General features: G+C 50.8%; 2 protein-coding genes across 2 annotated transcripts in view; one reads left to right on the plus strand and one right to left on the minus strand.

Annotated features, from left to right (window-relative positions):
* SLC29A4 (solute carrier family 29 member 4) overlaps positions 1-1,702 on the plus strand; it is a 12,430-nt gene extending 10,728 nt beyond the window's left edge. Inside the window, exons 9-10 of the mRNA XM_056866159.1 lie at positions 95-335; positions 1,560-1,702. Of these exons, the coding sequence (XP_056722137.1) occupies positions 95-335; positions 1,560-1,702 (384 nt within the window). The remainder of the gene's footprint in view (positions 1-94; positions 336-1,559) is intronic.
* Positions 1,703-11,017: 9,315 nt separating this feature from the next.
* Positions 11,018-71,518, minus strand: TNRC18 (trinucleotide repeat containing 18). Its single transcript, XM_056866579.1, has 31 exons — positions 71,485-71,518; positions 69,197-69,390; positions 67,177-67,193; positions 66,512-66,633; positions 64,324-64,449; positions 60,821-62,662; positions 50,800-50,902; positions 48,594-48,799; positions 46,989-47,135; positions 46,697-46,881; positions 45,523-45,949; positions 43,616-44,569; positions 42,751-42,923; positions 41,750-41,886; positions 41,201-41,329; positions 39,544-39,718; positions 37,959-38,307; positions 36,096-36,374; positions 28,875-29,111; positions 23,783-24,228; positions 23,003-23,176; positions 21,715-21,856; positions 20,686-20,803; positions 19,952-20,027; positions 19,004-19,112; positions 17,811-17,927; positions 16,702-16,866; positions 14,049-15,349; positions 13,064-13,300; positions 11,758-11,832; positions 11,018-11,241 (listed from the first exon to the last, which is right to left on the minus strand). Exons 1-31 carry the CDS (start codon positions 71,516-71,518, stop codon positions 11,035-11,037), a joined length of 9,003 nt encoding a protein of 3,000 aa, XP_056722557.1. The 3' UTR covers positions 11,018-11,034.
* Positions 71,519-142,513: the final 70,995 nt, after the last annotated feature.

Raw genomic sequence — 142,513 nt, forward strand, 5'->3', positions numbered from 1 at the left:
CTCTGGGGAAAAGGATGTTGCAGTATCCGATCTCATGGGAGAAAGGACGTATTCTTTAAAACAGGGATCAGCCCCTGTCTCTCTCTCCTTTCAGATTCTGGCCGCCTTGCCTTATGACTGGAGGGGGACCCACCTCCTCATCTATTCCTGCCTGCGAGTCGTTTTCATCCCTCTGTTCATCATGTGTGTGTACCCCAACGGGAAGCCCACCTTTGGCCACCCAGCCTGGCCCTGCGTCTTCTCCCTCCTCATGGGGATCACCAATGGCTACTTTGGCAGCGTTCCCATGATCCTCGCAGCTGGCAAAGTGAGCCCGGAGCAGCGGGAACTGGCAGGTCAGTGGGATGGCCCAGAAAACCCTGATGGGCTGACCTCAGGCCCTGATAGGCTGACCTCAAACCCTGATTGTTTGGTGCAGGCATTTCCAAGGAGATTGGGCCACAGAGGCTCTTCTAGCTGTGCTGCTTTTATGCAGAGACAGGAGATAGAGGGAGGGATTATGTCTTGCAGGTTGGACTGCAGCTCTGGGCTGTGCCCCCCTGCCATCAAGTCCCCGTGGTCACGTTTTGCAGTGCAGTCCTTTTCTCTGAAGGAAGGAATGAGCCGCCCTGCACTGAGTCATGTGGTGGGCGAAAGATGTGTATTGAGCAGATGTTTCTTTGGTATTCTAAGCGCCACCATGAACTTCCCAGAGCCCAGCACGCTTATATCGTAAACAGCAAGAATGTCCCCCCCCCCCCAAAAAGTGTGGATTTGGCTTAGAGATTCCTAGGAATTCAAGACCCTTGCCAAGTACCAGCTTCAGAGGGCAGCCGTTTTAGTCTGCAGCAGAAGAGGTAGATTTGAGCCCAGTAGCACCGAGGAGGGTAGAAGCTTTTGAGAGTCAGAGGTCTCTGACGAAGGGGGCTTTGACTCTTGAAAGCTCATAACCCCGAAATCTTTGTCTCTAAGGCGCGACTGGTGTTGACATCATGCTCAGCCAGATACCAGATTCCACGTGAGGTCCCGTGTTGAATCCCAGGTCTGTTTTTTGGACCAGGCACTCAAAAAGGCTTGGGCAGGCACGGATGAGGAGGGCACTGCTGCGCCACAGGTGATTCGCTGGTTCCCAGCTGTCAGTAGCCTAAGAGGGGGCTGGTATCACCTCCTGGATCCATGCTTCCTGTAGCCAAGTGCAAGCTGAGGAACTCCAAAGAGGCTTGGCCTGTACGTAGCCGCCCAGCAGTGCAGGGAACGGGCGTCCCTTGGTGGATGGTGGCAAAAGAACTTGAACACATGAAGCTGCCTTACACAGAATCTGACCCTTGGTCCATCAAAGTCAGTATTGTCTACTCAGACTGGCGGCGGCTCTCCAGGGTCTCAGGCTGAGGTCTTTCACATCACCTACTTCCCTAGTCCCTTTAACTGGAGATGCCGGGGATTGAACCTGGGATCTCCTGCATACCAAGCAGATGCTCTACCGCTGAGCCACGGCCCCTCCCCAAATGAACCAGCCCATATGACATGAGGTGATCGTGGTAGACCTCCTGCCCCATTGCGTTTTTCATCGTCTCTCCCAGGTAACACCATGACGGTCTCCTACATGACGGGGCTGACTCTGGGCTCTGCCGTGGCCTACTTTGCTTACAGCCTCACCAGCACTTCCCACAGCACCTGCTTCCACTCCGAAACCTACAACGGATCAGTCCCGGCAAGGTACTGAACGGGGGCTTCCCACAGGCAGCCGCAAGAGAGCGAGGGGGGAATGTCGGTCTTCCACCCCGCGGGGCCGACCCGAGACGTATTGGATGCCTCGGGCGGAGGAACCGAGATGACATCCCGTTCCCGTCCGTCGCGGCTTAATGTTGGAAGTCTAGCCTCCAGGAAGTTCTCCAGCACGTGCCGTGTTGGACCAACGGGAGTGACCGAAGTGTTTCCCCCAGCAGAACTTCCAGGCAGATTTGGCCCCCCAGGGTCCCGATCCGTCTCCCATTCCACCATCCTAGGTTGCACCCAGAATCCACAGCCCAAGGCAGCCGACGCTTGCCCGCCTTCTGTGTTTGGGGTGCCTGGCTCATCACCAGACGAACCCGTAATGTTTTCTTCCAGCCTCCCCATGAATTTGGTGCATCGTGCGAGGTCCCAGCCACCAGGCAGAATTGCCACAAAACTGGGAGGCCTGGCGTGGGGCCGCGTTGTTAAACGGCTTGATTGTCGGAGTCACCGTTGTATGTCTGTCTGCCTGGGGACAAAAGGGGTGAGCTCGGGAAATGGTTCTGTCCAAAATGGGGGCCAGACATTTCCTTGGGCTTTTTGGGGCGTGGGGCGTGAAGCACGTGAAACGTTCGGCATTTTCCGCGTAGCCATTCCGCTTAGGCTGGTCGCCTTGACTTCTCAATCTTTCCGTGCAATGGATGGAAGAAGAATTAGATGCAGGATGGAGCCAATTTCTGTATGCAGCGTTCCAAGTTTTTCCTGGTCTCAGCTGCAGGAGGTGGCTGTTTGAATTAGATCTGCCAACTCTGGGTTGGGAAATTTATAGTGGTTTTGGGGGTGGAGTCTGGGGAGGGGCTTGGGAAGTGATCTCTGTGGTCTGGACATCAGTTGTAATTCCAGGAGATCACCAGGTCCCACCAGGATGTTGGCAACCCTAATTTGAATGCTGCTCCATTTAAAAAAAAACCAACCCCCCACAAATCCCTGTATCTAAAAAACTAGCATGTCAGGCAATATTCTGGCTGGAACCCATCCTAGTGCTAGATGTCTAGGTGCAGGACAATTTCTGGCACAGAGGTGTAGTGCAACAGGAGAGTTCCTCCTCGCCTGCAGTCCTCTGCAGTTGGCAGCAGGCTGAGCTAAGAAAACATGCTCCTTAAGCCGCTGTTGCTCTCCAGCCTCATCTCTGGGTGGAAGAGAGCAAGAGGCATGAATCACCTGCTTCCGTGGTGGTCAGCTCCAAGGATTGAAAGGGACAGGGGACCCTGTCGGGAAGAGAGAGGGCGGAGCTCGCCACCTCTCCTTGTCTGCCGCAGGTTTCTCCTGGGGTCTATTCCCAGGGCCGTGGGGTCAGGATGCTTCTTGAGAAGCACCAGCTTGGAGGCCCTTGAATGAGGCCACTGAGGGCTTCCCCCCGGTGCAGAGAGCCATGGTGGACTCCCCAGCTGCCTCTAGCGATGTGCTTCACCCCCCCTTCCCGATCTCTGGCAAGTAAACCCGCCCAGACTCTTGAAGCTCCAACTCGACCGGTACAGCAACCGCCTGCCGGCACCCATAGCCAGTTTGAGCCTTCGAGGAGGAGGGTTGCCTGTTCATTCTCTCTGTGGGCCAAACTGGACAATCCAGGTTTGGGGCCACTTCCAAACTGGTGGGAAAGGGCAGGGTGTACGGCTGCGGTGTAGATGGGCCACATGGTAGAACCGGCCTGCCGCTTCTTCCTCTCACATGCCTCCTACTGCCAGCACCCCCCGAGTTGTGCCAAGCACGCTTCTGAGCCCAGCTGGAGGAGAGAGAAGTATCTCCCCCCTCTGAGAGGCATTCCCTTTGTCTTGTGGCTGTTCAGCAGGCCAGGTCCCTAGCACTGTTTCCCCTCGGGCTACACCCCCCTGGGTTCTGCAGCCCGTACCAAAGGCTTAGTCTCCTCTGCACCTCCACAGAATAGCCACGGCCGTGGTCCAAGCTAGCGCCAGTTGCTCCTCGAGGTGCGCCGGCCTTCGAAAGCACTCCCGCCCCAAAAGGTGCTGCCGATCAGCTGTCTGACCCCCTCACTGTGTGCATGCCCAGCTATGCCTCTTGTTCCACACAGCTCAGCCGCGGGGCCCCGGAGCCTCTGTCTGGGCTGAGAGGGAAAAGTCTTGCCAGACCGGGCAAGGACATCGCTTCCATCCCCCCAGTGTCGCCTCTTTTGTCTGTGTGCCTGTGTGGTTGGTGATGGAATAAAACTGTCGATTTCTTTTTTTCTAAATGCACGGGCTTGCTGGCTCTACTTTCTTTTCCTGTCATGCGGGGCGGCATGGTGTGCGTGGGTGTCAGGGTTGCCAGACTCCAGGTGGTGGCTGGAGATCTCCAGGGATTACCACTGAGCTCCAGGTGACATTGGTCAGTTCACCTGGAGAGAGTGGCCGCTTTGGAAGGTGGACACTAAGGAATTATACCCCACTGAAGTTCCTCCCCTCCCCAAACCCTGCTGTCCCCCAGGTTGCACCCCCTAAAATCTCCAGGTATTTCCCAACTTGGAGCTGGAAACCCTAGCGTATGTGTGCATGTGTTTAAGGGGGCATCTCTCTGCAAGAACATGGCACCGACATCTCCCACTGGTGATGTGGTGCCAACAGGACCACCAGAGGAAGGCGGGTCGCATGCAACCAGTAAAGGGCCAAGGAGCCGGACGTCAAAAGACCCTGGATGTAAGAGTCCTGAGGAGGGGGGGCTCTGCTGCAGACCACCGGCGGCGTCATCACTTCGACAGCCCCCCAGGGACAGGCTGCCGGGGAATGAGGAGGGGAAATGCCCCGAAAGGCAGCAGCTGGGTCAGAAGGGGTGGGGAGGGGAAAGAGAGAGGAAAAAACTGCAATTGTTAACACCTTGGCCTTTCGGAGTGAAGGTTTTGAAAGCTGTTTTTCATCTAAGAGAGTGAAGGACAGACCAGCCACACTTACAATCTCAAGGTGCCAAATCAAAGGGGAGAAGCTTCAGCAATCTGTACCTGGGGCATCTGTTGTGTCTTTCACTGCGGAGATCTTTTCCCACCCCTCTTTTAGATTAAAAGAAACACAGGCAATTTTGATTGTATGACTGCTGGGATGGTGTTGGGTTTTTTCATTTCTTTTCTCCCCTCCTCTCTCCCTTTTCCACAGACACGCTGATCAGAAACACATGCTTTGTGTGGGGATGTGGGAAATGGTTTCCTATCTGAAAAGACTTTTCTCTGGTGCATGTTTCTGCTAACTCACAGAGTGTTGAAACCCAAAGGTCTTGTGGGGGGGAATTAGGCTGGAAAGAAGTTAAGTGTGGGAAGGTTGGGTTGAGTAGACACATCTGCCAGTTGTTAGTATTAGTGAGAACATCTGTGTCCCACCCTCAGAGAGGTGTTGTGTCTCCTGGTTACCCACTTGATCATACTGGTGGGAAGCATCGAGTGGAATTGCACATCACAGTATAGGTAAGTTGTATATCACTTGGAAAGGGAGTGGGGGAGCTGAGTGTGTCATTGTTTTGGTATGGACCATAATGTCTAGTTCTAGCCACAGAGGGCAGCTACTGAGTGCTAAATTGGCACTCAGCGCAATACAAGCAGGAAAGCAGTTTCCGAGCCTTCACTGACCCTGTCTTGTATAAGTGTGTATTAACGTGGGGCCAAGTAGCAGCGATCTTCAAAGTAGTTCCTGTTGATCTGAGTGTGGTAGACAGAGAAAATGGGACAAATTGGAAAACGGGGTGGGGGGTGGTACAGATGTCCTGTGGAGATGGTCTTCATCAGTGGAACATTCATGTGATTAAGCTTGTCTTGGCAGCCTCTGGGTTGAACAGAAATATGGATTACAGTCCGTTCCGGGGTGTGTGTGTGAGCGTGTTGATATTAATAATAAGTCGAATGGGGGGGGGAATTGTGTGGAAATGTGCCTGTAACAAAAGGATTTGAAGAAGGGAGCCTGTGTGTTCCTTCTTGGATTGGGGTCAGTTGACAGGGAAGCCAGGCTGTTGGAGTCATTATTAACTGCAGGTTGTAAGTCGACCGGCCATCAGAGAGTTGGAAGGGACCACCAGGGGTCATCTAGTCCAACCCCCTGCACAATGCAGGAAATTCACAACTACCCCCCCACATGCCCCCAGTGCCCAGAAGATGGCCAAGACTGTGTCCTGGGGAAAGACGGAGTGGTGGTGGGTTCCTCTGTCCCACTTCAGAGTTGTGTTTGTTTCTGCACAGACCCCCCCCCGGGGGGGGGGCTTTTTGACCCAGCTTTGTGTACTTGCATAGTTGGGAGCCTGAGCTGTAGCTGAGTGGGTTTGTAACATTTCCGGTCAAACTTGTCTAGGGGGACCTAATTTGTAGTTACACTTCCGGCTACCGAGCCGGGGGAAGACTACAGAACGAGGAGAGAAATCTGCGCAATGCTTTCGGTCTCGTTCCTTAGGGACAGTATCGGCTGTGGCACTTCCGGCCACAGAGCGGTTGGGAACTACAGAACGGGGCAATGGTTCTGTGTTACGCTTCCGGTCCAGGTGACAAAAGGGACTGCGTTGGCTGTCACGCCTTCCGGTCTCTGCCGACGGCGCCGCCTCCCCCGAAAGGTCCCAAGGGCGGTTTTTGGCCAAAGAGGCACGGAAAATGATTGCAACCCTGACTTCCGGTCTCAGTCGACGGCCCCGCCGCTTCCGAAGGCTTCCAAGGGCGATTTTGGGCCAAAGAGAAGCAAGAGGTGATTGCAACCCTGACTTCCGGTCTCAGTCGACGCCCCCCCGAAAGCTCCCAAGGGCGATTTTGGGCCAAAGAGGCACGGAAAATGATTGCAACCTTAACTTCCGGTCTCCGTCGACGCTCCCCCCCCAAGCTCCCAAGGGCGATTTTAGGCCAAAGAGGCCAGAGAAATTATCGCAACCTTCACTTCCGGCCGCCTCCGACGGCTCCCAAGGGGACTCGTAGGCCAAAGAGGCAGGGGGAGTCGAGGGCCCCGCCGCTCCACTTGCGGTCTCCTGCTGAAGGCGGCACCGCCTCCGAGGGGCGTCCTGGGCTAAGGCAGGGAAAGGAGATGCTGCCATTTGGGGGGTGGGGGGTGAAAGGAAGCGGCGGCCTGGCTGAGACCGGAGAGGGGGGCGGGGAGCTTTTGCGGGGGGAGCCGACTCCCAAACAGGCAGCGAAGTCTAGTCGCCCCTGCCCCACCAAGGCCGTGCATGGTATAGCGGCAGTTTGCCAACTCGCTAAACACGGCCTAGTGGTCATAGCGGTGGTCTGCCAGCGTCGCCAGAGGGCCACAGCCCCCATCTGCAAAACAAGAGTCCTGCGGCATTTTCTAGAAACAGGCATAGGTGTTTGTCATCCCGAGTGGTAGAAAAGGGCCGGAGTCCAGGAGCACCTTAAAGACGAGCAAAAAATATTTTCTGGCAGGGTGTGAGCTTTTGTGAGTCACAGCTCACTTCTTCAATCTGAAGAAGTGAGCTGTGACTCACAAAAGCTCACACCCTGCCAGAAAATATTTTTTGCTCGTCTTTAAGGTGCTCCTGGACTCCGGCCCTTTTCTACCACTGCAGACAGACTAACACGGCGACCCACTGGGAATTGTCATCCCAAGGGCATTCTTGGGGGGGGGGGGTTTGCTCCCGGGCATGGGAGGGAGAGGGGTCCCGCCCCACATTCTTCATGCTCCCCACCACCGCCAAAGGCTCTCCCCCCCCCCACTGGTCTCCCCAGAGTTTCAAAGAGGGAGGGAATCACTCCAGGAAATGGGGTCCCCCCTTCCCCAGTGATTCCCCCTTTGGGGTCCCCAGTGCAGCCAACGGTTGCAAAGTCTTGCTAAGGGTGGCCCAGGCCTGGCAGTGGGCGCTGGGGCAGGCAGCTCCCGTCGTTGGGGCACAGAAGGTGTCCAAAGAAGACCCAAACAACATCCCAACCCATCCCAGGGGTCCTTTAGGAAGAGCAGACGCCAAAAGGAAGTCTGCAGCAGAGGTTCTTTGCGGGAAGCAGCTTTTTTCGGGGGGAAACCTGGCTTCAAGTTAAAGGACAAACCCAGTCTGAAGGGCAAGAGAGGTTTATTGAGAGCAGAGGTCTTGTTCAACCGGCTCCCAGCACTGATTTCAGGTTGCCACCCGCCACGCCCTTGCACAGGGTGGGGGGCAATAGCCCATTCCTCTCCACATTTCTCAGATGTGGTCTTTCCTCCCGCTCTGGCCAGGTTCACAGGGCTACCCCCCTATGGCAAGACTCTGGCTTGTATCCTGTCAAGTGACAAGTGGTTTTTTTTTTACTGTAAATCTTTCCCCCACTTTGGGGGATTCTGAACCTCTTTCCCGGCAGTGCTGTTTCCCACAGGTCAGACATGACCATCTCCTGCTTGCACATCCAGGCTTATGTCGGTAGGGGCCCAACCGCCCCTCCCCAACCTCTTCCTATAAGAGGACCTCAAAGGGGTGGAGCACCCACTCCACCCCTTTGGCCGTGGAAGGGCACACCAATAGGGTTGCCAACCTCCAGGTGGTAGCTGGAGATCTCCTGCTATTACAACTGATCTCCAGCCGATAAGAGACCAGTTTGCCTGGAGAAAATAGCCACTTTGGCAATTGGACTCTATGGCACTGAAGCCCCCAAACCCCGCCCTCCTCAGGCTCTGCCCCAAAAACCTCCCGCCGGTGGCGAAGAGGGATCTGGCAACCCTACATACCAAGCCAGCACCCGCTCTCAACCCAAGACAAAATGGCGACGGCATTGGTATTTGCACACAACTACTCACATGCGTGGGGCTGGGGTGGGGGTCCAGGCTCCAACCCTTTCCTGTAGCTCCCCTGGTCCCTTGTTGCAAGCACCACAGAGTCCAGCTTTTTTGGGGGGCAGAGGTCTGGAACCGCCTGCATCTCGCGTCTCACAAACAGAAGGACACAGACTCCCAAGAAAAACCATGACCACAGAAGGCCGGAGTTTTGTTTTCAATTGCTTTTTTTTTTTTTATGAAAAAGGATCACACATAATCGGCCATCAAACAATGCAAAAACAAAAAACAAAAAAAGGGCAAAACCTTGAAAACACAGAACGTTACAACGGGGGGGGGGGGAATAACAGGACGAGAAAAAAATAATAATAACCTGGCTCCGTTCCTCTCGATTGTCTGGAAAAAATCCTTGTGTTCCATAGAAGGCAGTGGGCAGCTAAGTGCTTTCTATTCAACATTCGCATAAATTCTCTCTTTCTGCATCTCTGAAGATCTGCGCACGCCAAGTCACTTCGACCAGCATGGGACACAGTTTGTTATGCTAGCAGATGAGAATTTCCTGTTCCCCTGTTTCTCTCTCTCTCTCTCTTTTTTACAGTCACAATCCAACAGGAAATAAAAAATAAAGAGTCTAAATGTCAGACTGTGGTGTGTGTGTTTTTTTTTTATAATTTCATACTTTTTTCACAGTTTTAAAAAAGTTTATATATTTATATATATATATTTATATATTTATACTTTATATTTATAATTAAAAAGTTGAATCCATTTTTGATTTTTTCGTTTTTCCTTTCCTTTAAAGAGGTTTTATAATACAGGGGGGGAGGGCATTCATGAGTCTTATGGTACATTAAAACTGTACAGAGTTTTGTTTGCTTTGCTTTTCTTTCTTTTTTTTAAAGAAAATTTATCTACCGAAGTCTTCGGCAGCCGTGGTCCAGAAGGCGGGCGGTACGGATCAGCACCACTGTGGTTCTTTCACAAGTAGGTTATGAAGGATTCTAAAAACAAAAAGGTGCTTCCCTCCCTTTTAACACCCGGCTACACGTCTTTAGTACTCAGTAAGTACTGTGGCAGATAGTTAGAAATCTGTCCGTGGAAGTAAGGATCGCCCCCACCCCTGTAGTGCTGGAATGGTACACTCCGTTCCAGGCTGAAACAATCGTGGGGTCTCGGGTTGTGTAGTGTATGCTTCTTTTTCTAAGTGCAAGGTTGTGAGGTGGCTCCCATCTGTTTCTCGCCCTCCCTCGTCCCCGAATCCGCCACGGCCGTCCCATCTTCTCTGTCGGCTGTGTCCGCGTTTGGGCTTCTGCCCTGCCTTGAGGTGGCAAGAGGCAAAGTCCAGAGCTCGAGGCCCGTGACAAAAAACAAAAACGGCGGAGATGGATGAAGGACTGAATGGCTGGACAAGGAGATGGGAAATGTCTGATTGGAATTGGTTGGAGGGGGGGGTGTTGTTCACGCTTAGACCTGCCGAGGGAAAAAGCATGCACTGTTGAGTCGAACGCAGGTTCCTGGATCCCGCCGGCCAACGTTTCCCGAATGGACAGCTCAAGGTCCACCCAAGTGCTGTTTTATCCTTAAACTTTTTTTGTGTGCAGTGAGGGGAAGGGGGAGGCGAGGCGGAGAATTTTGTCCGGTACGAACGTGCAGGAGTCCTTGAGAAGGAAGTCCGCTGGAACACGATACCCGGCAGCGTCCCTTGGCTTCCTGCGGCGAGAACAGCGGGCGGATAACGGTGTGCTTTGCGAAACACGCCTCTCCCCCCCTCCCCCAAAAGTCATATATTTAGGGAGCGGCTGATTAAACAGAGAACCGTGTTTCTCGTCAGTCCCTAGACTGACTTACATTCAGCTTATGTGAGAAAGGAAACGGGGTGTTTAGTTTGTTTTGTTCAACAGACTACATCCACATAGAGTAAAAGAGCTCTCCCTGGCAAGGGTTTAGAAAGGGCAACTAGCGATCCAGTCTATTTGGCAAAAAAAATTCTTTAAAAAGAAACTTCCCCGGCTGTCCTGTTGAACCTCAGTTCTGTGCTGGGAGCAAGCTTTTGAGACAGAGAAGTCAAACAAAAGTTCAGACTGATGCTTGGATTTTCCTCTAGCCTCATACTTTACCACAAGCTTGGTGTGCGGCATAGGAAGGTGGGCAGATGGGTACCTCAAAAGACCACAGAGTGCCGACTCTAGACGAAAAGTTGCCCTCTTCAACAATCCTATGAAACCGTTCTTCATTTATGATCTTCCCATGATGTCATCTGGCGCTCCGGTTCTCGAGGGGCAGAAAAGAAGTCCATTGCACATGTCTACAATCTGGGGTGGGGAAACACCCCAAAAAGGCAAAAAAACCCATCTCTCCTATGCTCTTCCTTCCCAAAAAGCCAAGCAGTTGGATCCTTGCTGTCACCCTGAGCTGTTTCTAGGAAGTCCCTCGAAATAGAGTCTCTTTTTAAAATTCGGTCTTTGTCATGATGTGTGCGAGCATTAAACAATCATGCTGTCGTTAAAAAACAGGCACATACTTTTCATTTTGTCCCATTCTTCTCCCATACGGGTGTGGGTATGAGGAAATGCTTTGGAAGCATGGGGCGGGGGGGGGGGGGGAGAATGCCTCCCAGAATTCTCTTGTCCTGGGGCAGTTAGCAGATGACAGGGACCCCGTCAGTGTTGAATATCATGCCCGTGGTAGGCTCGTATGTCCCCGCTAGGTAGTAGAGGTCTTCGCTATCTTGATACTTCTTCGTCTTCAGCATCTGTTCGTACTGTTCCAGGTCGACCACCAGACACTTGTGCGAGACGGTCTGGACGTCGTTCTCGTCCACGTGGGAGGACTGATACAGCGCTCGCTGGATTAGAAAAGGGTGGGGTAAGGGGAAATGAAATGTTGTTAGACCTTCCGGAGCATCTCTCCTGGCTTATAGATGCCCAGACCCCATACACAAAGCTAAAAGAGCAAGCGTTTCTCACCTACTGCTTACAATCCCATCCTCAGTTTCTATACTAGACTCAAGTTCCTAGTCCTCACACGTTTAATGCTCTCCATTTCCCCGCCCTTGTCTTATTCTTCTTGTAAGCTTCTCTCAGCCCCTTTGCTTCGTCCTCCCATGCTCGGGGCCTGCTGATATGTACTTAAAGCCATACAGGGCCTTGGTGGGGCGTACCTAAGGAAGGAAGCATCCCTCAACCTGACAGGGGTTCCCTTCCATTCATGATGTCACTTCTGCTCACACAGCCTTCTTGGGGGTGGCCCCCGTTTCCCCAGCAAAGCTGGCCAAAGCTTTCTCATTTGCGGTGCACTGTTTACTCAGAAGATTCTTTTTTTCTGCAAGCAGAAGGAACTAAACCTAGCCCGGCCTACGCACCTCCATGAAGTCCTTCCTCTGGCTGGAAGCCTGCAGAGCGGTCGAGAGGCTTCTGCCGGATTTCTGATCCCAGCGCTGAAATCGGGAGAACGACGCAGAGGAGCGGGTGGGGGAAGGGAGAGAACACAAACACAGAAGCAAGGGCTAGATTAGAACACAAGACCCAGCACCGTTCAAAGGGCACCTTCAGATGTGCTTCTCCAAAAACTGTCATTCTCTTCTTCCTTGTCCACTGTTTTCTTCATCCTGAATGGTTGGGCATGCCAGTTTGCTGGTGAGAAAAAGGCATTCTGCATATGGCCAGAGGTACCCTGTTTTCTGATTTTTGTTACTCTAATGTACCTGAATGCTTCTCCAAGATCCTTTTAAAAAGTTTACATTGAAGGAAAAAAGGAGAATCTCCCCCCCCCCTCATAAAACCCATTAAATTCCTTGCTGGGGGTGAGGAATAGGGTACAATCTCAAGCACTCTTTCTTCTTCTGTCCGGTGTCTGGGGCCACAATGTTCTCCCTCTCACTTGCTCTACCCAGGGCAACCAGTCAGTCCTTCTCGTGCTCTGGGAGCTAAGGCCCCAGCCAACCCAGGCGCAAATCTCAGAGCCCCTGCTCACATAGTTCAGATATTGCCATCGCAACATGTGCAGGGGCAGTAGTTTTGCGAGTAGGCTAACTGAGTGTGTTTGGGTTTTTTTGCTTCAACTTTCTTGCCTGGAAGCCCCTTCAAGTCTGGTGAATTTCCAGTAACACATGCAGAGCTTTCCAGGGCAGTGAAAGAAACAAGGGAGCCTCCGCTGGCATGGAGTTCCATGCGTGCGCTGGAGCCCACTTGGAATATCGGATTCAGAGCAAAGAAAGCGCAATCAAACTAACCAACCAAGAAGAAGAAGAAGAAGAGTTGATTTTTATATGCCCACTTTCTCTCCCACTTAAGGGAGAATCAAACAGGCTTACAGTCACCTTCCCTTCCCCTCCTCACAACAGAGGTTGTGAGGTAGGTGAGGCTGAGAGAGCTGTGACTAGCCCAAGGTCACCCAGCTGGCTCCTTGTGTAGAAGCAGGGAAAGAAATCCAGCTCACCAGATGAGCCTCCGCCGCTCATGTGGAGGAGTGGGGAATCAAACCCGATTCTCCAGATCAGACTCCACCGCTCCAAACCACCGCTCTTAACCACTACACCATACTGGCAATCCCCAGTGACACTGGCCCTGCTTTTCAAGCAATAAGGAACAGTGTTTCCTCTGCCTTTCCAAGCTGGGACGCTGGCCCGCTGGTGACCCTATTAGAAAGGGAAGCTCGGCCAAACCTACCTTGCCTTCGTTGAGCTTCTTCCCAGGGTTGGTTTCCTCTGGGTGGTAAAACCATTTGACCCTGACGACCATGTTGTTCCCCCACGATTCCCACATGCTCTGGATCCGGCCGATGTAGGGCAGGTTGGGTCGCCCAGCGGATAAGAAGACGGCGCAGTCTCCAATGCGGATGATCTCCTTCCCGCGGACGATGGCTTTGTAGAAGAGTTTGCGGGCCTTCCCCTTCATCCCCCGCCTCTGTGGAGTTGAAGCGTCCCGCAGCCCGTGAGTGCCACAAGCACATTGCTCCCATCCTCGCAACGCCTCTTTTATCCCGCCCTCCTTCTCCAAGGAACCCAGGAGTCTCCTGCCCTCGTTACTTACCACAGCCCTGTGAGGTAGGTGAGACAGAACATGCGACTGATCCAGAATCACGTTGTGAACCGCAAAGCTGATGGAGGGCTAGAACTCCTGCCTCTTTGTACCTGCTCCAACCCTCCAATCACTACCCCAGCTCTCATTATGCCTGACACGCTTTGTTTTTAAATTTTTACTTTGCTCGTGGTGGAAAGCATAATCAAGTCACAACTGACTTACGGCGACCCCGTAGGCTTCTTTCCTTTCAAGCAGTCATCCAAACCCAACAAAAACAGAGCCCTAAGCAAAACCTTTTGAAAATTGATCTTGACCCTGCATTTTGTGGTGATCTTTGACCTTGGTAAATCATTCATTCATTCATTTGATCTCACCCTGGCTCACTAGTTGGCCTAGGGAATTTGACTCTAGCACTGGACTCCCAACTGGTGACCCCTTAAAATCCTAGTAAAATGGGGTCTGAGGCCCTGAGGTCTGATCAGCGGCTTCCATCTCTCTCTCTCTTCCTCCCTCCCTCCCCCTCCCTCTCCCTCCCCTTCTAGGCAAGAATAATATGCCACTGAGAGGGAGGGCCTACAGACGCTGCTTGTTCACCTTGCAAAAGAGGAGCCCGAAAGGGTGCCCATCTCACCTGGGTCGGCTTCCCAAACCACTTCCAAAGCTGCCGGGCAGGCAGGAAGGCGGCGATCTTGGGCCTGTTCTCCACTGAAGGGAGCCTCTGCCGCTTGGCCAGCTCCTTGGTGGTGGGCAGGTGGATCCCCTCCCGCTTCTTGGGCCGGTTCTTGTTACTGTTCTGCTGCTGCTGCTTCTGCGTCGCCCCTTGCTGCTGTTTGGGGCCTGGCGGGTGGGAAGCGGCCCGAGACTTCCCTCCTTGCTTGGCTGGCTTCGGCGGGAGAGTCTGCTGGATGGAAGACGTGCCAGGCTGGGATTCAGCCGCCTCGTCATCGGAGCTGCAAGAAGAGTCCTCATCGGTGGTGGACGAGGAGGAGGACGAGCTGGAGGAAGAGGAGGTGGAAGAGGACGAGGAGGACGAGCTGGAGCTGGAGGAGGAGGAAGAGGAGGAAGAGGAAGAAGAGCTGCTGCTAGAGGAAGAGGAGGAGGAGTTGGACGAGGACATGGGGGTTGACACCCTCGAGCTGGCCGAGCTGCTGTCCTGAGCGGCACCCCCGTTCTTCTCCGCCTCCTCCTCTCCTTCGGACTCCGAACTGCTGCTGTTGCTCTCAGACTCGTCGCCGGCTGGTGCCGCTTGAGTTTGGTCCTGGCGATCCTTCGAAGAAGCCCGCTTCTCGCCACTAAACTTGCCACCGAAATTCGGAGCGGACGGCTCTCGGCCAGCCCCTTTGCTTTTGGGAGGTTTCTGCTTTGCGTCCGAGCTGGCGACAGAGGCATAGCTCAGCCCTAAGACGTTCTTGGCCTCTCTTCTGCCGGCCAGGTTTGAGTCGCCCAGCATCCTCATGGCTTCCTTGGTCTTCTTCGTTTTTGGAGACATCACCCCCTCGTGGTCCAGCTTGATGAGGATCTCGCTGTCCGGAATCTTCCGCTGAGCCTTGGCTGTGGACCCAAACTCCTGTGATTCCTCGGTAGACTTCCCTTTCTTCGACTTGACTTTCCCGGAAGAGTTGTCTGAAGAGCCAAAAGCTCCCAGAACACCCGGTAACTCGGCATAGGGCTCGCTCCCGCGAATGCTACTGAACACCGGAGACTGGAACGGGGGGTTAGTGGAACCGGGCGGCTTGGCAGAGAGCTTCGCCTTGTGGCCTTTACCATGCTGTTTTTCGTCTGCGGAAATGGAAGACGACCGGGCTGGGCTGGGTTGTGCTTTCTTGGAGCTTTTCGCAGACTGCTTGCTAAGGCAAACGGGCTTTTCAGGCACCAGGGAAGGGGCTGGCGGCGTTTCCCCTGTGTCTGTCTCCTCCGTCAGGGTGGTTTCTTCTGTAAAGCAGCAGAAGGCAAATGCTTAAGATGGCGTTGACCGCACAACCAAGAAGTCTGTCCTTCCACTCCCACAGGAGGTCCCAACCAAGAGGTCTGTCCTTCCACTCCCATAGTCTAGGAATACTATATTAATGTGCATATAGCCATTTCAGGATCATCCATCCCATAAGCCCAAGGTGCTCTTAATGAAGGTCCCCTGTGCAAGCACCGGGTCATTCCTGACCCATGGGGTGACGTCACATCCCGACGTTTACTAGGCAGACTTTGTTTACGGGGTAGTTTGCCAGTGCCTTCCCCAGTCATCTCCCTTTTACCCCCAGCAAGCTGGGTACTCATTTTGCCGACCTCGGAAGGATGGAAGGCTGAGTCAACCTTGAGCCGGCGACCTGAAACCAACTTCCATCAGGATCGAACTCAGGTCAGGAGCAGAGCTTGGACCGCAGTACTGCAGCTTACCACTCTGCGCCATGGGGCTCTTTTAATGCTTTTACCACAATATGGAACCTGGGAAGGCCCTCCACTAATAGCAGGGGGCTTGATTTGCTGATTCTATGACCTGTCAAGATCATCCTGTATCCTGGCTCGGTCTTCTACCGTATTTGCTACCCCTCCCAATTTAGTATAGTCGGCAAATCTAATAAGCATCCCCTCTGTTCCTTCATCCAAATTATTTATAAAGATGTTGAACAACACAGGGCCCAGGACAGATCCCTGAGGCACTCCACTAGTCGCTCCTCTCCAAGTAGGAGGGAGGAAGTTGTGAATTCCCTGCGTTGTGCAGGGGGTTGGACTAGATGACCCTGGTGGTCCCTTCCAACTCTATGATTCCATGATTCTCAAAGCAAAAGCTGCCAGGGGCGGAGAGCAGCGGGTGGCCTCCACCCTCAAAGCATGCCTGAGAGAACCCTTCCGCCACCCCACCCCCCAGTAGACATGAACAACAACCCCTCCAGTCTATAGGAAAAACTTCTGTGCTGTGCTTTGGGATGCTGGTTGCAGAAAGAACTAAACCTACCTCCTGAGATGCCAGCTTGTCTGGCCTGTGCTTAGGGTTGGCTTGCAGTATCCTGCTGCCCAAAAGAAGATACGCCCATCTGCTGTCCGAGCCGAGCCCCTGGCGGCTGGGAACGAGCTGAATCTGGGCAGCAAATCAGCCCCCTCCTCACCATGCGACCCTAGGCCAGTCGCTTGGCCCTGCCTGTGCCCACAGAAGTTCTGGAGGTGTAGGGACTTAAAAACGCTCAAACATGCTTCCCTCTCTATTGCCAAAAGCTCTAAAGGTTGGTAGAGTTTGGCCCAGCCCAGTGCGCCAGCAGGCAATACTTCAAAAGAGGTTCGGCATCCCGTACCAGCTTTCTGTTTGACGCTCGGCTTCCTCCCGCGGACTTTGCCCTTGGCCACCGGCTCCTCGGATCCCATCCCGCTCCCCTCTTTTCCTTCTCCTGCATCCTTGCTGGACTTGCGGCTGCGGCGCTTCATGCTGGGCACCAGGAGGGCGGGGGACGGCTCCGCACCTGCAACAGTCAACGGCCATTCTTGGCTGTGGGTGACCCCGGGGCGTGTCTCTCCCGCCACCCCACCCACCCGCCAGCACATCAGGCAGAGATGTCTGAGAAGCGTCAACGAGCTCCGGCGTGTCTCCCACTCATAATGTCCTGGTGATGGCTTGTACGAACCCCCTCCTCCCAAATATGGGAGGGGCCGAAAGCGAATGCAGTGACACTCGAAGCTCAGTCCTTTCACTGGGCCTTTGCTACACCCCCCTACCACCTCCTGTGTGGCCAGCCTATTCCACAGAAGGAGGGGAATCGGGAGGCGAAGCACGGCTGAGACTGTCGGGGGCTTAAAAAACAGGCCCTTGAATTAAAAAAGGTAAAGGTTCCCTGTGCAAGCACCAGGGGTCACTAGGAGTGTGTGGGGGAGAGGTAGTTGTAAATTTCCTGCATTGTGCAGGGGGTTGGACTAGATGACCCTGGAGGTCCCTTCAAACTCTATGATTCCTGACCCATGGGGTGACATCACATCCTGACGTTTACTAGGCAGACTTTGTTTACGGGGTGGTTTGCCAGTGCCTTCCCCAGTCATCCTCCCTTTACCCCCAGCAAGCTGGGTCCTCATTTGACCGAAATCGGAAGGATGGAAGGCTGAGTCGACCTTGAGCCGGCTACCTGAAACCGACTTCCGTCGGGATTGAACTCAGGGTCGTGAGCAGAGCTTGGACTGCAGTACTGCAGCTTGACACTCTGCGCCACGGGGTACCCTTGAATTTAGGACACATTAATGTGACTTTGTCGGACAAAGCAGGCTGTGGCTCAGAGAGGCTTTGATGACAATAATTTCGTTAGTCTATTACGGTTCCCCAAGACATTTTGTTATTCTAGCTGCAGGGGAGTAATATGGCCATCCCTCTGGGACTACTCTTACAGGAGGTCAAATTCACACCGGAGGTCAAACTCACACTGGATCTTGTAGTCGGGCGGTAGCAGGCGGATGTGAGACAAGGGGATCCGCCCGGTGTCTCCATCGTCAAACTCCACAGTTATCAGATCCCCGTCCTCCTCTTGATCGTGGGCCCCTGTCGGTACAAGGGGAGGAGGTTAGCACCAGGTGAAGAAGGGAGCAGGTAAGACAGACACCTACTTGTCACTGTCTGTCTGGTCCTGCTTATCCCCCTCAGAAAAAGGGTAGGCAGGGTTGGCTGAGATCGCCAGGGCTATAGATGTGACTCATCACTCCTCCTTCCCAGAATCATCAATTTTTATCATTTTATTTTATTATTTTAACCTAACTTTGATTTTTATTCAGAGCTGATATTGTATTGAAATAAAAATTGATTGACTTATCACAATAAGCAGAAATAAGTCTAGGCATAAAAAGCAGCCCAAGATGGTAAACCTGCATACTATGGCAGACATCTTGTGGCAGGGAGTTCCAGACCTGTGGAACTCCCTGCCACAAGATGTGGTGGGGACTGCCGCAAGCTTGGAAAGGTTTAAAAGGGGGTCGAACAGATTTATGGACGATATCGCCCACGATAGCTGAAGGGAACGGCTGGTTTCAAATCAGAATTCTTTTGATTGTCAGATGCTAGGGACCAGGGGGCAGCTAGGGATGGCTGTTGCCAACAGTGGGGGGGGGGGCTGCTTGTGGACTTCCCTGTGGCACGTGACTGGCCACAATCAAACATAAGAACACAAGCACAGCCTGCAGGATCAAGTCCAGCATCCTCTTTCGCATAGCAGCCAAGAAGAAGAAAAGTTGGTTTTTATACACCTGCTTTCTCTACTTCTTAAGGAAGAATCAAACCAGCTTACAATGTCCTTCCCTTCCTCTCCCCACCACAGACACCTTGTGAGGTAAATGGGGCTGAGAGAGTTCTAAGAGAACTGTGACTAGCCCAAGGTCACCCAGCTGGCTTCCTGTGGAGGAGTGGGGAAACAAATCCAGTTCACCAGATTAGCCTCCGCCGCTCATGTGGAGGAGTGGGGAATCAAACCCGGTTCTCCAGATCAGAGACCACCCCTCCAAACCACCGCTCTTAACCCCTACACCATGCTGGTTTTGGGGCCAGCTTGTATTCAAAGATGCAGGCAATCTGCATGGCTCATCCCTTTTCACCTTGCGTTCTGGAAAAGCGTGGCGCCGTCTCACCTCGGACAACTGTCCCAGGGTAAAGGCAGCGGTACTGTTGACTCCAATAGGCGGCAATTCTTGTGCCCTCGGGCAGGAACCGCACTGAAGGGGGCTTCACGTCGATGATCTGCGTGGAAGGAAAAGGAAGGGTCAGAAGCAGCTCCAGCCCCACACATGTCCTTCATGGTACAAATGACCTGGAAAGACAACAAAGGCTTTCCCTTTCCAACTCGAGGCAGTCAACCCACGACAGAAAATGGCTCTCCGCCTCGCCCCAATTTCATTGCAATGTAGCGTGTTGTGGGGTGCTATGGAGAGATGAACTCCGTTTCTGCGGCCGCAAAAGCCACAGTCCGAGATGTATTTGTACATCCGATTTGGACAGGGGCCATAGCATAGTGAGTGGGACACCCGCTTCCTACAGAGACGGTCCCCGTTTCGATCCTTCGCAACCCCAGCTCAATTGTCTCAGGAAGCCACTGAGAGCAGTTCCCAGGGGAACCAAGATGGACCAATGGCAGAACTCAATATATTTAAAACACTGACATGCCCATCTTTCTCTCGACAGCTCATTTGGTATGCAATCCGCACAGTAGGGATGGCGGAAATTAACAATGGAAAACCATTACTGACAACAAAGAGCATTCTCAAGAGGAGGCTGAAGCGAGGGGCTGTGGCTCAGTGGCAGAGCATCTGCTTGGCATGCAGAAGGTCCCGGGTTCAATCCCCAGCATCTCCAGTTAAAGGGACCAGGCAAGTAGGTGATGGGAAAGATCTCTCTCTGGTTAAGACCCTGGAGAGCCACTGTCAATCAGAGTAGACAAGACCGACTTTCATGGACCAAGGGTCTGATTCAGTGTAAGGCAACTCCGTGTGTTCATGCGTTCAATGAGATTTTGAATGCATGGAATATTCAGGGCTGGGGAGGGAGACTGACCCGCAGAGGGGGCCCCACGCCTGACTCACCGCCTCTTGCAGCAGCTGCTCCAAACAGTAGATGTGGGGACGGTTCCCGCGCTCTCCTTCCACCACCACCCGGTATCTGAAATAGCAGAGACCCAAAACACGAGTGAAGGAGGAGGAGGGGGCAGCCGAGACAAACACAGAAAGAGGGTGCAAAGGGCCGAGACCCTGGGAATGAGTTGCCCTCCGCTCTCCCGTAGCACCGTTTTAAACATTGTAGTCATTTGGGGCCTTTTTATCCCGGCCGTTCCTCCAAAGGGTACAAGTAAGCGCACAAACATGATGTTGTCCACAGAACCCAGGTCACCACAAGGGAAATGCAAAAGAAGGTCCCAGGTTCAATCCCCGGCATCTCCAGTTGACAGGACCAGGCAGTAGGTGACATGAAGGACCTCTGCCTGAGACCTTGGAGAGCTGCTGCCAGTCTCAGCAGACAATGCCGATCCTGATACTCCAAGGTTGAGATTCAGTCAAAGGCAGTTTCATGTGTTCAACACTCAAGCCCTTCCCCATCGCCACCAGCTTCCGTGATCTCAGCACGCACAGCTCGGACGTTGTCCAGCCTGTCATTGAAATGATCAGGGCTAAGAACTTGGTTTTGAATATATGGACGTACAACAGCTGGGCACCGTCACCATGTACCGAATTCTAATCTGTATGAGCTTCTCTGGAAGATGATGCTGGGTCTGAAAAAGGGTACGTGAAAAATATAACCCCCCTGTCTGTCCTTTGCTTACATGTCAGGCGAGTGAACCGTCTTCACATGTCCTGCGTAGAGCAGCTTGTCGTCCATGGGGATGAGAACCCGCAAACCGTCTTTCAGTTCCTCCTTGTCGATTATACAAGAACGGGGCGCTGTTGGGTGCGGGAAGGAGGGGAGGGGAGTCAGAAACACTTTCGAACGGCAGCGGAAATTCGCTCAGGCGTCAGATTGTTTATTCAGATTCAAATAAGCCAGTAAAAACACACGTGTCATTTATACAAAAGGTAAAAAAAAATGTCAGCAGTTCAACCAAAAAAACATTCCTGGTTAAAATTTCCAAATAATTTATAATAGACAAAAGTTGACCAAATTATGATTTAATCTAGTTGCAATTGCCCAACATTAGGGGTCGAACTTTATATGCTATTGCACACAGTTTGGCTACCTGTTTTGCCATCTGGGTCTCCCAGAGGAGACTCTTAATTCTCCCTTCAACTGTGATTTGGCTGAGCAGGGGAATGATTAGATTACAATGAGCTTCCTCTCATAGAAGGAGCACGTGAGCAAAACGTGCTCTATAGACTCCAATTCCCCCGACTTATAAGGGCACACCCATTCTGTTATTGGAAGCTTCTTAAATCTGCCTTGTAAAATCGCCAAAGGTAAGGCAGAGCATCTCGCTAGTGTGAAAGCAAGATCTGCCGCTCGTTTATTAAGAACATTTCGTCTCTGCACTCTGTCCGAATGCAGACGCCCTGGTCACATCCTGGCTTGTTCTCCAGAAAAGCCCATGCAGGTGACAGAGCGGAGGAAACAAGACCGGTATTTGCCAAGGCCAAACCAGGAGTTGAGTGAGCCAAATCTGTTCCACAAATGAGCCATCGTTCAGCTCAACCGGGGTTCCACTTTAGGGCTGAACCAAGCCTGAGCATCACGGGGTTTTTTTTTGACAAAAACAAAAGGACATACTTATAACCCACTGCAAAACTTTCCCTAAAGGCAGGGAAGAAATCTCATCAAAAGAGGAGGCGTGACAAGGTGACTGGCCCCTCACCCCTCTCACCTGGCGTAGGCGGCCTTTCCAGGAGCATGCTCAGCGGCATGTTTTCATCCTCCGAGAAGCTGCTGTCCTGATTGGGCTCAAAATCCTCCTCCGCGGCCATGCATTCCATGAGCTTGCTAACAGCCCCGCCCTTCCCTCGGTTCTGAGCGGGGGGCGGGAAGAAAGGGAGCAGAAGGAAGAGGTTAGCGGGCCGGACCCCTCGACGATCGTACGACGCTGTCTTCATACTGAATCCACCCCCCAATTCGGCACTGTACGACTCTGACTACCACAGCTCGTCGCGGTTTCAGGTTCTTCCCTGTCACCAGAGGTCCTCTAAGCGGAGCTCTGGGAACCCAAATCTGCGTGCGAGCAATTCTCCGCCACTAGGGCCAGAGCCCCTCTGTGACCTCAGGCTACAGGGGAGGGGATCCCATTTTTTAACTTTTTTTTTAAAGTCCCTGCCAGAGGGAAAGGGAGACAAGTTATCTGAGCTTGGCCCCGTTCGCGATTCCAGCCCTGCGGTCGGAAGAGGGACAGTCCTCTCTAATGGCAGCAAGTCCTGTTCCCTTATTCTGCTGCATGAGTCGACCAAGTCGCCTATAGTTTGCACAATTTGGAGTATCCGGGCACAGGACTTTCACGGTTTGGGACCATCGTACCTGCGGGACCGATTCTCCTGGCATGCCTCCCCCCCGAGAGCTCTAAGATCTGTGAATAGTAATTTACTGGTGGTCCCTGGCCCGAAGAATGTGCGGCTATCCTCAACAAGGGCCAGGGCTTTTTCGGCCCTGGCCCCGGCCTGGTGGAATAGCCTTTCTGGTAACATCAGGGCCCTGCGGGACCTTAAGGAGTTCCGCAGGGCCTGTAAAATGGAGCTATTCCTCCAGGCCTATAACTGAGGACAGCCGCCCAGAAGATCTTTGAAATGTGGGGGGCTGATCTGCTGACATGTATTGCTGTGGCACCTAGGTATAGTTATGGCCATCTGTTTAGGGTTTTAAATAGTTCTAAATAGTTTTAATGATTATGGTTTTAAGGATGTACTTGACCTATATTGGATTTATGGTTTAATTTATTTATGTTCTAATTATTGTTAGCCGCCCTGAGCCTGGTTCGCTGGGGATGAGGGTGGGTTATAAATTCAAATAAATAAATAAATAAAATGTCTCGAGTCTGAACTTCAGGGGCTAGGAGACGCATTTGTTGTCTCCCACCACCACCAGCGGCCCCATTGACACCCCCAACCCCCCCCTAAATCACAATGCCCACACTGCAATCAATGCTCTTCTGTAGCATCAACCCTCACCTCCTTCTTCACCTCTTTGGCCTTCATCTTGGCCTTGCTCTTCTTGCTGGAGCCTAGGGAGTTCGCCAGGCTGGCACGGATGTCAGGCGGGGAGCTAGCAATGCCCGGAGGAGAGTGGGAGGAGGAGGAGGAGGAGGAGGAAGAGCAGAAAGGGCTCTCTTTGTTTTTCTTCTTCTGCACAACAAAAAAAGAGAAGAGGGCAGGAACATAAGAACATGAGCTGCTCTGAGCCCGACCTGCAGGTTGGGGAGAGCGGGGTAGAAATGTAATAAAATAAATAAATAAACAAACAAACAAAAGAAAAGCCCTGCTGGATCAGACCAAGGTCCATCAAGTCCAGCACTCTGTTCCCACAGTGGCCAACCAGGTGCCTCTAGGAAGCCCACAAACAAGACAACTGCAGCAGCATCGTCCTGCCACGGCACCTAATATCACAAGCCTGCTCCTCTGATCCTGGAGAGAATAGGTGTGCATCATGACTACTATCCATTTTGACTAGTAGCCATGAATAGCTCTCTCCTCCATGAAGGGAGGAGAGGGAAGGGAAGGGAGGGAAGGAGTGGGGCTGAAGCAGGCCCAGAAATCCTATCATCTCCCCTGCCCCCTACTCACAGAAGGCGGCTAACTGCTGGGGGAAAAGACGGCGTTCTGCACGTGTTAAGAACTCACACTCTGCTTATGGCCAAGGGTACAGTAAAGAACCAGGACATAGTGTTGTCCCTCTCCCTGCCCTCCCCAAAATTTCACACACACACCCAGCCCAGCAGGGGTAGCTCATACCTTGACAAGATCTTTCCTCTCCTTGCCTTTGCCGCCATCTTTCTTGGGACTCAAGGGAGTACCCTTCACACAGCGGCTGGCTTTCGAGCCGGGGGCTGAGCTGCTCGGCGTGGTGGGGGACAGAGCGGCTGACGATGTGGAGGCGTCGTGAAGGAAGATCCGCTCGCTCCGCCGCCGGTTCCAGAGGTCGTCGTCGCTCATCTCCAGCCCAAACTCGAAGCTCAGGTCCTTGGGCGACTTGAGCTTCTTCAGCTTCCGGCTCTTCTCGGATGCCATTTTGGCCTTGTCCAAACTTGCCCCGGAGGCAGTGTCCATGGGGCTTGCCGACGGTACCGGTGTGGCGCTGCCTGACTCCAGCATCCCCTTCTTCCCACGAAGCAGCTGAGAGGGAGACTTCTTCCTGATCTTCACCTCGCTCTCCGAATCCGTGTACTCAAACTCGGTCCCTTAATGCGAAGAAAGAGCAGACTGAGTCAAGCCAACGCCATCTTGATCGGATCCGACGGAAAGGACCTCTATACTGGCGTGTACGCCCAGCCCCGTACCAGGGGGTACCAGAAAAATAACAAGCCCACCCTTGCAATTCCTTCAGGCGTTTTGTTTTTTAAAAACACTTTATACAGTCCTGTCAAATCAACTCGTTTTACCTGTGGGCTCTTAGAAACCCTGATGGCAAATGCTAACCAAATGCCTCGAAGTCTGAGAAAAGGTTACAGAGCATGTGTGTGTGTGTGTGTGTGAAGTGCCGTCAAGTCGCTTCAGATTCATGGCAACCCTATGAATCAGCGTCCTCCAAAATGTCCTGTCTTTGACAGCCTTGCTCAGATCATGCAAACTGAGGGCCGTGGCTTCCTTTATGGAGTCCATCCCTCTCTTGTTGGGTCTTCCTCTTTTCCTGCTGCCCTCCACTTTTCCTAGCATGACTGTCTTTTCCTTTTCCTTTTATCCCTTAGAAGCTCCTTGATCAATCGATCTTGAGCAGCATATATCTAGTGTTGGAGGGATATAAGGATGACTGTCTTTTCCAGTGACTCTTGCCTTCTCATAATGTGACCAAACTACGATAGCTTCAGTTTAGTCATTTTAGCTTCTAGGGTCAGTACAGGCTTGATTTGATCTATAACCCACTGATTTGTCCTTTTGGGAGTCCAGGATATCCGTAACCCTCTCCTCCAACACCTCATTTTAAAAGAATCTACTTTCTTCCTATCAGCTTTCTTCAATGTCCAGCTTTCACACCCTTACATAGTAATAGGGAACACGATGGCATAGAAGAAGAGAGCATAGAAGAAGCAGCCTTAAGTGGGCATCTGGAGATAAATCTGTGGCCCTCAGGAAAAGGCCCGCCCCCTTCCTCCTCAGATCTACTCTCTTGTGGGATGCCCCGAAAACCAGAAAGAGGGCCCCATCTTTTTAGAATTTTGCTCGGGAGGGGGGCGCAGAGAGAGCAATCATCCTACCTGCCAAATTGTAGCTTCCCAGTGCCTGAGATAAGGAATCCCCTCAGGTTTTGGTCATCCTTTGCCAAGCCTCTGGAGGAGGGATGGTGACCTCCAGGTGTATGTGAACGGGCTGGACCTTAGGAGACTGTCACACCTCCCGGGCCAAAATGTCCTCCCACTCCCCTTCTCAGCCTCAACTGATGCTCAACGCCTCCATTCCCCCTCGCCGTTGAGTTATGCTACGAGGCTCCAAAAGCGGTGGAAATTCCCTCGGTGCCGTTTTCCCGTTCACAAAATGGGCCACGGGATCTTTCTGCCTTGCAGGCGGACACCTGAGATCTCGTTTCTGTCCGCAGGGACTTGCCACGGAAACCCCCCCCCCCGCCTCTCTCCTGAAGGGCTTAGACACAGCCCCGTCCAACAAAACGCAGTTGGGCGAGCTGTCAAAATGGCTTTTACCACCCCTGCCACTGAATCTTGGACTTATGGTCTTACTTGACTTAATTTTCAGCGACAGCTTTTGGGATTCTTAATGTTTTCCACACAAAACGTTTATGATGTATGGGTTATGGATCACGCTGGGTCTGTTAAAGATATACAAACTGAGCAAACTAAACAGGAAGTAATCCACTGAGAGACAGCATGACCTCGCAAGGTCCCCTGGTTTCATAGCCTCACAGAAGTTCAGACACCTGATGATGGCAGCCCCATATCTGATGACACAGGAGGCGAACAAATGTAGAAGAGCTTTCATGTTAGCCAGATGTGGAGCATTGCCATCAGTCGTCCTAGAAGGCAGATATAAAAAAACTCCTCTTTCCGAGAGAGTATGCCCGTGCAAGGGTGAAGAAATTGAGATCCGCGAACACGTCTTTCTATACTGCCCTCTCTATCATGAGTTAAGATCTAAGACTATCCAAGAAATTTTAAGAAATAATATAGGGCTACCTGATAAAACTTGTAACCAACTTGGAAGATAGTAACCCACAAACTTCGAGATGTGTGGCCAAATTTTGTGTTGCTATATATAAGGCCCGAAAGGAAGCAATTTACAAATAGGTAAAATTTGATAAATATTTTAGAAGCTAGCTTATTTGCCTCTTTAGATATGGGATTTTATAGATATATTTTATTTTGTGGACTCTTTGTCTGACTGATACTGGTTTTATTACAAATTTATGTTGCTTCTGATTAGATGTGTTCTATTTTTTTTGGTCAAATGACCGTAAAAACTGACTGACTGATATCATTTTAAGTTTTCTGTATTTATGTAAGGAGGTTTTGTAATGGCCTATGGCTAAACAAATAAACAAACACTTACTTACTTACTCTACGAGTAAACCTTTTCTGGGTGGAAATAACAAAGGATGCCTATGATTTTAAATGGGGAGGGAATGTCACACAGCTATCAAATATGTGGGTAATACTGATATGAAGGGCACAAATAGGCCAAATGGCTTTTACCTAGGGTTGCCAGGTCCCTCTTCGCCATTGGAGGAAGGTTTTTGGGGCGGAGCCTAAGTAGGGTGGGGTTTGGGAGGGGAGGGACTTCAATACCATACAGTCCAATTGCGGCCACTTTCTCCAGGGGAACTGATCTCTATCAGCTGGAGATCAGTTGTAATAGCAGGAGACCTTCCGCTATTACCTGGAGGTTGGCAACCCTACTTTTACCCCTTTGCAATGGGGCGGAGGAAGGGGTCAGGAAGGTGCCAGAACAGACTGGCAGTGGCCTGGGTTACAGCACAGAGATTCGATTGGCTAAAAATAAGCCAGTCTCCCATGGAAGACATCATTTCCCATTCTGCAGCCCACTATAAATCCCATTATCATTTAATACATATTAATAAAGGGGTTTATAAATGGAGCTTTTTTTTACAGAGCCGCCTGACTGAGAAAGATGTTGCCCCGGGGCTCCTTTTGCAGCCAGCGGCTCACAAGGGAATTAAAAAGCGAAATTTCAATTATTCATGGGGGAAAGGGGCGGGGCGGGGAGTCGAAGACAGCCGGAGAAGCAGGGCTTGACGGGCCCACGCTCCAGCGTCTCCGGCCCGATCCCTCTTCCAGAATTCCTCCTGTGACTTTGACCGGGGCTGTGTTCAGACACTGTAAAACCACCACCACCACGGTTTGTGCGCTGAACGCCGGTTGGTCTGAAGTCACAACAGGGCTGGCCTGTGGGTTAGGCATGCCTAGGCAATCGTCTAGGGCAGAGGTGTCAAACATAAGGCCCGAGGGCCGGATCCGGCCCCTAGAGAGCTCTTATCTGGCCTGCAAGCCAGCTGAGGCAGCCACCCCTCCCCACACTCAATCTGGGTTGGCAAGACATGACCTGGCCCAACCAAGCGACCTTTATGTCATATCTGGCCCTTGTAACAATTAAGTTTGACACCCCTGGTCTAGGGAGCCGGGGAGGAGAGGCACCCAAGCCATCCCTGATAGAAGAAGAAGAGTTGGTTTTTATATGCCGACTTTCTCTACCACTTAAGGGAGAATCAAGCCGGCTTACAATTACCTTCCCTTCCCCTCCCCACAACAGACACCCTGTGGAGTGGGTGGGGCTGAGAGAGCTCTAAGAGAGCTGTGACCAGCCCAAGGTCACCCAGCTGGCTTCATGTGGAGGAGTGGGGAAACAAATCCAGTTCACCAGATTAGCCTCCGCCACTCATGTGGAGGAGTGGGGGAATCGAACCCGGTTCTCCATATCAGAGTTGGCCGCTCCAAACCACCGCTCTGCCCTCAGAGGGTGTTGGCAGCTTTCTCCCAGTGCAGGGGGAAGGGTGCGCGGCAGTTTCCCTGTGGTGTGTGTGCAGGGGCGTGGCAAAGTATTTGCCTGGATGCCAAAAATCCTCGGTCCAGCCCTGCGTCACAAAGCCCACTTCTGTGCCCAAAACTTTCAATCTCGTCTACTTTTTGCCTGCATCTCGGCGGTAATGGGACTCTCGCCGCACAGTAACCTCCGTGGCCAGGCGGCTGCAAGGCGTTTGCTACTCTGCAAACTGGGTTTGTGCATTCGGATGCCACACCGAGCCATGGTTACCTGGGATTTACAAACCAGGGATTTAACATTTGAAATTCCACTCTGGGGGCAACAAACCAACCTCAGTTCATTGGACGATCTGTATTGAGACCCTACATGAGACAACCATGGGTTTATCACGATGCCTGATTATTCCCAGAGTTCCCTGTGGGAAGCCATTGCAAACAGTAGAATCATAGAATCATAGAGCTGGAAGGGACCACCAGGGACATCTAGTCCAACCCCCTGCACAATGCAGGAATTTCACAACTACCTCCCCCGCACACACACACAGTGACCCCTACTCCAGGCCCAGAAGATGGCCAAGATGCCCTCCCTCTCATGAACTGCCCAAGGTCATAGAATCAGCATTGCTGACAGATGGCCATCTAGCCTCTGCTTAAAAACCTCCAGGGAAGGAGAGCTCACCACCTCCTACATGGGCCCTAAATCAGGACAGACAAGCGCATGATGCTACTTCATACTGACTACCTCACGAGTCGGCAGCCTTCCAACATCTCAAAGCTCTTCCCCATCTCTGCTACCAGAGATCCTTCATAATGGGGAGAAGCCGAGGGTTGAGCCTGGAACCTTCTGGACGGGAAAAACCGGCGAGCTGTGGCAAACTTACCCATCAGACTTTGCCGTTCTTCCTTCTTCTTCGCCTTCTGCTTCGCTTCCAGCTGAACGATGGAGAGAGAAGGCGGGATGATGGGACTTGGCATAGCGCTGGCGGCAAACCTCGCGAGTAGCCCCAGACCACTCTCATCCAAAGCCAGGGGCGAAAGCCTTTCACTCCCACCCAGTCTATAATCTTCCGCTTCTTCTTCTTCTTCTTCTTCCTCCTCCTCCTCTTCTGAGGTAGAATCTGTTACCCAGGAGATAGGAGAGAGACCCCGTTATCAGTCCGAATGGTGTTGCACCGGTCCAGTCTTTGAGCTCACCAGACCCCGGCTCGACATCAGGCAACCTCTCAGCAATACACATTGTGATGCAGGGGCCCCCCGGCCTTCTGGAATATTCCGTTCTCATGGAAAGAGTACAGACTTGCAAGGAACGGTTGGGGAAAGAGCACAGAAGGAGTCAAGGAAACCCCCACCGTGGACAAAACAACGGGGCTACAAGCCCACATGCCTCAAAAAGCACCTAAGCAATACAGAGATTGGACAATCCAACCTGCATACAATCGCTGGACAATCCAGCCTGTGTACAATTGCTGCTTGCGTCCACACTTCTACAGAGCACCCCTTACCCTCTTCAAATGGATTAAATAAACCGGAAGTCACTCAAATGCTGATATTTTAGATATATACTCCCAGTTAAGTTACAAACATGCAGGAGTATCGAGCATGATAAGGCAACTCGGTTTTCCCTCATCTTCCGGATAATCAGTTTTCATTTGAAAAAACGAGTTTCTAGCTCTTATGCTTTCCACAATCTGTTTGCAAGCAGTCAGGCGGCGCGTCCTGAAATTTCAGCGACCCCTTTGGCTTCTGAATAATTTTTTCCACGGCTTACAGCAGGGGTCCCCCATTCCCATGGGCACTGCGGAACAACCCCCAACACCTTTCCTGGTACCCACCAAGTGTTTATAGAGTGGGCAGGGCCAGGTGGGGCTTTTTTTGCCCAGGATGGCTTCTGACTGGTCACTGGAGATCCGAATGGCTGTGCAGATTTTTTTTTTAATGTTGCTTTGGCAGCAGCTGCCACCACAGCACAAGGATCTTTCACTGAGGGACTGAAGTAAGCTGTGGGAGCCGTTTTGTGTCTGTGCCTACCACGCTGGGCCAGAATCTTAAAGGTGCACACAGGCTCAAAAAGGTTAGGGGTCCCTGGCTTAGAATTGCTCAATTTGCATAATCTACACAAAATGGAGAATTCTACTTTTCTTGGAGCAGAATTTACACATATTTTAAAAATCAAAGTACAGATAGTCTCGAATTGACCGTCTTCGCCCCCATTCATGCCATATTTATCTGTCCTATTCAGTACTATCAAAATTCATTTGCCCTGGGCAGAATATTCTGCATTCGATGCGGGGTTTTTCGCACCATCCCCATCTGCTCTGCCGCTGCTTACAAGCTCACTGCCCGAGCAAAGAGGCTGGCCTTCAAAAAGCAGAAACAAACAGGGAGCCAAACCCACATCCACCAAAATGTTGGCAAGGTCTCCTGTTGAAACCCAACGGGAAATGCCTCTTTGGGGCCGCACAAATCGTTTCCCTTAGGCTGCTGTCCCCGGGTTAAACAAGAAGCAGGTTGCCGTTAATCTGCAGCTGCCTTAAACCGAGGAAATTATTTCAAATAGATAACCACTCCTTCACCTTTACGTTACACCATACTTTTGTGCTTATCAAAAAATATCACACCAAATAATATTCGTATGCAATCGTTTCCATAAATATTACGACTGTCTATTGTCACAGCTGATAAATACGCTAGCATCTTCACACAACACCAAATGGTGTAATGCACTATTCCTGACCCATGGGGTGACGTCACATCCCGACGTTTACTAGGCAGACTTTGTTTACGGGGTGGTTTGCCAGTGCCTTCCCCAGCCATCTTCCCTTTACCCCCAGCAAGCTGGGTCCTCATTTGACCGACCTCGGAAGGATGGAAGGCTGAGTCAACCTTGAGCCGGCTACCTGAAACTAACTCCCGTCGGGATCGAACTCAGGTCGTGAGCAGAGTTGGACTAAGTACTGCAGCTTACCACTCTGCGTCACGGGGCTCCTAACCTTCATTAGGTGCCATATAAATCCTAAACACACAGAAACTTGTCAGAGTGGACACGTGATCAGCACCAAACACCACATCAGATATTTCCACCTATCGTCCTTTACCCTGACCTGTACCTATTCAATAACTGATCATCAGTAAGTGATTGATTGGTGTCAGTGGCACCCAAAGGGTTGTCAGAAGATCTTCCCCAAGGGAACCAGGGAGATCGCAGGGAGATAGTACTGACAACTACAGTCCCTTATACATGCTAGAAAACCCCTCCTGCATTCAGGGCAATTCAGAATGGCGTTCTGAAGGCAGGTCCAGAGCGATCGCCGACGTCACTTAAGGCACTACTGACAGAAGCAAGAACTGCCCAAACTACCTCCTGTCTTGGGAAATGCTTGGTCTCTGGAGCCCAGACTGTGCTTAACAGGTGGAGGGTGTATATGGAAAGGACAAAGCCAAAAAGCAACGAAGTCCATGGGGAGGGGGGCTTGATTAAAACATCGCAGTTCTTTGCTAGGACACTCGTGGATCCTGAGATATTCGAATGAGACATCTCAGATCAAAGACAAAACTTCAGACGCTGGCAGAAATGCACTGTTCTAATTGCCACTCGATTGGTAGGAAAACATGCTTCTTAACATTTTGAATACTGAATAGCTATGCGGTCAAGATCTCAAGGACAGAGGAAGCGCCGTGAGTTACTTCTGACCAGAACGGTGGAGTTCTTGTACTCTTTGGGTCAACTAAAAGCCTATAATTCTCTCTCATCGAATGAGTTGGGTGACCACGACTAACCCTGAGGACTAGCAGCCTCGATCCCAGCAAGGACCCTTGGCACGCAAGCCGCCCCTATGGCCGGCACGTACCAAGCTGCCCACCCCAACCGTCAAGCACACGTTTGGCTTGTGGTATTTGCCAATTTAGTACCAAAACCTCCGGTAGTCTCTCCCCTCTTCGAAACAATAGCTTGCCCGAACCTCCCCCAGAAAACACTCCAAGTGGAAGAAAAAACAACTTGGTTAAGAAACAGACAAGACATTTGTTAAGTTACCACAAATAAATATAACAAGAAAAGTTAACCACAAATAAATGTCACAAGATGACTGGGGAAAGCAAGGGGATGGGATGACAGGAGGGCAGAGGGAGAGACAGAAATGTATATTTAAGATTAATTATGTGTTGAAATATATACATATGTATAATATATATGTATATTCTATATATAACATATATATAATATATATATGTATATATTATAGCAAACAAAAGCACAATACCATCATTTTGCCAAGCAGACCTACAGCACACAAAGCTGGCTAAGCGCAGGCAGACTTTAGATAGCTATTGGGTCCTCTCTGCATGTGGCTTCGATTGGCCGGCCGGGTTTGGCCAATATCGATTTTGCTTTTCAAGCCCTAAAAGGCTTAAACCTCCATTCAAAACAAAAAAAAACTGTGTTTCATGCTGCTGACTCCAGAAACAGATGTTATTTATTTTTGATAATTAATTTTATTAAATGTCTTTCGGAACCCTGTATGTGGTTTTTGCACGAGATACTTATAATAAAATGTGGCTTCTCTGTTGGTTCTCTCTGTCACCTACCCCATTCCTTAAAACCGTAAAGTCTGGTAAAACCCTGAGTTTCTGGCGATTCCTAGAGCTACCCTTTGTTACTTCTGGTAAGTACATAAGGGTGCGTTTTTTAAGAGAAATTCTCCCGTGATGCTCTGGCCAGTTGCTAGGCACTACCTGGCAACCCAATTTTTATATAACCAGTTATTGCTGGCAGGGAAACAGCATAACTATATCGCAACAGGAAGTGATTTGTTCCCTATGCTACGGAGGAGCTGGGAAATCAAGGTGGGATGTATAGTTTCTTTTCAGAGAAAGGGTGCTGCTGAAACATAAGAGCCCTACGACAGCTATGGGAGCTGTCCAATACCCAAGGGGTCAATACCCAAGGGGCGGCTGCAAAGAGAAGTTCCTCAAAGCACTCAGTTACTGTGCAGGATTTCTCCAATCTAAGCCCAACAGTTCTGCATTGTGGGTTTCTGCCTGGCGGCCACATTATCATTATAGGAGACCTTCAGGTTGCAAGCCAGATGTAAATAGTTTAATTCCTTCATTTCTGGAAAGTCACCTAAAAAAAAAAGACATCCGCCATCCAATCATCACAACATCCAACTGTTGCCCGATTTCCTGCCTGAACGCTCGTCGCTTGAAATTTGTGGGGACTAAAGAGCCACAAAAACTCTTCTACTAAGACAAACAAATCTTTTGGGGGAAGTCCTAGGTCGTCTTCCCATCCATGGGTATTTCTTTGCTCCTTGAAACTATGTCTTCTGCCAGTTTGCCTGAATCAGAAACGTGAGTTGCAAGGACCTTTTCATGAAGTATTTTCTGGAATCCTCAGCAATATTTTTTTTTTAAAAAAGCAAAATAAATCAGAATAGACAGACCAACATTCCTTTTATTCATTCAAGGAAGAAAAACCCAGAAAATCAGAGGCGCCACAAAATTTCAGCGTCAATTTACTGAACGGGGTGGAGTAAATTGGAGACCGCAAAACTGCCGAGGGTTTTTTTGTTTGTTTGTTTTTTAACAGAGCTTAAAAAAAGAAAAAAGAGGAGATAACTTTTGCCTACCTACATAATAGGGGACCCTTCGCTGAGCTGTGTCTGCCCTACTCCAAAAGCCAATCGCTTTGCTTCTTTAGTGGAGCGCGAGAACAAATGGAAGGGGCCGATATAGACACTCAAAGCATCATGGATAGGGGTCAGGGGTGAAGGGATTGGCCAAGCAGCTGCAAGGAGAAAGCAAGCACGCTAGAAAAGCTGAAGTTATTAATGGTTTTAGTAAATCAGGGAAAGCCCATCAGATATGCTATTACCCAAATATCCCTTAAAAGAAACTCATCAGGGGAAAACAAATAGAATAGGCATTCATTAAAAAAATTTTTTTAAAAAGACAAAAACCTCTTCCCTTCCACCCACCAAGATTCCTCCCTTCCCACCCACCCCATCCTGTACATTTCTTTTCCACTGTTCTCACTCTAGAATGATGCAGAACATCTGAAAATTTGTTTCTTTCCCTACGACCGTTCCCCAAGAACCCTATCTTGGGAAAAGGCGGATGGGTGGAAATTCTCTCTTTGATTTTCAAGAGCAAAAAAAAAAAAAACTGGTTCACCACAAGAAAATCTAAATAGGGGTAACTGATAGCCCCAAAATTTGCATTAAAAAACTTGTAAAAATACAACTAGGGTTTCAGGGACAGGTTGTGTGGCTTAAGAAGGGCTGTCACATATATCGGGAGTCACAGCTGCTTCTTCATGGAAAAATCCCGCTTGGATTCTGACTCATCTCTCAATATTTTAAAGCTTTTCAAAATATATCATTCTAATTTCTTTGGAATATCCTTTCATGATGTCATTTCAGAACTTTAAAAAAAAATACCTCTCTTTGTAGCCATCGCTCTGTAGTTTTTGATTACCAAAAGTGAGTGATTACCAAAAGGGAGGAAGGAACGTTAGCAGAATGAGGTCAAAAAAAGATCCAGAGCCTCAAAGCGGCCTTCTGGGACCACAAGGAGGGCTCTATGGAAATCCTTTCCTGAGCAACCCTTGACTGATAAATAACAGTTCAACTCCACACTCCTTCCTCAGCTTACAGTCCAGACACACCATACTCTTACGGGGAGAGACGTTTCTAAGGCGGAGGGTTCATTCAAACGATCTCTCTCTCACTGTTATTCTTTAATGAGTGAGCTCTAAAACAGAAAAAAAATATCTCATCTACATGGGCATTGTTAAGTATTCATCACCTGCACTTCTCTCTTTCTCTCACTTCTCCAAGAGAGAGGTAAGCTCACAAAAGCCGGATTTTTTTTTAAAAAGGCTCACTGCGCCCATATCTGTCCCCCTACACCGCTTCCAAATTTAGTTAGTAATTTCATTACCGTCACACAGTCGGGCACCCGATTTGAAATATTCATAATCCACTGGACTTCAAAAAATTAAATGCAGAATAAAGTCTTGCATTTTTAAACTGATTAGACCCCAATTAGACCTGACAATGAAAAATCGGTTTCATTTTAGACTTCAGCCATTATGCAAAAGCGGGGCGGGGGGGGGGGGGAGAGTTCCGTCTCTTTTCCAAAATACAACTTGGGAGCGGGGAAGCCGCAAACATTTTAAAAGGAAAAAAATGAAAAATAAGCCCGTTTGAGTAACACTGACGAGCGGTGTTAACAGACCGTGCTTCCTTAAAAAAAAACAAGGAGAGGTCAATGTGTGGGTTTGCTTTTTCCTCCTGGAAAATAAAGCCACCTTAAGCGAGTTGCAAGCCAGGGATATTTGAATAATAGAGAAACACATCGCAATTTGGGTTAATTCCTTTGCTAATATTCTTTGGGAGTGATGAGGGAACAGCGGAATGGAGTGAAGCGTCAAGCTATACCACCTAGTGAGAGACACAGGAAGAGAGACAAGGCAGACGGGTTTAGTTAAAAACAGACCAGATATTTTTTAATACAAAGCTTGGTACCAAATTGCAATACAAACATCAAGGAAGGGGGGGGGGAATCTCCCACACAACACATATTCTAGTTTTACAAACGTCCTCCCGAGTCTCTACACATGCCAAAATTAAATTTAAATGATGATAATAATAATAATAATAATAATAATAAAGCCACGTAACAGCAAACAGTGATAGCCAACAGGAGATGAAGGGCTGGGGAAAAAAAGTCAAGGAGAGGCGGATAGAAAAGGAGAGGTTAAGGTGGAGACTAAACCCCCAGCCGACTTGACAGCTCTCAGAAGAGCTGTCGAGTAATAAAATGATAAGCATTAGCGAGACACACAGATTATTTGTTTATATAAAAGGTATACTGATAAACTGGGCCATACAAGACCCCCCCAAAAAAATGATCGTCCTCCAAAATGGCCGATCACAATACTGTCCAAGATGACAGACCACAGAACCCTCTCCCCCTCCACCCCTTCCCACACTCTCTCGCTCACTCAAAGCATGGACACTTATTTGATTTTTGTGTGTGTCTTGGGTTAGAATCCAGTTACAACCTTGCAATCTAGTCATAACCTTATAATCTGTTATAACCTTGATCGAACGAGTCCTCCGAAGAATCGCTGAAGGAAGATCCAGCTTCGGCCTCTCGGGGCACCATACAAAACCGCTGCTTCCGGCTTGGGGCCAGTTTAGATTTGAGAGTCCTAGAAGCAGGTAGGCCCTTCTTGGAGGCCTTGAAGCCTCCGGAAATCCTGCTGGTCTTTTGGCCCACTGCCCCATACAGGCTGGGGGGTCTCGTTCTGGAGCTGGACAAGGACCGGAAAGACCACTCGTCCTTCAGGGATTCGTCATCTTCCTCTGAGTCCGTATCTGCAGTCAAAGTAAGGTTTTGGGGTGGGGGGGGAAGAGGACTTGTTAAAGTCAACAAATTATGCCTCTGACATATGTCTCAACAGTGTCGAACAGCACAATGGCAGGACCGAGGAAACACTTTTTAGATACAGGTAGAGTATCCCTTATCTGAACTGATCCAAAAACTGGACCCTTTGAGCAGGCATGTTGGCAGATCCGTGCTGCCTGCCAAAAAGTAAAATACAGTGTCCTGCCAGGGATGGTGACCATGCTATGCCCACTGGCTATGTGCATAAAGTGTATATAAAACATAAATGAATTTGGGTTCCCATCCCCAAGATATCATATTATGTATATGCAGAAATCCCAAAATATTCCAATATACAGAAAGATCCGAAATACAGACCATTTCTGGTCCCAAGCAGTCCTGATAAGGGATACTCAACCTGTACTATAGCAAACTCCACTCTCAAGACAACAAGAAGGACCCTCTCGGGCACAGGTGGCCCCACCCTAGATGAAACGAAACTCCCCCACTCCCCTCTCACTGAAGCAGGCTGTCCTCCCCAGAGGTTCAGATTTTCTGGAGAGCACCTCCTTTCAGAGCTGGAAGCAGAAAAGGAAGGAACAGTCTAAACCTCTTAATCCCACTCTGTTGTGGGCTGTTACGAATGCGGATGTCGATTCCAAGACAATGCAGAAAAATGGTAAATAGCAACTGCCGGCGTGTGGAGACATGTCCCCACCCAATATAATGCCCGAGTCACAGATTACTGGGGTGGTGCGACAGCTGATCCCCTATGGGTGGATCCCACACCACTCTGGTTGCTTCTGTGGCTTGGTTGAATTATAGGATCCTTCCCTGTATTGCTGTTACATTCCCACAGGGAGCGGGGTAAGGCTGGGGCAGGAGGCTTTTTTCCCCTCCCAGTCATATGATTCCTTTTAGTAGATCCGACCAGGAAAAGTGTGGGATCGAGCCACACGGAAGCAGCCCCTCACACTACTCCAGAACAATGAATAGACCAACAGAAGACCAACCAAATAGAACAACCAAAGACCAACAGAAAGCTATTTCTTCTCCTCCGTTTACAATGTGGTTGACAGATTTTGTTTGGGAGGCGGCTAATCACAGAGATTGAGGGAAAGAAATCCTTCCCGTTTTGAGCAAAGTCGCCTCTGAGATCTTGCAGACGTGACCACTCCTTAGGGTTGCCAACTGCCAGGTAGTAGCAGGAGATCTCCTGCTAATTCAACTGATCTCCAGCCGATAAGAGATCAGATCACCTGGAGAAAAATGGGCGCTTTGGAAATTGAACTCTATGGCATTGAAGTCCCTCCCCCTCCCCCTCCCCTGCCCTCCTCAGGCTCCGCCCCCAAAATCTCCTGCCGGTTGTGAAGAGGGACCTGGCAAACCCCTACCACTCCTAGACCTGTGAATCGAGGTCACAACCTCCCCCACCTCCACTCCACCGTGAAACAAAACTGAACCACAGACCCTGTAAGACATACGAGATTAAACCTTCCCTTCTGACAAAGCCCAAAGCACATATAGAGAGGAACAATTGGGGGGGGGAACCCCAAACCCCTCAAGTTACTTACTGTAGGAATAGCTGCTAAATTCAGATATTGCTGGTGAAGTGGTAACCTTCAGGTGACCCTTGAGTTTTAGCCCCACCTCCATCTTCTTCATTTTGGCAGCCATTTTGTTTTTACCTTCCTTGGAGGCTTTCAGGGAGAAGCTCAGGGTGTTGGACGAGCTCTTCTTGTCCACGCGGGGCAGCAGGTACCGGCTGCCCCCGCACCCACCGTTCTTCTGCTTCCCTCCGGAGCTGCCGGCGCACTTAAAAGGGGATTTCAACTTGCCGTGCCTGGAGAGCGAGAGGGCTTTGTCCAGCTTGCTCACCAGGTGCTCTGGGTCGCAGGCCAGCTTCTTCTTCTTAATCTTTAGCTGCGGGAAAGGAGGGAACGCAACGAGCACAGGTGAGTTCACTGCCGACGCCTTTTGTTGTTCTCCCTTTATGTCTGGCTTCACCTAGTTCAACAGCCTTTTGGCCTCCGGGGAGCCCTTTCCAGACTGACGTTGTCTGCCATGGAGCCCCCCCCAGAGGATTCTGGGCCATGTTCAAGGGCGCGCCCTCTGCTCCTATGTGACGCCGGCTAGTCCCGTCGGACCTTACCGATATCTTGGTGAACCAGGAAAATCTGCATGTTTCATGGGAGGATCAGTTGTGGTGGGAAAGCTGCTCCCCCCGCCCCCCGGGGACCTTTTCTGCTGTTACTGAAAAGCTTCCAAGAAACCTTACAATTTCCCTCAGAACAGAGTTTGAAAACCACAGACCTAGATGTGTAACCCGAAGCCCATGATGGAGGTGAAAGAGCAAATTCCATTATTTTTCCCTCACAAGCTGCCAATTAGCAAGAGAAGAGAGTATTCCTTGAGGACCCCCCCTTCCTTGGCAGAAGGTACCTCACAATGAGCATCTTGGTTGTAACGTTGTATTACTCTCAGTTACTATCGACTGAGAGGAGAAAGGTGGGATCTCCACCACCATTTTAGGGCCTCTTTTGTGCCCGCGTTTTACTGAGGGCTCATTTCACATTTGTTGTGCTATCCAGACCCCTTCTCATTTGACACAGTGGGGTCAATGGTGATGTAATAAACATCAGATATTAGGAGAAAATAAACCACCGGGCACTTCAACTTCCATCTAGAGTTGACAACAAAATCTCGAGCAAACAAATGGGGGAAGAGGAACATCTTCTGCAGTGGCATGTAAGGAACTTCTGAGGAAAACCAAAAGCATTTCAAAAGCATTTTGATTCGGACGGGCAAAGGTTTTTTTCAAGGGGGAGTTGCCCGTCCATACCGCAGACAATTCTGTGAGCTAAATAACTAAGCCCTGCACAAACAGGCATCAATAAGTGATGATACACCACCCAGTAAGTTTCTGAAAAGCCCCAGATGCTTCCACCTTGCTTCGTAGGGAAGATGCTTCAGTCCATACCCTTCTCTAGATCGTGGCTAAACATAAATTTGATGTACGTAAGGAGGCCATTGACATGAGGAAGCTTGAAGGTGGGAAAACTCACCACCTGGTGACGACACTTCCCTTTTGAAAACGTTCATATAGACTTGATGCTAAGTCTGGAGGAAAAGGAATTTGCGTGTCAGAGAGGTACCAACCTCACTGGAAAAGCTCGCCAGGACGTCGTGCTCGTCCCAACTGCGGTTCCTCCCTTTCACCTTCCCGTTCCTGATCGCCACGTCCTCTTCTTCATCCAGGAGGAAGCCCCTGTGCCTTTTCCGAGTCCCCTCTCCCACCTCCGAGTCTTCAGAGAGCAGCAAGGACTTGCTGAGCCTGAAAACCAGATATGACAGAATCAGTGCAACCGGGATCCAGCGTCACCGCCCTGCAGGATCAGAGAAATAAGTGGAAGAGGAGCCGAAGATCCGCAAAGCACCTCTTGACCAGGATCCAATGCTTTGAGAGATGACTGAAAAGAGAAAGACCCAATTCCACCGTCGGCTTGAGTTTCCAAATGTAAAAAGTCAAGGGGATAAACCTCCATTTCAAATAAAAGTCACAGGGACATCTCTTTGACTTCTGCAATACTACAGGACTAGGAGATGTGCTGATCGGGGGACATGACAGCAATTTATTCAACAGAAACCTCCGCCCACAAACTTATCCAGCATAAATATTTCACCCATCGCCCGAATTCTGTATGATGCGATTACATATAAATGTTCACTGATCCAAGTATGTCTATTTTGGAACACCACTAGTTAATGTTTTTATTAGTTCTTCCTTCATCGATAATTTAACTGCTTTATTTGTGTTCCTTAAAATATGTTACTACTGTTATTATTATCCATAAATATTGCTACTAAATAAGTAGTGCTTGAAGAAACAAGAATCAATAACAAAATCACTATTTGTTTGGGTTGAGAAAGCCTGTTTCTCAAACTCCTCTGAGGTAGGCGATTGCCCCGCTTAAACAGTTTCAGCATATTTGTGCAAGTACGCACACAATTGCACAAAGTTCCAGGTACCACTGAGCTTCCCTTGCCAGGCAACTACAGCAGAAAAACAAAACGCAACATTACAAACGAAGGGTGAAGATTTGTAAAAGACACACGGGACAGAAACAGACAGACAGACAAACTGCCCTTGACATCCTTGGCGATAACCCCCAAAGGGTACGGCCAATGCTAAGAACTGGCTTCACCCGGGGAAATAACGCAAATCGGCAAGGACGATCGGCTTCACACAATCCAGTGGAAATTCTTTAAACCCCCACAACTGCAAAGAAAAATAAACTTGAAAGCAAGCCAAAGTAATCCATGCCTCTGGAAGCAACATTCTAATGTCATCAACGAGAAAGAGAGAAGGAAGAAGGAGAAAAGCCAAATCAGGAACCACAGCAAGACCACAACATCGATACGGATCCATGGTGGACCTCTGGCACTCTTGCAAAAAACCCAGGGCGCCCAGAATCCACTGCCAGACTCAGGGTCCCACACACTAGCAAGGGGGCCTTGGTTCATGCCCAGCTCATGTGCCATGCTGTTGTTCCGCCACTGCATCATCTTCCCATCCTGCTTGGTTCATCCATGCTACATGCAGGATGGCTGGACTCTGCTGTCCCGCTACATCGGACACACCTTGTCCTTGCGTACCATCCACCTGCGTGGGCTACCCACAGCTCTGCACCCAACACACCTATGAATACCACACGTGGGCCGCTGCCAACTCGACATCACACTGAATGAGAGCTACCACGTCCCACCCCCTCCAGCCCGGGACGGTGACCCTGCTATGCCCACAACCCAGCCTTACTTTCCACTCCTGTCGTCACTCTTCCCTCTCTCCATAGGGGGCGACAGAGCAATGGATCCGTGCTTCCTCTTCCTGGGCCTTCCCGGGCCCCGTCTTCCCAAGCTTCTACTTTTCTCGTCATGCTTTTCCCTTTAAAAAAACCACACGCTTGACTGTTAAACCAAAAGCAAATTAAAATCTATAAAATAAAGCAACGAGTGGGGGGTGGGGGGGAAAGTAACCTAAAAAGCTCCCGGAACTTCGAACGAAACCACAAGACCGAGTCGTGAGCCTCGCTCAACCGCCAAACCTCTACGCTGACCAGTGCAAAAGAAATCCAAATCCTCCAGGAAGGCTAACAACGGCAGAGCGCCTGCACGGTCCTAAACACAGCTAGCATGGCTCAAGTCCATAAGCCATGGGGGAAGCCTATCCCTCCTCAATGCTCCGTTTCAGCTCATTCATGTACCATGAGGGGAGCCACGAAGGCCAAGACGGCGCAAGTCTATCAAGGGTGGCTCGCGGGTGCCCAGCCCGCCGGTCAAGAAAAGGGGGTTTGCGGAGACTTACTCCGAGTCTCTCCGACGCTGCAGCTTCACCAGTTCCCGCTGCTTTTCCTTGTACCGCCTCTGCAGTTCGGCCAGCTTCATCCTGTAGTCCAGCTCCATGGTGTCCATGTTCTCGATAGCCGACTTAATGGAGTACATCTGAGATGGGGAAGGGAGCCCACCAGCAAGGATGTGGTGGGGAAAGGAAGGAAAGAAGGTCAGGGACAGACAGGGACGCACCTGGGCTCCTGAGCTTTTTGACACAGGAGTGGCAACGTTTTCGGTTAATTGGTTTCCGTTCTAAATGAGATCTGATTTGAGAGTTTTTGTTTGCATGTATGTTATTGGGGGGAGGACCTGCTTAAAAATAAATCTACATTATTTATTTTTATCCTTCTGGGCTGATGCCTCTTTTGATTATTGCCATTCGTGGAATTTTTTACTGACTTTTTATGCTTCCTTTAATAGTTCAACTGACTTGGATGCTTTTACTGGAATGTTGTTTCAATGACATTTGTTTTTGCTAACTGCCTTGAGAAGCCTCCGGTCGAAAAGAAAGACAAAGCAATTTTGGAAAGAAAGGCAAACCCTTTTTTACTGGCAACCAAGTCCAACCGTTCCTTTCAAAATGATCTTTTGCTTGTACTGAATCTCCAATGAGTTCTGACTTGTGTGTGGGGGGGTGTCCCGTAATTCCATGTCAAGAATGCTCGCTTTGCATCTATGAGATCCCAAGTTCAAAAAACCCGATTTCTCCCATAAAAGGAATAGAAGTCCATTTGCTTTAAGCCTCCGAAAGCCGCTAACGGTGAGGACAGACAGCCCTGAGCAAGACAAACCAGTGACATTAAGCAGCACGGCCAAGTTTGAAAGAAGTCAGAAAATTCTTCATCTCATCTCTCGGCATCCCCCTGGTCCCTTGCACAGATTCCCCATACACCCACACCCCTGGCATGTTTCCCCCCTTTCCCATATCCTCCCCCTCTCCTTTAAGCATAAAGCGGGCGCCGAAGGGCTACTCACGGGCTCGTCTTTCTTCTGCATCCAGCTGTACTTTTTGTTGGGGTTCAGCTCTCGAGGCAGACGGATGTTTTTCAGGCTATCCATGAAGGGGGTCGAGAGGACCTCCATCAGCATCTGAGTGCTGGCAGCCAAGAGGCTCTCCAAGGTCGGCTGGACTGGGAAGCTCTCTAAGCCTGCTTGAGAGACAAAATCGGTCACTTGGGCAAGGACGGGTAAGCCTCAGGTAGGCAGAAAGGGGCCCAGGGCACGGGTCTTTGGCCCTTCTACACCTGGGACCTACTTTTAGCACTTCCACACACACCCCCGGTGGCAGAACAGGACCCTGCAAGTTGTCAGCATGTGACAGGAAGTGACATCACACTCAACCATAAGAAAGGCCACGCTGGATCGGACCAAGGTCCATCAAGTCCAGCAGTCTGTTCACACAGTGGCCAACCAGGTGCCTCTAGGAAGCCCACAAACAAGACAACTGCAGCTGCATTATCCTCCCCACAACAGACACCCTGTGAGGTAGGTGAGGCTGAGAGAACTTGCCCAAGGTCACCCAGCTGGCTTCGTGTGGAGGAGTGGGGAAACAAATCCGGTTCACCAGATTAGCCTCCACCACTCATGTGGAGGAGTGGGGAAATCAAACCAGGTTCTCCAGATCTGACTCCGCGGCTCCAAACCACCACTCTTTAACCACTACACCACGCAGAAGGGTAAGCCAAGTGAGTCTCTCCACAGACTGACCCAGCCCTTGCCTCTAATTCATCCATCAGATCTTCACAGGCCCAATGCGATGTGGGTGTCCTCAAAAATAGGCTTTGTGGCGCTCTACCAGGTCTCCACGGCACAGTGACGCAGCTCCCGTCTCGCAACTCACCTTCGCCCTCTTGCCTTCTCTTCTCCAGCTCCATTTCGGCAATTTCGCTCAGCAGCGTGATCCCTTGCAGAAAAGTATGCTCTGGGGACAGGCTCGAGGACACCTCCAGGTTCACCACCGCCTCCTGGGCCACGCCGTCACCCACCTGCAACAAACACGCCTCGGGCAGTTCAGCAGCAGCCGCTAAGGCGTTCATGCCGGCCAGCGGGTCGTCCAGTTGGATGTCCACGGGAGGCACTGGGCAGGACATGGCCTCGTCCCCGTAGCTGGGTGTTTCTGAGGATGGTTCCCCCTCTTCCTGAGGCATGCTGGGAAATTCCCTTCCCTGGGGGGAGTGGATGTGAGGCAGTTCCATAGCTAGAGACGCTTCTTCTGCTGGAGGTGTGAGGCCCATCCCAGGTGGTTCACTGTCCCTGGGTAACAACCCCCCGCCGTAGCTCAGGTGGACCGGACAAGGTTCTGCGCCACTAACAGCATCTTCTTGGGTTCCCAGTTCTGCAGAGCATGCCATCACTTGATACGTGGGCTGGCAGCCCTGAAGAGGTTCTTCTTCATCTTCTGCACCGCTCAAGGCTTTGCCGTGGTGCAAGATAAGGCCGCAAGCGTTCACATCCTGAACAGGAAGCGTGATGGACGTCGCCACGTTTAGGGAGTCCACGTCCCGGTCGCAGAGGCCGCCCTCCTGGATCTCATCCATCTCGACCTCCGTCTTCACCCGTTCTTCCAAAGTCTCCTCTTCCACCACAGCCTGGATGGGTTGGACGATTTTGGATGGGGAGAGGTGGAGGGGCTTGACCTCGGGGGAAAGGGCCCTGTGCTCGGAATGCCCGGTGGGCAGCGGGACGTCGGGGGCCAAGCCGTCCGCATCCGATGCTGCAGTTGGCTGGAGGAGGTATGGGTAGTGTCTTCTGAAGGACGCGGGCAAGGATTGGAATGGATATCCTGAGGGAATCTCTGCAAGAGAAGGAACGGCTGGTGTGATGAACAGAGATCCATGAAAAGGCGTCTCTCCTCCTCCCCTAGGCAGATTCCCTAATTATATCACACAAAAGAAGTTTCTAGTCCTCAAGTTTGTGAACATAACCTTAAAAGCAATTATTATTAGAATAGCATTATTATTAATAGACATTCTTGTAGTCCACCTTTCTTCCTGGATGTGTAAGGTAGGGTGCAATGTTTTTGGCTCGCTAGTTTTAAACCCACAATTAACCTGTAAAGTAGAGTTTTGGCTAAAAGACACTGACTGGCCCAAAGTACGACCTTGGGTCTCCCCAACCCCAGTCCAGCATGCCAATGGCAACACCAAACTGCCTAGCCCAGGAAGTGCTAAAAAACCAATTAAAAAGAAAGAAGCAGGGAGAGGCACAGCACCCAACATGCTAAAAAAGGGAGTTTATTCTAATGGGTGATATATCCAATTCATTGCGGCATCACCCCCAGGATTTCAAACTGGGACTTGTGGCTGGATCGTTAACCGTAGTTGGTACTAACTGCAGTTTGTTGCTAGGTCTGGATTCACAAACCACAATTTGTCAAGTAGCTCTTGACCCTGGAAGCTACCAAGCCGGAGACGGCGGCCCAGGGTGAACCTCTTCCCTGGTGGAGGTGGCAAGAAGGCAAGAAGCAGGCAGCCCAGGGTTCATGCACAGTCCAGGGTTTGCCACTAAACTAACCAGGGTTCTTAGCATGAGCCATGGTTTAAACAAACTGCAGTCGACCGCCGTGTCTGAATACAGCCTACCGCCATGGGTTTCACAGTTCTGGTTAGAACTGATGGAGGGTGGGGCTATATCGCTTTGAGGAGGAGGGGGAGGAATAGAGGCAGGAGGGAGAAAAGGGGGGAAGCAGGAAAAGAGAAAAAGGAAAACTGGGTGGAAACGCAAGGGAACTTGGCCTGGCTCTCTTACCTGGGAACAAAGCCTGGTAAGGGCTGGAGGCCTCTTTCTCCCGCTCCATTTCTTTCTTCTCCAAGCTCTCGGGCTCTTCCTCCTCTTTGGCGGGGATGGCAGGGGCAGGGGGCGGAGAAGCAGGGGGCGGACTGGAAGGATGGGAGATGGGAGTGGCAGGATAGGAGAAGGCGGGCTGCGTAGGCGGCTCTTCCATCTTTTGGATGACCTCGGCTTTGAGACCAGACACAGGCGAAGCCCTGGGAGACAGGGGAGGGGGACTCACAGCCTTGCTGTATGACGCAGAGGTGCTGTGGGGCAGGACGGGAGGCTTCCGGGGCAGGAGGCCCGAGCCGGAGGAGGAGAAGCCCCCTTTGCCACTGTCCAGGCTCCGCTTGGAGACCTTCTCTTCCAACTCCACTCGCTGCTCGGTAGCCTTGAGCCTCTCCTGTTAAGAAAAGCGGGGAAAGGGGGGGTGGACACTGCTGTCAAATCGCAGTCGACTTATGGCGACCCTGCAGGGTTTTTCGGGTGAGTGACCAACATAGAATCATAGAGTTGGAAGGGGCCAGACAGGACATCTAGTCCAACCCCCTGCTCGATGCAGAATCAGCCTAGGGCGACCCTGACAAGTGCTTGTCCAGCCTCTGCTTAAAGACTGACAGTGAGGGGGAGTTCACCGCCTCCCTAGGTAGCCGATTCCACTGTCGAACAACGGCGGTTTGCCGTTGCCTGCCTCTGCACAGCGACCCTGGACTTTCTTGGTGGTCTCCCATCCAAGTACTAACCCGGGCCGACCCTACTTAGCTTCTGAGGTCTGACAAGATCAGGCTACCTGGGCGATCCAGGTCAGGGCGCGTTCGCCATAAGTAGGAACCCGAAAAGCCACAGTGACTTCCACCCCCTGCACGAGACCTACGCAGGGAGGCTCACAGCTTACGCAGGGAGGCTCTGGGGCTGGCCGTTTCGAGATGGCAACTGCCTGCCAATGACAAGCCTTACCAGGCAAGAACCTCCTCACCCCTAAGCCAGTATCACCGCATCTAGATAAATCCTTCATCAATTTGGTTTTGAGCATGTTATGGCAGATGCTGGGGAAACGTGCGGCTCGGCAATGCAACAGCCGCCCCACCGATCAGCTGACCTCAAGAGGCTCTGCGACAGTTTCAACTTGAAAGGTTCCTAGGGCACGTACCACCAACTGGGCGCTCCTGTGCAGTTCCATGGCATGAGCAGCCTGCTGCTGAAGGATATACAGTTCGTGCTGGCGGAGCAGCTGCTGGTGAGACAAGAGCTGAAGCTGGTGGGCGTGCTGGAGGGAGTTCCGTGCCGAGGGGTACATGGCGGGCCAGAGTGGTGGTGCCCGATCCATCAGCTCCGCTGGAGAAGAAGAACGAGTTGGTTTTTACATGCTTACTTTCTCTACCGGAGAATCAAACCGACTTACAATCTCCTTCCTCTCCCCACAACAGAGTTGAGGTACTCACCAAAGTGTGGCAGGTGCTCACTAGGGATCACAACCAGCTGCCCGGACTGAGGATCCCGGGCAAACTGATAGGCGGAAGGCAGCGCTGCCCCCATGCTCGGGGGGAAGCCTGGAGCCATGGCTTGGTGCAAGGAGGGGTGTCCTAGGCCTGGTCAGGAGAAGATGGGGAACAGCCGTTAGAACAGGAACGGTACAGGTGAAGAAGAAAAAGAGTTGGTTTTTATATGCCGGCCTTCTCTACCACATAAGGAAGAACCAAACTGGCTTACAATCACCTTTCCCTTCCTCTCCCCACAACAGTCACCCTGTGAGGTGGGTGAGGCTGAGAGCGTGTGACTTGCCCAAGGTCACCCAGCTGGATTCATGTGGAGGAGTGGGGAAACAAATCCAGTTCACCAGATTAGCCTCCACCACTTATGTGGAGGAGTTGGGGAATCAAACCCGATTCTCCAGATCAGACTCTACCGCTCCAAAACAACGCTCAAAACTGCTACACCACGCTGGAGGAAGAACACCTGCCTGCATGTCTCAAGGGCCAATTAAACGCAGCTCTTTCAGGTGACCAGTCCGCCCACTCGGCATAGCGAGCTGGATGAGTGACGATTCTGACATCCGAACCGGGGCCCCCTTACATGCCCGTTGTAGTAGTGAGTGGAGAAAAGGCATCCGCTAGGCTCTGGAGGTGGCCACGTAAATGGGACACCCTAAAAAAGGCTGTGATTCTTCCTACAAGCTGGGCAAGGAAAAGAGATGGTTTCAATGAAACTGTAAATCTTTCATCCGTTTCTCGGGCTTATTCGGTCCTATCACCACAAGAACGAATCTCGTCAGATCTCGGGAGCTAAGCGAAGTCGGCCCTGGTAAGTACTCGGATGGGAGACCACCAAGGAAGTCCAGGGTCGATACACCGAGGCGGATAACAGCAAACCACCTCTGAATATCCGTTGCCTAACTTGACAGCATTTTATACACATTCTAATTTTAAGAGAGAGGAACGATGCCTGAGATGGTAAAGCTTCTGCACGTGCTGGGGAGGGGTGTTGTGCAAACAGAATTTGCAATTGGTGGCTGACAAATTGTCAGGATTTCACCACCTTTTGGAGAGAGCAGTGTGGAGGAAATGGTGCCGCTAAAGGACAAACTAAACTAATCTGCCTTTGGCCTTTATTAGAACGGCGAACTGGAGCCAGCATGGTGTATTGGTTAGCATGTCGGTCTCAGATCTAGGAGATCTAGGTTTAAATCCCCACTCTGCCGTAGAAAACCCGCTGGGTGAACCCCCGGGCCAATCACATGCTTGCAGCCTAACTGGCCTCGCAGGGGTGTTGTGAGGATAAAATGGAGAGGAGGAGAATGTCGTAAGTCAGTTCAGGACCCCGCTGGGGACAAAAACGGGGCACAAATGAAGTAAAAACTAAATGAAATGCAACTGAAGTAATAAACGAAAATCCATTCATGTCAGCAACGCCAGCTGGAGACTTTATAGCAACCAGTCAAGCGCTCAAATTCTGCAAGTGATCCCGAAGCATCTGTCCTGTCCTTCGGCTCTTTGGATCACGTGCGCGAGCCGAGATCCTTGCCCCTCATCGTTGCCTCACTGACTCACCGTAGGGATGGCCTGCGAGCCACATTGAGGGGCTGCCAGTCCTCGGTAACCACGGGTGGGCTGCCAAGTGGGAGGCCGGATCAGCGGACCACCGCCCTGAGCCGGCTAGGGGAGGGCCTCCGGTCACCATGAGGTTGGCGTTCAAGCCGTTCGCAGCGCAGCCGGTGGGATGTATCCGAGCATAGTCGGCCAGCTCTTTGCTTTCTCTGAAAGGAAAGGGAAACAGAAGAATTCCTTTATTTGTTTAGCCATAGGCCGTTACAAAATATCCTTTCATATGTATAAAAAGCCAAAAAAGGGATAAAATTGCATCAATGTATATTGCCTGGATAAAAACTATTTCATACAAAATCTCTATTAAAACAAAGATTGCACTCATTTGCTTCCCTATACAAAATTTTTCTTAATGGCTTCAAGAGCTCTAATCTTCCTGGCCGCAACAGCAAATTGAGACATTCTGAAGGTGACGTGCAAATCAGAGTCAGAGAGTAAAAAAACTTTTTTTTTATCAGTTTCAGAACAAAAGTTTACTCCCTTCAAAATTCCATCCAAGAATTTGGCTCTAGGCTCACTATATAAGAAAGGGAAACAGTGAGGGGCTGCAGACACCGGGCATATATTTGGGCTGGACTACGCCCCACCCCCAGGGGTACAGCGAGGTGTGAATAAATGCCCTACACAATAACCAGGGGTGTAAAAGGCCTGATCGGAGGCGGGAGGAAGCAAGCCCACAGAACCATGCTTCAGAATTGGAAGAAACAATAGAAGCAGATTGCATCCTGGTCTGACCTAGTTACAAAGATTCCTGCCCAAGTCACCACCAGATTGGAGCTCTGCAAAGTGCTCGGTGCAAAGCTACCTTGCAAGAAGGCACAGAAACTTCCGATTGTTCCAAAATGCAGTTGCCGATTAACCAGAGCCTGCCGAAGGAGGGATCTAAGTCCAGCACTGTGCCCATTTCACCGGTAACCTAACTCTTTCTGGGCCCAGCTCCATGTGCCAGTTTCAACTTTTAAAGCCTTAGATAGACCTTAAGATCTATCTCCTTCTGTGCTGATCTCTCTGGACTCACAGATCATCATCGGAGATCCGTTCTGGGGCCCCCGATCCGTATAAGGTGTGGAAGTTTGGAACGCTAGACAGGGAGATTTGGTCATGGTGGAGTACCCTCCTGTGGGAAGTCCACCTTTCAGGGAATTATCTTCAAGGGACTCGCGGCTGATTAAGGAGCCCTGTGGCGCAGAGTGGTAAGCTGCAGTGCTGCAGTCCAAGCTCTGCTCACGACCTGAGTTCAATCCCGAAGGAAGTCGGTTTCAGGAGTCAAGGTTGACTCCGCCTTCCATCCTTCCGAGGTCGGTCAAATGAGTACCCAGCTTGCTGGGGGTAAAGGGAAGACGACTGGGGAAGGAGATGGCAAGCCACCCCATAAAAAACAAAGTCTGCCTAGTAAACGTGGGGATGTGACGTCACCCCATGGGTCAGGAATGACCCGGTGCTTGCACAGGGGACCTTTGCCTTTACCTTTTACACGGCAGATTACACATGGCAAGTCAGCACAGTCAACAAAGTGGGACATTCGATAAACGACGCATGAGGATTGTAGAAATCTAGAACCAACCAGAAAGAACTGAAGCACAGCATAAATATTCACATGGCACTTTAAGCAGTACTGTGAAAACATGTGGATTTCAGAGGCCTCCTGGGACTACTGGAGTATTGATTCTCATTCTCTGCCCTCTCGCTTTGCTGCTGCGGCTCCATATCGTTTGTTGGACAACTTGTTCCTTTTAGACTGTAACTTTGTATAATCCGCCTTGAGTCCCAGCGGGAAAGGTGGACTACAAATAGCGTCAATCAACAAATAGTCTTTTATGCCGCTTTATGATCTTTGGGCTGAATCCAAAGAGGGGCAAGGCGGGCAAGGGAGAAGTGGTACCCCTTGATGAGTTCCCACTGAAAATACAAAAACTATGTGTGGTGGATATTTCTAGGGAAGCAGGAAGCCGGAACACTCCAGGGCGCTGGAGGAGAGGCTCTAAAGGTCTATGCGCCTCCCCTGGTGTTAAGTGGAGGGGGCCACTCTCCAAGGGGAAATGATGCTCTACCCACACTCAGACATCGATGTTCATTTTTCTCCTCCACCCGGCGCGCAAAGCACATCTCAGGATGCCCCCCCCCCGAGTGAAGCCCGCAAAAGAAGAGTCACCTGAGCAGCTTCTCCTGGTCCCGTTCCAGACGACTGGCCAAGAGGTGGCTGTCCCGATGGCGCGGCCGGTCGTCTCCGCAGTCTTCGTCCGAGCGCCCGTGCCCTAGGGTACAAAGGAACATAAGAAAAGCCCTGCTGGATCCGACCAAAGCCCATCATGTCTAGCAGTCTGTTCACACAGTGGCCAACCAGGTGCCTCTAGGAAGCCCCCAAACAAGACGACTGCAGCAGCACCATCCTGCCACAGCAACTAATATAATAGGCATGCTCCTCTGATCCTGGAGAGAATAGGTATGCATCATGGCTAGTATCCATTTTAACTAGCAGCCATGAATACCCCCTTTCTTCCATGAACGTGTCCACTCCCCTCTTAAAGCCTTCCAAGTTGGAAGCCATCACCACATTTTGGGGCAGGGAGTTCCACCATTTAACTATGCGTTGTGTGGAAAAATACTTCCTTTTATCTGTTTTGAATCTCTCACCCTCCAGCTTCAGCAGATGACCCCACGTTCTAGTATTGAAGTGCTTTGCGAACTGGTATTCTATTTATCTTACCTTTCCTCTGAGGGGCTCAGAACAATGCCGTTCAGTTCTCCCCTCTACCCACACAACCCAGAGAGGCAGGTTAGGTTGGAAGCGTGCGACCAGCCCAAGCTCACCCAGCAAACTTCAGGATTTGAACCCAGGCCTCCTAGCTCCTAGGCCAAGAGCACTCTAAAAACTATGCTGCGGCCACCCTGACCTTCAAAGTATTTTTAGGGGGACCTGACTCGTGTGAACAGCAAACTCCGTGTTGTCTCTGGGGAGCTTTTAATGCGAACAGCTGCTCGACCAGGAAGCTTCACGTAAGCCGGCCACAAAGCTACCAACGGCGGTGCAGGCAGGCTGGCGGCTTTTATGGACTCCTTTTCTGAGCGACGCGAACCAAAATCCAAACAGTCAGCACATTTATGCTTAACCATATGTCTTAATCTCGCTGCGCAAGTCGGGATCCTCTCCCGTTCGTGCCTTCACACAGCCCCTTCCCCAAGAAGGAGGAGCAATAAGAAAGGAGTCTGATGATTTCTGAATACCAATTTCTTGGGGGGGTGCATACTGGATGCTGTTGTAAAGGACCCCACGCTCTAAAGGCCGCAACTCCCTGGATTATTGGCATCCGCCCTTGTCTGGTTCCTATTTTGCATTTTGGAGATGCATTTTTTTAATGCCCCTGTCCCCATTCTCCAAATATCAGTTTTTGCCCTGGATACACATCCCACCATTTCACACCCTGCTGCCAGCACAGTTCATTCAGATTGCCAGGTAACCCAGACGGGGCAACTGTACCCTCACGCCAGGATCTCATTGGTCCCTAAGGCGCTAACGGACTCGAATCTAGTAGTTCTACTGCAGACCAACGTGGCTACCCTCTGAATCTGTGTTTTCGTAGTACACCTTTCATCAAAAGAATAAATACAGTCTTTTGGTCTAATTAAAAAAAAAAAACAATGCTGGGGAGATTAGCTGGTGTGCAAACCACTGCACCGTACAGCCAGCGGAAAAGCTGACCGGCAACGGGTGGTGTGTGGCGCCAGGGGAGAGCGGCTCAGGAGTACTTGACGCAAGTACGCAAACTCGCCCCTCGTTTTAATCTGGGGAAGCGTTGGGAGGCTGTCTGAGCCCTGACTCAAGGCAAACCTTCCTGCGGAGACCCACACCCCACAAGGAGGTCAGATTAAAATATCTCCAACCAGTGGTAATTGGGTTTCTTGATGAAATCTGACGCGGCTAAACTGGAATATCTGTTGTCTGAAAGAAACCACTCGGTATCCAGACAAGTAGCCAAATTCTGTATAGGCATATGCAAGACACGGGGAAATGATATTAAAGCTGACGCAGAGTTTTAAACCCGTTCGACGAGCTCAAATGTTCATGCGGCTATTTTGTTGTTGTATTGAACTATTGCTGCTTTAATGATGTTTTAACTTTGTAATACTGGTCAAGGACCACAATAAATTATAATGAATGAAATTTATAATGAATGACCCAAGCCCCGATGGTTCACACCCCCGGTAGGCAACGCCTGCCAATTTTGCAGCTAAAACGCACACCTGCAGAACAGTGTCATTAACGCCACCTAAGGTGGGCTGTTTTGTGTGTGTGTGTTAAGTGCCGTCAAGTCGCCTCCAACTCATGGCGACCCTATGAATCAATGTCTTACAAAATGTGCTATCTTTGACAGCCTTGCTCAGGTCTTGCACATTGAGGGCTGCGGCTTCCTTTCTTGAGTCCATCCATCTCTTGTTGGGTCTTCCTCTTTTCCTGCTGCCCTCAACTTTCCCTAGTATGACTGTCTTTTCCAGTGACTCTTGTCGTCTCATAATGTGACCAAAATACGATAGCCTCAGTTTAGTCATTTCAGCTTCTAGGGTCAGTTCAGGCTTGATTTGGTCTATAACCCACTGATTTGTGTTTTTTTTTTTTTTTTTTTGGCGGTCCAGGGTATTCGTAACACTCTCCTCCAACCCCACATTTCAACGGAGTCTATTTTCTTCCTACCAGCTTTCTCCAATGTCCAGCTTTCACACCCATACATAGTAATAGGGAACATGATGGCATGAAATAATCTAATATTGGTGGCCAGTGACACATCCTGACACTTCAGGATATTTTCTAGCTCCTTCATGGCTGCCCTTCCCAGTCTCAGCCTCCTTCTGATTTCTTGGCTGCAGCCTCCCTTCTGGTCGATGATGGAGCCAAATCCTGCCAACAGGCACCCTGTATCGGCCCCGGGTTCTTCTCCATCTCTTTTCAGGGCTCTTTCTTCATTTCATAAAATGCCCGGGTGCCGCTTGGTCAGCCGGAGAAGGGACTGAACCTTTGACTGAATCGGTCTGGGCCTGGGATCCCGCCACCTCCCTTTCTTCCTCTTGCGCCAGCCAAGTCGGCTTTGGAAGCCAAGTCTCTCTCTCTCTCTCTTTTTGGTTTAAAAGACTTGCCTCAATATTTATTTTGCCAGCAATATTATTATTTCAAGCTGTTCTTTGCAAAGGGGAAGGGCCCCCCCCCTTTTAAAAGCCCGCCGCAAACAATTTAACCGCCGCCGGCGCCGCCCCAGCCCCGCCTGGCGCAAAAATCTCAGCCGGTCCTTGCAGGCGGGACGGTTCGTCCCCCCCCCTCCGCCCCACCCCGCCCCCCATTTACAAGCCAGCAATTGTCTCTCCCGACTCAATGGCCGGCCTTGTCTGTATAAATACACCAACATGACGCATGAAGCGCATACAAAATTCAATCAGTTATGCATGGAGTGCAGGGGGGGGGAGAGTCGCAGGCCCCATCTCCATGGCGACCGATGCCCTGCGTTGAATAATGGTGCGGTTTACTCGCCAAATCTTACAAGATTAGTCGAGTAAAGCCTTTGCTTTTCTTATTCTTAAAAGGTTTTGAATGTTCAAGCACCCTTCACTAGGGCGCAAGCAAACTAATGTTATTAGTAAAACGTCTCTTGGCACACAAGGACGGGGGGGGGGGGGAGAAAGAGGCGGGTGGGGGGGGCAGAGAAAAGGAAGGCCTTGTTTTCCTTATGAAAGCCAAATCCATCGCTTAGCAACGGCCCCGGCAGCCCGGCAGAATGCAACCCCTGTTTGCAAGCTTTTAGTTCTGCTCAGTAAATTACATTTAACGCAGCTGGGGGGGCCGGGGGGGGTTGCGCACCCCCTCCGAAAGGCTCGAACAAACCCATCTCCTCCGTGGGCTACCAGACTCCGTCTCTCGGCTCTCGACACAAAGCATGGGGTGGGGGGGAGCGGGGCTGTGGGAAACCCGAGAGCTGAGCCTGGGGTTGCCAGCCTCCAGGTGCCGCCTGGAGATCTCCCAGAATTGCAACAGGTCTCCAGGCGGCAGGGATCGGTTCCCCTGGAGAACAGGGCTGCTTTGGAGGGTGGACTTGTGCTAGGGCTGGCAACCTCCAGGTACTGCAATACAATCACACACTGACTGGCACAATGCAGCAGATCAAATAAATATAATAAACACAAATTCAAGTTAACAGCCACTGGTCTGAGTGTGCAAAAATAAAGATGCAGTACATTCAATATCACACCCAAGAGTCCAAATGGGTACTCAGCATCTGGAGATCTCCCGCTATTACAACTGATCTCCAGCGGATGGAGATCAGTTCCCCTGGAGAAAATGGCTGCTTTGGCCATTGGACTCTATGGCATTGAAGCCCCTCCCCAAACTCTCCTCAGGCTCCGCCCCAAAAACCTCCCGCCGGTGGTGAAGAGGGACCTGGCAACCCCCTGAGCCCCTCCCTTCCCCAGGCTCCACCCCCAAACCTCCAGGGACCTCCCAGCCTGGAGCTGGCAACCCTATGGGAGAGTGGGGGGGGAAGGCTGCCAAGGGAGAGAAGAATAGGGCCCTGAAACAAAAGCGTTGGAGCTCCCATGTCTGCGGCAGACGGACTGACAGATATCCAAGTCTCTCCCTCTCTTTCTAAAATAAAGCGGAGGCTGGGGGTGGGAGTGAGGGAGGAGACGTCTCTCCGTCAGAATGAATGTCTCTCCTTCTTGCCAAGGCACTGGCTGACCCGATGCTGCAAGTGCACGTTGGCAGAGCCCGGCAAAGGAGGGAGAGCTGGGCAGTTGTGGCTGGGCGGGGGGCGGGGGGCGGGGGAGAAGACGGCCAGGTTGGAGAGCCCCGGGGATCTGCCTAGGAAGGAACTGGGGAGGGGCCCTGGCTCAGTGGTAGAGCATCTGCTTGGCATGCAGAAGGTCCCAGGTTCAATCCCCGGCATCTCCATTTATAGGGACCAAGCAAGTAGGTGATGTGAAAGACCCCTGCCTGAGACCCTGGAGAGCCGCTGCCGGTCTGAGTAGACAATACTGACTCTGATGGACCACGGGTCTGATTCAGTATAACACAGCTTCCTGTGTTCAACATTTGGGGAGGGGCTGCAGCTCAGTGGCAGAGCATCCGCTTGGCATGCAGAAGGTCCCAGGTTCAATCCCCAGCATCTCCAGTTAAAGGGACTAGGCGAGTAGGTGATGTGAAAGACCCCTGCCTGAGACCCTGGAGAGCCGCTGCCGGTCTGAGTAGACAATACTGACTCTGATGGACCACGGGTCTGATTCAGTATAACACAGCTTCCTGTGTTCAACATTTGGGGAGGGGCTGCAGCTCAGTGGCAGAGCATCCGCTTGGCATGCAGAAGGTCCCAGGTTCAATCCCCAGCATCTCCAGTTAAAGGGACTAGGCGAGTAGGTGATGGGAAAGACCTCCGCCTGAGACCCTGGAGAGTCGCTGCCGGTCTGAGAAGACAGTACTGACTTTGATGGACCGAGGGTCTGATTCAGTACAAGGCAGCTTCATGTGTTCAACTCAGGCTGCAAGCCGGAGGCAAGAAAAACGCACACTCCCCCCCAAAAAATCCAGCCTGGAGTTTCTTCCCCTGCTCGTAAATGGAAGGAGCAGCCTCCGAAAGCTATAATTAAAATACCTCCCTTCTTCCTCTCTCTTCCTGCACCCTCGCACACAAACACGTATACAAAACCCACCTCTCTAAACCTGGGCAGCCATCTCAGGGCCAATTATATCCATTCCATCGAAAGGTCTCACAAAAGCCAAGTCCGGCATGAATTTAAACAGGGACTGGGGAGGGGGGGAGGGGACCATATGGAGGGATCCAGACGGGAGATTTAAAATAGGCCTGTAGTTGACAAATAATTGTGCACTCCCCTGTTTTCGTGGAGGGGAGGGGGTGGAAAATGACACCTGATATTTTAAAATTTTATACATTTAAGTTATACTGCATCCAGTGCAGATTATGTGGCACAGAAGATGTTTTACTGTTTTAGACGAAGCCCTGCTTCTTCCGCTTGGCGAGGGGACACCGCTCCCCGGCCCCTCCTCCCACAACCGAAGCCACTGTGATGCCAGGCTTTCAGTAGTGGTCTAGGCGGGCCTCGGGGCTGGGGGGGGGGGGGGAATCCAGGTTCGAATCCCTCCTCGCCTGGCCAAATGATCTCGGGCCGATCGTAGCCTAACCGACATCCGAGTACAGAGAATGAAACGGAGAAGCACAGAACTTGTGAATTTAGCAGCGGTATTTCTTTTTCATCTAACGGGTTCTCTCGTGCGTTCTCCGGGTGCCTCTACTGTTCTAATCTAACCAGTAATCTCTTATTTCCATTTTTATATGCTAGAAGAGTGATTGATTGACTGCTAGAAGTGCATTATAGATATCCTTCCCCCTGGTTGTCATTTTGCTGTCTGGCCTTAGCTCGGTTTTGGCAAAGACTTTCCGCGTCTGCTCACACTGGTGTTGGCATACTCTCTAGGCTATTCAGCCCTCTCCTAAGCACCCCCCCCCCAAAAAAAAAACTTTGACTTCTTGCAGCCAACAGACGGGTGGGTGGGTATCAAGTTGAAAACATTTGTCTGAACATGCTCACAGGGCCAGAGCACTGGAGGAAGGTGCACAAACACAACTCATCAGGGCCGGCGTGTGCGTATGCGCACCCAACATTCAGCCTGGACAGCGATTCCATTCCATGGCATGTTCGATTTATGTCAGTCCAGGAATAAAAACTTTTTGTTCGTGACTCATACAATTGTATCATGGAGTGACATGACTGCATGTGCATGCACACATGCAGCATGTACATGCTTTTGTGATTAAAAAACTAGGTCAAGAAAAATGATGCTCAAACTCTAGGTTTGCACAAGCCGAGGTGCCTCTGATTTCTCCATAATGTCTCGGCTGTTGAATCTAGTAGGAGTCGCCCCCTTCTGATGGTTTAATTTCACATAATTATTACCGTATCCCTACGGCACTTCGGGAATGCCAGCGTGGCGTAGTGGTTAAGAGCGGCGAACTCTAATCTGGAGAAGGGGGTTTGATTCCCCACTCCTCCCCATCAAGTCTGCTGGGTGACCTTGGGCCAGTCCCTGTTCTCTCAGAACGCTCTCAGCCCCACCTCTGAACATCTCTTCCCTTGACAACCCCACAGGGTCACCATAAGTTGGCTGTGACTTGATGGCGCGCGCACACACACACAGAGCTTCTGAATTTCGGACTGTGTCTTGCAACAGGAAAGCAAAAACGGCTATCTTTGGTTGCATGCCTATGGTTATATTGTGGTGCCGATCCGCACCACTGGAGGGGGCTATACATCGCATTTCATGCAACTGGTGTTTTGCTTTAAATTTAAATTCAGCAATCTAAGCCATGATGTAACCAGTCCAGGAAAAAAACACAACCCTGGAAATAAAGGCCTACATTGTGCTACATCAAAACACACACACAATGTCTCTTTCTCTCTCATACACACACACACAAACACAGTCTTCTCATAAGAACATAAGAAAAGCCCTGCTGGATCAGACCAAGGCCCATCAAGTCCAGCGCTCTGTTCCATCAGTGGCCAACCAGGTGCCTCTAGGAAGCCCCACAAACAAGATTACTGCAGCAGCATTTATCCTGCCTGTGATCCCCAGCACCTAAGATAATACGCATGCTCCTCTGATCCTGGAGAGAATAGGTACGCATCATGACTAGTATCCATTTTAACTAATAGCCATGAATACCCCTTTCCTCCATTAATATGTCCACTCCCCTCTTAAAGCCTTCCAAGTTGGCAGCCATCACATCCTGGGGCAGGGAGTTCCCCAATTTAATCTCACTTGTTTTCAACTGCTGGTTAATTTTCCAGATGAGAAGTGGGGTTACTCCGTTGCGGCAAAACTAAAACAGGATTCGCTCTAAAGATTATTTTGAAAAATTTAGCAAAAGCTTTCATGGAAAATGCCCATTTTGGCAAACGGCACGCAGCAGGGACTCCTACCAGGCAGCCCTGTCAACAATAGGGTTGCCGGCCTCTTGTTTGGGGGCTTCCTAGAGGCACCTGGTTGAACCCTGTGTGAACAGACTGCTGGACTTGATGGATTTTGGTCTGATCCAGCAGGGATTTTCTTATGTTCTTATGTTCCAGGTGTGGCCTGAAGATCTCTTGGAATTTTAACTGATCTCCAGACAACGGAGATCCGTTTCGCTGGAAAATATGGATGCTTTGGAGGGCGGGCTCTATGGCATTATACCTGCTGGTGTTTCTCCCCTCCCCAAACTCCACCGACCCTAGGCTCCACCTCTCAAATCCCCAGGTGTTGTCCAACTTGGGGTTGGCGACCCTAGATTCGCCGCTCCACTTACTAGTTTATTATTGTTAATGACTTTCACTGTGGCACGTCCTGGGGAGAGAGGCGGTGGCTCAGAAGTAGAGCGTCTGCCTGGCATGCAGAAGGTCCCAGGTTCAACCCCCGGCATCCCCAGTTAAAAGACAGGAAGCTTTGGCACAACTGTTCTGCCCTTGGCCCCTGGGTCTGCTTCAAACTGTTAAGACTTCAGCCTCAAGCCCTGAAACCACCCTTTTCTCCTTTTTAATTTCACAAGCAGGCAACTCACTCTAGCACTTCGTCACAGGGCAGGAAGGTGAATGGAGCCATATTCATCCGTCACTTTTAAAGACAAGAAGACCACGTTCATAAGGGTGGTCAGCATCCAAAGAGAGGGGCTCAGGGGTTTTTGACTGCCCTGAGACCCCGGCCCTATTTCCCAGAAGAAAGTCCTTCATTCTAAATGTATCACTTAGAATCATAGAGTTGGAAGGGACCACCAGGGTCATCTAGTCCAACCCCCTACCCGGTCTAGTTCAGTTTTATTTCACAGGCCAGCGACCCTTGAACATTGGTCTACAACCTTCACTTGCGCCCAGGACGGTTTGACAACCCTGCACCCTCCCGCAAACTGGCGTTCGTCATTTGCAACTGAGGGAGCCAAAACGATGATGATACTGGTGAAATCTCCTAGGCTGGTCGGCTGGAGGCAAATCCCTGCTCGCCACAGGCAAATGACTCTTTACAAGCTGGATCTACGTTTCTTCGGATCTACAGGAGGGGCTTGGCTGGGGCTGCCGACTATTGGACCAGCAGCTTAATCTGCAGCAACCGACAGTCGTTTTTATCCAGGCCAGTAAGTCAAAACCAGACTGCATGCATAAAAACAACAATTTTTACAATTCAATAAATCATGGCTTCGTCCGCTGCAAACGCCACTGGCGCAGCTTCAAAGTTTCAAGGTGCTTTGGCCTGGCTGCAAGATAAACAGGCAATTTCCTGCATAAAAACCTGTCCTTTGTTGACGAGCAACAGGTCGACCTCTTGTTGAACCGACTGACTATCCTTTCCTAAAAATACTGTCCTGATCTGTGGTTCTTATGAAGGGGTGAGGCTAAGAATGGAAGGGGTGGTCCTAAAGGGGTCTGGCTAAACGCTGAACTCTTTGGTTTGCGCATATCTCCCTCCAGATTCACTTAATGGTGCCACAGAGGCTGCCCGACTTGCATCGAATAGATTTTGTCCAGCCCGCAAGAATGGCTCGCAGCGAGGGCTATCCGACGAACGGAGCTTCGACTCTCGAAAGCTCACACACACACACAGTAAATCCTGTTGGTCTCTAAGGTGCTAACTGGATTCGAATCTAGCTCTTCTACTGCAGACCACAAGAGCTACCCCAAAATTAGCAAGGGGTTGTGTGCAGTTGGGGCAAAAAAAACCCAGTTCTATGAAGAAGGAGAAGGAGAAGGAGCAGAGTTGGTTTCCATATGCTGCCTTTCTCTATCGCTTAAGGAAGAATCAAACCGGCTTACAATCACCTTCCCTTCCCCTCCCCACAACAGACGCCCTGTGAGGTAGGTGGGGCTGAGAGAGCTCTAAGAGAACTGTGACTGACCCAAGGTCACCCAGCCGGCTTCATGTGTAGGAGTGGGGAAATCAACCCGGATCACCAGATTAGAGTCCGCCGCTCATGTGGAGGCGTGGGGAATCAAACCCGGTTCTCCAGATCAGAGTCCGCCGCTCCAAACCACCGCTCTTAACCACCACGCCACGCTGGTCACCCAAACACGGTGCCACAAAAGAAAAGCATTTTCAGTCACCGCAAGTCATCTCCCTCCCCGACCTCTTCAAAAGCCAGCTGACGTCTTACCTTTGACGCTGCCCAGGGAGAGGGGTCGATCCCGTTCCAGGAGGTTCGGCCCCGGCTTGCTGCCGCTGTTGTCCTTCTGCCGGGCCACGGCCACAGCGATGCCCACGGGGAGGTGCCGCACCTCCACTTCCCCCTGAGACCCGATGCTCTCGCGCCCGAAGGACTTGGCACTCTCCGGCCGCTCCGGCTCCTTCTTCAGCTGCTTCCCGGCTTGGTGGGGCAGCAGCTGCTGGATCTTGGAGAGGCCCTGCAGGGAGGGGTCTGGCTTCATGCTGCCCAGGCCCCCGAAGGGGCTCTTTTTCCCGCCACCCTGCCGCGCTGGCGTCTCCTTGGCGAAGCTGCCGCTGTACTGGATGAGGCTCTGCATGGCGGAGCCTTCGCCGCGAGAGGTAGGGTGGAGGCCTTCCGGGGCACCCCGGGGCCCCGACGCCGCGGGCCTCTGCGGGCCGCTGGGGTCGAGGTACGCCTTTTTGGCCTCTTCCTCCACCCGGCTGGCGTGGTTGTGCTGGGCGGCCAGGACAGCCATCTGGGTGGTGGCAAAGTTGCCCATTTCGAAAGGCTTCCATTTCTGCTCGGGGGGCTTCGGGGGGCCGTGATCAAGATGCTGCCGGGAGGAAGAGGAGGATGACGAGGGGGAGGAGGAGTCCAAAGTGCCGTAGATCTTAGCAGCCTCTTTGCAACCCGATCTCTGGAACCGGTCCCGCTCGCAGGAGCGGTGTTCTGCCTCCGAGCCGGGTTTTAGCAAGTCTTTCGAGGGGAGGAACTCCCTGCTTTCGGGGGAGCTCAGCCTCGGCCTGCCAGAGAGATTTTCCGAAATCCCCTGCTGCTTCCTTAGCACCATGGAGTTGGCCCGGATAACAGAGTTCTTCTCCCTTAGGACTTCCGCCCGTTTGGCATCGCCATGGCCAGGGAAATCTTGGGGCAAAACGTTGCGGGATGGATCGCCCAGGCACCTGTCGGGCAACGGCTGCAAGACGCCCACCCGGCTGCCACTGGCGTCCCTCTCTTTCGCCTTGCCATTGTCCCGGGCCTGCGAGGCGATCTGGATGGGGCCGTTCCGCTCGTCGTAGGCCTCGACCGAAGGCACGAAGGTGGGGGCGATGACTTTGTGTTCCCTCCCCGGCTCCTTGGTCAGAGGAAAGATGGTGTACATGTTGGAATGGACGGGCTGGGGGGGGAAGGCCGAGGAAGGGGTCAGCTTCCCCGGCTGTGGGGGGTGCGGGGAGGGGCAGCTGCAGGCGACGTGCAACGCGGCGACCGAGCCCATCAGGGCCTCCCCCCTTTTCAGCCGCTCCAGGTGCGAGGAGTGGGGAGAAGGCCGCATGTTCTCGTCATGGCGGCTCGGGTCCTTGGCGCAGCGGTCTTGCTCGGAGCCCAGCGCTTTCCCCAGGAGGTCCCCCCCGCCGCCCCCGTTGCAGTTGTTGAGCGAGGAGGTCTGCAGCGGGTTCTTGGACTTTGGTTCTCCACTCAGGGTCCCCCGGTTGGGCCCATGCTCGGCCAGGAAAGGGGACAGCCGCTCCCCGACCCGGACTGCCTTCTCAGGGCCGCTCCCTTTCCTGTCGCAGTCGGGCTTGGTGTCCAGCGTGAGGTCCACCACGCCATGGGGCTGGGCCTCCTCCCTCAGCCTGCCCTCCCTCTTGGTCGCAGGCAAGGAGAGGTCGCTCCGGCACGCCCTCTCCTTGCGGACGGGATCTTTCAAGGCTTCCTTCGAGTTCCTGTGCAGGGGGGCGAGGTCTTTTTCGCGGAGCAGGGCGCTGGGCGTGGGGTTGGAGGCTGTCCGGGAGGGAGGGCCCGGGGGGTGCAAGGTGGACTGCCCCGCGTGGCCGGTGAGGTAAAATCCATCTGCAAAGAAAGGGGGAAGAGTTAGGGAGGCTCCCGTTCCAGACATTGCCTGGGGTCCTGCGTTCCACCAAGGCGATGTTGTATCGGACAAGCACCCTCGTCCGCAACGAAAGACACTACCGATTCAACAGGCACATGTTGCAAACAGGCTGGCCAGGTCTGAGGTTTTTGGGGTGGAGCCTGAGGAGGGTGGGGTTTGGGGAGGGGAGGGACTTCGATGCCATACAGTCCAATTGCCAAAGCGGCCTTTTTCTCCGGGGGAACTGATCTGTTTCGCCTGGAGATAGGGTTGCCAGCTCTGGGTTGGGAAATACCTGGAGATTTTTGGGGTGGAGCCTGATGAGGGCGGGGTTTGGGGAGGGGAGGGACTTCAACGCCATGCAGTCCAATTGCCAAAGCGGCCGTTTTCTCCAGGGGAACTTATCTCTATTGGCTGGAGATTAGTTGTAATAGCAGGAGATCTCCAGCTAGTACCTGGAGGTCGGCAACCCCAGTTGCAAAGTGGGCGAAGAAAGACATACACAACAACCACACACCCAGGTCTCTTTTCCTCGACAGGCAGAAGGGAGTGTGCAGAATCACTGCACCTGCTGACGCCGGAGACACTACTCGTTTTAAAATTGTGCAATCCTACACCAAAATCACGACAAACCCTCCCCTTATGGTCCTTCTCCTCTAGGGGGAAGAAAGAAGAAGTCTCCAAACATACTTGCAGAGTCTATCATGTTGCTATGACTCATTGCCTACTGTATCTTAAGGACTGCAAGCATTCCCAGCAGCAGTGCGCAAAACCAAAGGGATCTAACGTGTAAAATCCAGCGCCACAGCAGAGGGGAGAAACTGTCCCTGGAGGGAAAGACGAGCAGGGATGCTCAGGAGACGGGCACCGGGGTGGGAAGCTCTGGGAGAGGAAGATATGCCCAACACCTATTGGGGTAAGAAGCGGCTTTATCCAGAGTCGGGCCACATCCATTCTGATTGGCACAGGGGTGGCTCAAGGTTTTATGCCCCTCCAAGGAAGGCATGACCACCACCACTGTTTTCTAACAGTCAGAGCCGTTCCCCAGTGGAACAGGCTTCCTTGGGAGGTGGTGAGCTCTCCTTCCCTGGAGGTTTTGAAGCAGAGGCTAGAGGGCCATCCATCAGCAATGCTGATTCTATGACCTTAGGCAGATAATGAGAGGGAGGGCACCTTGGCCATCTTCTGGGCATGGAGTAGGGGTCACTGGGTGCGTGTGGGGGGGAGGTAGTTCAGAATTCCTGCATTGTGCAGGGGGCTGGACTAGATAACCCTGGTGGTCTCTTCCAGCTCTATGATTCTATGATTCCTGGGCCTGCAGAACCACCAGCCAGGCCGCGGGGGGCTTGGCTTGGATCCAACTGATGGCGCTCCAGATCCAGGAGGGGGTGCCAGTCAGTTCCTGTGCCGCTGATGGCTGGGAGCGAGCTGATCGCCAAGGGGCCCTGGCATGCCCCTCTTCGCTATGCCACCCCGGGCGGTCACTTGGACTGACCGGCTCGCTCCAAGACTCGTTTCCCACCTCCCTTTTTTTCACGGAAGGCGCACTGGGGCTCTGAAGCCGGGCTCTTCCGGGCGCCAAGCAAGCTGGGGGCGAGGCCCGAGGGGCAAGGGGGGGCGCGCGAAGGAGAGACTGACTGACCTTTTGGAGACTCGAAGAGGCTGTGCTGACCCAGCTGAGCCAGCAAAGGGCTCCCGCTGTTATGGGGCTCCAGGTGGCTCAAGGGAATGTATGAAGGGTACAGACCATTCGGCAGATGGGAGAAACCTGAAAAGAGCAGGGGGGGAAAATGGGAAGATCAATACACATATATAGATATACACACACTTACATACAAAAAATCCGTGAAAATGTGCTTCTGAAGAGCTCATGGTATTAAACAGGCACCCTTCCAGGGCGGCAGATGGCCAGGCCTGGCAAAGCACAGCCTCTGCTCTGCCATCTTGTGCCAGAGAGCAAAGATCCTCACACATGCTCGCTCTCTATTGATATATCAAGAGCAAACACACACACACACACACAAAAAACCTTCTCTCTCTCTCTCTCCTCTCGATTCTAAGTGGCTGCATTCCGGGTGTGGGTGGGAGACAGAGACCTACATTCCCGGAGTGGGGGAGATCCCTGGGGCAAGAAGCAGGCTTAGCCCCTGCCTCGAGGTGCCCCCCCAAAAAACATGCCCCTTCCCTTTCCCCACACAAGCATTCCCACCTGTCGGGGCAAAGGGCCGCGCCTAGGACATGCTTGTTGTGTTGTGGCATAACGTTTTCACATGAACACATAAAGTTGCCTTCTGCTGAATCAGACCCGTGGTCCATCAAAGTCAGTATCGTCTACTCAGTCCGGCAGCAGCTCTCCGGGGTCTCAGTCAGAGGTCTTTCACATCACCTACTTGCCTAGTTCCTTTGGCTGGAGATGCCAGGGACTGAACCTGGGACCTTCTGCATGCCAAGCAGATGCTCTACCACTGAGCAACGGCCCCTCCCCAAAGCCGCCCTGATAAGGATCGTGCAGGGAAGCTGGGTTTTGTGCATGGCTCTACGTACGCTCGAGCCCTCTCTCCCTGTGCCCCCCATACTTTATCAGCAGGCACCTTGCTAAACCAAGGATATAAAAGAGCTTGCCTTAAAATGGGGTCTGATCTGCAGCGCACCTAGTTGACAGGTTCGCACGTGGAACCCCAGCTCACTGGCACCGAGGTTCAGAAAGGAGTTGGGGGGAAGGAGGGGGGCTTAAGCCTAGATCCCAGGGGACATCCACCAGCTCCTTACTCGTGAGTAACCGGGACGTCTGGGCAAGGCTCGGCCCATGCCCTTCTTTCCTCTGTCACCCACGTGTTTCCCTACACCTTTGAACGTTTCCCGGAAGAGCCTGCGTGAGACTATTTCTCTTCCCCCCTTTCTTACAAAAAAAAATAAAAAATATAAAAGGTGGGAATTCTGACCAGCTAGTGGCCAAGGTACAGTGGGTGGCAAGCCCAGAGGGGAGGGGCTGTGGCTCAGTGGTAGAGCATCTGCTTGGCGTGCAGAAAGTCCCAGGTTCAACCCCCGGCATCTCCAGTTAAAGGGACTAGGCAAGTAGGTGATGTGAAAGACCCCTGCCTGAGACCCTGGAGAGCCGCTGCCAGTCTGAGTAGACAATACTGACTTTGACGGACCTTGATGGTCTGATTCAGTATAAGGCAGCTTCATGCGTTCATAATCTGGCCAGAACCCAAGATGGCCAGCTCGTACGACAGTCCCCCACCCCAAATGAGAAGAAACCATCTTTCAGCCACTGAGATGCCGGCAGAAGGATGCGCTTTGGATAGGGTTGCCAGGTCCGTCTTCGCCACCGGCAGGAGATTTTGGGGGCGGAGCCTGAGGAGGGCGGGGTTTGGGGAGGGACTTCAATGCCATAGAGTTCAATTGCCAGAGCGGCCATTTTCTCCAGGTGAACTGATCTCTATCGGCTGGAGATCAGTTGTAATAGCAGGGGATCTCCAGCTAGTACCTGGCAGTTGGCAACCCTAGCTTTGGAGCGCCAGTGGCTATTGGGTGCCTGGATCCCCCCACCCCACCCCTCTGACAGTAGCAAGAACTGTTTCCTTGCAGCGGGGAGCCCATTTGGACCTCGAAAGGGCCCTTCCGTTCGGCGGAAGGCCACCTTGCTTCCCGGTTTTCCACCTTCTGCATCGACATTGCCAAAACGGCAGCGACCGGCAGTGGCAGTTAGCCATATTTTACAGGGAAACGGGTGTCCCCCCCCTGTAGCCGTCAAGGGGGCGGGATCTCTGCACCTGGAGGGAGACTTGCGTAACCTCCTGCGGAGCCCGTCAGCCACAGCGACTTGCCTGTGGCTATCAAAGGGAAGTGAGGACTGCAGCCTGGGGCAGAAATCTCATGGCGCATGGTTTCCCTTTTGCTTCCTTTGCTAACCGCCCCATCTGTGCTCAGCAGACAGATGTCCGGCCTCCTGCAATCGGAGCGCAGAGGAAATAGGCCCGGAAGTGGCATGACACAGCGCCCGTTTCAGAGGGGGCTTGGGGGGGGAGGCAAGCATTTCCAACCCTGAAAGAATCTAAAACGTGGTTTTCAGGGCTGCTGCTGGGGGAAAGGGTGTCAAAACCGCAGGCGATTTGGCCCGTTTGAGCTGCTGCCGTGACAGGTTGCAGCCCTCGAAATGGAAAACACCGACCCGGCAGGGTGACTCTTAAGCGATTCAGAGGATGGGACAGGGGAGGGGCCGTGGCTCAGTGGTACAGCATCTGCGTGGCATGCAGAAAGTCCCAGGTTCAATCCCCGGCATCTCCAGTTAAAGGGACTAGGCAAAGTAGGTGATGTGAAAGACCTCTGCCTGAAACCCTGGACAGCAGCTGCTGGTCTGAGTAGACATTACTGACTTTGATGGACCGAGGATCTGATTCAGTAGAAGGCAGCTTCATGTGTTCATGTGTTCAAATTTCATGGTGATTCAGTTTAGTTACAAACAAGTTTATTCAGCAGGAGGGAAACCTACTGGACAGTGAGCCGATTCTGCAACACACGTAACAAATAGAAGGAATGCAGCTAAGGGGCACTTCCCCAATCGCCTGGAAATCACAGTGGCGCGAAAGGGCTGCAGCTGAACTGGATGCAACATCCTGGAAAGTTCGACAAGCCCCTAGCCCTTCAGGCCATCACACCCATGGACATAATACACACCTGAGCAAGGATGGGTGTCCCAGCAAGGCATTGGCTGGTAAGAATGCAAGCCGGCTGAGCAGGACAAGCGGATAAAATTAAAAGCGAGTGAGCCGTCTTCATTGGCTCAAAAGGTCCCAGGTAAGGATGCCAGCCTCCAGGTGGGATCTGGGGATCCTCCGGAATCCCAGCTCATCTCCAGACTACAGGGATCAGCTCCCCTGGAGAAAACGGCTACTTTGAAGGGTGGCTTCTAGGCCACCATGCCCCACTGAGGTCCCTGTCCTCCCCAGGCCCCATCCGCAGATCTCCAGGAATTTCCCAACCTGGGCCTGGCAACCCTACCCCCTGCTGTTGGCCAGGGGAGGGGGCTGGCAGCCCTAAGAATATAAGAAAAGCCCTGCTGGATCAGACCAAGGCCCATCAAGTCCAGCAGTCTGTTCACACAGTGGCCAACCAGGTGCCTCTAGGAAGCCCACAAACAAGACAACTGCAGCAGCACCATCCTGCCTGTGTTCCACAGCACCTAAGATAATAGGCATGCTCATCTGAGACTGGAGAGAGATCCTAGTCCAAGGCTGTAAAATTCAGTGAGCGGCAAGTGAACGTTTCAACAAACAGCTTGAGTAGTTCCACAGCGGCCACATGCAGGGGTTATACGATAAGTATGGTGAACAGGAACAGAGAGGCATTTAGACCTGCTGCCTCCCCTCCCCTCCCCGGTAACCACATGTTCAGCTGAGCATCTGCCACAGTCCCTATGCATAAGCATGTGCACCTCCGTGCAATCGGGGAAGGGCAAACAGCAAAGCCTTAAGCACATGAACACATGAAGCTGCCTTATACTGAATTGGACTCTTGGTCCATCAAAGTCAGTACTGTCCACTCAGACCAGCAGCGGCTCTTCAGGGTCTCAGGCTGAGGTCTTTCACATCACCTACTTGCCTAGTCCCTTTAACTGGAAATGCTGGGGATTGAACCTGGGACCTTCTGCATGCCAAGCAGATGCTCTATCACTGAGCCACAGCCCCTCCTTGCAGCCGTTCGGCTGAATGCCCAGATATACTCCTTGTAAGCACATACTATGAGCCCCGTGGCGCAGAGTGGTAAGCTGCAGTACTGCAGTCAAAAGCTCTGCTCACGACCTGAGTTCGATCCCGACAGGAGTCGGTTTCAGGTAGCCGGCTCAAGGTTGACTCAGCCTTCCATCCTTCCGAGGTCGGTGAAATGAGAACCCAGCTTGCTGGGGGTAAAGGGAAGATGACTGGGGAAGGCACTGGCAAACCACCCAGTAAAACAAAGTCTGCCTAGTAAACGTCGAGATGTGACGTCACTCATGGGTCAGGAATGACCCGGTGCTTGCACGGGGGATCTTTACCTTTTTACACACATACTGCACACACGATTGATACCGTCTCCATAGAGCTTGTGTGTGTGTGTGTGTGTGTGTGTGCACGTGTCCCTCAGCCTTTAGCCTTCCTTACAGCAAAATTCCAAAAACCCAGCCAGGAAGTTACACGTTAAGAAGCGATCCGCTCCGTTTTGTTTATTTGCCTCAAGGTGGCAGAGGACCATCTCTTGGAACGCTCCCTGGTTTCCATTTGTGTCTTTTATGAGGAAACCGATCGGGGTTGTCGGCTCTGGAACAGGAACCGGGCTTCCCGGGGGAACAGCTGCATTAGGGCGGGCGCGGATTCCTTGAAGGCACGGCTAGAACGGTGCCGACTGACGCAGGGGACCTGCCGGGCGAAAAGTGGGACTGGCGCCGGGCACCTAAGGGTCCCAAATCGTCCGAGGGGAGGAAACAGGCTGCCGAGGAAACACCCTGGATAGAGGACCGACGCTCAAAAGCTCACGCCCCCCAAAATCTCGCTGGCCTCAAAGGCGCTACTGGTCTCCGGCTGCTCCGATGCGGACTGACGCGGATACTTTTGGAAACTCTGAACCCCCCCAAGGAACATTCCGGCTAGTTGGTCCGATTCTAGAAGGGGGGACGAAATAACCGCGCCGCTGAGACCTTTCCCTCTCAAACCGCACAGAAAGTTCCTATCTAGACAAAAAACACAAAGAGGAGTTTTGAAATTTTCTCAAGGGTTGCGTAACTCAGCACCGTTGAGCAATCCTGTTTTAACGCCAGCCCCGAAGGGGCGAGCTGGTCGCAACTTCCTCATTTCTGGAAGTGGGGGGGGGGAACAGTTTGGGGTCAGCCAGATTGGCGTCCTCCTCAAGCCCCTCTAGGTGTGTACATGGTCTAGGAAAACGTGCCCCCCCCCCAAGCAGGCTGCAAGGTGACCTCCCATCCTCACCACCCCCAACTTCTACAACCATACCACCCGCCCCCCGCAAGCATTTTGCTGTATGTGGTTTTTGCAGTCAGGTTGATGTCTAATCTCATGACCCGGTGCTTCCTCTCTCGATGAGTCACCCCGTTGTGAGTGTGTGTTTGGAAACCCCACCCTGCGCTGTTTTGAAAACAGAACAAAGATTACTTTTTCCTTCTCCCCCCCCCCTTTCGCCGAGACATCTGGGTTGGCCCGGTTCCTGCCACGACGTCTCTGGCGCATCGACCGGCCCCACCAAAGTAGGTCACCCGCCATTAACCCTGCTTGGCGGAGAAGGCCGCTGGAGAGGCACGGGGAACCTTCAATTACTCGTGAGTCAGCCCGGGAGAGGAGGGCTCCGCACGCCCGGATGGCCTGGTTCCCAAGGCACTGTCCCGGTTCCCTTCCTGCATTGTATAACTTGCCCATGCGAAGGCCGCCACGCCCCAATAAATACAAGCAAGACAGCCAAACAAGTCTTGGGTCATAGAATCATAGAGTTGGAAGGGACCACCAGGGTCATCTAGTCCAACCCCCTGCACAATGCAGAAATTTCACAACTACCTCCCCCCACACCCCCAGTGACCAGAAGATGGCCAAGATGCCCTCCCTCTCATGAACTGCCTAAGATCACAGAATCAGCATTGCTGACGGATGGCCATCTAGCCTCTGCTTAAAAACCTCCAGGGAAGGAGAGCCCACCACATCTCGAGGAAGCCTGCTCCACTGAGGAACCACTCTGACTGTCAGAAAGTTCTTCCTAATGTCTAGACGGAAACTCTTTTGATTTAATTTCAACCCGTTGGTTCTGGTCCGACCTTCTGGGGCAACAGAAAACGACTCTGCACCCTCCTCCATATGACAGCCCTTCAAGTACTTCATATCCCCTCTCAGTCTTCTCCTCTTCAGGGTCTGTAGGGCTGCCAAGTTAAGAAATTCCTGGAGATTTGGGGGTGGGCGCTGGGGGAGGGTTGGGGAGAGGAGGGACCTCAGCGGGGTATAAGCCCAGAGACTCCACTTTCCAAAGCAGCCCTGTTCTTCAGGAAAAGTGATCTCTATCGCCTGGGGATGAGTCATAATTCCAGGAGATCTCCAGGCATCACCTGGAGACTGGCAACCGTATGCATCTCAGAGGGCCGAGAGAACGGGCCCGTCGGGGGTGTGCTTGATTTTCAAGAAAGAGTGCAGGCGGGTGTTCGGCGCACACATGCACACGGTGGCATGTTCTCCCTGATGCAATAAATACACAACAGGGAGCTATGTTTGGAGGGTGGGGGAGCTGGAAGGGGAAGCGAGACGAGCGAGAAAAGGGTGAAGCCCCGATCCGCCAACTGCTTCCTCCTCCAAACACCATGCCGGGCATGCCTGGCCATCTACAGAAATCGACTGTTTGGGGGGGGGGCTCAGTTTTGACTTCCAGACGCCCCCACTTGCAGCAGCAGACCCTGCGCCCGAGGGCAACGGAAAGCGGAAGCTGGCCACTCAGAGTCACCAGAAAATAGGGCACTGGAGGGGGGGGGGAACACCTACAGAAAATTCAGGGCTGCCTGTATCACTGGAAGCAAACGCGAGGGAGTAAGCTGTGAGCTAGACAGCCAGGGGGAGACGGTAGCTCCATACCCGCAGATGGGAGCTGGGAGCTGCTACGGATTTACCGTGCCAAGCCCTTTGCTCTATTTTTGGAGAATCTGAGGTTGCGCGAACCAGCCTATGGCCAAGGGCTACACTGCGCACATGCTGCAACTTCACAGATGGATCGGGAACTCTCCAGAGGATGGTACCAGCGCCAGAAGTCGGCCCAAGACTTCTGTCGCACTACAGACCAGAGGGCTCCCGCGTGGTACCCGAGGGCGCCATGACACCCACCAGCACCTTTTCTCGCGCCCACCAAGTGTTTTGGGGAAGTGTGCGTGGGCAGGACAGGCTTTGGCCTAGCAAGGCACCTGATTGGCTGCGCAGATTTTTTAAAAAATGTTGCTTTGGTAGCGGCTGCCACCACAGCAGAAGGATCGACACTGTGTTACTGAAGCTATTTAAGCTAAGCCGTCAAGCAACCACTCTGTGGCTGGCTCCGCCTCCTGCGGCAGCCATTTTGCCGCGGCGCCCACCACGCTGTGCCGGAATTCCAAATGTGCCCACAGGCTCAAAAAGGGTTGCTTTAGACTGACCTAGGACTAGGTCATGATGTGACCAAGGACTTGGTCACGTCATGAGACGACACGAGCCACTGGAAAAGACAGACATGCTAGGAAAAGTTGAGGGCAGCAGGAAAAGAGGAAGACCCAACAAGAGATGGATGGACTCAATAGAGGAAGCCGCAGCCTTCAATTTGCAAGATCTGAGCAAGGCTGTCAAAGATAGGACATTTTGGAGGACTTTCATTCATAGGGTCGCCATGAGTCGGAAGCGACTTGACGGCACTTAACATACACACACACACACAGGACTGGGCTATGCAGATAAAGCAGGCTCGCATAAATGGGGGGGTGGGAATCGCCTGGGCGGGGGGGGGATCAGATCCATACCCTAGGTCTTTACTCTTTCCTGTATCACTGAACCGTTTGCATTCGACACTATGGGAAAAGATAAAGCAATCTGGCCATTTTGGCTCTTTTGCTCCTGAACGGGTGGTTCAACCCTCACTCGAGGAGGCCCATTCGCAAGCGTAGATTACTCCTGTGTTACAGAACAGTGGCCAGGGCTCAGTGACACAGTTCTGGCTTCCGTTCCTTACGTCTGCCGTTCAGGGAGGTCAGGAAGCTGGGGCAGAGAAAGGCCTTTCTTGGCCCGAGACCCCAGAAAGCGGCTGCCCGTCAGAGGCGGCCAAGATTCAGGGAGATGGGCCAACGGTCTCCCTCCATATAAGGCAACTTCATATGTTTATTTAGCTCATTCTATGCATCGTTATGGGGAAGCTGAAGCACGAACACCAAGAGTTCCCCTTATATGGAGGCACAGCATTGGCTTCTCCAGCACAGGGTTGTCTATTCTTAACCGGCAGCGGCTTTCCAGGATCTATCGAGAGCCCTTTTTCCTACCTACAACTGGTGGATGTGGGCAGAGCAGGGAAGGTCCCACGGCACCCACAACGCCTTTCCTGGCGCCCACCGAGTGTTTTTTGAAAGCGGGCGGGGCCTTTGCCCAGCAGAGCTTCTGACCGGCCCTGGAAGATCTGATCCGCTGTCCAAAAGGGCCCCCGCCACAGACCCAGGATCTTTGCTGAGCGACTGAAGAAGAACAAGAAGAAGAGTTGGTTTTTATATGCCGACTTTCTCTACCACCTAAGAAAGACTCAAACCGGCTTACAATCACCTTCCCTTCCCCTCCCCACAACAGACACCCTGTGAGGTAGGTGGGGCTGAGAGAGCTGTGACTAGCCCAACTGGCTTCGTGTGTAGGAGTGGGGGAACCAACCCGGTTCTCCAGATTAGTGTCCGCCACTCATGTGGAGGAGTGGGGAATCCAACCCGGTTCTCCAGATCAGAGTCCACTGCTCCAAACCACTGCTCTTAACCACGCTGGCTGGGTGTTTGGACTAACAAAGTTTCCAGACTAACAAAGACTACAGTCAACAATAGCCATGCAGATTAGCTTTGGATTTCACACATTAACAGATCCCTTCAGGATACAATGGTTCCATATTAACATACCACACCCTCATTAGCACATTATCTTGATACTTACAGGACAATGGTTACCACATTACTTTTGTTACTTTTTGCAGGACAATGATTCAGCTCAAACCCAACCCTTTTCTGACTATATGTTACTCTTCCTACACACTAGACACTGAGAGACACTGCCCTTCAGTATTACTCCTCTGAAGATGCCTGCCACAGCTACTGGCGAAACGTCAGGAAAGAAAATACCAAGACCACGGTTACACAGCCCAGATAACCTACAAGAACCAATGAACTCTGACCGTGAAAACCTTCGACAAGAAACACAGTATTCAACGAATTAAAGAGGAGATAAACCAGATCATTTCCAAGGAGGTGGTTCTATGGACAGAAACCAGATTAAGAATCACACCCGTGCACCAGATTCACACATTCTCCCCAGCACTAAAGATAACCATCAAAACAGCACAAATAATTTTTTACTGAAATGGACAGGGCCCCTCTCCAGCTCCCCACCAGGCATTTCTCTTTTCCGCCCCCCCCCCCACTCCAGCTTCAGCTCCTTCTGACCGTCAGGTGAGCAGCCAGGGAGAGGCGAGGCGGGACGTCTCAGATGGAGGCAGGCCCCACTTGGGACAGGAATGCGGTTACGCAGCCCGCATGGAATCCGGCCTCCCCGGAGGGCCGACCTGCCAACGCACGAATGGGCCGGCCCGTGGGTCTCCTGTACAAATAGCTCAGGGGCGGGCGCCCTAGCAAACAGAGGGGCGGCTGAAACGGCCAACCTATGCCAATCTACCTCGACAAGGGGTTGGGAGAAGAGGGGACGGGCACCCCCCAAAATAGCTCCTCGGATCATCTCGTCCTGTGACCGGGTTTCTGTTCCTGAGCTGCTGTCTCTTTGGTGCCACGACGCTTGCTGTAGCTGGGCAGTGAGTAGGGTTGCCAACCTCCAGGTAGCCATACAACACTGAGGCTCTCAACTAAATAATGCATTATGACTTGCTTCATTCAAAAACACCACAAATTATACTCTTTCAAACATCTGTTGTGTATTATTTTATACTATATACTCTGATAAATTATATTAATTCAAAACGTAAGTTTGCACTATTTGCTCAAATAACTACACTTTTGTAACAACAAAATCCACCAGCATACAAGCAATACGAAAAAGCACCTCCCAAAGTCCACGGAGTCCAAATCAAAATCAAAAACACGTAAAGAGTGCTCCGACGTTCCTGTGAGCGACGAAAAAGACAGCCGGGATAAAACCTTCACCGAAGGGAAGGTGCTGCTAATGGCTCCTGGCGGGAGATAGTAAAGAAAAATAACTTCCGGCCTGGCGGAAATGGCTGAAAGACGCCACTCCTGGCGGGAGACGGCAAGGAAAAGACCTGGAAAACCTCCAGGTAGTAGCTGGAGATCTCCTGCTATTACCACTGATCTCCAGCCAACAGAGGTCAGTTCCCCTGGAGAAAGTGGCCGCTTCGGCAATCGGACTCTATGGCGTCGAAGTCCCTCCCCAAACCCCTCCCTCCTCAGGCTCTGCCCCAAAAACCTCCCGCCGGTGGGGAAGAGGGACCGGTTGACCCTAGCAGTGGGTGTTTTTCCCCCTTTAAAGCCGGGTAAGTTCATCATCTGCTGTAGAACAAAAAGATCCCCCCACTCCCAACACCCAGCCTTCAACCACCACTGTCTTAATTTCCACCCTTGCCTGAGCCCTGAGCCAACTGTCAGTCCGGAGAATTTCATTTGCGCTGCTGATCTCCCAATATCCCCGGGGAGAATCCTGCAGGCACCGGCCGCCTTCCTCCACGGCGGCGACATCCATTTGCCTGGCTGTCTAATCTTCCAGGGGCCGCAGGGGCTACGGAGATATCCCTTGACAGCAATGAACTGCGCGCCGCCGGGGCAGGTGGTTCCGCAGCCTAACGTCGTCGGGCGCTTCAAGCGTGGCGCGCCACTTCCTATTGCCAGCCGGTCCCCATCTTTAAAGGGCAGTGGCGAGTGCCGGTACAAATCGTGAGCTTGCCTTGTCAATCCGCTAACAAACGCCTGGGGTGATCACAGGTAGGGTGGGGACGGACAGAAGGCTTGCCGGCTGCCAGGACCCCCAGATGGCCAGGCCACAACACGTTATGGTCTAAAAGGGCAGAGCCTCCACACAAGGGGGCCTGGCCCAGTGGTAGAGATCTGCTTGGCGTGCAGAAGGGTCCCAGGTTCAAACCCCGGCATCTCCAGTTAAAGGGACCAGGCAAGTAGGTGATGTGAAAGACCTCCGCCTGAGACCCTGGAGAGCGGCAGCCAGACTGAGTGGACAATACTGAATTCAATGGACCATGGGTCTGGTTTAGTACAAGGCAACTTCATGTGTACGTGTGCATTCGCCGACACCTTGGGAGCTCTTACAAAATACAATCGTGCCAAGAAAGGATCCCCCCTTGCTCCGAATTGATGCCACTGCTTTCCAGTTTTATGAAGAACAGTACGCCCCGACGCAACGTCAATTTTTCCAAGGAAATGCAGGGATACCTTCACCCCATCCCCTTCTGAAGGTTTGTTCTGATCGGCCAAACTTTCAAAACAACTAATACCCCACAAAACTCAAATCTGGACGCAGTCATATGCATGCATGGCTCTGTGTTCGTGCCATCCGCAAAAGGCCACCCCCCACTGCCTATTTTTTACAATCAATTGCAGGTCAGACGTGTGCGACAATAGTTAATTTGCTACCAACATTTTTTAAATGATGTTTGGGGGGGCTGCTTTGTTTTGTTTTTTACTGACAACGTGGAACCTGTGAATTTATCTCGTTGTGTTTGCTGTGGCCGGCGGCCAACAGAATACATTTGCTTATCTAAAAATAACCACTGGCCTTCCACAAGCTTCCCCTGAATTCTCCGGCCTGTTCCCGCAAAGACCTCAAGCAACCCGCATCCCATCATACCTCACAACCCACCTTCCAGTCAGAAATGATTTATTTATTTACTTCATTTATGCCCCACCTTTCTCCCCAGGGAGCACCCAAAGGGGTTTAGGCCGTTCCCTTCTCCTCCAATTTGATCCTCACAACAACCCTATGAGCTAGGTTGGCCCAAGAATGTGGGGTTGCCTCGCGTTCACCCACTAAGTTGCCAGCCTCCAAGGGGGCAGTAATCAAAAATTTGGCCACAAGTGCTTAATAAGGAAGTCCAGAGTACAAAAAAATTTACGTTCAAACGTTAAATGGTACAAAAGGCGTCAAAACGCTCACAACTTCTAAAAGTCCATATATAGAACAAGATGCACAGGACAAGAATACAGCGCAATGGGCTTCCGGTAAAATTCCCATTCCAGCCGTCTGTATATATTGGGAAGGTATAGTCCTTTGTCTTCTGAATGAAGCTACACGCACATGGAGGAATCTAAAGCTTGAAAAAATCTCTATGAAATGGGAATTTTACCGGATTTAATTTAATTTATTGCCTTTATTTTGGCTTGGTATATTTGTGCTTTGCTTTGAATTCTAGCCTCCAAGGGGGGGGGGGGCGAAGATCTTCTGGAATTCCAACCCATCTCCAAACTATCAAGATCAATTCCTGTGGACCCCGAGTTCTAATTCCATGTGGCTCTGCCCCCATTTCTCTGCACTGTGCATAATTTTATAAATCTCTTCTCCTGTTACCCCTCCCCAGTTCATCTTTTCTCTAAACTAAACCCCCCCCCTCAAAAAAATAACTTCTTAGTGTTTCCCATCTGGGAAGGTGCTCCATGCCCCGGATCGCTTTGGTTGCCATCTTTTGCTCTCTTCCCAGTGCTATAAAAATTCTGTTTGTGATACAGCGACCGGAACTGCATGAAGTACTCCAAAGGCGGATGCCCCGTGGGTCTACCGATCTTTTTGGTTTCCACGCTCCTTCCTAACCCCCTGGCAGCGACAAAAATGGCTTCCGCAGGAGGCAGAGCCAGATGCAAAACGATCGCTTCACAGCTTCACTTCGGTCACTCCGCGTAGATCCTTGTGTTGCGGTGGCAGCTGACGCCAAAGTGGCCTTTAAAAAAAATCGGCACAGCCAATCCAATCTCCAGTAGTCACTCAGAAACCTTGCTGGACAAAAGCCACCCTCCAGGTACTAGCTGGAGATCTCCTGCTATTGCAACTGAACTCCAGTTGATACAGATCAGTTCACCTGGAGAGAATGACTGCTTTGGCAACTGGACTCTATGGCATTGAAGTCCTTCCCCTCCCCAAACCCCACCCTTTTCAGGCTCCCCCCCAAAAACCTCCCGCCGGTGGTGAAGAAGGACCTGGCAACCCTAGGCCCTACCCACTACACATCCGGCGACTGCCAGAAAAGGCGTCAGCGGGCACCACGTCAGGGACCCCTGGCTCTACAGGGTACCCTAACTGAACTCGAGCCAGTTCGCCGCAAACGGTCTCCCCCAATTGTGAAACCAGGAAAATTAATTCAGAGCGGCAAGGGAAGTCCAGGTGGGGGCAGGGGAGCCCCCCCCAGCCCCCCCTGCAAGCCTCTCTAGTCCACGGCATCTCGCCTGGCACCTTGGAACAGCCCGGGGTTGGGAAGAGTCGGATCCTTCCAGCCGAAGAACCCGGCAGGCCGCCCTCCCGCGGGGAAGGAGGCGCTGGGGAAGAGACGGCGGTGTCTCTCGCTTCTGGAGAGAGAAGGAGAGCCCAATAAAAACGGGGCAGGGGTCGGGCACACCCCCTGGACTCCCGTGGGGCCGCCGCTGGTGTTAAAGGTTCAGCTAATCCCTGCTCAGGAAGTTCAGAAATCTTGACCTACTCTGTAAAGTGATTACTCCAGCCTCAGGGATGTAAAAAAACAACATAAAATGAAGGAAAGGGCATAGGGAGGGGGGAAGGGAGGTAAACCACCTGTAACGGAGCCCCACGGTCCTGATCCGTATCATATACACACACACCCGTGGCTGCTCTTTGGGATCAACCCTCATGGTGATTGATCTGGACAGCCAGTGCGGTGTGGTGAAGAGTGTCAGGCTAGGATCAGAGAGACCCGGGTTCAAGTCTCCGCTTGGACACAGAAGCTTGCTGGGGGACCTGGGCCAGTCTCTGGAGTGGTGGACTCTGATCTGGAGAACCGGGTTTGAGTCCCCATTCCCCCACATGAGCGGCGGAGGCTAATCTGGAGAACTGGATTTGTTTCCCCGCTCCTACACACGAAGCCAGCTGGCTGACCTTGGGCTAGTCACAGCTCAGAGCTCTCTCAGCCCCACCTACCTCACAGGGTGTCTGTTGTGGGGAGGGAAGGCGATTGTAAGCCGGCTTGATTCTCCCTTTAGTGGCAGAGAAAATCGTCATACAAAAACCAACTCCTCTCTCTCTCTCTCTCTCTCTCTCTCAGCCTAGTCTACCTCACAGGGTTGTTGGGGGGATAAAATGGAGGAGAGCAAAGTAAGCCGTTCTGGGTCCCCACTGGGGGAAAAGGGGAGGCCTGAATGAAGTAAACACAACAGTATGTTTTTATCTCGCTGTACATGGCCTTCCTGCCTCTACGTGATGCAGGAGTTCGGAGACTTTGGGCTATTACAACTGATCTCCAGCCGATAAGAGATCTGTTCGCCTGGAGAAAAGGGCTGCTTTGGCTGTTGGCCTCTATGGCGTTGAAGTCCCTCCCCTCCCCCAAACCCCGCCCTCCTCAGGCTCCACCCCAAAAACCTCCTGCCAGTGGCAAAGAGGGTCCTGGCAACCCTATTCCCTCGGCAGCCAATTCCACTGCTGAACTACTCTTACTGTAAAAGGTTTTCCCCCCCTAATATACAGCTGGTACCTTTCCACCTGCAATTCAAACCCATTATTGCGAGTCCTACCCTCTGCTGCCAACAGGAACGGCTCCCTGCCCTCCTCTGTCAGCCCTTCAAATAGGGAGAGCAATCATGTTCCCCCCCTTCATCCTCCTCTTCTCCAGGCTGACCCGTTCCCAGGTCCCTCAGCCTTGCCTCGTGGGGCTTGGTCTCCAGGCCCTTGATTGCAGAACTGCAAGGCCCCCGTGCCATTTTAGGAGGTATGCATCCGCTATAGCTCTTTTGTTAGAACAGCCCCCCAGTTCAGAGAAAAGGAATTAATATGGGCCATTTTTGCATGGTCAATTTTGATGCTCGCTCAAAGCTCTTTTTTAAAATGCCTTTTCACGGTCCCCGACGCAAAAGGAGAAGTTCCACTCCCCCCACACTCGCCTGCTCCTTTGTTCCTGTTTGCATAGCCATTAGCATATGCATAGCTAACGTGCCTCTGCTATTTTGAAATGTTCCTTGAGGGAGATTCTTCGAGGCAAACACCAAAGGTCGCGTTAAATGGGCTCTCTACTAATGCGAAGCAAGGAAGCGCCGGCTTTGCAGTCACTTCCAGAATGACGGTTCAGCGTGCAAAATTTTTAAAAAATTTGCGGGGCACTTTATCCTGGAATGTGCTGCTAATTACCATGCAAAAATGGCCATGGTTATGACGTTCGTGTTCCCGTCCTTTCGCTTTTGGCCACGCCAGCTACCGGCCGCCGCTCATCAATATTGATCGCTGCCCATCAGTTCTGCGTGTTTAATTTCTCAATGGGAGGCCCCGGCCAAGGATGCCAGGTAGGATAGCTTAACCTGCCGGTGACCTGGTCTTAAGTCACCACGACTGAAAATAGATCTGTGTGTTTCCCCCCCTCCAGGGCATGGCTAATGAGCCTGGGAAAGATGGAAATCGCTCTCCTACGGGGTCAGACGTCGTCGCTTGCCCGCTGCCAGAAGCTTGGCACAGGTGAGAGGGGTGCCAGCTTGTCACGAAAAACAACCCGCTGACCTTGGGAGGAGAGGCGGTCCCCTTTTGCGCCGCCGACGCTTAAGTTGCCAAATCTAGGAACCGCCAAAGTTATTAAGAGCGGAGCTGGAGTGGAGCGGGAAAGGCGGTTCTCTCCAGCGCAGACTCGCCCGGCCCTGCCCCGAAGCCATAGCTTACTGGGGAGCGTAGGGCGAGCATCCAGGATGCATTTATTAGCGCGCCTGACGCAAGCCGCCATTTCTCTGCTGCATCTAAGACACAGAAACAGACGCCCTGCGCACTGCGTCAAACCATTGGGCCCTTGAGCCCTGTATCATTAGGGTTGCCATGTCCCTCTTCGCCACCAGCGGGAGGTCTTTGGGGCAGAGCCTGAGGAGGGCGGGATTTGGGGAGGGGAGGGGCTTCGATGCCATAGAGTCCAATCACCAAAGCAGCCATTTTCTCCAGGGGAACTGATCTCTATCGGCTGGAGATCAGTTGTAATAGCAGGAGATCTCCTGCTAAAACCTGGAGGTTGGCAACCCTAAGTATCACCTACATCACCTATGGCTCAGTGTTAGAGCCTCTGCTTGGCATGAAGAAGGTCCCCAGTTCAATCCCCGGCATCTCCAGTTAAAGGGACTAGGGCAAGGGGATGATGTGAAAGACCTTTCTCTGCCTAAGACCATGGAGAGCTGCTGCAGGTCAGCATAGACAATACTGACTTTGATGGACCAAAGGTCTGATTCAGTAGAAGGCAGCTTCATGTCTTCATGTGTAGACTGCAGGACAAAACCCCTGGCTCTCTTATCTGAACCTTGGTCATCTTTGGGGAGGTGAGCTGGGATGGTACAGGCCCAATCTCGAAAGATCTTGGACGCTAAGCAAGGTCAGTATTTGGGAGGGAGCCCGCCAAGGCAGTCTGCAGAGGAAGGTGCTGGCAAACCACCTCCACTTCTCCCTTGCTTTGAAAGCCCCAGGCCAGGGTCACCGTAAGCCCATTGCGGCTCGACGGCGCATTCATATGTTGCGTCTTTGCGGGGATTTGCTCCCCATTTCCAAACGGTCAAATACAAATCCTTCTCCAGGTAGTTCGAAACTGGCACTTGGGTTTCTGGATGTTAAACTTCCAACGTTAGAAGAATTCAACCCAAAAAGGTTTTGTGGAACATCGACATGCTGTTGTTGCAAACGCTTCCAAATGTTTTCCAAGCCTTGGGAACCTGGCAAAAAGTTCCCTGTGAACTTCAGGATCATCTGTGCCTATGGAACATGTGCTTTCCAGTGCTGGCATCCCTCTCAATTGTCTGCACACAAGACTGAAACCAGAGACCTTCCACATGTCAGCTTATTAAACAAAATTTATGTCCTTTTGTTTCATTCACGCAGAAAGAGAGCCATTCCTTGAGGTTCTGCAACACACAAGTATACAGCACACGACTGCAGAAAACAGCAAATGGGCCGCGAGATCGGGGTCTGAATCAGGCAACTAGCAATCGCACGCGCATGCGCCCTCTGACTTGCACTCAAAACTTAACTTACCGCACAGACTTGTAGCAGTAATAAAACCTAATAATCCCCACGCTTGCCTCCGCCCAGAGCGTCTCGCAGGAAGGGCGGGGAACGCCGACGTAATAAGTAAATAAATAAAATTGCTTAATTGCTTAATTGTTTTTCACGTCATCGAGCCGACCGGCCATCTATAAGGCAGGCGGCGAGGGTTCAAAGGCACGACAACGACGGGCCACCGTTGGTCAGTTGCTCGTCTGGTTTAGGCGCAGAAGGAAACGGTGCGTGCGGTTCCTGATGTGGAATGAGAAAGGAAACGGGAGGACTGAGGAATTTCAAAGAAAATAATATCGACGCCCAATCTACAGCTACCTGGTCACCTGGGGCTCGAACTCAGACGTTCAGTTTGTACCCGGGGCCTGGGCCAGTGAACTACAAAGACACATGAACACATGAAGCTGCCTTATACTGAATCAGACCCTTGGTCCATCAGAGTCAGTATTGTCTACTCAGACTGGCAGCGGCTCTCCAGGGTCTCAGGCAGGGGTCTTTCACATCACCTACCTGCCTGGTCCCTTTAACTGGAGATGCTGGGGATTGAACCTGGGACCTTCTGCATGCCAAGCAGATGCTCTACCGCTGAGCCACGGCCCCTCCCCTTGTGCTTGTATTACAGAGCCCCCTTCAAGCATGAAAGGGAATAACGGGGTGTGATTGGCCGGCAGACCAAAGCCTCGTGATTGGCCAGGCCTAGCACAGAAGAGCCAATAGCTTGCCTTGGCACGGTCAACGCCACGGCTTTTTTGGCCTGTGGCATTCAGGTCCCGACTCCGGCCCGAGAAATATCCTGAAAAACTAGCCGCTGCTCCAGTTGCTCCACAACTTTTTTTCCAACGGGGACCCAACTGCTTTGCCCGGGGGCTTATCATGCTGTTAAGGCGGCCCTGCCCACCGTTTGAGATCCAATGCTTTACTCCGCGGTTAGGATCCCAATCCAGCTATGGACTTCCACAATGGAGATGGAGGAAGCATCCTCCAGATGAACAACCACCACCCCAGCCTGGCCCTCGAGACTGAGCTATCTACGGCGCGCATGGATTGTGAGGGTACTCAACATCTGCAGCCAAGGTCCGAGCCTAAGGCAGACATGGATATGGAATATGGGCACACCGCGCGCCCCCTGCATCCCTCGCCTTGGCTGTACAAACAATAAAAAGGCAGGAGTGTGGTGTCTTCAAAGGAAGCTCTACCCAGTTTAATTGCTTGGATTTTTTTTAAAGCAACAATTTGTAGGAATAACACTGTGAGCACAAAAATTATCGCTGTCCACACACGTATCCTTTGCAGTAGTTTCTTGCTGCAAAATCCTGCAGAAGGTGGTCTCATGTGGCGGGTGCCCTGCCTAAAATGGAGGGAAGGGGGGATTTTCTTCCAATTTATATAATCTTCCCTTCTTGTAGGGTTGGACATTCCCGGAGACGTGGGGGAAGGGGGGTGGGGAGGGAGTGGGACCTCAGCAAGGGACAACGCCGTAGAGTCCACCCTCCAAACCAACCATTTTTTCCAAGGGAATTGATCTCTGTAGTTTGGAGATGCATTGTAATTCCAGGAGATCTCCAGACCCCACCTGGAGGTTGGCAACCCTACATTAACAAGAGCTTTGCCTTTTCAGAGTTTACCTGCAGGCCCCACTGAAGATTTAAAATCAGAACCCCACTGCCATTTGTAAATTTCAACCATTTTTTCCCCTCCTTCAAGAGGGAAAGAATTTTTCTGCCCCTTGGTTATAGCCTGGTGGTAGGGTTGCCAGGTCCCTCTTCGCCACCAGTGGGAGGTTTTTGGGGTGGAGCCTGAGGAAGGTGGGGTTTGGGGAGGGGAGGGACTTCAACGCCATAGAGTCCAATGGCCAAAGTGGCCATTTTCTCCAGGTGAACTGATCTCTATCGGCTGGACATCAGTCGTAATAGCAGGAGATCTCCAGCTACCTGGTGGTCTGCCAAAACTGGTCGGTTTTTAAAACAATTTTTTATAAGAATCCAAGCTGAGTGGAACACGAAAGTGATGTTCAGTGATTAAACATATTTTCCCCTGCTTTTCCAAAACACATTCCTCGCTATGGCTTATATAATAGGCAATCAAAATCACAAAATGTAATTAAAACTAAGCAAACCAACAAGAGCAATTTGAAACCATCGCAGATGAGTTAAAGACCCATTAGATCAATCTCTGGAGTCGCAACGTCACAACTGGAATTCAGCACCAGTTTTCCCAAAACTACAGCCGGCCCCAAACAACAGGGAATGAAAAAAGCCTTTGCCTGCTGCTCAAATGTCAATGGTGCCGCTGCCACGCAGGCATGTTGAGGAGGGGCATTCCAGACCCGCGGGGCCAGAACCGATAAGGCCTTGCTTCTCCTGCTGCCAGTCTGCAGCTCGAGGCTGGGGCACACAGAGGGCAGCCCGGGAAGAATGGATCGGCAAGTCCTTCAGGGAATCTGTTTTTGGATCGGGCAAGGCTTCATCAGTCGCAGAATTGGACACAGACGCAAACTGGGAGCCCACAAAGATCTTGTAATGGAAAAGCCATGATTTCCTTGGAACTGCAGGCGTTTTAATCCAGCTGAAGGTGTCGCAAAGGTTTCAAAGGCAGGTTTCATTCGAGCACAGGCTATCCAGGAACAACTCTGACTGGTATGTTCCGACAGGGATCTCATACTAAACCACAGCGATGTCTCCCTAACCATATTTAACTAGAGAGGCCAGGAATGGAGCCTGACTCAGGAGCATGGATTGGGCCACTCTGGAAATTACACCCAGGTTAATTCCAGTTGCCAATCTCCCGCTGCTCTCCCTGCTCACTCTTATCCTCTTTAAGGAGAGGAGGGGATGGAATGGGAAGCGAGAGCTGGAGCGAGTTCGATTTTAGCATCCGGGGACTAGCATCACTTTCTAAAGCTGGAGTAGGTGAAGGAAGGCAACACCCTCTGGAGACCTGGGCTCACCTGCCTCCCCTCCCCGGACGATAGGGTTGCCAACCTCCAGGTACTAGCTGGAGCGCTCCTGCTATCACAACTGCTCTCCAGCCGAGAGAGATCAGTTCCCCTGGAGAAAACGGCCGCTTTGGCCATTGGGCTCTATGGCATTGAAGTCCCTCCCCAAACCCCGCTCTCCTCAGGCTCCGCCCCAAAGACCTCCCGCCAATGGCGGAGAGGGACCTGGCAACTCCACCAGACGATGAAACCAACTTCTCACATCTTCCCACTTTTCCTTCCCCCATTAGGCATCCTGCGAATCTGCTTTTTTCTTGGTTTCAGGGTCTGTAGAAATATTTTTGTAAGCCTTTTTTGAAGTTTCAAACTGTTGGGGAGGGACTTGCTTGATTCAACGGGGCTTTTTCCCCAGGTAACCGTTATTACTCTTTTCACAGTAACAGGAAGCCAAGGGATTTGCTCTGTTATGATGCTTGTTTGGGATCAGGGTCATGGGGTGGGGGGGAGGTGGAATCCTTGTTAGGCCCAAAGGTGGCTCTCGGCATCCCTGCAAGAAGGGTTCCCTGGAAGTAGAAAGTCTGATAACCGCTCCACTTGCTCTTAATTGCATGCCTCTGGATAACTTACAAGGTCCTTGCCTTCCAAGAAGAAAACAAAAACCCCTCTTTAACATTCATAAGCCTAGATGATATTGAAAGATTCGTCCAGGCTGGATAAAGAAAAGTCATTAAGAGACGCTCGCTTTTCTTCCTTCAAGCCCCGTGGTGGTCTCTGAGGACGGGTTCAGACCTGCAGGTCTCTCACCGGAGAACTTCCATACCACCAGATGTCGTCTCCAATGGAATGCCCTGCTTTCCCAATGGGATCGGTCCACACATTACTGAGTTACCAAGCGATTCACACATTTTTTGGCCTAAAAGCCACTATCAAGTCAACGACTAAAGGGAAGCACAGAATCATAGAGCTGGAAGGGGCCATACAGGCCACCTAGTCCAACCCCCTGCTTAATCCAGGAAAAAGGCGGTGAGTTGCTATTTCTTCTTACTTGTTTTGGGAGCATAACAGTCAACTACCGGAGTTTTCAGCCTCTTTTTCTTGGGCGCCTGGGAGAACTGCATTCTGTCACGACAGCGACAGGATGGCTCAGATGTGTGTAAGAGTCACCAGCTGGTGTCAAGAGGTAAATCCATGTAGGAACCAAAGTAGATCACCTTATCCACAGGATATGGCCGGAAGGTACCAAACACAGCAACGGTTCAAAAGAAGAAGAAGAGTTGGTTTTTATATGCCAACTTTCTCTACCACTTAAGGGAGACTCAAACCGGCTTACAATCACCTTCCCTTCCCCTTCCCACAACAGGCACCCTGTGAGGTAGGTGGGGCTGAGCTCTAAGAGAGCTGTGACTAGCCCAAGGTCACCCAGCAGGCTTTGTGTGTAGGAGTGGGGAAACCAACCAGGTTCACCCAATTAGCCTCTGCAGCTCCTGTGAAGGAGCGGGGAATCAAACCCAGTTCCCCAGAGCAGAGTCCACTGCTCCAAACCACCACTGTTAACCACTACACCATGCTGGCTCCGGAGGTTTCACACGTACATGAAGCTGCCTTACACTGAATCAGACCTTTGGTCCATCAAGGGTGGTATCTTCTACCCAGACTGGTAGCAGCTCTCCAGGGGACCAGCAAAAAGGTCTTTCAGTAGCCCAATTCTTTTTAGCTGGAGATGCGGGGGATTGAACTGGGGACCTTCTGTGTGCAAGCTGAGGTCCTTCCACTGAGCCACAGCCTTCTAGGTCTGGCCAGTGCCTGTATGGGGCCATCCGGGAATCTGACGTCAGCCACCCTGAGCTCCACAAAGGAAGAAAGGCGGGATTCTGAAAGCGGTCGGCTGCATTAATTAAAACCAATCATTAAAATGAATTAAGCCTCTGCCCGAGTCAGAAAAAATGCCCCACTCCTTTATGGGTCAGCTGGTGAAAGCAATGCATACTACAAATCTCTCATCACTCAGTGAGTCACAGGTGAATGTGGGAACAGGCTCCCTAGACAGGGTTGCCAGGTCCCTCTTTGCCACCGGCGGGAGGTTTTGGGGGCGGAGACTGAACAGGGCGGGGTTTGGGGAGGGACTTCAATGCCATGCAGTCCAATGGCCAAAGCGGCCATTTTCTCCAGGGGAACTGATCTCTATCGGCTGGAGATCAATCGTAATAGCAGGAGATCTCCAGCTGGTACCTGGAGGTCGGCAACCCTATCCATAGAAGAGTCAAAAAACGGCATTCCCAGCGGTGCCGCCAGGGCAGTTCTCACAAGCACACAAGAAACTGGAAAACAGGAGCTGTCGAAGCACACACACAAATCTCGCAACTTGTCAAACTGTTCCTTTTCCAACTGCTTACAAATGTTCAAGGTTTGCTTTTTAAAAAACATTTAGTTCAGCATGGTGGAGTAGTTAAGAGCAGGTTTGGAGTGGTGGATTTGGATCTGGAGAACCGGATCTGATTCCCCACTCCTCCACAGGAGCGGCGGAGGCTGATCTGGTGAACTGGATGTGTTTCCCCACTCCTACACAAGAAGCCAGCTGGGTGACCTTGGGCTAGTCACAGCTCTCTCAGCCCTACCTCCCTCACAGGGTGTCTGTTGTGGGGAGGGGAAGGGAAGGTGATTGTAAGCCAGTTTGAGTCTCCCGTAAGTGGTAGAGAAAGTTGGCATATAAAAACCAACTCTTCTTCTTCTTCTCCAGGTTCCCAATGTCACAGCGACAACATGACATGTGGAGGATTGGGCCAGCAGCTTCCATTTTGATGCATCCCGAAGGGAGAAGGTAAAGAATCCTGCTTTACCGTCCCGTCCCTCTCCCTCAGCAACGCGTCTGGATTTTCCGCCGCCCCACCTCGCCGATGCTGGCCTTTCCAACCGCACACACAAAGAGCCGTCTGTTCCCCGCCCCACTCTTTTCGCAGGCTGGCATTATTGAAAAGTTAACATGAAAAAATAAATAACAAGGAAGAAGGAGAAACAGCTGCCGCGCGGCGGCACGGCGGTCCCACCCCGACATGGGAAAGGAAACTCTACCAGGAGCAACACACCTCTTTCAATGCCACGTTTGAAAAGAATCAGCCCCAGAAAGGGTGGGGGCGCTCTGGGCTATTTTTAAAAGGGGGTCATTCATTAGGATCTGGGGACCCGTCCAAAACGGTCAGTCTCCCCCCCTCCCACCACCTCTAAATGTAAGTTTCACAGGGATGACGCTGTTAAAAAATATCTCGCCTCTGCAAAACCTACCTGGAGGTTGGGGGGAGGTTCTAAATAGAACATTTAAAACAGAAGCATTGACAAAATTGCGTGTGCGTGCGGGTGTGAAGTGCTTTCAAGCCGTAGCCGACTTGTGGCGATCCCGTGGGGTTTTCAAGGCAATAGACGGGTCAGAAGTGGTTTGCCATCGCCTGCCTGAGGACCCTGGGCTTCCATGGTGCCCCCCATCCAAGTACTAACCAGGGCTAACCCTGCTTGGCAGCCCAGATCTAACACCGTCGGGCTCGCCTGGGCTATCCAGGTCAAGGTGTTAATACCACGAAGGACCCAAAAATTCCCGGACGCAGCTAGAATGCCGCTCTGAGCCTGGCTTTGGCCGGGGAGAGCGGGGTAACGAATGGAAATAATAAATAAATAGTTTAAACTGCTGAGTGTAGTAGTAGTAGTAATAGTAGTAGTAATGTTTAGACTGGCTGAAACTTATTCCTCGGTAGTGCAGCAGATCATGGCTGAAAAGGCCCTCTTAACGCTTTGGTGGAAATAAGGAAGACCCGTTATAGATGAGACCAACTGAGGATGGAAAGCGTGCAAACGTGGAACAATAGCGTAATGTACAGTGCCATCCTCAGCAGTTACACCTAAGTCCCCTGAAGTCAGTGGGCTTAGAAGGGCAAAACTCTGTTTAAAAAGGTAAAGGCAGTCCCCCGCGCAAGCACCGGGTCATTCCTGACCCATGGGGTGACGTCACATCCCGACGTTTACTGGGCAGACTATCTACGGGGTGGTTTGCCATTGCCTTCCCCAGTCATCTGCACTTTACCCCCAGCAAGCAGGGTACAGCGTGGTGTAGTGGTTAAGAGCGGTGGTTTGGAGCGGTGGAGCCTGATCTGGAGAACCGGGTTGGATTCCCCCACGGGAGCGGCGGAGGCTAATCTGGTGAACTGGATTGGTTCCCCCCCACACACACACACACACAAAGCCAGCTGGGTGACCTTGGGCAAGTCACGCTCTCTCAGCCCCACCCACAACACAGGGTGTCTGTTGTGGGGAGGGGAAGGGAAGGTGATTGTAAGCCGGTTTGGGTCTCCCTTAAGTGGTAGAGAAAGTCGGCATATAAAAACCAACTCTTCTTCTTCTACTACTCCTAATAGTGTAGTATCTAGAATAATGAATTATTTCCCCCTCAGTTATCATGGGGTCTAGTAGCTTGGTCTTCAATTTTAAGTAAAAACGGATTGTGTAGATGTTGATCCGCAAATCATCTGCAGATGTTTGAGGTATAACGGAGAAGCAGGCTTTAGGGAAATCTCCAGTTTTAGCTCCCCCATCATATCCCCCAGCCGTACCTATTTAAGAGACTACCTATTTTCTCCCTGTGTGTATCAGATGTTGCCGTCTTGTACCTAAAACAGCGTCTTGTACCTAAAACAGGAACAAACCCTTCAACTGTGCTGATTTGAAGTGGCAGAAAGCCAGGTGTCTTGCTTTTGAATTGAATCCAAAAAACATGTTTTGTGGCACACGGAGCTTGGAGATTCTTGGGGGTGGAGGGAGGGAAGTATGGATTTGGGGCGTTGTGTTTGCAAGACTCGACCGGGGAGGGGCGGGGACTGGTAAACATGGGTCTAAGAGCATGTTGTTGTTTTTAGAAGGTGGGGCAAATTAGATTTTGAATGGGTGGTTTCCAAAATTCTTGGAACCGGATGTTCCAGCACATAAGAAGCTTAGTGTACGCCCTTTCTCCTTCCTCCTGTCAACATTTCATATTGTAAGTTCCTTGGGGCAGGGACATATGCCCCCTACCAGCATGTTCAATAGGGGATCTAATGCATTCCCCCAAATGGGCCTCCAAGCATGGTGAGAGCCAGCGTGCTGTAGTGGTTAAGAGCGGTGGTTTGGAGCGGTGGACTCTGATCTGGAGAACCGGGTTTGATTCCCCACTCCTCCACATGAGCGGCGGATGCTAACCTGGTGAGCTGGATTTGTTTCCCCACTTCTGCACACGAAGCCAGCTGGGTGACCTTGGACTAGTCACAGCTCTCTTAGAGCTCTCTCAGCTCCACCTACCTCACAGGGTGTCTGTTGTGGGGAGGGGAGGGGAAGGTGATTGTAAGCCAGTTTGATTCTTCCTTAAGTGGTAGAGAAAGTCGGCATATAAAAACCAACCCTTCTTCTTCTTGGACACCCCCTTAATTCCTCTAACCTATGAGGAACTGTATTGTGGTTGGGGACACTGTTGGGGGACAGCACACAAACTGCTCTCCATCCCTTGCGTCGGGCGGTCTGCGGATCCTGCAGTGGGGTGGGGAAGCTGCCGTCTGCATGTGCCAAACAGGCATGCCGCAGCCCCCAAACAGTTCCCGCGACAGAGCGCAACCTCTTTCTAGAGCACAACCTCTGCACCCACCCCGCCCCACGATGGGAACAGCCGCTTCTTACCCACCGCCTGGAGTTTCGCCTTTCCCCATAATGGAAAACAAGCCTGGCTGTCACTCGGTTCAAGACGTCTTAATTAATAATATGGATCTGCATATATTTGCATAGAAATTGGCCGATAGGCCTGAAGGGAGGAGGGGGAAAGCACAACCTATTTGTCTTGCAATGATATCCGCGTAGGAGGCACCCTCTCCAAAGAGGCATTCCCTTTCGTTATGAGAGAGGCGAAGAGGAATGCCTCTTCTAAGGCTGCTCTGCCACCCCTGGATTTATAATTCCTTGCATTAAATATAATCGATTTTTTAAAAATCTACTGCCTCATTAACCGGAGCATCTTTTGAATCAATCAAAAAATTTCTTCCCCTCTCCTGGAGGTGCAGAGAGCCAGCCAAGGAGAATTTTAATAAGCTGATCGACCATTTCTAATTGAATAATCGACTGGACACTGCGACTGCAAAAAAACAAAAAAACAAAACCAAGTTAAACCTCATGTCTGCCGAAAGAGGAAAATGTCAGCCAAGCCCTGATTAAAGGACTAGAGGGGAGTGACCCCAATTCTGTCCGTTTTGCACCAAAACCCATCTGCCTAAACAGTTCAGGCACCAGATACATAACACCCTTGGCAAGGAAGACCACAAAACATACTAGCCCACTTGTGCGTGTGTGTACGTGTGTACACAAACATGTACAGAGCAATAGTGAGCAGTTACAATGAACTCAGCGGGTCCCACTGAACTCAATAGGGTCAGAAGGCTGCTTAGTCATTGATAGGTTCAAAACGAAAACAAAAAAGAGGGCAGGGAGAATCGACTTTCGCACAGCTTCCCCGCCTGCTCGCCTGCATGCAATTTTCACTCGCCCTTGGTGACCAGGCAAGTGGCTATTTACAAGCCAGGCTTCCAGCTGTAAGATCCCACAGGATAAAGGGGGGGGGAGTACTGTCAGAGCAGCTGTACTGGAAGCAGGCAAAAAAAAAAAAGCTAAGCAGAATGCAGGCAGTTCTCTTAAAACACGTCGAAATAATAACTAACAGCCACTATCCGTGTTGAAATAACTTTAAGCTGTTCTGCTCAGCTTGAGGTTGTCTGGACAGAAAGAGTTCGGGTTTTTTTTAAAAAGAAGACTAGCAATTGCCCGAGGAAAAGGTACAAGGGGGAGGGAAATGGGGTTGGGGGGTTAAATAAAAGGGTGCCTGATGTGCGCAGTTTTTATGGCTTTCATCCCCCACCTCTGGTTTTAGCACCTGAGAAATTGGCAGTGCCACCTCTTCGAAAAAACCAATAAATCTTCCCTTCTCAACTTGGGCCCCCGCTTCCTTCTCTGCAGATGTTGGCCATCAGGTTTGCAAAATTTCAAAGTCATTCATTCCATGTGGGTGAAGGAGGAGGAGGAGGCGGTTTCACCATTGCAAAGCTCTTCACCCTACCAATCCCTTAAAGCAAACTTGAAGTCACCTCTTCCACGCCCAGGTTGGGGGGAAGGGTGGGGGGAGAGAAAGACACACAGCCCTGAAGAAAACCTGTATTTGCTGCCATCCCGCTTCCAAAAGGGCTGTCCGGATTCAAGAATTGCAAAGCCCAACTGATCTAGGCTGGAGAGAAAAGGAACCATTTCGGGGGGGGGGGGGCGTTTGTAAGGGACCCGCCAACGGCCCTCCTGTTTGTAAGGGACCCTCCTGCCTGCCAGCCACAGGTTGCCAGCTGTCTTGAAACCCAGCCCATGCTCTGGGTGGGTCAACGGAGTAGAGCATTAAAAACAAGCCAAAAAATCTAATTTGGGAAGGAGGAGAAATAAGGACAGGCGACTGCAAAGTACCATTTTATGCCTTAATAGGGAAAAGCGCCCATAGGCCAGTAAAGGATTGATTAAAAAAAAAAAACATGGGGTGGAAGTGCCCAGGATTCCACATGCACGACCATTTTCTGTTCACAGGCTGTGTTTAAAGAGCATACATCCAGATGTTTGGCTTTTGCAAGGCGTCCCACATACATATGTACCTACACAAATCCATCCCCTGCTCAAACGAACACACAACACCACACAGTGCGAGGCTCCAAAGGTTTCTCGAAGCGGCTGTGTGTCCACGTCAATGCCCCTCCGACTCCCTCTCCCTAATACAAGTTCCCCCTCCTCACCTTTGAAGGGACGGAAAATAAGCCTTGGGACAGGGAATGTTGGAGAACACTCTGCGCTTTTCTTGTACGTTGGGAATTGCGTGCACGTTGGGAATTGCGTGCACGCAAACGCCCTGGCACACACACTGACCCACACATGCACAGCTGCTATGTATTGCAAGAGATTCACACAATGAATTGCAGAAGCAGGGTGGGGGTGGGGGAGACCCCCTTAAAGAAAGCTGGATCTCACTATACAGCTCTTTTTCTAATGCAATGCAAACCAGGAGCCTCCACGTCGCCAAAATACTTTTTAAAAAACCCTAAAGCCAGAACAGGCTTCCTTTGACCACACTTGTAAATAATGTTGTTTTAATCCCGAAAGCAACCCTCTTTTTAAGGCTTCTTTCCCCCACGCCTCTTTAAAAAAAATAAAACCTTTTCTCAGAAAATTAAACACCAAACGTAGGGGAACTAACCAGCTCTTTCGCCGTGGCCTATGCAGTTAAAGGCAGACTTCCTACCCAGCCCGACAAACAGCACAGAGCAAGACAAAAAGAGTGTTAATGCTATTTTAAAAGCTTCCCAGTTTAGAAAGAGGGTTTGGAGGGCTCTGCCCTCCCCTGCCTCCAGCAATTCAACCGCCAAGATTCTCCAACAGGGACGAAATTCATTTAAATCTCAAAAAACTGCAGCATACTGATCCCAAGTGGCAATTAAACATAAAAAACTCCCTAACACAGCTCTCATTCAAATGTTGTTTGGGGGAGGGGGAAATGGGCGGGGAGGCACATTCTCAAAATATGTGCTCACCCTTCAGTTTCCCAGCCACGAATCCTTTGCAATCTGAATGGCCCATAAAACTTTGGCCTGGGCTTGAAATCGGTTAATGCTTAAACCTACAGTTATGCACATGGGGGGGAAGTCATCCCCCCAACCCGGGAAGCTACAAATGATTTTGCAAAATGCAGAGCAAGGGGGGGGGGGAACCACTCAAGAACAATGTATACACATTTCAAAGGAATGATTCTGACTGGAGAAAGACCTTTGGAACCATGATTTAGCAAGAAAAAAATAGCAATCAGGGGCAAAACATCTAGAGATGTGAGCCAGCACACTGCAGGCATTGAAGGACAGTGAATATCTACATGTGGGGGGGGGACCCTTTCAGCTTCCAGCTTCTTAAAGGGAACGGGTTGTTCCACATAAATATGGGATTAAAAAAGAAGAAACCAAGATCCAGGCAACAGCTGTGTTTGGATGCCAGATTACTATGGTGAAATAGATCCAGGGATCTCTGGGACCCAAGCTCCTCTGTTCTCTGGGAGTCGAATGCCATGCAGGGCTTAAATGATCAGCCCAAGAAACTACACCCACTGCTGTCTGGCAATCTTGTAAGGGTTCAGCTCTCTGGAGTTCTTTCTACATACGAGGTGTTTTTTTTTAAAAAAAAAACATGGTTCCCAGATACCAGTGAAGCATTTGGGGGGTGGGGGAGAAGGAGCCTATGCATTTGGGGGGCGAGGGAGAGACAGGGCACATCTGTGGGGTTTTTTTTTAATGGAAGTCCCATCTTGGAAAATTATCTGTACATATGGTCTATAGGCACCGGAGGGAGAAGAATCTCATGGGAACCCTAGACCGTAGAATAACACAGGATTATCTATAGGGTTTAAATGCAACGAGGAAAGGGCAGACGTATAGGAACCGGAGAATCTCCTAAGAACCCTAGACCATGGGATAATATAGGATTATCTATACACATGTCAAAGTAAAGATCCCAACTGGAGAAAGACCTCTGTAACCATGATTTAGCAAGGGGAAAAATACTAATCAGAGGGTTTAAATACATTGAGTTTTCCATCGTGCCCCAGAAAGGGCAGATCTATATGCACCGGAGGGACGAAAATCTCATAGGAACCCTAGACCAGACCGTGGAATAATACAGCTTTATCTTTAGGGTTTAAATGCAATGAGTTTTCCATCATGCCCACAAAAGTACAGATCCTGGGAGGGGGTGGGGAGGTGTCTGTTATGAATATGGTGCATCCTAAGGATCAGAGAATCTGCAGGCCCACAGCAAAGGGGGTTGGCTGTATTTCAGGAACAAAAGCCCCTTGAGCATGGGGGGTTTACGCTTTTTTTGGGGGGGAGGACATTGCAAAAAGGAAGGTTGGAGCTGGGGAGGGGCAAACACACACACACACACCAAGATCAGCCTGGACAGACTTACCCGGGTGGGAATGGAGGTTGAGACCAGAGGCGAAGTATTTCCCAGGGGCCAGGGGGGCGGGTGGGAGGCCGGCGGCCAGGCGGGCAGCGGCAGCAGCAGCTCCGGCGGCCGCCACCCGGTGCTGGCTCTCCATCGCCAGGCCGGAGAGGAGCGGCGGGGGGACGTGGACAGCACGGTGGCCCCCGAGGTCTCTTCCATCCATCATCCACGGCTGGGTCGCCTCCGCCGGGGCTCAGAGGCTGGGCAGGGAGCGGTGGCCCCGCAAGCGCCGCGGCCCCGGCGCCATTCTCTTCCTCCCAGGCGTCCGGACGGAGAGGGCTGCGCCTAGGAAAAGAGCCACAGGCATGAATGGGGGGGGGGGGGTCTTGCAAAAAAAAAAGACACATATGGGGGGTGTCTCACATTTTTTTTGGGGGGGAGGTTTTACCAGAGCAAAAATGGGGGAGATGCAGGCACAATTGGTACCCCCCCCCCCTAAAATTCCCTGCAACAATTTCTCCACCTTTTAAAAAAGGAAACACAGCATGGCAATATTAAACGTGCCAAAGATTGGGGTGATTTAGAGGTGATTTCTACAGGAGGGGGGGCAGACAGATGCCCCACTCAACTCTGAAGCCACGACTTGATCAGAAGTAAAAAAAATAAAATTAAAAGTCCCTTTTTGGTTGCAAGGGGACTTTCCCTGCAAGTCAAAGCAGCAAGCCAGGGGCAAATGCCACCGACGCACCCCTTTCCCCCCCTGAAGGGTTCACTTCCCACTAAACGTGTCTCGGATCGGGGCCGCCCAGGGCGCAGTCCTAGGGTGCCTCTTACCTGGCGAGTCAGCCCTTGCTCAACCGGACTGAAAGAGAGCCGAGCCTCGGCCTCCCTCCCTGAAAGAAGAACTCCCATGAAATAAGATTTACTCTCAAGTAAGGAACGCCACTGGAAAGAGTTTTCTGTCCCTCCTCTGGCCACAGTCATGGGGGGAAGGAAGGGGCTGCAACAGATCCCTCCCTTGTGAGATTTTGCATCAATTCCGAATGTTAATCCATTTTTATTAAATTTCTGTGCCCAGATCTTGACTCTCCCCTTCCAGTTTGGACCCTGAAATACATAATCTTGGGATAGACACAAATGTTTGTGTGATGGGTACACACTGTATCCCTCGGTCCTGGAACTATTTAATGGTTAACCTTTTTTTACGGTCAGAAAGCCCAAAACCCATCCAATCCATAACCGGACAAAGAGAGGGTTCGATTCCCCTAAAGGGACTTGCAAAAAGGGATTTTTGAAGGGAGACTGAATTTTATGACTTAATAAGAAACCAACATCCCCCCCAAAAAAACTAATTTAGAAATTGGTTAAAAATTAAGACATCGCCGCAGTTTGTCTGAGCATCCAAACAAGAATCCCTCTTACTGCTACAAGCCCACCCCAATTCTACGCTGGTGAAGACAGACGTAGCATCCAAGAAATGGATGTTCAAAATATTTTCATTTTGGTTCCCCGCCTTGAATTCATTCAACATAGTATTACATGAAAAGGTGTGCAGGGATAGAAAAGGCCATTTGGCACAGAATTGCCCTCTTAAAATATTCCCAAATGTTTTGACAGTACATTGGGAGCGGGGTCTAGAAAATGACATTGCTGTTTTTAAAAACCATTTAAATTTTTTTTTTTAAGTTTAAAAACCCTCCAGTTGTGCTTTCTCTCTTTCTAGGGGAAAAATAGTTTTGTCAAATCGGTTTCCACTTCCCATTGACAAAAGATGAAATCTACCGCTACATACACAAGACCCCAGTAAGTTTAAATTAATAATTTCTTGCTTTAAGCCCGGTTTTATTAAAACTACTGTCAGGTTTAGAGACACGTATTCATCCCAACTCAATAGGTCAACGGTGGCTTTGATTTTTCTCTAAGCTATTGAAAAGATGAATTGTTGGCTATTAGATGCTTTCTATTTGAAGCCCTCACCGAGCTGATGGTCTAATTTGCCTGTGTGTGCTGAAAATGTAAAATTGACATTTTTCCCCTGCTTCATTTTCATAAGTTTCCTATATCCGCCTGAACCAAGGCATGGATCTCTATCTATATATAAACAGTCGAAAAGAGTCCAGCAGCACTTTAAAGACGAACAAAATTCCTGGCAGGGTAGATAGTTCATATATAAACAGACACACACCGCTTACTCCAAAACCTTTCAGGAATCTGAGGAAAGCCAAGCCAACGTTTTTACTTTTTTTGGATATATGAACAATCTATATAAACAGCCCGGATCTGCGGATACAAACGCATTCACGGGCCTTAGTTCAAGATTATTTAAGAATCTGATGAAAAACAAGCCAGGGGGAAAAAATCAAGCAGGGCTTGACGGGATCCAGGCCGTTTCTGATTCCACTCCCCTCCTTCCCTTCCCTTGTTCATCCCTGCTCCTCCAGAATATGGCCGGATTCCTGATTTTAATTAAAAACAGCCTGGCCTCACCAAAAAAAATCCAGTCTGTTTCTTCACTTTTTTTCTCAGATTGGGTCGGCCAAAAAAACAACATTCTCCGGAACCGCCGTTTCAGCTACTTTTGCCGTCCTCCATATTTGTGGGTGCTTTGGTTTTTATTGGGGGTGGGGGAGAGGAGAGACTAGGGAACAGAACAAGCCTTGCAACCTCAAAATCAGATCTACCTCTCCAGAGAAGAGATTGGGAGGGGCTCATCTCAGAAGCAAACCTCTCCCCCCCACACACTGTAAAAAAACTTCTAAAGTAGAGAGTCGATCTTACCTTATGGAATTCCCCCCTTTTTAATCCCGATCAGGTCCTCTTCTTTGGCATTCTTCGGCTGGGTTTTGTCGCGCCCAGATCCTTCCCCCCTCCCCGTTCAAAAAATTAGATCCAAACCAAGAAGCTTCTCTCTTCCTTGGTGGGTAAACCCCCCACACACACCAAAACAAAATAAAATGTTCTTTTTCTTTTTACTGGTCCATGGGGCTGCCCAGTTGTCTCTTCCACCCTGCAAGGCAAAAGGCAGTGCCCGGGAGGTCGGATTCTCTGGGTTGCTCTTCACAAAATCCAACTTTGCGGCTTGTTCCTCTTCCGCGCCTCCGTAAACTCCAGGTAGTGCTTGGTGGGGAGATTTGAGAATGTCCATAGGCAGCTCAGGGTTGGAAAAGGTACATTACACCAAAAAAGAAAAAAAAAACCAACCCTTTCAAGTTCCTCTTGGTGGATCTTAAAAAAAAAAAAGAGGGGGGGAAGGGAGGGGGGAAAACTCTTTAGCAATGAAACAAGCATTGTTCCTCCCGTCCCACCCCCCTCCCCACTGGCCCTCCCATTGGCTGTCCCCCTTGTCACTCACCGGCATGTAAACACTTTGGCCCAGGGCCATTCCTATAAAACCAATTATGGACCAGAGGGGTGGGGGGGGGGAGGAGGGGGGGGTGCCAGGAGAAGTTTCCAGGCGCTTTCCTCCTCCCCCCCCCCCCGCTCCGCAGGCAAGGCTGAATGATCAGGAGGGGGGGTGGGAATTTGGAGGGGAGGTTTCAAGGCCTCCCCTCTCCCCCCCCCCTCCCCAGTCTAGGCTGGCTGATCAAAAGGAGGCTTGGCTGGCCAGTGCCATTCGCTGCTTTTCATGCCGCCTCTATTTAGGGGAGGTGGGGGTTGCCGATCCAGCCCCCCCTCCTACCATCGCCTCCCCTCTCCCCCCCCCCCAACCTTTCTGGAGCAAAAATGTTGTTTTTGCAAGAGAGGATCCAGATGGAAAAGGTTTGCAAAAATCCGGGGGGGGGGAACCTTTGCAAGGCAGAGGGGAGCTATTATTATTTTTTTTGCAACGTGTCTTACTGCCCACGCGTGTTTACTCGGGAGTAAGCGTCCGATCTGTGAGCGCAGGGCGCGGGGAGGTTTGCAGCCGGGCCGGATTCCTCGGAAGTAAACCCCATTGACGTCAGGGCTGCTTCCTAGTAAGGGGGGGCGGCCCGTGGCGGCTTTGAGCGGCGGCAGTGGGACATTACTCGCGTGTCGGGGTTAAGGCGGAGAGCTTGGACGCCCGCCGGGGCTGTGGAAGGATCGGGGCCGCGGAAGGGTTTTTTTTTTTGGGCGGAGATCCCCCCCGCCCTGCCATGCATAAGCCTTAAGAGCCGGGCTTGCGAGTTAAGCTTGCAAGAGGCTTTTTTTTGGGGGGGGGGGGTTGTTGCATTTTGCAAACGTGGCGGGAGTTTGGAAGGCTGCAAAACTCCCAACGGCGGAGGGGGGGGGGGAAGAATGGAAACAAAATTGCCCCCCCCATGGAATCGACTGCGGTATGGCTGGATCAGACCCCCTCCCCACATTACCCCCCTCCCAAGAGAAGGTCTGTTACCTTCTACAGAGGTTCCAATACAGAAACCTAGTATGGAGACAGGAAGGAAAGGGCATTTTAATATTTAAAAAATGCACCGGACCCACAGCCGCCCCCCCCCGCCCCAATATCTTGGCAAGGAGGGGGTTGTGTGTCCAAACCCAATTAAAGTCCAGCTAGCCTCTGTGTTTTCGACTGGGGGAGTCCATTTTCGCAATAGGATTTCCTGCAGATCTGCACCCCCCCCCCACTTGGGGGAGGGGGATACTTACAAAGTTCTGCCTTTCCAAGACTAGCCCCTCCTTGATCTCCCCCCCCCCAAACTCCTTAGCTGGGGGGGGGGGAATCTACATGGCTGGGGCACAGAAAACTGCACTAGGCCATTTATGCCTGGGAACTTTTGCCTTGGATTTGCCCCTCTCTAGACGCACATTTTCCCCATCCAAATCCTCAAAAGTCGGGATGGGGATTTATTGTTGAGTTCTGAGAATTTGGATAGGAAAAAGGTGCATCTAGAGAGCGGCAAATCCAAGGCACAACCTCCCGTGCATAAATGGCCCTAGAAGCAGTGTGTGTGCGCGCAGAAACGACCTCACATTTGTGCATCTTGGTGTGTGTTTGAGCCCACTTATTTACTCCCTGAGTTAGATCCGTCTTGAAGCTGGAAGAGCATTGCTTCTTTCAACCCCACCACCACCGTGATCCTGCGCCCTGGATCTTTCTCCGGAGTAAAGGACCCCTGAGCTTCCTTCTGAGTAAACACGTACCAATGCGGTGGTTAAGCCCTTACGGCTCTCAGAGGCTGTTTGACTGGGAGGTGGGGGGGAGACACACACTTTTTCAATCTTGGGTCAGTTTCCAGATGTCAAAGGGAACTTACAAAAAGATTACTAATGTTGCACATACTTTTAAAAAGCCAGAAGAAGAAAAGAAAGCGACCCCAGACTCCTGTATTCTTCTCTGGTTAGGGTGGGGCGGTTAGAAGTCTTCCTAAATAGTTTTTTTTTTTAGGGGGGCAACATTGATGGATGAAAAATACAACCGCAGGGGGGTGGGGAATCCAGTCCAGACACGTAGGAAGTTCCCCCCTCCCTTTGCATTCCTTTAGTTAGATCGAATCTATTTCCTGAAATTATTTGTGCCTTTAAAAAGTGTGTTGTTAAAAATAAAAAAACTATATATATTTTAAAAAAACTACCTGCCTTGTTCTTTCTTTCTCCTCCCCTCCCCTTCAACACACACTTTTCCTTTCGCCTCTGCTTGGGGGAGGGAGGGGGGGCCTCCTTTAATTCCAGTGCAAATGTTTTTTAAAAAAACCAGTCCAGCAGTTTCAAATTGCCCCCAAGCTCTACGGAGACAGTTTCCAGGCTGCCATCTTTGCAAAGCAAGAGGAGAGAAAACACAAGAGGGCGAGAGGGGGGAGGGTGAGAAAAAGCGACCGAAAATAGTAATGTAAACCGAGAGAAGAAGGCTAAAGGACTTTTAAAATTATATATATTTTTAAAAATCCCTTACAGAGCCAAAGAGATAGCAACAAACTGGAAGCGGGCGAAGTCTCTCCTCTCTTCCTCCCGCCCTCCCTTGGCAGCAGGACTTAATGGATGGACTCCAAATTAGCAAAGGATCAACAAGAAGATGGAGAAATAAGGAGGGGGGAGAGAGAGAAGGGGGCGATTGCGGAGAGGCATGAATGCGCCAGAGGCACATGGCGGCTTACATCGAATGGGGGCGAGGTTCTGGGCTCTGGCCCCGAAGAGCACCCCACTTGGAAAACATCCCCCCCCCCCATATTTTTCCTTGGTTTTTTTTGGAGTGGCTGTTGTCCCCCTCCTTCAAAACAGAGAATTCCTCCTTTTTCAAGCTTGCGTTCTTTTAATTTTAATTTTTTTTTGCATAACCAAGCACATTTCCCAAGGCCGGGCCCTTTCCCCCCCAGCCTCCGGATGAGTGACAGAGAGCCGCTTGGATGGGGGGGTGGGGGGTGGGAGAAGAGTTTTGCACAGGGTAGCGTTGACAGGACGGTGGGGACGAGGGGTCTTTTATTTTTTATTTTTATTTTTTTTTTAAAGAAAAGATATAAATGTGTTCACACCTGGATTTTCCAAGAAGATGTAAGTGGGGGTATGTATATAAAGCGTCCAGATGCTGAAAGACCCAAAATATTCTCCCTGCTGCAGTGCCGGTGCTTTAGCTTTCTCCCCCCCCCCACAATTTCTCAGTGTGTTTCTCAATGCAACTACCGATGTGCATTCGCCGCGATTGCATTCCCCCCCTTGCTCAATCTTTCCTTTAGGCACTTAAAGGTAACCCTTCCTTTCTATCCCTCCCCTTCCCCCAGCTTAATGTTTGCATCCTGATCCTATGCTGGTTTCTCTTGCTATGCCTTCCCCACCCACCCCCTTTTTTTTGTTGCTTGGGACTCCAAAAGCGAAAGCCTGTGTGTGTTTTTTTTAGTAATGCAAAACACAAGGAAATAAGTCGGTGTTTTCCCCCCACTCCCTCCCAGAAATCTTTACAGTCTGTCTCTTTTTTAAAATATATATATATATATTATTTCTAGCAAAAGCCTACTGGGTTTGATAGCAAAAAAAGAAAAATAAAGCGACAAGAAGGGAGCTGTGGATCTCTTCCTAGTTTAAAAACATTTTTTTCCCTGCAGTCTGATAAATAGCAGCTGGAAGCCATCTTGGGTGCAGGGCTGAGTGTTTGGGGGGGGCAAAGAGGAAGAAAAATACTCTGGTGTGGTTTTTTTAGGGGGGGTGTTTTGCTGTTTTAAGGCATATGACCGGGAGATCGCAGCCCCTTTCCCTATGTCCCCCCACCCCAATATTAAAATTTTGTTGGCAACAGGCCATCTTCCAGGTTAGTGCACATGTAAGAATCTCTCACTTAGTCGTGAAAGAGAAAAGCCTTAAGAGGATCGTTGGCTCTCCCGGGTTGTCTCGCTTGCAACAACTTCCTAGACATTTATTTATTTTATATTTATTGGTGTTTTAGATTGATATGCTGCCGCCCCCCCCATTTCAGCGGGGCGCAGGGCGGGGGGCGACTAATCGGATGCATTTAAAAACAGAAACAATTAAAATAGATTGAAATCCATAAAACACAAATGAGACGGTGCCCACCCACCCACCCCGTTCCCAGCAGAGCAGACTCCCGAGAATAGCAAACCCTCCACAAAGTTAAGTGAGGAAGGGGACCCAGGGTAAACATATAGGAAGGGGGGGGCCCTGCCCGGTGACCGGTGGGTGTAACAGAAAAGTTGAAAGTCCTCAAACCATGTGCCTGGCGGGACATCTCTGTCTTGCAAGCCCTGCGAGTTTGTGACCCCCCCCCCCGTCTTTTAAAAAGTGTAGCCAAATTCATTTTATCCGCTGTCTGATAGGGGGGAGGGGGAAAAGGGCTATTTAAACAAGGACAGCTCTTTAGCAGACCAAAAAGTTACTTTCCACTTCCTCTCCTATGAAAATGTATCCACATCCCATTGCGTTCTATGCTTAGAAACAAGGTGAATGTTGTGTGTGTCTGTGTGTTTTTAATAAAGTGTATATATTTTTCCCTTTGGGGGACATCGTAACACTGGAATGTTGTTGTTTTTTCCTTAGAGGGGCCTGGTTGACCGAGCTGGGCTGGGATTTGTAAAAGAAATCATAATAAAAATAAAACTTGCATTAAAGCATATTAAAGATTTTATGTCCCTCGTGTTCTTCTGACACCCCCCCCCCCGCCCCAATCAGGTTTAACTGGATTACATTCTGTTGGGTGGGTTTTGTTCCATGGAGTAGAAACCCGGGGACCCTTCCATCCTTATAGGTGACTTCCTTGGCAAAAGAGAAAAGATCCCCCCCCCCAAGAAAATAAACACAACCACTTCTCAAAGGTCATCTCAACTTGAGTCAAGCTTTCTGCACTGTTCTCCCCCCCCTTTAAATATATATACAGTTCTGCATTGGTCTAAATCCTCGGCCTGGAGGGCACATCAGAAACCCACTTTTAAAATCTAGTTTTGTTTTGAAATAATCCTTAAACCATTAAAACATCAAAAGATGGCAGGTTTTTTTTGAGGGGGGTAGGGGGAGTGTTTGTTATATTACCTTCAGCGGTGAAGGATGTTTATGTGTGTGGCCCCTACCCCACTAAACGGTAACAAAAACTGAAATTGGTTTTGCAACGGTGCCTTGTTTCATAAAACTGTTTCAAGACCTTTCCCTTTCAAAACCACATGTACGAGTGAGGGTGTTAGATTTAATAAGAAAAGAGACTCACTCCCCTGTTTTGGCAGGGATGCCGCTTGCCAGAGTGCCCTATTTCATAAATTTCTGGGTTATCGTCATTTTGCAATTCTGTATTTTGCCAAGGACCTTTCCCCCCACCCCTTGCTGCTTGTTTAAGCAACCGGACACCGTAAAGAAAACGCCTGTTCCCCTTCCAAATCTCCATTTTGTAGCACTTTCCTTCTGTAAATGGATTTACAGTAGAGGAAGGAGCAGCCAAACCTCCCCCCCCCACCCCAGCTTTCTATTTTATAATAAAGCTTTCATGTAAAAGATCAAAGCTTTCTCCCGCTCATTTCTTGCTTTATAAGGCTGGGAGTTTGAATCAGCCTGAACACTACAAAGCCATTCGATGCTTCCCCCCCACCCCCCAATAACATTTTCTTCCACCTACCCAAAAGTGATCCTATTCATTCATTCACTGCCCGGTTTAATAACCCCGAACTGGTTTTGCCTGGGATATTCATATATACCCTTCCCAGTTCTTGTAATGACAGTTTCAATTTTAATCAGAGGCTGGTGGCTTCCTTGATAAATTATGGGAAGCTGGTTAAGACTGGGGTTTTCCCTATAAAGTCTGGGGGGGGAGGGGTTGATGGATTATATTGTCTTTTCTCCATGGACAGGTTGTACAAACTCTCTTAGATGCTTCGATGGTGCTGTAAGGGAATGCGTTTCAGGCTCGTCCCTTTGCCCAGCGACCGAACATGAGCTAAATGCAGCTCGTCTTAGAAAGGAGCTCTAAATATTTTTGTGGACAGAATAATTTATCTTGCTGTTGGATCACCCTCATAGCATTCACACGCACACACGTCCAGATATAAATTATGATATCACCTGCCGAAAATCCTTTCGCTTTACAGTACTGCATGATTAAAATATCCTGCTCGTCTTCCAGGTTGGGAAAGAACTGTGGGAATCCTTCCCCTACCACGCCTTAAAGAGAACCCTTCCCCCACCCTAGGTGTTAAAACTCCACATTTCTCAACAGGGTCTGAAATCTCTTCAGGTCCCTTTAATCAAAACCTAGCCGGAAGAGTTCTGGAGGGTTCGCTCTGGTGGTGTCAAGATAGGATTTGGCTTTTTCTTTTTAACCTGACCTAACGTGTCGGGGGGTGGTGGTACAACGTACTCAAGAGTGTCAACTGTATGGAGCATCCCTATACAGGAACTCTGAAATGTGGGGATCCTAGTATTGCCCTTTCGTTGGGGCCCCAGGTACCCTCCCTTCACATCGCCTGCCAGCAGTGTGTGTGTGGGGGGGGGGGCGGGGCTGGGTAACCCTGGTTTGGGTCTCTGTACTGACATGGAAACTTGCAGGGTGAACACATGAACCCATGAAGCTGCCTTATACTGCATCAGATTCTTGGTCCATCGAAGTCAGTATTGTCTACTCAGACCGGTGGCAGCTCTCCAGGGTCTCAGGCAGAGGTCTTTCACATCATCTACCGCCTGGCTCTTTTAACTGGAGATGCCGGGGATCGAACTTGGGACCTTCTGCATGCCAAGCAGAGGCTCTTCCACTGAGCCACAGCCCCTCCCCTTGGGCAAGTCATGTTCTCTCGGCCTAACCTACTTCATAGGGTTGTTGTGTGGGTAAAACAGAGAAGAGAGAATTATGTACACCAGAAGGGCTGTGGCTCAGTGGCAGAGCATCTGCTCGGCACGCAGAAGGGTCCCAGGTTCAATCCCCGGCATCTCCAGTTAAAGGGACCTGGCAAGATGATGTGAAAGACCTCAGCCTGAGACCCTGGAGAGCTGCTGCCGGTCTGACTTTGATGGCCCAAGGGTCTGATTCAGTATTAGGCAGCTTCATGGGTTCATGTGTTCTTGGCAGAAGGGCGGGGTAAAGATATAAATAAATACCTCTGATGTCTACGGCATTTACCAAGCTTTGGGGCGGGGGGAACCCTGCCTTCTCTGTACCTGTAGCAGGAGAGGGACTCCTCTTACTCATTGACTCTATGAAACCTCCCAGGGAACAGGAGTTTGCCTGCAGTCTTCCAAAATATTACATTGGAAGTACCTGACCTAGGAAAAATAGCCTTCTTAAAAGCTACACCCAGACACATCCTAGTATAAAATATTTGTTACAGCACCCCCTCTTTTCTGCAGGTGAGTTGCCCAGTGTAGCTGGGAAGGGAGGCGGTGGTGGTCCTGCCTTGTGGGGGTGGGGTTGTGCTATCTGCACTCTCTTTGATTATAAAAAATAAACCCGCCACGGCACAGTGGAGGGAAAGTCCTGGGTAAAGCTCTGTCGCTTTGGCGAGCTGAGCTCCATCAGATGCCTTGAAATACGGCTGATCTTGTGTCTTACACATCTTACACACCCCCACCCACCCACACATATCCAGTCAATACAGTTTGCCTTGGCATAAAGAAGAAATAACAGTACCTATGTGTGTAATGACATTATGTAGAAACACACACAAAGCCACCGCTGTGATCCCTGAATAGGCATCACCAGGTAACGGCTTAATCCAGAACCTCTCCTTTCCACAGGTCATTGTTATCCATTCTTTCTGCAGGATCGTTTCAGTTTTATATCCCCAGCTCGTTCCCGGCGATAAGGGTGTCCATTATTTTGGGTTGTTTACCGTTCCGCAAAGCAACCCGCCCAGCTTTGAAAGTACCTACGGTTTTACACTTTGGGGATTGTTCGTAGGGGTGGGGAGTGTGTGGGGGGTGCTTCCTCACATTATTTCCCCCCGATTAAAGCTTTTCTGGATCAGTGGGATCGGCAGGGCTTGTCAAACAGCTCTGGCTGGGGGGGTGGGGGGGTTCTGCCTTTAAAAAAAGCTAGTTCGCAACACTGCATTAAAGGGGGGGGAGAAGCTGTATAACCCACATGTACAAACCACAGAGGCAGAAAAACAATCCTGTATTACTCCCATGAGTCTGCTTCCCCGTACTGAATAAATGGACTCCACCTGCCAGAGTATGCTTATTCAGAGAGTAATCCCTACAGTGGCTTTTCCTCATAAGTAAATCCATATACGATCACACAGCAAGCTTGGTAAGAGGAGCTCCTATCAAGCTGGTCTCCTACGGTCTTATTGGTAAAGTCTGGCTTGCCAGGATCCTGAGATCTTTCCCTTCCTGTTGCTTAAGCTCCTTCCCTGGAGGTTTTTAAGCAGAGGCTGGATCGCCATCTGTCAGCAATGCTGACTCTATGACCAGATCTTGAGAGGGAAGGCATCTTGGCCATCCAAGTTGGTGGGGGGAGGTAGTTGTGAGTTTCCTGCATTGTACAGGGGGTTGGACTAGATGACCCTGGTGGTCCCTTCCATCTCCATGATTCTATCATTCTATCCCAGTGCAGGCTGCGAGATTCTTAAACAAGAGTCTGATAGCTGGACTATCACCTTGGCAAAATTGGAACGGAAACAGCCAGAGGGTTGCAGAGGGGTCCCCGTGTCTTCTGAAGCAGTACCCGTTTCTGGCCACTGTCTACTAGTCGAAGAGCATCATGTGCAAAGACCTGCCTACCCCCCCCCACAACTGTCATCCCCCCCCCCATGCAACAGTAGATGGACTATTAACTTACTGCTTTCTTCCTTATTGAGGGTGAAGTTTGGCTCGCAAGAGGACTCAAGCACGTGCAGGCTCAGCAGAATCTTCGAGTGATTTCTCGCCGGGCTCCAAAGGTCCAGCTTTTCCCGGAAGGCTGCCTGCCGTAAGAGAAAGGTGGCTGTGCTTAGGAGACGACTCCTTGGTTAGCTAGTTTTGGAGGGAGTACTGCAGGAGAACAGTTTAAAGATTGAGTCCAGGAGCACTTCTTAGTTGGCAAGGTGAGCTATGCCGGAGAAAAAGGAGCCGGAGCTGACCCAGCTCCTTCCCATCCCTCTTATTTGTATCTTTTTTTAAAAAAGAGAGAGACATTCTTCTACCCACCAACCCCTTTCCATCAATAATTGCCTCCCCCCCAAATCAGATAGTATTTCATTCTGTGTAGCTGCATCTTTTTCTTTCTTTCTCTCTCTCTCTCTCCCCCCCCCCCCCCGCCCAAAAAAAATCTGGTTTGCTTTGAGTTTGCTTTGAGCTATAAATCCCTGGAGAAGGGGGGGGGGGCGCGGTTAAGAATCTGCAGTCACACTTCCAGAATTAGAGAGTGCCAGCACAGCATTTTGGACGCATTGGTAATGTGCTGGGTTTTTTTCTCTCTCTCCAGGGCACAGCGAGAGAGAGACTTAAGGATAAAGTGAGGATTCTAACACAGAGACATCTACATCGTTGAAAGCCACAAATATACTTTAGGGGTGACATTGATCCCCCCCTCTGCTTGATCCCCCCCCCGTGAATCCTTTGAAGGAAAAGCCAGTTTGAAAGAAAAGCCAGTTTCAAAAACAAGAAAAAGAAGAGTTGGTTTTTATATGCCGACTTTATCACTTAAGGGAGAATCAACCTAGCTTATAATCACCCTCCCCACAACAGACACCCTGTGAGGTAGGTGGGGCTGAGAGAGTGTGACTGGCCCAAGGTCACCCAGCTGGCTTCATGTGTAGGAGTGGGGGAAACCAATGCAGTTCACCTGATTAGCCTCCGTCGCTCATGTGGAGGAGTTGGGGAATCAAACCCGGTTCTCCAGATCAGAGTCCACCGCTCCAAACCACAGCTCTTCACCACTACACCACGCTGGCTCTCAAGGGTAGTACTAAAGATGGGGGGGAGGTTTGAATCCATCCCCCCAAAGACACCAATTTATTAGAGAACTTGCAAACAAGTTTAGAAAATGGAAGCCCAGACCCAAACGTCTCGGAAAATACATACCAGCTGAGCTCTGCTTGAACTGGGAGCCAGAACACCGTGGCTTCTACAGCCCACGACCGCCCATTGATGCACGACAGACGCGCCGAAGGGTGTCCACTTCTGCACCATGGGAGAAGAGAATGGAGAAAAAAAGCCGCAGTTGTTGTTTGAAAATTTCCCATATAGCAGACAGTTGCTGGAATGTGCCAGTTAGAAATCTGAAATAAGGTATTGGGTGGGGTGGGGGTGGGGGGCTCGGCCGAGCAGCTAGCTTTCAGTGCAGCCTACACCTCACGGCTGTTGGGAGGATAAGAACATAAGAAAAGCCCTGTTGGATCAGACCAAGGCCCATCAAGTCCAGCAGTCCGTTCAAACAGGGGCCAACCAGGAGCCCACAAACAAGACCACAGCAGCAGCATTGTCTGCCTGTGTTCCACAGCCCCTAATAGAATAGGCATGCTCATAAGAACATAAGAAAGGCCCTGCTGGATCAGGCCAAGGCACATCAAGTCCAGCAGTCTGTTCGCACAGTGGCCAACCATGCTCCTCTGATCCTGGAGAGAATAGGTATGCATCATGATCAGTATTCATTTTGACTAGTAGCCATGGATAGCCCTCTCCTCCATGAACATGTTCACTCCCCTCTTAAAGCCTTCCAAGTTGGCAGCCATCTGTTGGCAGCCCAAGGTCACCCAGCTGGCTTCATGGGGAGGAGTGGGGAAACCAACCTGGTTCATCACCAGATTAGAGTCCGCCGCTCATGTGGAGGAGTAGGGAATCAAACCCAGCTCTCCAGAGTAGAGTTCACCGCTCTTAACCACTACGCCATGCTGATGACCGAAAGTAGAAAAGAGTGGTAAGCAGGTAGGAATCTATGCATGAGTGGCACGTTACGCATCTCTCGGTCTTAAAGATCAGATAATAAAAGGAGCGCCCAGCTTTCTAACTGGAGAGCCAATTATACAACAAGGATGAACCTTTTAATCTATTTATGAACCCGAAAGTTTGGCAGTTAGCCAGCAGAGTAAATTAGACAGCGTACCGGTTTAAAAAAATATATAACTTAGTAAGCACACACCTACACACATGCAAAGAACATGTTTCAAAGCGCTCGGCTGGCTATATAATCATCTACAATTAGTTATCCTTTCTGTTTTGACCTTTTAAGCCAGAATTGATCAATAATGGGACAAAATGAAACGGGAGAGATGGGAAGAGGCTCGTGTTATCTTTAAAATCCCCCCGAGACACTTACTTCCCCAGCTCATAGTACAACGTTGTCTTAATGCCCCAGTAGTTAGATTCTGGACGCAATGTCAGCTTAAGGAAAAGCATAAAAGGATTCTGTAGGTTAGAGAAAGCTTTTCAGGTCCCTTTGTTATCTCCTAACAAATGTATATCTGATGATATGGAAAAGAGATGCATGAAAGACAGCTACGGACTTGCATACAAATATTACACTTAGATGCGTTTTGAATATCCTACCAATCAGCTCTGCAGTTAAAACAGGAGGTTTTGTGTCTGATTCAGTTTTGCAGAATCTGAATTTTTTTTTTTTTTACAGACCGACCTAATATAAGCAGATTGTGCTAGTCCAACTGTTTTTAAAAACGTTTTGCCTTTGAGCAGGCATTTTCAAACACACGCGCGCAGTGGCAATATTAGAAGCTTCTTCTGAAAACCCCCACAATCTCCACGGAACCCAGCTGGATCAAGACCATTGCTCCATCTAGTCCAGTATCCCTTTTCGGGAGATCTCCAGGCGCCACCTGGAGGTTGGCAATCCTGGGCAGGATTGACGAAGTGGCAGGAATGCATGGGGGGGAGGGAGAAATAGAAAATTCATGACATTTTTATTGCTTTTCTGTAGTGAGCAATGTTTTAATGTCTCCTCCCAGGTTTCAAATTATAACTCTTATCGTACGATTTGGGAATTAAAAAAGAAGAAGAATCCAGATTCGTTGTGATTTTCCTGCTTGTGCATGTCCAGGGCCCCCGCCTGGTGATTTTTTTTTGCACAAAAAATGTGTTCCAGTTTTCGTGACGGTTGATGAGATCTATCCAGGCCACATTTGATTTTTTTTTAAAAAGAGAGACGGAGGCAGGAAAAAAAATGCTTACCTGTTGATAAACCTAGAAGGGAAGATGAGAACCCCACTGCTTGTTCTCCAATAGGGGAAAAGGTCAGACGTGAAGTCACTAATCGAGGTGTCCTTTGTCCCCTGGGTATGCAAAAGGGAGAAAATAAATTGTGCCAACGGTTGTATTTTTGTCAAAGGTTGCTGGGTCAGAGATCCATAATCCTTGGCAAATGAATAAATAAAGCCCCACCGAAGCTTTTTTAAAAAGCACACACCGTTGGTTGCTCATTAATTAGAATTTGATTAGCGTGCCCAATTGTTGATGCTTCATCTCCTAAAACGGTCATTACCAATCTGCGTGCTTGCAAAGGAAGGGGAAGGAAAAGATTAATTGAATGAAACCGCAGCTCCTGTGAGCCTAAAGCACCCACTGAGGAGGCTTGCCCGTCGCCTCTCTGCTTGAGTCACTGTTCTGCTCTTGCGAGCAGGCTCCTCCTACGCAGGGAAATGGCTCTCAGGGGGATCTCAGACCCAAAGCAGTTGCCTCGGCATTACTGATTTAACACAGCCGTTTGGGTGGTAGCTAATGCAGTGCTTTTCCTAGGAGAGATTCTCCCCCACCACATCTTCCTCACCTGCCTCACAACCCTGCCATTCAAATTGGGCGCATCTCTCGACTGTACGGTATTCGAGGAGGAGGAGGAGGAGGAGAAGGAGAAGGAGAAGAAGAAGGAGTTGGTTTTTATATGCCGACTTCCTCTACCACTTAAGGAAGAATCAAACTAGCTTACAATCACCTTCCCTTCCATTCCTCACAACAGACACCCGGTGAGGTAGGTGGGGCTGAGAGAGCTCTAGGAGAGCTGTGACTAGCCCAAGGTCACCTAGCTGGCATCATGTGGAGGAGTGGGGAATAGATAGTCCTAAACTTGACAGACCTATGGGAGGACTCTAAGCAAGGCAGCTTCATATGTTCAGCATGGTTGCCATGCGATCCATTTGCAAAGCAAAGGGGAGGTATATTGTTTGGCTCTGCCTCTGGCGGCAGCTATTTTGAATTTGGCACTCACCGCCCCCCTCTCAAAGCGCTAATGGTGCCCACAGGCTCAAAAAGGTTGGAGATCCCTGGTTTCCAAGACTATCGCTACTCAGAGGTAACAACTTGGGGCAGGGAGGGGAGATACTAGGGTGGCCAGAAAAAAGCGGAATGGTTTAGACTCCTACACAGCTGTTAGGGAAGCCCCCCCTTTCCCCCTTTTTCTGCCATCAAGTCACAGCTGACATATGGCGACCCCGTAGGGTTTTCAAGGCAAACGACGTGGGGAGGGGGTTTGCCATTGCCTGCCTCCGCGTCACAACCCTGGACTTCCTTAGAGGTCTCCCATCCAAATCCGAGTTTAGCTTCTGACATATGATGAGGTCAGGCAATCCAGGACCTTTTCCCCTTGAGAGCAAAATATTTCCAAAATTAAGAAGTGCAGGCGTGATAAAACGAGAATTTGCCCATCCATCTGGATGGGCAGCAAGTTTTCGTTGGAGAGGGAAATGTAATCCCCAAGGGGTGGGGAGGCTAAATTTCCATTTTGTGCAGCATCGAGGTTTTTTACCAGAGTCAGAAAGTATTTTAGAACTTTTTAAGGAAAAGTAGAAATGCTTCATCTGAATGCAATTTTGGACTGTTGATGGGACATGCGTAGGGTTGCCATGTCCCTTTTCGCCACCGGCAGGAGGTTTTTGGGGAGGAGCCTGACACGGGTGGGGTTTGGGGAGAGGAGGGTCTTCAATGTCATAGAGTCCAATTGCCAAAGTGGCCATTTTCTCCAGGTGAACTGATCTCTATTGGCTGGAGACCAGTTGCAATAGCAGGAGGTTGGCTGGAGACCAGTTGCAACCTAGACACGCAGGAGGTTTGCTTTCCTGAACTGCTTGTCATTTAAAGTCAAGATCATAATTCCTGGATTGTGCTGTGTTTGAATGCCGGAGTTGTCTCAAAAGGCGAGCTGCAAGACTTTTTTCTCTCCATCCCCAAAGCCCGCAGCAGCCGCAGGTCTCTTAACAGGTGTTAGAAAATTTATTCTTCCCCCCTCGACTCCGCACACGGAAAATATTCGCCGCTATGGTTGCCATTTTAAGGGGACGCTCCGGCGGGGGCATTTGAAGGAGAGTCTCCAGAGCTGTGTTTAGAAGATCACAGCGCATTAACTCAGCAGGAGACAGCGGGGAGGAAAAGTTGAAAAGTTACCTGGGCGGCTCTGTGCCTTTGCGATGCCCTTCTTAAAAATCCCCTCTGTCGACTGGCCCCTCTTTTAAAACAAGCAGAGGTATTTTTCTCCCCCCCCCCTTCCCGACCCCGGAACTGGAAAATCCAGATTTGCAAATGCCGGTCCTCCAGAAAGAGGCTTTCTTAACACCCTGAAAGATAACGATACAATTTTTATTGTTTTTGGCCCAAGGTGAAATTCCACAATATGCATTTGGGCTAAAAGATAGCATTTTTCGAAATAAATAGCCTTGTGGGAGTTCTTTGAGAAAACAGCAGCTGCCTGTCCTGGGAATGAACTGTCTGAAGTGTTTTTAGCAACCTCTGGACGTCTGGTGAAAGGGTGAGTCCTTTTTTATTTTTTTTAGTGCTTTTTAAAGTATCCCTTTGGAAGCTGAACCCTGCCTCCTCCCCACCCCATGTTATTTCCAGTTTCACAGCAGCCCTGAAAATACAAATCTTGGAAGGGAGGATGGGTGCCCGGCCCGGTCTTGATAACAGAGAAGACTGGCTACCAAACAAAAGTAAAATAATAATCTACCAGTTCCAAGTTCCCAGGGGCATTGTATCTAAACATTTACGTCCCGCATATTCCCCAGTGTGGGGGCTCGCTGCCGTTTTGCCATAGCGGGTCCGCTGTTACGATAAAAAGGTATCTATCAAGGTACCCGTAAGCAGGAACGGACATAAAAAAACTACACATCAAATGAAGCAACCACCACACACAAAAGCAAGTACCCATATATATTCAATAATGCAATCCTAAACAGAGTTACATCTTTCTAAGACGAGTGACTTCAATGGACTCAGAAGAGTATAACTGTGTTTAGGATAGTGCTATAGTTCTCATGACCCCCCCCTTCCAGGGAACTCAAGGATGTCCCCCATATCTGATAATCGTCTGATAATCTGGGGTATACTGCCTTGACACAGGGAGGTTCTATGAGCTCTGATCTGGAGAACCGGGTTTGATTCCCCACCCCTCTATGTGAGCGGCGCAGGCTAATTTGGTGAACCGGATTTGTTTCCCCACTCCTCCAAGTGAGGCCAGCTGGGTGACCTTGGGCTAGTCACAGCTCTCTCAGCCCCACCTCCCTCACAGGGTGTCTGTTGTGGGGAGGGGAAAGTGATTGCAAGCCGGTTGTAGGCCAGTTGGATTCTTCCTTAAGTGGTAGAGAAAGTCGGCATATAAAAACCAACTCCTTTTCTTCTTCATCACGACCAATCATGCTACATCAGTCTATCTTTGGTGAATTTCAGTCATCCTATATTGCTTTTTATTTAGGCTTCTTAAAAAAATACATTCTTACAACGTAGGGAACGTGGGTTCCCTGTTTTTTTTTTTTTTTACGGGCATCCGCAGAGAGGATCAAACATACCAGTTACCAAATGCCGTTGCTAGATCACCTGGCAGTGAATCCCATCAGACAGTTGGGGGTTGTGGCATGAAGCCCCTATGCCACGCTCCACTTAAGTTCGTTTTAGGTGGGTAGCCATGTTGGACAGCAGTGGAAGAGCAAGATTCGAGTCCAGCAGCGCCTTAGAGACCAACCAGATTTCAAGGTATGAGCTTTCAAGAGTCAAAGGCATTTATTTGAACAGGGAGTTTTGACTCTCAATCTTGGAAATCTTGCTGATCTTTAAGGCACCGCCGGACTCAAATCTTGCTCTTTAAGTTGGTAACCAACAGTGCAAACCTGTACACAGTTACTCTAGTGTAAGCCCATCGGTTCCAGTGACCCGGAGTAACTCTGCATAGGAAGTACCTAGGAAAAGTCCTGGTATTATAAGAGAAGAATAAAAACATAATGCTCTCCATGCTGGGAGCCAGCATGGTGTAGTGGTTAAGAGAGGTGGTTTGGAGAAGTGAAGTCTGATCTGGAGTACCAGGTTTGATTCCCCACTCCTCCACATGAGCGGCGGAGGCTTATCTGGTGAACTGGATTTGTTTCCCCGCTCCTGCACACGAAGCCAGCTGGGTGACCTTGGGCTAGTCACAGCTCTCTCAGCCTCACCTACCTCACAGGGTGTCTGTTGTGGGGAGAGGAAGGGAAGGTGATTGTAAGCCGGTTTGAGTCTCCCTTAAGTGGTAGAGAAAGTCAGCATATAAAAACCAACTCTGCTTCTTCTGCTTCTGTTTTATAAATCTATATTCTTCCTCTCTTCCCATTTATTAATCTCCCCCGCCCTCCAAACTCAAAAGTTGCAAATTTCATGCCCTCCCCTTGATAATTTCATCGCTACAATGCATGAACAATACAGACTGAACAACTCGATTATTTATGGACGTGCCATTTTATACTCCAATATTATCAGGAAGGGGTGGGGAAGCAGCTGAATCTTCTGACGGCAACGCCGGAATACTCGGCGGTTCAAAGGGAAAAACCAATATGGATCCTGACAAGTAATTCTCTGCCGAGGGTTGTACTCTTTAGGGAATTTGGCTGCTACAAGCGCGGCAAATAAGAGCAAATCTGAAAGGACATTAGAAGTGATTTTTAAAGTGGGAGTCGCTCTCGGAGGCGACGTTTGCATTTTTTTTTTAGGCCCGATGATTATGTAAATTGTCAAGTCCATGGCACAGTGCATCTTAGGCAAGGCAACGCGCCTTGGTAGAGAGAGCAGGCGGGACGTTGTTCTTCTGGCAATTCCGACCTCAAACCGCGGCACTTGCGAGTACCAGTCAAACGGGGCTAAAACAGGGGTTTTTCGACAGAAAAGCTGGAGGTGCTGGTGGTTGAACCTGGGACCTTTTGCATGCCAAGCAGATGCTCTACCACTGAGCCACAGCCCCTCCCCTGCTTTGAGGTCAGAGCAGTCAATTCCGACCTTGGTAGACCGAGGGTCTGACTCCGTATAAGTCAGATCCATGTGCTGAACTGGCGGTACATATAACACGATTAAAGCGGAAGCCTTTAACAACTGCTTCTGCCCATTTAGAGTGACACAGACCCTTGGATTTTATTTCAGCAGGATTTGAATTTCCACGCGGATCTAAAACGCCGGCCCGGGCATGCGTGCGCACACACGCAATATAAATTTACTAGCTGCAGAAAGCCCGCCGTGACAAGGTGTAATCAATAAATCTCACACCAGTTGCGGCTTATTTCTGCATGTCAACTCGCATTTCGGCTCGTTGACGTCTGGGGCGGTTTTCGGTACATTTTCTGCCTTTTCGCCTCTGCAGCTATGATTTCAGGAGCCGTTCAGCCAGGCCGGCAGTAAGCGCAAGAAAAAAATAGAAGATAAAATGTCCTGCCTGCCTTCGGAAAGGCCCGGAAAGGCTTAGATTTAAATAGATAAAACCAACAGGCCTGGTTTGCCAGAAAAGCAGAGGCTTGGGAAATGGCGTCAGATTGATGGGAGCCATGGATGGGGACTTATCATCTCCTTGCCCCCCTTGGGAGGACGACGGGAGGTCTTAGGTGGGCCACTGCTGTGGGAAACAGGATGCTGAATTAGATGGGTCTCCAGGTCTGGGCCAGAAGGTGGAGACATGATAGAGACATGATAGGGGAGACATGATAGAGGCCTATAAAATTATGCATGGTATGGAGAGAGTGGGCAGGGAGAAGCTTTTCTCTCTCTCTCTCATAATACTAGAATGCAGGGTCATCTGCTGAAGCTGGAGGGTGAGAGATTCACAAAAGGAAGTATTTCTTCACACAGTGCATAGTCAAATTGTGGAACTCACTGCCCCAGGATGTGGTGATGGCCGCCAACTTGGAAGGCTTTAAGAGGGGAGGGGACATGTTCATGGAGGCTATCCATGGCTACTAGTCAAAATGGATGCTAGTCATGATGCATACCTATTCTCTCCAGGATCACAGAAGCATGCCTATTATAGTAGGAGCTGTGGAAAACAGGCAGGATAATGCTGCTGCAGTGGTTTTGTTTGTGGGCTTCCTAGAGGAGCCTGGTTGGCCACTGTGGGAACCGACTGCAGGGCTTGATGGGCCTCGGTCTGATCCAGCAGGGCCTTTGTTATGTTCTAAAGGACCAAACTCCTTTGCATACACCAAAGCTGTTTTGCAAGGCCATGGAGCTGAGCGAGGGCCCCGCAGAATGAGATGGCCAAGGCCAAGGTGGACGTTTATGCTCTGTTGCTCCCGCTGGGACAAAAAGGCGAGTGGCAACTTTCGTGGGCCACTGGAGCATGCTTTGGCCAGGGCTTGAGCGCACAGGTGAGCAGGGATGCCAGCCTCCAGGTGGGACCTGGGATCCCCCAGAATTACGCCCCCTCAAACTAACCAGCCAGCATGGTGTCATGGTTAAGAGCGGCAGACTCATACAATCATAGAGCTGGAAGGGACCACCAGGCTCATCTAGTCCAACCCCCTGCACATTGCAGGAAATTCACAACTACCTCCCCCACACACACCCAGTGCCCAGAAGATGGCCAAGATGCCCTCCCTCCCATGAACTGCCAAAGTTAATGGAATCAGCATTGCTGACAGATGGCCATCTAGCCTCTGCTTGAAAACCTTCAAGGAAGGAGAGCTCACCACCTCCCGAGGAAGCCTGTTCCACTAAGGACTCTAATCTGCAGAACCGGGTTCGATTCCCCACTCGTCCACAAGACGCCTGCTGGGTGACCTTTGGGCCAGTCAAGGTTCTCTCCGAACTCTCAGCCCACGCAGAGGTAAGCAATGGCCTCTGTTAGTCCCTTGCCTTGAAAACCCTATGCCATCGCCATGGGTCAGCTGTGACTTGACGGCAAGCACACACAAACTAGCCTACCTGGTGGCTTTTGTGAAATGGAGGAGGGTAGAACCCTGTATGTACTTCAAAGGAACAGAAGTGGGAGGTGGGGTATAGAAGAACCACGCGTGCAGCATCCGAGATCAACAAACTGGCGCCCTCATAGACATGTGTACCCTCGAAGCCTCCGTCTGAAGCAAATCCGTGAGGCTGAATTTCACTTCTAAAAAAATGACAGCTTGATTGAAAAACGGTTCTAGCAAACAGGCCAACACTACAGCGTGGTGTAGTGGTTAAGAGCGGTGGTTTGGAGCGGTGGACTCTGATCTGGAGAACCGGGTTTGATTCCCCCACTCCTCCACATGAGCGGCGGAGGCTCCTATGTAATGTTCTAAACCACAGGACACAGATATCAAACGCTATGATTATTTTCCCCTCCTTTCCCTAATTTTCTTTCTGTACCCTCATAAGAAAAATAAAATAATTACGCACACACACAAAAAGAGTGGCGGAGGCTTATCTGGTGAACTGGATTTGTTTCCCTGCTCCTAAACACGAAGCCAGCTGGGTGACCTTGGGCTAGTCACAGCTCTCTTAGATCTCTCTCAGCCCCACCTACCTCACAGGGTGTCTATTGTGGGGTGGGGAAGGGAAGGCGATCGTAAGCTGGTTTGAGTCTCCCTTAACTGGTAGAGAAAGTCAGCATATAAAAATGAACTCTTCTTCTGTGCGCACGCACACACACAAATTCTGGCTACTGGCCCAGTGGTCGGAAGAAGCCGGGACGGAATTTCTTTTCTGGTCAGTTGGCAATTGTAGCCTGCATTCCCCCCACCTCCCACATTCTTTAATCAGCCACCGGCAAAGCTCAAGAGACGTCCGCTTCTGCCTTTCAATTATTATTTCCTTGACAACAAGGAGAGGTGGCTGCGGACAGCGCAAAAGGTCCTTCTTATAGCAACCTGGAATTTGATGTCATAACAACTGTTTTTCTGCCGTGCGTGTCAAAGGAAAGTGCTCTCCAGGAGGGGAAATGGAGGGATTTAATTATAGAGTCGCATTGTGCATTTTGTATGCGTTTGTGTGTGTGTGTGTGTGTGTGTGTGTGTGCACGCCCAGAGCTTGCTGTTATAAATCTGGTTACCAGTGTGGCTTTTAGGACCACACACACACACACACACACACAAAAGGAAGGTGGTGGTGGTGGTGGGGAGATGAACCACTTCAGCTCCAGTGTTTCCAGGAAGAGCAGCGATTTGGGTTTTTCAAATGAAGGCCGTGATCAGGGCAGAACGGCGGAGTAGGAAAGAATGAAGAAAATCTGTGTCACTTGGGAAATGGGAGAAACTGGAGGGGGGAGGAACCCACAGAGGAATCTCTCTTCTTAGAATCATAGAGTTGGAAGGGAGCACCAGGGTCATCTAGTCCAACCCCCTGCACAATGCAGGGAATTCACAACTACCTCCCCCACACACACACACCCAGTGACCAGAAGATGGCCAAGATGCCCTCCCTCTCATCATCTGCCTAAGGTCACAGAATCAGCATTTCTGACAGACGGCCCTCTAACCTCTTCTGAGATCAAAAGATCAGTTGTAATAGCGGGAGATCTCCAGCCACCACCTGGAGGCTGGCAACCCTAAACTGAACGGCACCTCCATATTTCAGAGGTACTGCCCTCCTGAGTACCAGTTGCTAGGAGATGGAACCTATGATCTTCTTGTCCTCCTTGGGAGGACAACGGGAGGTATGTGGGCCACCCCTGTGGGGAACAGGATGCTGAATTAGATGGGTCTCCGGGTCCGGTCCAGCAGGGCTTTTCTTAGGTCACTGGTCTCAGAGGTCTGTAGCTGTTTCATACACATAGAAGTTCTCAGGCTTATGTGCACGGGGACCGTAACAACGACCCACGGTGGAATCAGTCCGGCACGGTTCTCTGGGTTTGCTCTTCCTTCTTTCCCTCATCAAACCGCATTGTCTGGCTCAGGGTGGAATGTGCTGAAAGATGGCCAGGGATCGGCCTGTTCTGTTTGCAAAAGAACCTAACCAATAATTTTAAAACATGTAATCGTTCCCGTTCCTTCCACGGAGGCTGTTCTGTTAACAGACCGATCTTCAAAGTCCTATTCAGCAAATCGGCCCCCCGGACCGGATCCTTATTTTCAGTACATATCAGGCTTGTTTGGGTACACACTGCAGTCTGTGCGAACTCCTTTCTGTGGCATTTCAGACAGTGTGATTATTTCCCCCAGGGGTAATATCCTGTAATTTGAAAGTAACAATGGGGAATACATTACTTACTTAGAACTAAGAAGATTTCCATCCACGCCGAAAGCTTTGCCGCTTGGAGGGGTTAAGGAGTGTGATTGTGTTGACAAAATGGAATTCTTTCCATACACACACACACACACACACACACACAAATAACTTGGTTGACTTTTCATTAAATTCGCTGGGGAGCTTGGGATAAAAAGGGGAGGGTGTGAAGAGACAAGGAAATTCTGGCCGGGCGGTTTGCAAATCCTCGCTCCAGCCAGAAAGAGCAGGATCAAAGGATAAATCCTTCAGTAGTGTGATTCCTAAATGCCGCAGAAGTAAAACTATCACAAGTAGGGTTGCCAGGTCCCTCTACACCACCGGAGCCTGAGGAGGGAGGGGTTTGAGGAGGGGGGGAGACTTCAATGCCATAGAGGCCAATGGCCAAAGCGGCCATTTTTCTCCAGGGGAACTGATCTCTGTCGGTTGGAGATCAGTTGTAATAGCAGGAGATCTCCAGCTACCACCTGGAGGTTGGCAACCCTAATCACAAGCAAACCACCTGGCTGATGTTTAAAGACCAGTCATACAGCAATTGAGCGGTTTCCTCAAGTTCCGAACAAGGGAGCATCGGGGAAGGAAGCAGTTAAGCGATGGCCGAAGACTGCATTCCCTACTCCACCCCGAGTTAAAAACAGAAGCCCATTTTTTTTTACTTTCAGGCTTGAAAAAGGAAGGATCCCGCGTTTCTTCCCTCCTCCCGACTGGAAGGAGGCCCAGCCAAAGTAGGGAGCTGTGCAGAGGTGGAAAAGATGTCACTCCCGGAGCAGTTCGCCCCACATGATGGATCGTTCCATCACCCCCAGCACAAAGAAGGACGCAGAGGGTCTCTTTCCAGTGGAGACCGATCGGAAGGACGCAGATCCATTCGTTTCTCCCAGTCCTCGCTCACAGTTTTGGAATTACCAGGGTAAGAAAGGCCCTGCTGGATCAGACCCAGGCCCATCAAGTCCAGCACTCTGTTCACACAGGGGCCAACCAGGGGCCTCCAGGAAGCCCCCAAACAAGATGACTGCAGCAGCACCATCCTGCCTGTCTTCCACAGCACCTAATTCAATAGGCATGCTCCTCTTGATACGATAGAAGAAGAGTTGGTTTTTTATATGCCGACTTTCTCTCCCACTTAAGGAAGACTCAGACTGGCTTACAATCTCCTTCCCTTCCCCTCCCCACAACAGACACCCTGTGAGGTAGGTGGGGCTGAGAAAGCTTAAGAGAGCTGTGACTAGCCCAAGGTCACCCAGCTGGCTTCGTGTGGAGGAGCGGGGAAACAAATTCAGTTCACCAGATTAGTGTCCGCCCTTCATGTGGAGGAATGGGGAATCAAACCGCTCCAAACTACCACTCTTAACACCATGCTCTTAACCACTACACCACACTGGTTCTCTGTAGAGAATAGCTATGCATCATGACTAGTATCCATTTGGACTAGCAGGCATGGATAGCCCTCTCCTCCATGAACATGTCCACTCCCCTCTTCAAGCCTTCCAAGTTGGCAGCCATCACCATATCCTGGGGCAGGGAGTTCCACAATTTAACCATGCCTTGTGTAAAGAAATACTTCCTTTTATCTGTTTTGAATCCAGGCCTGCTTCACGCGTGGGCGTTTTAACAAGTCCCTCAAAGGAACCTGGGGCCTTGCGCACACAAGGCAGACGCTTTACGCCTGAGCTGCAGTCCCCACCCATCCCTTTGGAGAGCGCAAAACAGCACAGCCGAAATGTGAAAGCCCCAGATCATCGAATAATAGAGTTGGAAGGGACCACCAGGGTCATCTAGTCCAACCCCCTGCACAATGCAGGAAACTCACAACCCCCCACACACACCCAGTGACCAGAAGATGACCAAGATGCCCTCCCTCTCAGCATCTGCTTAAGGTCATAGAATCAGCATTGCTGACAGATGGCCATCTAGCCTCTGCTTAAAAACCTCCAGGGAAGGAGAGCTCACCACCTCCCGAGGAAGCTTGTTCCACTGAGGAACCGCTCTGTTAGAAATTTTTTCCTAAACTCTTCTGATTTAATTTTAACCCGTTGGCTGCACGCAAATGCAATGGTGTGTGTGTGTGGGGGAACTGCACCTCCCCCTCCCCATTTCACCAGCAACAAGGCTATAGACTCAAGGACATCAATTCACTAATATGAGATAGTGGCATTTTTTAAAAGAAATACACAAAGACAGACAGCCTCACCTTCTCCCCACTGGGATCCCCCAGCTTCTGCCCCCTTCCCCCCATCCCCAAAGACAGGAACCCTGCTCCCCCGCCCCCAGTCTGATATACTGTCTGCCTTTGAGCAGGAAGTGGGATGCAAAGATCTCAAGGACGCGGCGATGTCCCTTTAAGGTAATCTCCACACATCTGTGCATTACATTGTTTGGCAGATTGATGCTAATGGAAATGTACAGTTATGTTATGTAATAGAAAGCCTGTCGAAAGACAGTGATGGATGAGTTATGTGTAAGCAGAGCATTAACATAACTTACATTATTGCTTTCCCATAATCTTGGGGAGGATAAGGAGGACCACCCAGCGAGGAGGACTGGCGAGGGGGGAGTGGGAGAGGGATATTTTTTAGGGGCGCTCTTGCTGCCCGGCCTGAAAGCGTGCCACCGGTTCACATCCAGTGGTCACAGCTAACAATTGCGGCTTCTTTTTAAAAAAAATTCAGGCGCAACGCTCTATCCAATGCCAAACGCTTCGTGGTTAGGAGTCTGGGCCGATCCGCACACCAAATGTTGCACTGCGATGTTGCATTGCGCTGGAACGGTGAGCGGAAAGGAGAGAGATGTTCCCAATGGCGCTGCAACGCTACTAGGGTTGGAGTCAATGCCTTCACATTTAGACCCTTGAAGGGGTGTCATATAGAGGAGGGTGCCGAGTTGTTTTCTGTTGCCCCAGAAGGTCGGACCAGAACCAATGGGTTGAAATTAAATCAAAGGAGTTTCCGTCTAGACATTAGGAAGAATTTTCTAACAGTTAGAACGGTTCCTCAGTGGAACAGGCTTCCTCGGGAGGTGGTAAGCGCTCCTTCCCTGGAGGTTTTTAAGCAGAGGCTGGATGGCCACCTTTCAGCAATGCTGATTCTATGACCTTAGGCAGATCATGAGAGGGAGGGCACCTTGGCCATCTTCTGGGCATGAAGTATGGGTCACTGGGTGTGTGTGTGTGGGGGAGATAGTTGTGAAATTCCTGCATTGTGCAGGGGGTTGGACTAGATGACCTCGGTGGCCCCTTCCAACTCTATGATTCTACGATTGAAATCTCAGGACCGCGAGTATTCTGAATACAGAAATGTCACTGACTGCAGACCTGGGAACAGAATCTCAGCTGCCTATTTGTTAAAAAAAGAAGAAGAGTTTCTAGCCCTAAAGGATGCAGACACGAGTTTGAAAGCACATGGGCACTGTTGGGTGGAATGCAGAGCCCCCCGGAGGTGCCTGAACGCAGTTTCCAGCAATCATGGGGTAAGGCTTCAGTTTGGGGAGGGGCTGTGGCTCGGTGGTAGAGCATCTGCTTGGCATGCAGAAGGTCCCTGGTTCAATCCCCGGCATCTCCAGTTAAAGGGACAAGGCAAGGAGGTGATATGAAAGACCCCTGCCTGAGACCCTGGAGAGCTGCTGCCGGTCTGAGTAGACGATACTGACTTTGATGGACCAAGGGTCTGGTTCAGTAGAAGGCAGCTTCATGTGTTCATGAGCCTAACCACTGTGCAACGCCTTGCATATATCTTTGATTTTCATAACGTACACAGTTGCACAGGTCAGCTTTTCACATCACTGAATGTGGGTTAACTGAGCACAGGATATTCCTTTAAAAAGAAAAGATAAAGTCCACACTGTCCAGCGGAGGCACATTTCGATTGGCGTAAACTGATTCCGGTGGTGTGTATTTTCAGGGGATTATTCAAGTAAGGAACGATCCCCTCGGCGCATCGCAACGCCGAGCCAGAGTGTTGAAGGTTCTCTGGGCAGCCTGAAAATACCACCTAGAGCGAGACGGAACAACACTTTATTTTAAAGCCGCTAATTAAGAGAGTAAGTTTGAAGAAGAAGACAATTCGTCGGTTGTTGGGGTTTTTTTTTTGCCCGGCATCCCTGATTAGCTCAACGGAATATAAGCGGTGCTCAAACGGTGCTCTGGAAAGGGTGCTGGGGCCAATGAAAACGGCTACAGGACCCTGACATTTTCTAGAGCTAGATTTGAGCCCAGTTAACACCTTAGAGACCGACAAAATTTCCAGGGTATAAGCTTTCGAGAGTCAACGTTTTTATATCTGATGAAGGGAGCTTTGACTCTCAAAAGCTTATACACCAGAAGAGACCTGTTGGTCTCTAAAATGCTACTGGACTCGAGTCTTGCTCTTCTACTGCCAACCAACAATGCTACTCTCTGAAATTGACTTTTCCTAAAAAAAAATTTTTGTTCCCTCCCACTGAGAATGCAAGGAAAACTGGAGAGGGGGGCTGGTAGTGCCATTCCAATGAGATTTTGAGGGTACAAGCTTTCAAGCGTAAATGCTCTCTTCGTGGCTCAGTGGTAGAGTGTTTTCTTGGCATGCAGAAGGGTCCCAGGTTCAATCCCCAGCATCTCCAGTTAAAGGGACTAGGCAAGGAGGTGATGTGAAAGACCCCTGCCTGAGACCCTGGAGAGCTGCTGCCGGTCTGAGTAGTAGACAATACTGACTTTGATGGACCAGGGGTCTGATTCAGTAGAAGGAAGCTTCATGTGTTCATGTGTTCGTTAGATAGGGACAATGGGAGCTTTGACTCCCCAAAGCTCATACCCTGAAAATCTGGTTGGTCTCTAAGGTGCTACTGGGTTCGATCTAGCTCTTCTACTGTACATCAACACGGCTACCCCTGAAACTATCTTCATGGATGGGGGGGGGGGGGGGGGCTTGTCTAAATCAGAATTTGTAAGGGGAGAATTGGCAGATGTGGGGAAGGGGAAAAGCGATTCCCTAAACCCGCTGACACTCCCCGGCAGATCTGGGATTTAAAACGTATAGATGAAATAGACTGGGATGTGGGTTGGACGCGCAGTTCACTCAGCATCCTGGCCACCACTCCAGGGGAACGGAGGATAGCCTCAATGTTTAGCATACAAGATGCTGCCTTGTAACCATTGGTTTATCGGTGCCACCTGCACTTAACCAGCCACAATTCTCCAGGGTTTTGGGTGGCGTCCCCTGAGTTCTCCCCTTTAGCTGGAGATGCTGGCATTTGAACCTGGGACCTTCTGTCAGCAAGGCAGTTCTTCCACCTCTGATGAACACAATGAGACGCATACGTGAACACATACAGCCTTACACAATAGCTAGAGTACACAGGAAGCTGCCTTATACTGAACCAGACCCTTGATCCATCCAAGTCAGTATCGTCTACTCAGACTGGCAGCGGCTCTCCATGGTCTCAGGCAGAGGTCTTTCACGTCACCTACTTGCCTGGTCAAACAAACAAACAAACAACTTTATTACGGCCTTGCCAGAAAAATACATACGGTTAGATCAACGGGCATACTTGCCTGGTCCCTTTAACTGGAGATGCCGGGGATTGAACTTGGGACCTTCTGCATGCCAAGCAGATGCTCTACCACTGAGCTATGGCCCTTCCCCAGTAGTGTGTGTGTGTGTGGGGGGGGAGGGTAAGAATGTCAGACTAAGACTGGGGAGACCTGGGTTCAAATCCCCACTGAGAACTCCAAGCTCACAAGGTGACCTTGGGCCCGTCTTCAACCTAACTTTCCTTGCAGGGCTGTTGTGAGAATAAAATGGGAGGAGTGGAGAATGATACTCCTCCTCTCTGGAGAATGGGTGGAATAAGAGGCAATGGATTAAAAAAAAACTATCCCTGTAAAGTAGGTCATATTCGTCTACAGCAGGGGTCCGTCCCCAGCCTTTTTGAGCCTATGGGCACTACTGGAATTCTGATACAGGGTGGTGGGAAATACACTGAGAAAGAGGGGTCAGAGAGAATAAAACCAACACCGTGGTGGCAGCTGCCACTGAAACCCCGTTATTTTAATCTGTCTTGCTGATCAGGTCTGCAGTAGCCAGTCAGAAGCACTGCTGGGAAAAGCCCCCCACCTGGCCCCACCCACTTTCTCAAAACACCTGGTGGGCGCCGTGAGTCCTACAGACTCTCAGCCCAGGTGCCTCAGCTTCTGCCTCTGGCAAGAGGAGCCTTCTTCGTTGGGGGACCCCCGATCTACAGATTACCGGCTGGCAGTGAGAGGCAGCAGCCCGCCTACCCTACCAACTTCACGACCGAAGCATCCTCTGAGCCCAGCCGGGGCTTCTGGGCAACCCTCCCTCACTGCAACCCCACGCAAGGTGACTCCGGTCCCCCGGTCTGTAACCGGCTCAGGCAGGAGGATCTGCACTGCCAGAGGGCCGGCGGGAAGATCCGTAGGTCGAGGAAAGGACGGCAGCCGCCGAGTGAAACAGGAGCTACTCTCGAAGCCTTCCAGGAGGCCCCTTCGCCTTGGAAACCGCACAGCCGGCCGCCTCCGACAAGCGCCGAGATGGCCACCAGTTGCTCCTGGCAGCGGCTTTGCGTCAGTCCACATTACACTTTTGACATTTGCGTCTGTATCAAGTCGCGTCCCCATCTACTAATATCAATCATATTCCTGAGCGGCCGCCAGATGAGAATTACGCCTCTGCCTGAGCCGAGTCCAGTCTCGGGCAGGGAGAACACCACGACGACACTGTCAAAACGCACCCTAAGATTTATCAGGATCCCACCAAGACATTAAAAATGAGCGAGGGACACAAAAAGAACGTCATACAATATGTCCAGAGACCTCCCTCAAGATCCATAAATCTGTCCTCAGGCTACAAGGAGACTGTCCATTGCTCTCAACGCTGGCAGGGATGCCAACTCCAGGTTGGGAAACTCCTGGCGATTTGGGGACGGACCTACACAAAGTTCAATGCCCTACAGCCCACCCTCCAAAGCATTTGTTTTCCCCAGAGGATCCACTCTCTGTTGCCTGGAGATCAGTTGTAAATCTGGGACATCTCCAGGCCCCGTCAGGAGGTTGGCAACCCTAGATGCTGGGGATATGAGATTGGACCCCCACCCGGATGTGTGACTTAGCTCGGGGGGGGGGGGACTCAGCACAGGCACTTTCTCTCCCCTGTAAGGATTAGGCTAAGGAGGAGAACTAATTCTTCCTCCCTTTACCGTCTTTTCAATAAAAAATGACCCCCCTGTGTTGAGCTGGGTATGTTTAGCCTGAAGAGGAGAAGACTGAGAGGGGATATGAGAACCATCTTCAAGGACTTGAAGGGCTGTCATATGGAGGAGGGTGCCAAGCTGTTTTCTGTTGCCCCAGAAGGTCGGACCAGAACCAACGGGTTGAAATGAAATCAAAAGAGTTTCTGTCTAGACATTAGGAAGAATTTTCTAACAGAGCGTTTCCTCAGAGGAACAGGCTTCCTCGGGAGGTGGCGAGCTCTCCTTCCCTGGAGGTTTTTAAGCACAGGCTAGATGGCCATCTGTCAGCAATTCTGATTCTATGACCTTAGGCAGAGCGTGAGAGGGAGGGCATCTTGGCCATCTTCTGAGCATGGAGTAGGGGTCACTGGGGGTGTGGTGGGGAGGTACTTGTGGATTTCCTGCATTGTGAAGGGTTGGACTAGATGACCCTGGTGGTCCCTTCCAACTCTATTATTCTATGATTCAACTGCTTTAAACCCCCTTCAGGGGCAAGTACTTGAGAGAGGACATTTCCAGTTGCGAAACGGTTGGGGGTGGAGAGACTTCAGCTCCCTTTTCTCCAGTTACTGCAGCCTCAACGCTGCTCTCTCACGCTCACAAACACGCATACCTGCGGCTGCTGCACCGCTCAATTGTGTCTGATCGGGGAACCCCCAACGTTTGACCCAAACAAACGTGCTTTCTTTAAGGTGTCCCAAGGCTGTCTGTTGTCTCTGGTGCGACAGACGCAAGCCGTGCGGCATCCGTGAGCAGGAGGCTCTTTAAAATGCGCGCGCGTGTTGTTTCTCTGCAATTTAATTCTGCATCCAAGAGGGAGCTTTTGAACCTCGCTGCGGCGCCTCTTTCCCCCTTCCACAGAAACCTCTCCGCCGCCCTGCTGAAATCTGAAAAGCGCCGCTGCTTTCAGGATCAGCAATTCTCGCCATCTCCCTATACATCTGTGCATTTTATACATAAATAAAGCGGCAGCCTCGGCAGCATTCGGAGCATCAGTCATCTTTGAAGGAAACGAGACCGGACGCAACAGGAATAAGAACCGCACAGGTCAAGGGAGCAATTGGGAGATCAGAGATAAAGAAACAGCTGGAATGGAATTTATTTATGATGCAGTACATTCAGAAGCTATGAGCTGCAAAAAGTCGCTGCGTTTCCCCCGAGAGGGTTTACCAAGCGCTCTCCCGACTAACCAAGGGTAAGCGAACTTTTTCATCCAGCGACTGTAACCCGGTGAATGGCGGACAGAAGTGCAGGTGTGAGCAAGGGGTCATTTTCCTCTCTGTACCCTGAAGACCTCCGAGGGCCAATTTCAACCCGTGAGAGCTTCTGTTAAAAGGCTTCATTTGCGAGCCGCCTTCGCCCAGCGTAAGAACAGAAGAAGAGCCCGGCTGGATCGGACCAGCGGTCCGTCTAGTCCAGCATCCTGTCTCACACAATGGCCAACCAGTTCCTCTGGAGGGTGAACAACGGGACACAGAGGCCGAGGCCTTCCCCCCAATGTTGCCTCCTGGCACTGGGATTCAGAGGTTGACTGCCTCTGAATGTGGAGGTTCACTTTAGTCACTGTGGCTAACTTATCTACCATGTATCTATCCAATCTATCCAATCCCCTTTAAAAGCCATCTAATGCCTGTGGCCTTCATAGAGTTGGAAGGGACCACCGGGGTCATCCCCCCCAGGTCCTAGCTTCCTGCTGCCTCCCTGCCCGTTCACCGGCTCCCAGCCAGCTCAGCCTGTTGCCAACTTCTTCGCTCCGCGGCCTTTCCCTTTGCACCACGGGGACTTTTTAAATTGGCATCATGCGGAAACCGAAAGAACACTTGTGGCTGACTCCCACAGATGGCATTACGTTAAGATCTGGAGTTGAGGGGTTTGCATTTCCCCCGTCGGTTACGTGCGCAGGAGAGAACTGGTGCTACAAAGCAAATTATGTATGAATCCCCCTGTTCCAGAGACAGGGAGAGAGACTGGGGGATGGGAAGGGGGGGGAGAGGATTAAAGCTAACCGTTTTCTTCTGTACTGAGCACAGCGGGTCCAGGCATGCCGTATGACAAAACCTAACACAGCAGCCTTTTAAAAAAACCAACCCTTGACGTACCAAGAACTGCGAGCTTTCTCACTTTGCCACTTGGGATTAAGCACAACGCAAGCCAAACAGACTGATACTACATAAGAACATAAGAAGGGCCCTGCTGGATCAGACCAAGGTCTGTCAAGTCCTGCAGTCTGTTCACACAGTGGCCAACCAGGGGCCTCTAGGAAGCCCCACAAACAAGACGACTGCAGCAGCATTTATCCTGCCTGTGATCCACAGCACCTAAGATAATAGGCATGCTCATCTGATACTAGAGAGAATAGGGGTGCATCATGACTAGTATCCATTTTGACTAGTAGCCATGGCTAGCCCTCTCCTCCATGAACACAGCCACTCCCCTCTTAAAGCCTTCCAAGTTAGCAGCCATCACCACATCCTGGGGCAGGGAGTCCCACAATTGAACTGTGCATTGTGTGAAGAAATACTTCCTTTTATCTGTTTTGAATCTCTCACCCTCCAGCTTCAGCAGATGACCCCACGTTCTAGTATTATGAGGGAGAAAAGCTTCTATCCATACCATGCATAATTTTGTAGACCTCTCCCATGTCTCCCCTTAACCGCCTTCTTTCCAAGCTAAACAGCCCTAAGCGTTTTAACCACACCTCATAGGGCAGTTGCTCTAGCCCCCCTGATCATTTTGGTTGCTCTTTTCTGCACCTTCTCAGGCTCTGCAATATCCTTTTTGAGGTGTGGTGACCAGAACTGTTCACGGTATTCCAAGTGTGGTCTCACCACAGATTTGTACAAGATGCCATATCGCTTCAGAAGCGCACAAGATTTGGAGCGCCTGCCTATCAGTCTCCGTTTTGCAGACTGGGGAGGGGCTGCCTACAGACACCCAGTGAGCTCAGTGGCAGAACTCAGATTTGAATTAGGGCCCCTCTGCTCATAGCTTATGCCTTTAACTGCCACTGACACTTCTAGCAGTGCTCTGGGATAAACAAATGTACTAAATCGGGGTAGGCGCCAACACCCCCTCATCTACTTGTCCATATGTTGGTGCGGTAGCAAGCAAAGGGGGGGTTGAGGATTCGGCTTGGCCAGACACCCTGGGTGCAAGCCGAGCCCCCGTGATGCCAGTGGGATCTCACATGAACACCGGCAGCCGCGTTACACAGTCGTGTTTCTTCACACCCCTTCCAAATTTAAAATTCCCTGCAAGCAAAACCAACAGGAGCCCGAAACGCCTTTTAACCCCGCTTTCTCTTTCTTGCGCCCATTTTCCTGCTTGCAAGTTAGTTTTGCCACAGGGCAGCGCCTTTCAAAACGGGGGCGGCCCCCGCTGCAGCGTGAACTTGTATAGTCCCCTTCTACCAACTCTGGAATCCACCGCTTTATTCCACTACTGTTTGTAGACCAGGTTGGCTTGAGTGCCCAAAAGGCCTTTGCAAAATGGCTGTGGCCCATTCACGCGAGGCACGCCCTTCGCCTCGAGGTTGTGTGCTGCCACCAGCCAGGCCCAAGCAAAACCCCTGCAGTGTTCATTAGATCTGGCCAGTAGCAGCCTTGGCAGGAATGCCAGTCACCTCCAGAGCTGCTGATGGGTAGGAGCCAGCTGAGCCAGGATTGCCAACTCTGGGTTGGGAAATTCCTGGAGATTTATGGGTGGAGCCTGGGGAGGGTGGGGTTTGAGGAGGGCAAGGACCTCAGGAAGTATAATGCAATAGAGCCCACCCTCCAGCCAGCGTGGTGTAGTGGTTAAGAGCGGTGGTTTGGAGCGGTGGACTCTGATCTGGAGAACCGGCTTTGATTCCCCACTCCTCCACATGAGCAGTGGAGGCTAATCTGGCGAACCGGATTGGTTTCCCCACATGACGCCAGCTGGGTGACCTTGGGCTAGTCACACTCTCTCGGCCCCACCTACCTCACAGGGTGTGTGGAGGGGAAGTGAAGGTGATTGTAAGGCAGTTTGATTCTCCCTTAAGTGGGAGAGAAAGTCGGCATACAAAAACCAACTCTTCTTCTTCCTCTTCCTCTTCGAAGTTGCCACTTTCTCCAGGGGAACTGATCCCTGTCCTCAAGATCAGCTTCCAGGTGATCTCCAAGACCCACGTGGAGGTTGGCAACCTTGCGCCCAGTCACTTGGGTGACTCAGATGGAGAACCACCCCCGTGCTGGGGTGGCTCCTGAGAAGGCATGATCAACGTGGAAGCAATGTCTCCCCCCCAAAGGCACATTCCACCTGCTAACACACCATAGACTAATAACAAGGACTCTCCCTCACTCTCTCTCTCTCTTTTCCTTACTACTATAGATTTTGGTGCCTGAAAGAAAATCCATACCTCCTTCCCCCGACCCCTTACAATCTTAATGGCAAAATTATAAATTAAATAATCTACAATTTTCTGCCTTTCTCTAGTGCTCTAAAACGCGCTGCCTGAGGCAGGCCTCCTCACCCTGGCTAATGGTAGGGCTGGCCCAAGTGCAAATTGCTCCCTCCAGAGAGCAATTTGGGGATAAAAAGCATTTGAGAATAAAAGCATAAGTTGTGAAAATGCCCTAAACCCTGTAATGTAAAGATCATGTGAATATTTTCTGTAATAATGCTGCACTCTTCGCGGAGACTGGCGGCTTTTCTCCCCCTCCCCAAGCTGCCTCGCCAGTGTGGGCAGGACGCGGACCATAAGAAAACTGCAAGGAAGGAAACAGATTGTGTTTGTGGAACTGGCAATCATATACTTGGGAGACCAGTTCCTGCCTGCTCGCTGCTCTCCAATTCCCCTTCGCTAAGAAACTGCCTAGCAGACAGTGCTGTTTCCCCCTAATCTAGACAGTCCTTAGCATCTTTTATGTAACTTGCAACATCGGCAACTGTTGTACCAATCTCCACCGTCACCTCAGGTCTATTTGCATGCCCAGCAACCAACCCACCTCCACAGCAAAGAAGGGGCTCAAGAAGGGCAAAGATCGGTGCGCTTAGCGAACCTCAAAGCTAATGGTTGGGAAATGAGAATGTCCACTCCGAGATGAACATCAACGAGCACAGTTAACACCTGGAAACATAACTTTAATGACAGCTCCTGACCTGGAGGAGCGGAGTAGTGGTAAGAGGGAAAGCGCACAGAAGGGAAACTGAGATGAAGCTGGTTGGAAAGGGGAGGCATGGCTGGAAGTCTGCCAGCGGCATCCCCTCCGGAGGTGGAGGTGGAAGAAGAAGAGTTGGTTTTCATATGTCGACTTTCTCTACCACTTAAAGACGAATCCAACTGGCCTACAATCACCTTCCCTTCCCCTCCCCACAACAGACACCCTGGGAGGTAGGTGGGGCTGAGAGAGCTTTTAATAGAACTGTGACTTGCCCAGGGTCACCCAGCTGGCTTCATGAGTAGGAGTGGGGGAAACAAACCCAGTTCACCAGTTTAGCGTCAACCACTCATATGGAGGAGTGGGGAATCAAACCCGGTTCTCCAGATCAGAGTCCACCGCTCCAAACCACCGCTCTTATCCACTATACTTAAAAAAAAAAATGTTTCTTGGGCAGCAGCTGCCACCACCCAAACAAAGATCTTCACTGTGTGACTGAAGGTAAGCTGTGGCTGCCATTTTGTGGCTGGCTCCACCTCCTGCGGCAACCATTTCGTAGCGGCTTCCACCGCACTGTACCAGAATCCCAAAGATGCCCACAGATTTTAAAAAGTCGGGGACCCCCGTCAGAAAGGATGCTTTGTGCAAAGGCTCCCAAGAATGCCTTGCAAACAGACTCCGAGATGTCTATAGCTTTCGACAGACATTTTCTTGTGATTTCCTTCCCTTGTTTAAGCACCGATGCAAATGGAAGCAAGAGAGAGAGAGAGACAGAGAAGAGCAGCAGCTCGGTGTATTTCCATCCCTCGGCATCATAAGAGTTCTGTGCCCTGGATCAATATCTGATCTTTCCCTCCCCAACCTCGACATCTTTCATCTTGTCGAGCGGCGGAGTTAATCTTCCGCTGTCAGATCGATGTCAAAGCACCAAGAATTAACGCTTCACGGCCCACTCGCGTTTTCCATCTCCCTCGCCCTCCTCTTTTGCCCTTCACGATCGCGCGCGGGACCCGAACCCGCCTTTGCTTGGACGGAGTTACCTTCACACTGCAGGTGAAGAGAACGGAGGCGCATGAAAGGGGGGGAGTAAAGGGGGGCTGTCAACTGGTGGCAGAACGCGTAGGCGACGAACCGCTTGCCTTTGAGCAGACGCGTTCGGTTGATCTGACTTAAAGAAGGGCCAGTTGACCTGTTCGGCATGCGTCGGGTCTACAGGTGGGGTTTCGAGATCAGAGCCGAATTCCCAGGTGTGTGGGGGACTGATTCAGATCAGGATCACGTTATGTAAGAAGCGGGGCGGGGGTTTTAAGCCTTCCGCCTCATGCCGTCTGAAATGGCCCTGGGGAATTGTTATGTTCCTTGCTGGGGCAACTTACATGTACACCCGATTTCTCCCCAACAAAGTAAATAGTGGATCCCCAGTGCTGTTATAGATCAGAAAAATGGTGCGGGGGTGCAGGCAGCTTGAAGCCCCCTTTCCCACGCACCATGGTACCAATACATAGCCTGACTGTGCGTAAAAGCGCTGTCCGGTCACAGCCAACTTATGGCGACCCAGTTGGGTTTTCAAGGCAAGAGGTAAGCAGAGGTGGTTTGCCCCTGGAATTCCTTGGTGGTCTCCCATCCAAATGCTAAGGAGGGCCGCCCCCTGCTTCGCTTCTGAGATCTGAGGAGATCAGGCTGCCCTGGACCATCCCCATCAGGGCAAAATACATAGTCTAAGAGGCTATGAAGGATGGTGCCGAGTTGTTTTCTGTTGCCCCAGAAGGTGGGACAAGAACCAACGGGTTGAAATTAAATCAAGAGTCTCTGTCTAGACATTAGGAAGAATTTTCTAACAGTCAGAGCGGTTCCTCAGCGGAACAGGCTTCCTCGGGAGGTGGTGAGCTCTCCTCCCCTGGAGGTTTTTAAGAAGAGGCTAGGTGGCCATCTCTCAGCAGTGCTGATTCTGTGACTTTAGGCAGATGATGAAAGGGAGGGTACCTTCGCCATCTTCTGGGCATGGAGGTGTGGTCACGGGTGTGTGTGTGGGGGGGTAGTTGTGAATTTCCTGCATTGTGCAGGGGGTTGGACTAGATGACCCTGGTGGTCCCTTCCAACTTTATGATTCTAGGCTGTAATTCTCACAAAAATGTTAGGGATGGAACACCGGTACATCAATCGAGTCAGCATTCAAGTCGCGAAGTTAATCTGATGGAGGACAGCGCTCCAGTGTCGGCAAGCAAACGTGGTCATGTAACGTTTGGCTGTGGGTTTTGGGGATTTTTTTTGTAGCTCCTTGGCATCGTTCAATTGGAGCCGGACTTTCCAGCAGCAGCAGAGAGGGGCGGAGAGAGAACGACCCCTTGTTTCTCATCCCCACGGTACAGGAGGATGAAAGGAATAAACACTGAGAGGAAGAAAAGCTCGACAAAAAGACACCCCCGGGGACCAAAGCAGTTGCAAAAATCATCCGCCGCTGCTCCGAGCTTGCTGCACCCAGATTCGCAGTGCCTGTCGGGTTCAGCAGCACCCAAACAACGTTGACCTAACATCCCCGTACACTTGGGGGGGGGGGAACTCACAGAACGTTCAAAAATATCTTTTAAAAAAAGTATTTTTCCGCTCTCTCCTTCCAAGCTCAACCACAAAAACTTTTCCTTCCCAGAGAGTTGAGAAAGGGAGGAGAGGACCAGACAAAATATATGGGGGGGGGGAGACGCAGGAGGAAGACCGAGATGCCAGATGCTTGCTGCTTATTTGTGAGCCATTCCAGGAAAAAGAAAAGCACAGGCAAGCTGGTTAAACACAACACTGTCCCCCGTGACCCTGCAGAATTAGACAGTCCCCACCTTGCTTCCCTTGGCTTTCCGCCTTGGCTTGTGCGGCTGGACGGGATTTGGAAGCCAGAACGAAAAACTTGCAAGGGAGAAACGATAAAAAATAAAATACTCCCTGCAAATACACCAGGGGCAAAATACTCCATGCAAACAGATCAGCAAGAAGGAGTCGGCCTGGCTCCTTCCTTCCCTGGCCACACGGTTTTCTATGTGTGGTGACTTTACCTTGATCATGGGGGTGGGGACGACATTCAGAAAGGGGCAGGACTGGGCAATAGCTAGGTGGTTCTCCCATTATTTCCTTATGGATTACCCATAAGGAAATAATGTGGGGAGGGGCCGTGGCTCAGTGGTAGAGCATCTGCTTGGCATGCAGAAGGCCCCAGGTTCAATCCCCGGCATCTCCAGTTAACGAAGAAGAGGCAGTAGGTGATGCGAGAGGGCAGTGGGGCTCAGTGGTAGAGCATCTGCTTGGCATGCAGAAGGTCCCAGGTTCAATCCCCGGCATCTCCAGTTAACGAAGAAGAGGCAGTAGGTGATGCGAGAGGGCGGTGGGGCTCAGTGGTAGAGCATCTGCTTGGCATGCAGAAGGTCCCAGGTTCAATCCCCGGCATCTCCAGTTAACGAAGAAGAGGCAGTAGGTGATGCGAGAGGGCGGTGGGGCTCAGTGGTAGAGCATCTGCTTGGCATGCAGAAGGTCCCAGGTTCAATCCCCGGCATCTCCAGTTAACGAAGAAGAGGCAGTAGGTGATGCGAGAGGGTGGTGGCTCAGTGGCAGAGCCTCTGCTTGTCATGCAGAAGGACCCAGGTTCAATCCCAGGCATCTCCAGTTCAAGGGACTAGGTAAGGAGGGTCTGATTCAGTATAAGGCAGCTTCATGTGTTCATGTGTTCAAACCTTTTCAGCAGGGCTGGTGATCTGCCCAACTCACCTGCACCACTGGGCAGTGGCACAGTGAGAAAGGCTCAGCTCACTCCCAGGCATCAACGGTATAGGAAGGGACTGGCATCACCTCTCGGGCCCACGCTGCTGCCACCCAGGTCCAAGCCACAGTGAGCTTGGCTTGGGTCACGCCAGTGGTGACCCAGGCTCAGGGGGTGACCGGGGGGGTGCCTAGCTTAAGGCAACAAACTAGCTCACTGCAGCCCTGCCCTCCAGAGGCAGTCTCACACATGAACACGTGAAGCTGCCTTCTACTGAATCAGACCTTCGGTCCATCAAAGTCAGAACTGTCTACTCAGACCGGCAGCAGCTCTCCAGGGTCTCAGGAAGGTCTTTCCCATCATCTACTTGCCCAGTCCCTTTAACTGGAGATGCTGGGGATTGAACCTGGGACCTTCTGTGTGCCAAGCAGATGCTCTGCCACTGAGCCACGGCCCCTCCCCAAAAAGAACACATGAACACATGAAGCGGCCTTATACTGAATCAGACCCTTGGTCCATCGAAGTCAGTATTGTCCACTCAGACCACCGGCAGTGGCTCTCCAGGGTCTCAGGTGGAGCTCTTTCACATCACCTACTTGCCTAGTCCCGTTAACTGGAGATGCTGGGGATTGAACCTGGGACCTTCTGCATGCCAAGCAGAAGCTCTACCACTGAGCCACAGTCTGTCCCTCACATCGAAGCAGGGCAAAGCGCAATTAAGGATGGCAGAGCACAAAGAGACAGGGCTGGCCCACATGGGACACCGTCTGCCGAAAGGAACAAAAACATTGCTGGAGAACTGCGGTGTATTTCAATGGTCCCCGTGTGGGAAGACTTCCCGATGGACGCTGAGGGTGCCCCATCTGCAATTCCCACCTGGGGCACCAAGGAAATCTCTGCCCATCAAGAGAAACAGAGCCTGGCTGGCTTAGCTACAGGATCAACCCATCTCCCCCACCCCACCTGACTCAACGGCAAGCTCGATTCTCACCGGGCCCATCCCATGCGCGCAAGTGCTGCCAAGAGAGGCTACGCTAGTAAAACAACAGGAACCGTTTTGATTTATTGTTCTCGAGAAGAAATAGAGCATGCCGATAGAAAGCACAGGAAGCCTTGTGGATAATAAATCTTGCTTTAGGAGTAGATAAAGAAAACATGCTTCCATTCTTTGAAGGAGGCAAAGAGAGGGGGTATGCTACTGGGTGGGCTTGCCCACTAACTTATGCAGGGGAAGGTTGTTGTTTTTCCAAAAGGAACGGATGCACAAGGCCGTAGTTGCGAGCCTCAGTATCCTAGGAGCGGCCTTGATCCATGTTGCTGGGCAGCCCCCAGGCAGATCCGCTAACTTTCGTGCCCCAAAGAGGATGCTTTCCCAAACTTTATTTCAGGGAACGGGTTTCCAGATCAGCACGTGTCATCTGCATGTGTGGTTGTTGTTGTTTTTAAGCGGCAAAGAGAAAACCCGCTAAATGATAAGTCTGTGGAGAATCCCCTGCAGGTCTGCCAAGTGACCCTGCCAGGTTGTGAGAGACTTCCAGGGGGCATGCCCTGAAGTTGAGAGGCATGCGTGCATGCGTGCAGGGGGCCAGGTGCATGGGGCCTCGCAGTTTTCCCAGTGCTAAATGCAAGTCAGCAGCTCCATTGCTGCATTGCAGCTACCAGGAAGTGAACACATGAACACACGAAGCTGCCTTTATACTGAGTCAGACCCTTGGTCCATCAAGATCAATATTGTCTACTCAGACTGGCAGCGGCTCTCCAGGGTCTCAAGTGGAGCCCTTTCACATTTCCTACCTCCTGGTCCTTTTAACAGGAGTTGCCGAGGATTGAACCTGGGACCTTCTGCATGCCAAGCAGATGCTCTACCACTGAGCCATGGCCCCTCCCCATAGTGCAGTGATTCGCAAAGTGGGAAGTACTGCCCCTTGGGGGGCAGTGGAATTACCTAGGGGTGCACTAAGAAACAAGGGGGCAGCAGGGGGCGCTAGTGAACAATGTTGGTGAGCAATGGTGCCTGGTAACTTTGCTTGTAAGGTAAGCCTACTGGTCCCACAGAGTGCTGCTTAGGCATATAAATGATCCTTTAAATTGCCAGAGCAACACCTGCCTCTTGTGGGAGCTCTCCTAGGTCCTGAACCCCCTTTGTTTCCCACTACGGGATAGTTCAATTTTAGCCCCAGGCTTTTCAGTTTCAAAGGTACTCAAGTTTGTCCCGGATGAACCACTGCCCCAGAAAATAGCCACAGAAGGTCAAGCACCAGGACAGTTACACCGGTGGTTGTCATACCTTGTGGTGGTGTGCTGACGCCACTTCTACTCAGCAGGTCACACACCAGCCTCCTACGTCGGCAAAATGTAGGTCACCCATCCAGGTAGAATAAAGCCATCAGGGGCTTGCGTACATGATTAAACCACCCCTTGGTATCTTCGTTTGCACATTCTGAAGCGAGCTCAAAAGCAGAAATGAAATCCTGGTAAAATCAGCGCTTCCTGCCTCCCACACACCCCCAACCTTTTCTATTGCTGGAGAACCCCCTCGGGCAAATCCAAAACTGGAACAAGCGTCAGAATTCAGATAAAACTTTTTGAATGTCAAGCTTCTGTACTTTTTTTTGCTTTTAAATTCATCAGCGAGGGGATGGCATTTTAAAAATATTTACGTCTGAATAACAGGCAAGCTTTAAAATAAAGGGATAAAAAAGGTCAGCGTCTGGAGAAGAAGAGAATGCTATTTTTATAAGCTGCACCTGCATCGTATATCAGCGGCACTCAAGACCAGATAAGATTGCAAAGGTTCATATAGCAAAAGGGAAATTGCGGGCGATTCGACTACGGCGTTGCTAATTTTAGACACACATGGTGAGAGTGCACCAAAATAAGAAATTTTTAAAAAAGTATTCAAAAGAAATAAAATGCAAGCAAACAGCCAGCGGTAACCTTTCATTAAATCCTGAAGTAATCCTACTTGGAAATATTAAATAAGGGCAGACAATTCAACAGCCGACAGAAAGCCAGCTGGGTGACCTTGGGATAGTCACAGTTCTTTCTGAGCTCTCTCAGCCCCACCTACCTCACAGGGTGTCTATTGTGGGGAGGGGAAAGTGATTGCAGCCTGGTTTGATTCTTCCTTAAGTGGTAGAGAAAGTTGGCAATAAAAAACCAACTCTCCTCCTCCTCCTCCGTGCCTCATTGAACGTATGCCTCAGATCCATTATCATATGCAGAAATTGCACATACACCTACAAGTTTCCTGTTCCCGAATGCTGTTTTGATGTCCTAGCTTTTTACTTGCGCCTTCTAGGAGCATTCGAGTGATAACCGTGGCATACTTGCTGGGCGGTGTTGGATCAAAGGTTAAGAACCACCGGCGTCATAAGTTACGGCGCACAGCTAAATCAACGCACCGTACAGCCTCCACGCAAAACAGACGTAACCTATTAAGCAACGACCGTTTATGATCATTAAGATTCCTTTATAAGATCCTGGATCCAAAGAGCATGGCCCAGTGTCAAGGTACGCTTGTTGGAAATAGAAAGATGAGACGAGGAAATCGTTCTAGGCCTATGCCGTTTTAGTATTTTGGAAACGGCTGTGAAGTAACCTTGACTCGAAGGTTACAAATCCGTCCTCCCCTAGTTACTCTGGGGTGAGAATTCCAAATTGGTCGTTTGGCAAGGCTGACCGGTGGAGATGCCCAGAACAGAAGCTAGGGCTCGAGGCCAAATTGTCCACCTTGGCTTGGAAGAAGTTAGGCAGCCAGGATGGGCCAGGAAGAGAAAAGGATGACTGACGGTGGGGAGCTAGAAGGGGCTGTGGCTCAGTGGTACAGCATCTGCTCGGCATGCAGAAGGTCCCGGGTTCAATCCCCGTCATCCCCAGTTAAAGGGACTAGGCAAGTAGGTGATGTGAAAGACCCCTGCCTGAGACCCTGGAGAGCTGCTGCGGGTCTGAGTAGCTGGGTACCCGAGGTTGGGTGAGAGAAAGATTTATATAATATTATTACAAATATAATTTATTACAAATATTACAAATATAATTTATTACAAGCGCTATGCAAAATTTAAAATTCTTCAAAAGCATTAAAATAGCACAATGGCAAAGCTTAGGTTGATATCTATAACCACAAACCCAAACGAGTTTCAGCCTCTAGGGCCTTCATCAGTGGTTAGTTAAAACCTTTTAAGTCTGCACACATATATAGAAATACAATGATGTAAACAAATGCAAATACAAACAGTTTAAAACCCAACCAGGTTAGTGAATACGTTGTAAAGTTTATTCTCAATTATTCAAACAACTAGTATATTGGGTTGTTGTTGTAGTACTGGTTAGTATAAGTTTCTCGTATATTTTGTGTGCAGATATCAACCTGGTGAAGCAGTTGTTGTTTTCTTCCACCGCGGGTCTGAGCAGACAATACTGACTCTGATGGACCCAGGGTCTGATTCAGTATAAGGCAGCTTCATGTGTGTTCAATACAGCCTATGATTTCTTCCCTTTGCAGACTCAAGGGTCTCCCCCCGCCCCCCGCAGAGGAGTCCAGTTCAGATTCTACCAGAAGAGCTTCTGCACAACTCTTTCGTGATCTGGGGGCCTTTCGTCGGTAGCGGCTTGCATGCCCCCCCCCCGTCCCGTTCTACTCCCTGGGCTGTGACACGTTCCATTTTGGGTGGCCAACTCCGGCTTGTGAAATTCCTGGCGATTAGGGGAGAGGTGCTTGGAGAGGGCAGACGTTGGGGAGGGGAGTGAGCTAAGAGCAGGTCAGACCTCTGAAGATGCCACCAGGGAAACTGACCTTTAGAGTCTGGAGGTCAGTCATAATTCCAGGAGAACTTCAGGTCTCACCAGGAGGTTGGCAACACTAATTCCATCCAAAGAGAAACAATAAAGGGTGGGGGGGGAGCATCAGGTCCGGATTAGGGATACATTTACTGGTAACTAACGAAAGCCCCGTGGCGCAGAGTGGTAAGTTGCACCCCTGTCTTTCCACTACAGTCCAAGCTCTGCTCACAACCTGAGTTCGATCCCAACGGGAGTCGGTTTCAGGTAGCCGGCTCAAGGCTGACGCAGCCTTCCATCCTTCCGAGGCCAGTAAAACGAGTACCGAGCTTGCTGGGGGTAAAGGGAAGATGACTGGGGAAGGCACTGGCAAACCACCCCATAAACAAAGTCTGCCTAGTAAACGTCGGGATGTGACGTCACCCCATGGGTCAGGAATGACTCGGTGCTTGCACAGGGGGACCTTTACCTTTTAACGAAAGGAAAGGAATGTACTAAAATGGGTGTTTCATGGTTATGATCAAAGGTTAAAACGTCATGAAACAGAGAGAGAGAAAGTGAAGGTGGGAGAGAACATGAGGAAGATGATGTAGAGAACGCAAGAGGAGGGAGAAATTGCAAACCCAACAGAGCAAGGTTTATGAATGCTTTTAAGCCTCTTATTCCCTGCTAATGTCCGTTTTTCACACACACACAAAATCTCCCGAATCACCACCTCTGTCCGAAGAGCAGTAATTGTGCTTGTTGCGACAGCTCTGGAGACAACCTCACAATCGATAGTGCAAATATTAAAAACCATAAATCTGGCCAACCTTTGACACCAGCCCCGCGGCTCCCCGCCCCGACTCTGCAGGCGTGATTTTTCATCCCGGGGAGTAACTCGAGGGGCTTTGGGACAACCCCCGGATTAAAGGGCCGATTTATTTTAACATTGTTCCTTGCCAACAGTGCTCCCTTTGCCCACGCGTACCCACGGCGGCCCCTTCCATTTCTGAACGGCAGAATTGCTCAGGGTCCTTTAAAAAATAAACAAGGTGGAGAAAAAGTGGCGGCACAACCTCAAGGCACAAAACTGTGGTGGAAAGACAGGGGTGCCAGCCTCCAGAGGGGACCTGGGGATCCCCCTTAATTACAGCCCATCTCCAGCATACAGAGATCAGTTTCCCTGGAGAAAAAGGATGCTTTGGAGGGTGGACTGTATGGCACTGAACCCCACTGAGGTCCCTGTCCTCCCCAGGCTCCATCCCCAAATCTCCAAGGATTTCCCAACCTGGAGCTGGCATCCTTACACACACACACACACCCCGTGGCCAAGGGGGGCCTGTCAACCCTACAGAAAGTTAGCCTAGGAAGAGAAAGTGTGCCACTGAGAGCAGGAGGTAGATCCCACCACAGTGGCTTAAAGCACACTTTAAGCAAGACTCGCATAGCTCAAACAATCACAAAAATACACAACTATAAGGAAGGCATTCCCTTTCTTGCCCAACAACCGCCAAACAAGCAGCTGAATAAATTGAATGCGAGAGTGTGGAGGAATCCTGAGACTGGCGGAAAAGAGCGGTCCCAACGCCTCTCAACAGCGGCCTGGTTACTTCAGTCTAAACCCATTGATTACAACAGGTTTAGATTGGAGTGATTTGGCATTGAGATTGTACAGGAGAGCCAGTGTGGTGTAGTGGTTAAGAGCGGTGGTATAAAGCGGTGGACTCCGATAGCCGGCTTGAAGTTGACTCCGCCTTCCCTCCTTCCGAGGTCAGTAAAATGAGTACCCAGCTTGCTGGGGGCGTAAAGGGAAGATGACCGGGGAAGGCACTGGCAAACCACCCCGTAAAACAAAGACTGCCTAGGAAACATCGGGAGGTGACGTCACCCCATGGGTCAGGAATGACCGGTGCTTCCACGGGGGACCTTTACCTTTTACTGCAATAGCCAGTAGCAGCCTCCAGCACAGAAAGGTAAAAACTATTTATCAGCCATTTAGCTAGAACAGGCACTTCATTGGTCAATCAATCAATCAAGTTTTGTTTCGATACAATATCAGCTCTGAATCAAAAACCAAAGTTAGGTTAAAATAATAAAATAAAATCATAAAAGTTGACGATTCCGGGAGGGATGATGTGAAGAAGAGGAGGAAAGATCTTCTATGGGGAAAGGTTTTCAATCAGCCGTTTACAAATTCCACCAGACCGGAGGCAAAATTTGGCTACTTGAGTGGTTGTCTCCCAAGAGGAGTCTGCTAAGAGAAGGGAAACTTTAGCTTCTTCCAGCCTCCCAGGAAAGGATGACAATTTGGGGAGAATGTACTGCGATCTAACACTTCGTGGGTCAATCTTAAACTTTATAGCAGTACGATGTTACCTGCCTGGACCTGCTTACCTCTACCG

Source organism: Euleptes europaea, chromosome 21 (assembly GCF_029931775.1).
Source record: "Euleptes europaea isolate rEulEur1 chromosome 21, rEulEur1.hap1, whole genome shotgun sequence".
NCBI lineage: Eukaryota > Metazoa > Chordata > Lepidosauria > Squamata > Sphaerodactylidae > Euleptes > Euleptes europaea.

Bases quoted from the DNA above. Each gene is read 5' to 3' on its own strand.
- TNRC18 (XM_056866579.1), bottom strand. From the start codon at position 71,518: ATGGCGCCCTCGGGTACCACGCGGGAGCCCTCTG. The intron at 42,924-43,615 runs GTGAGTTGCGAG...TCTCTCAAGCAG, and splicing joins GAGAAGGCAAGAGGGCGAAG to GCTTAGAGAGCTTCCCAGTC. The intron at 17,928-19,003 runs GTGAGACGGCGC...TTGTACCGACAG, and splicing joins CCCTGGGACAGTTGTCCGAG to GGGCCCACGATCAAGAGGAG.